General features: G+C 44.6%; 1 protein-coding gene across 1 annotated transcript; it reads left to right on the forward strand.

Moving 5' to 3' along the window:
- The first annotated feature begins 13,746 nt into the window (after positions 1-13,746).
- Positions 13,747-86,513, forward strand: SPINT1 (serine peptidase inhibitor, Kunitz type 1). The gene is made up of 10 exons (XM_040332889.1): positions 13,747-15,551; positions 52,325-52,479; positions 60,724-60,868; positions 62,907-63,077; positions 66,526-66,558; positions 68,549-68,674; positions 72,193-72,243; positions 77,347-77,517; positions 82,038-82,097; positions 85,940-86,513. The coding sequence occupies exons 1-10, from the start codon at positions 15,155-15,157 to the stop codon at positions 86,131-86,133; spliced, it is 1,503 nt and encodes a 500-aa protein (XP_040188823.1). The 5' UTR covers positions 13,747-15,154; the 3' UTR covers positions 86,134-86,513.
- The last annotated feature ends 21,705 nt before the right edge of the window (positions 86,514-108,218 follow it).

Below are 108,218 nucleotides of genomic sequence, written 5' to 3' on the forward strand. Positions count from 1 at the left end.
TTACAATAGCGCCCCTATCGTTGGGAGCAAGGCGCTACATACACCCCCCGCTACCAAAAGACACTGTCCCCAGTGGCTGGGAAAAAAAAATCTCAAGCCTGAGAGTTGGGTACCTGAACCAAAAATTTGGATGGGGAGAAGGAAAGAAAAGAAAAAAGGAACAAAGTATAACAATAGCATACATTTTCAAAAGACATCATCATATTAAATATTACACATGACATTTTACCACCCTTCTCTAACTTTCTAATCCCACCCCATTCTCCGATGGTCTTGATAGCAGATCCGGTACCTATAAGAAAACACAAACATGCATAGAAAAATATACCTTTCAATCAGTCATCAAAAAATATTTACATGGAAGCAAAACTGCACCCCCGGAGAAATGAAACTTTCCTTCTATAAGATCACTAATCAACTCTACAGAATCTCTTTATTAGACATGTGCAATTCGTTTCGTTTCTAATTAGTTTTTTAACGAAAATTCGGAAATTCGTTAATTTCGAATTTTCGTTTTAACAAACTTTTTATTTCCGAATTTTCGGACTTCCAAAAATTTTGAATTTCCGATTTTTCGGATTTCCGAAAAATTGAATTTCCGAATTTCCGAACTTCCGAAATTTCGAGTTTCCGAATTTAATTCCCGAATTTCGGAATTTTTTATTTCAAAATTTTCGAATTTTTAAATTTTCGAATTTTTACATTTCCGAATTTTCGGAAATTCGGATTTTCGGAAATACGAAAAATTTTCGTTTTTTTTATTTAAAAAATCCCGAATTTTAGAAATTTCGAATTTTTCATTTTTTTATTTTTTCAATTTTAGAAATTTCGAATTTTTCATTTTTTTTTTAATTTTCGAATTTTTCATTTTCGATTTTCAAAATTTCGAATTTTCGAATTTTTCATTTTCAAATTTTTCAATTTTCGTTTTTTTTCGAATTTAAAATTTTCGAATTTCGAAATTTAAAATTTTCGAATTTCGAAATTTAAAATTTTCGAATTTCGAAATTTTAAATTTTCGAATTTCGAAATTTAAAATGTTTCAAATTTACGAATTTTTAATTTTCGAAATTTCGAATTTATGAATTTTTGAAATTTCTAATTTTCGAAACTCCGAATTTTCTAATTTTCGAAATTCCGAATTTTCTAATTTTCGAAATTCCGAATTTTCTAATTTTCGAAATTCCGAATTTTCTAATTTTCGAAATTCCGAATTTTCTAATTTTCGAAATTCCGAATTTTCTAATTTTCGAAATTCCGCATTTTCTAATTTTCGAAATTTAAAATTTTTCATTTTCGAATTTCGATTTTTGAAAAATGTTAAAATTCGAAAAATGAAAAATCTTAAAATTCGCAAATTAAAAAAATCTGAATTTTCGAAATTGTGGAGTTTCCGAAATTGTGGAATTTTCTTTTTTTTTAGAAATTTCAAATAAAATTTTTTTCGTACTTCCGAATTTTTTCATTTCCAAAATTTTCCGAATTTTTCGAATTTCCGAAAATTATTTTTTTAATTTTCGTTTCATTAGGTTTTTTTTCGGAAATTTCGTTTTTTCGTTTTATTCGTTTTTTGCTTTTTCGGAAATCCGAATTTTCGAATTTCCCGAATTTACGAATTTACGAAAAAAGCAAAAAAACAAATAAAACGGAAAAACATTTTTTTTCGATTTTCCTGAATTTCCGAAAAAAAAAACCGAATGAAACAAAAACGATTTTTTTTTTTATTTTCCCGAATTTCCGAAAAAAAAAAAAAAATGAAAATAACAAAATGAAAAAAACTATTTTTTTTATTTTTTTTGTCTACTCTTTATGTTATTCTGACGACCACTGCCACCTAGCGTCAGAGGCACAAAAAGTCCTTTAAGCAGGGGCTGGAATAAGAAGAAATAAAACACATTTTGAACTCGTCGTTCTCAACACCCTACTCTGTCTATCTAATATCCCATAGTCCAGCAGTACAGAACAGGAGGGAAGAAAAAAAAACTCCTCCGTATGCAGTGTATCCTTTCTCCTTTTTGTGAGAAATTAGCAGAAGTAAGAAAACAAAAGAGTTGTTCTGCTTACTCAAAGTTACAAGTAGAACCTGGGATCTAGCAAGGTCAGAGTGTTTCCCTGTTTGTCCAAGGTGGTAATAATATAAACCACATCATCCTTTCCCGGCCTACACAGAACCACCCAGTCAGCGTGAATATGCCGGCCATAGCTCCTGTGTAGCCAGCACCCTTTAAACCGTTCGGCCATGGTAACGAATAGTCTAAGTTCCTGAACGGCTTAGGTACCTTTAAGTAGTCCCATATGGCTTCCCGGTACCACTGTTCTTGGCTGGCCTCGATCTCTGACATTATTTCTTTGGGTACATATGGGAATTCTAGGCCGTACTCAGTAGCCACTTTCTTTATTAGGACTCGCTGCAAGCGGGCGAGTCTAGGCAATGTCCGAGAACTTCCCATCCTGGAAAATACAATAGCATCGGGTGATTTTCGGATAAGAGCTTGCACCGGTTGGGACAGGGTTCTCTCATCCGGCAAAGTCTCTCTTTCTGCGTCCGGAGTTTCCACCCGAGGTGTGGTGTTCCCGGAGCTCATGGGCGACTCCTCCGAAAAACTACATCTCGGAGTAATACATTTTCTATTGCTCCATCTTAGTCCCTGAGACAGAGTTTCAAACAAATCGTCACCCCCGGTGTCGGACACAGAATCTAACTCCGAATCCTCCCACTCTTCCGCAGGTAGGTAGGTGCGGACAGTCTCAGTACCTTACCGGTTCCTGGCGTGGAATTCCTGGGTACATCACCGCTCACGAGGTCCGGTTCCAGCAGGTGCTGGGGTAGGCCTCTACCGTGGCCGCGGGAGGTCTAAACGTATCCCACCTTCTGCTTCACGGGTGGGACAAGGACACACGTTGTAGTAATAGCAGCCTCTGCGATGTCCGCTTGAGGCTCCGTAGTGGCAGCGACTTTGGCTCCGGACTCACTTGTTGCAGCAGATGCGGTGCGCGCAGGCTGAACCGCAGGGGCGAAGGCGGCCTCCTCAAGAGTTACATTGCCTGTAATCCAGTCTATCCGATATGTGTGGGGTGGCACAGTGGGTTGTTCGACCTCGAACTGGTACTCTCCACAGGACAGGCATCGTCCAAATAGGCGCCGCTATACGATCAGTCCCTCATCGCATCCAGGGCACAGCATGCCCAAGGCCCCCACATCCCGGCTTGTATAGAGGGTGAAGCGACCCCAGGCTTTAGTCGGATCCCCGTATCTGTAAACGGGGGTCCGGATAATGTAGCACCCACAGCATTTGGCATGGAGGGCATGGAGGACATCCTGGGTCCCAAGAAAAAGAAGACATGTCGCTCGATCTCATCGCTTGATCTGGCAACTTCTGGTCTTGGTGCCAAACACACACACACGTGTCTCATGCAGTTCGCGGGAACTCCTCCCCTTTCTGCTCTTTTGGCACGTAGCTCGCAGACGTTTCTCTTTTGTGGCTCCGCCCACGGCCCACGCGGATGGCAAAGCAATCTGTACCCTTAACCCCTTTCTCTCTCTTTTAAAGCACAGTCCAACACTTCCTTGATTGCAGACTTTCAATAAAATGAAACACACAAATCTGGTTGTCAGAGGCAACGGCAAATAATCCCGGACGAGCCCTCACGTGTAGCACTACCCTCGAAGGAGCTGCTGGTTTAGATCGGGCTTTGCACGTTACCTCTAAGTTCGTTGTCTAGGGGAGAAAGTCTGTAGAAAATTGCAATGTCCATACAAGATTTAAAATCTTCAACTGACAGGCTTAATTTTTGATACATAAACTTGTGAAGAAAGCAGAGAGTCTAGAGAGAAGGGGAAGGTTCAGGTACACGGTACACAATGCACAAAAAGTATTCAAAGTTCCAATAATCGCCACTCACTCCTAAATGGGTATTGCTCAACCAGATAGACCCCTCTCACATGGCCTAGCAGCCGGAATGATGCACGGACAGTTCACAAAACAGTCTCTGCCACAGACCGTCTGTGAGCGAAAAATGGATAGCCAGGAATCCTCTGGCACAGGATTTCAGTCCCGAACTTCCTGTCTTACAGCAAAAGAGCCTTTAAGCCAATCCGGTGGACCGTAAGACAAATTGTGTATTGGATCCCTTTAGTTAACAAGGTTACCGGGCCTTTCCCAAGACATCAGCTTGCCTTGCTTGGTCTCCTCCCGGACAGGTCCTCCCCCGGTTTCCTTTGTTAAAAGCTTCCCCCACTTGGATGGACAGATTGGGATTCCTTCTAAAGGCCATAGGCCCCAGCCAGCATAGCTGGTCCTACATGATAGGAGCACAGCCTCGGACCATCGTGGTCCCGGGGCTGGAATCATACACACGCACCTCATGACAGGAGGGCTACGAGGCGAAGGACCCTGAAAAAAAGCATCTGCCCCTTAAGTATCCTCTCCCAGCATGCACAGCGGGCACCCATAACGGGCTGCTGCCGAGAAGGGTCACTCAACACACCATGGTTTGCCCTAATTCCAACATGGGCCTGAGGTGGTAATGCCACCTACAAGCAACAGGGGAAAATTTCTACCGAGCACAACCACAGCCAGAACAGAATCTGAGCCCAACTATTGGCTCAGACAGCCCTAAATTTACAATAGCGCCCTTTTCATTGGGAGCAGGGCGCTACCCTTACCTGCCCATTGTAGGCACTTTTGGCTATGTGCATGGGTCAGAATTGGCACCCTGACTGGTCTGTGGCTACATAGCTCCATACACAACAAACTGCAATGCCCATTGTTTCTGCCTTTAATACATCAACTTCAGGGATAACATGTTTACTTGCTGCCTAATATATCCCATTGAACTCCAGATACCGTTGTAACAAGATAATCAATGCTATTTACTTAACCTGTCAATGGTCATAAGTAGGGATGTCCCAATACCGAGCATTTCCCTGAGTACTTGTACTCTGGGAAATGCTCCGATGCTTCACCCGATACCTGGGCAGTCAGGGGTGATCGCTACGGCGGGGGAGTTACAAGAACTGATCTGCCCCCTTTTCAGCTGCTTTAGTTAAAGTTATATAGTGGTGATCAGTGCTTGTAACTTCCCCCAAAGCCGCATTGATCAGCGCCGACTGTCCCTGTATCCTCCTCCGTGCTGTGTGTCCCCCTCCGTGCTGCTCTCACCCTCTGTGTCCTTGTCCCCCTCTGTGCTGCTGTCCGTGCTCCGTGTCCCCCTCCGTGCTGTGTGTCCCCCTCCGTGCTGCTGTCTGTGCTTCGTGTTCCCCTCCGTGCTGTGTGTCCCCCTCCGTGCTGCTCTCCCCCTCTGTGTCCTTGTCCCCCTCTGTGCTGCTGTCCGTGCTCCGTGTCCCCCTCCGTGCTGTGTATCCCCCTCTGTGCTGCTGTCTGTGCTCCGTGTTCCCCTCCGTGCTGTGTGTCCCCCTCCGTGCTGCTCTCACCCTCTGTGTCCTTGTCCCCCTCTGTGCTGCTGTCCGTGCTCCGTGTCCCCCTCCGTGCTGTGTATCCCCCTCTGTGCTGCTGTCCGTGCTCCGTGTTCCCCTCCGTGCTGTGTGTCCCCCTCCGTGCTGTGTATCCCCCTCTGTGCTGCTGTCTGTGCTCCGTGTTCCCCTCCGTGCTGTGTGTCCCCCTCCGTGCTGCTCTCACCCTCTGTGTCCTTGTCCCCCTCTGTGCTGCTGTCCGTGCTCCGTGTCCCCCTCCGTGCTGTGTATCCCCCTCTGTGCTGCTGTCCGTGCTCCGTGTTCCCCTCCGTGCTGTGTGTCCCCCTCCGTGCTGCTGTCCGTGCTCCGTGTACCCCTCCGTGCTGTGTGTCCCCCTCCGTGCTGCTGTCTGTGCTTCGTGTTCCCCTCCGTGCTGTGTGTCCCCCTCCGGGTCCTTGTCCCCCTCCTTGCTGCAGTCTGTGTCCCCCTCCGTGCTGTGTGTCCCCCTCCGCGCTGCTCTCCCCCTCCGGGTCCTTGTCCCCCTCTGTGCTGCTGTCCGTGCTCCCCTCCTGCTGCTCTCCCCCTCCGTGCTCTGTGTCCTCCTCCGCACCCCCTCGATCTGTCAGGATGGAGAGCGGAGGTATCAGTGATCACTGACTCTGTTCATTCACATAACTGAGCATAGTAACCTGTGTTTACGATGATTCAGTTTATGAATGAAGAGGAGCTTCTCTCCATTCATTTTAGCTGAGGCTGCAGAGAAAGGGACTGGGGGATCTGTGTCCTTATGCCACGTACACACGATCATTTTTCAGCATGAAAAAAAACTTTATTTTTCAGCATGTTGAAAAAACATTGTTTTTCCAACTTCATCATTAAAACAACGTTGCCCCACACCATCGTTTTTAAAAAATGCTCTAGCAAAGCGCGGTGACGTACAACACGTACAACGGCACTATAAAGGGGAAGTTCCATTCGCCTTTGTGGGCTGCTTTAGCTGATTCTGTGTTAGTAAAGACGATTCGCGCTTTTTTGTCTGTTACAGCGTGATGAACGAGCGCTCCCATCTCATAACTTGCTTTTGAGCATGCGCGGGTTTTTAACAACCTTTTAGCCCACACACAATCATTTTTTACAACCCGAAAAACGACATTGTTTAAAACTACGTTAAAAAATGCAGCATGTTCGAATTTTTTTTTTGTCGTTTTTCAGAACCTGAAAAATGATGTGAAGCCCACACACCATCATTTTAAATGAAAAATGATCGTGTGTACGCGGCATTAGTCCCTTTCTCTGTCTCAAAGGGGAGATGCCAGGGGTCTGTTAAGACCCCTGATATCTCACCAAAGACCCCCAACAGGGCTGATAAGAAAATAAAAAAAATTTAAATAAATAAAAAAATTAATTAAAAAATAATAATAAAAGTGTAAGTAAAAAAAAAAAAAACACACTGACACAATCCACCCCCCCCCCCTAAACAAAAAGAAAGCACTGTAAAAAGCACATAACAAAAAATAATACAAAAAATAATTGTAAAAAAAAAATACTGACACATGTGACACTGTCACATGACATATAAAAAAAGAATCTGTAGTCGGCAGGCCCGGATTGGCCATAGGGCATACCGGGCATATGCCCGGTGGGCCGTAGCGGCCCGCGAATGCCCTTGGCGGCCCGCGAACGGCCCTCGGCGGCCCGCATGTCACTTCTACCCAGAGGTGTACCAAGGCCCTTGGGGCGGACTGGGCTGGGTTGCAAGAATGCATTTGCCCCCTGGGCTGCTCTAATGTCCTGCAAAAAGGCCACTGAGCTGGCCGAGTGCGCCACCTGCTACAAGTTGTGGATTTTCCACTGGCCACGTCACCTGCCATGTCACCTGGCCACGTCACCTGCCACAAGTTGTGGATTGTCCACTTGCCATGTCACCTGGCCACGTCACCTGCCACGTCACCTGGCCACATCACCTGCCACGTCACCTGGCCACATCACCTGCCACAAGTTGTGGATTGTCCACTGGCCACGTCACCTGCCACGTCAACTGGCCACGTCACCTGCCACAAGTTGTGGATTGTCCACTTGCCACGTCACCTGACCACGACACCTGCCACAAGTTGTGGATTGTCCACTTGCCACGTCACCTGCCACAAGTGGATTATGCACTTGCCAAATCACCTGGCCACGTCACCTGCCACAAGTTGTGGATTGTCCACTGGCCACGTCACCTGGCCACGTCACCTGCCATGTCACCTGGCCACGTTACCTGCCACAAGTTGTGGATTGTCCACTTGCCATGTCACCTGGCCACGTCACCTGCCACGTCACCTGGCCACATCACCTGCCACGTCACCTGGCCACGTCACCTGCCACAAGTTGTGGATTGTCCACTGGCCACGTGACCTGGCCACGTCACCTGCCACATCACCTACCACAAGTTGTGGATTTTCCACTTGCCACGTCACCTGCTTCAAGTTGTGTATTGTCCACTTGCCATGTCATCTGCCATGTCACCTGGCCACGCCACCTGCCACAAGTTGTGGGTTGTCCACTGGCCACGTCACCTGGCCACGTCACCTGCCACAAGTTGTGGATTGTCCACTTGCCATGTCACCTGCCACGTCACCTGGCCACGTCACCTGCCACATCACCTGGCCACGTCACCTGCCACAAGTTGTGGAATGTCCACTGGCCACATCACCTGCCACGTCAACTGGCCACGTCACCTGCCACAAGTTGTGGATTGTCCACTTGAAACGTCACCTGCCTCAAGTTGTGTATTGTCCACTTGCCACGTCATCTGCCATGTCACCTGACCACGCCACCTGCCACAAGTTGTGGATTGTCCACTGGCCACGTCACCTGGCCACGTCACCTGCCACAAGTTGTGGATTGTCCACTTGCCATGTCACCTGGCCACGTCACCTGCCACATTACCTGGCCACGTCACCTGCCACAAGTTGTGGATTGTCCACTGGCCACGTCACCTGCCATGTCACCTGGCCACGTTACCTGCCACAAGTTGTGGATTGTCCACTTGCCATGTCACCTGGCCACGTCACCTGCCACGTCACCTGGCCACATCACCTGCCACGTCACCTGGCCACAAGTTGTGGATTGTCCACTGGCCACATCACCTGCCACGTCAACTGGCCACGTCAATTGCCACAAGTTGTGGATTGTCCACTGGCCACGTGACCTGGCCACGTCACCTGCCACATCACCTGGCCACGTCACCTACCACAAGTTGTGGGTTTTCCACTTGCCACGTCACCTGCCACGTCAACTGGCCACGTCACCTGCCACAAGTTGTGGATTGTCCACTTGCCACGTCACCTGCCTCAAGTTGTGTATTGTCCACTTGCCATGTCATCTGCCACGTCAACTGGCCATGTCACCTGCCACAAGTTGTGGATTGTACACTTGCCACGTCACCTGACCACGACACCTGCCACAAGTTGTGGATTGTCCACTTGTCACGTCACCTGCCACAAGTGGATTATCCACTTGCCAAATCACCTGGCCACGTCACCTGCCACAAGTTGTAGATTGTCCACTGGCCACGTCCCCCTCTCTGCATATTAAGTGTTATATTACAGCAGCCTGTGACAGTTTCTTGTCCTCCTAGATGTTATGATGTGGGTTCACACTGGCAAGCTGCAGTTTAGCTGCAGTTCTGGCATGTTACCCTCCAGTCCCATAGACTTCTATTAGGTTGTACATTTTTGCTGCATGTCGTCCTGAAAGTGCACAAAAAGTCCTGCATGCCGCATCTGTGGTGCAATTCCAAAAAATGCAGCAAAAACGCACAATTTCTAATTAGAAGTCTGAGGGACTGGGGCTATGGAAAACCACCACAGTGGCGACCTGTCCATTAAGGGCACACAGGCACTGCCCCCTCCATTATGCCACCCCCATATGTAAAATGGATAGATTCATGCCTGACCGGCCACTAAGATGGGGTAAGTGTCGGTCAGACAGCGAGTGGGTGGAGGGTGTGTCACAGTGGCTGCATTTGATGGGACAAAGTGGCTGCATTTGATGGGACAAAGTGGCTGCATTTGATGGGGCACAGTGGCTGAATTTGATGGGGCACAGTGGCTGCATTTGATGGGACAAAGTGGCTGCATTTGATGGGGCACAGTGGCTGCATTTGATGGGACACAGTGGCTGCATTTGATGGGGCACAGTGGCTGCATTTGATGGGGCACAGTGGCTGCATTTGATGGGGCACAGTGGCTGCATTTGATGGCACACAGTGGCTGCATTTGATGGGGCACAGTGGCTGCATTTGATGGGACAAAGTGACTGCATTTGATGGGGCACAGTGGCTGCATTTGATGGGACAAAGTGGCTGCATTTGATGGGACAAAGTGGCTACATTTGATGGGGCACAGTGGCTGCATTTGATGGGGCACAGTGGCTGCATTTGATGGGGCACAGTGGCTGCATTTGATGGGGCACAGTGGCTGCATTTGATGGGGCACAGTGGCTGCATTTGATGGGAAAAAGTGGCTGCATTTGATGGGGCACAGTGGCTGCATTTGATGGGGCACAGTGGCTGCATTTGATGTGACACAATGGCTGCATTTGATGTAGCACAGTGGCTGCATTTGATGGGGCACTGTGGCTGCATTTGATGGGGCACAACAGCTGCATTTGATGGGACAAAATGGCTGCATTTGATGGGCACAGTGGCTGCATTTAATGGGGCACAGTGGCTGCATTTGATGGGGCACAGTGGCTGCATTTGATGGGGCACGGTGGCTGCATATAATGGGGCACAGTGGCTGCATTTGATGTTTTTGTTCAGTTTGATTCCCCCCCAAAAAATGTTGAGCACCAGTGTGAGCCAAAAGGCTTGCACTCACAGATACTCCACTGAAAAGTTATCAATTCTCATGTCACTTTTCAGAGGCATTTGACAGACAGTAAGGAGGTGATGCCTAATTTCCTCCCTGCCTGTTTTAACCTCAGCCAGTCCCTCCAGATATTTCACTTTGTACTCCACCTTATTTTCATTACTCTTTATAGGTATTAGATGTTCTCTCACCTTATTCTTTGCACATCTAATACATAATGAGAGTTCTGGAAATAAGGTGGAGTTCAAAGTGAATTTCTAAACCTAAGTTGAGAACCCCTTTCAGAAGATTTGAGGATATTATTAAACTCAGAGACTGGTGGACTTAGGCCATCATAAATAGATTGAAAATCTGCCAGTTCAGCAGAAATTTCAATCTATCAATGTGCAGACTGGTTATACAGACTCCGATCTATCAACTGACTTCAGTACAACAATGGGAAATGTCCAACGATTTCTCTCTGTTCCAGCAATGTGGAGTGATTTCTCTCTCTGTGCCACAAATGTGGAGCAGTCTCTCTCTCTGTGCGGGCATCCCATCATTAACCCCCGCCGGGGGCCCCCCCCCCCCCCCCAGGCTGCTCAGTCTAAAATGCCCGGGCCTATTTTTTGTCCCAGTCCGGGCCTGGTAGTCGGTATTGGTACATATAAACCTACATATGAACTGTTTTTTTATAATTTATTTATTTTTCTTTTTTCATAAATTGTTTTATGGAATGTATAATTATTTGTTTATAAAAATATGCAGCGCTGCACTATTTTTTCACAAAATCGGTATCGGTGAGTACTTGAAAAAAAGTATTGGTACTACTTGTACTCGGTCTTAAAAAAGTGGTATCGGGACAACCCTAGTTATAAGGTTATGGCCGATTGGTGTGTGTGTATATGTGTAGATTATATATATATATATATATACACACACACACAGGCCGTCCCCGGGTTACAAACAAGATAGGGACTGTAGGTTTGTTCTTAAGTAGAATCTGTTTGTAAGTAGGAACAGGTAAAAAAATCTCCAGCCCAAAAATACATTTTTAAGCTTTTTGGATATCATAGGGAAAGGTTATCACCCCTGTAACATTTGTTTTGCTGTCTGTAGCCCTGTTCAGAAGATTTTACCTCACCTTCTGTCCCAATGACAATTGGATTTTGAAAATTTGGAGTTATTAGGGAAACAAGGATTGGTGATAATGCATCAGTGGAGACACCTTTTCCCATATTACCTCTAATGCCGCATACACACGGTCAGAATTTCCGACAACAAATGTTCGATGTGAGCTTGATGTCTGAAAATCAGACCGTGTGTAGGCTCCATCGGACATTTGCTGTAGGAATTTCCAACAACAAATGTTTGAGAGCTGGTTCTCAATTTTTCCGACAACAAAAGTTCTTGTCGGAAATTACGATCGTCTGTAGCTAATTCCGACGCATAAAAATCCTACGCGTGTTTGGAATCAATTCCATGCATGCTCGGAATCATCGAACGTCATTTTTCTCGGCTTGTCGTACTGTTGTACGTGACCGCATTCTTGACGTTCGGAATTTCCAACAACATTTGTGTGACCGTGTGTATGCAAGACAAGTTTGAGCAAACAATCTGTCGGAAAAAAATCCACGGTTTTTATGTCGGAATGTCCGATCGTGTGTATGCGGCATTACAGGAGAGAATTTCCCTTCCTAGGGGTAGATTTCCTCTCACTTCCTGTTGTCTCCCTCCGTTTGTAAGTCAGACGTTTGCAAGTAGGGGACCACCTGTATATGTATATATACACACATACACACACACACACACACACACAATATTACCAAAACATGAACTTTAATGGCATCCCAGTCTTGGTTTGTAGGATTCAATATTGAGTTGGCGCACCCTTTGCAGCTATAACACCTCCAACTCTTCTGGTAAGGCCGTACACAAGGTTTAGGAGTGTATCTTTGGGAATGTTTGACCATTCTTCCAGAAGGGCATTTGTAAGGTCAGGCACTGATGCTGGATTTGAAGCTCTGGCTCGCAGTGTGAGTGAGGAGGGAGCAGTGTATACAGGACGAGGAATGTGAGGAGGGAGCAGTGTATACATGACGAGGAATGTGAGGAGGGAGCAGTGTGAGTGAGGAGGGAGCAGTGTATACAGGACGAGGGGTGTGAGTGAGGAGGGAGCAGTGTATACAGGACGAGGAATGTGAGTGAGGAGGGAGCAGTGTATACAGGACGAGGGGTGTGAGTGAGGAAGGTGCAGTGTATACAGGAAGAGGAGTGTGAGGAGGGAGCAGTGTATACAGGACGAGGGGTGTGAGTGAGGGGGGGAGCAGTGTATACAGGACGAGGGGTGTGAGTGAGGAGGGAGCAGTGTATACAGGACGAGGGGTGTGAGTGAGGAAGGTGCAGTGTATACAGGAAGAGGAGTGTGAGGAGGGAGCAGTGTATACAGGACGAGGGGTGTGAGTGAGGGGGGGAGCAGTGTATACAGGACGAGGGGTGTGAGTGAGGAGGGAGCAGTGTATACAGGACGAGGAAGAGGAGTGTGAGGAGGGAGCAGTGTGAGTGAGGAGGGAGCAGTGTATACAGGACGAGGAAGAGGAGTGTGAGGAGGGAGCAGTGTATACAGGACGAGGAAGAGGAGTGTGAGGAGGGAGCAGTGTGAGTGAGGAGGGAGCAGTGTGAGTGAGGAGGGAGCAGTGTATACAGGACGAGGAAGAGGAGTGTGAGGAGGGAGCAGTGTATACAGTACGAGGAAGAGGAGTGTGAGGAGGGAGCAGTGTGAGTGAGGAGGGAGCAGTGTATACAGGACGAGGAATGTGAGGAGGGAGCAGTGTATACAGGACGAGGAATGTGAGTGAGGAGGGAGCAGTGTGAGTGAGGAGGGTGCAGTGTATACAGGACAAGGAAGAGAAGTGTGAGGAGGGAGCAGTGTGAGTGAGGAGGGAGCAGTGTATACAGGACGAGGAATGTGAGGAGGGAGCAGTGTATACAGGACGAGGAATGTGAGTGAGGAGGGAGCAGTGTGAGTGAGGAGGGTGCAGTGTATACAGGACAAGGAAGAGAAGTGTGAGGAGGGAGCAGTGTGAGTGAGCAGTGTATACAGGATGAGGAATGTGAGGAGGGAGCAGTGTGAGTGAGGAGGGAGTAGTGTATACAAGACGAGGAATGTGAGGAGGGAGCAGTGTATACAGAACAAGGAATGTGAGGAGGGAGCAGTGTGAGTGAGGAGGGAGCAGTGTATATAGGATGAGGAATGTGAGGAGGGAGCAGTGTATACAGGACGAGGAAGAGGAGGGAGCAGTGTATACAGGAGGACGAGGAAGAGGAGTGTGAGGAGGGAGCAGTGTGAGTGAGGAGGGAGCAGTGTGAGTGAGGAGGGAGCAGTGTATACAGGACGAGGAAGAGGAGTGTGAGGAGGAAGCAGTGTGAGTGAGGAGGGAGCAGTGTATACAGGACGTGTGAGGAGGGGAGGGGTGTCTGCAGTCCTCACTGTCAGCCTGGGCTCCTCATTACTACACAATAATGTCTGTGACGGAGGCAGAGCCGGATGGTTCCAGCCAGTTCCTTCTCAGGACTACGTCATCCATCTCTCAGGTGACAGTTCTGTGTACAAGTGAAAGAGTCTTAGTCAAGTGACCATTCTCCTCCACACCTTCCTCTCCTCTGTGACTCAAGTCTGGGGGAGGGGAGGGGGGGTCAGGTGTTCCATTTCACTTCCTCCCGCTCCGGGCTCCTCCTTGGCCAGCAGCTTCAGGTAGTTGCCGCACCTGGCTGGTGCTTGAAGGGTTAAAGGTGGATCGGGAACACCCATTTTAGTTTCATCTGAAACCGTCGGAGGACTGAGAGGGACTGCTGACTCCGGGATCTGTCCGGGGACAAGACGAGAGGATCTAGAAAGGACCACCAGTGATCGAGTCCTTCACAGAGGAGAACCAATGGACGCATCTACCTGCTCCATAGAAATCTGGAATTACTGCTGAGTACTAGAGATAGTTCTACAAGTAGGAGGGCAGAACCTCTCATCTCTGTGGTCTCTGAAGCTGTTGTTGAAGGTCTTTTTGGTGTATGTCCTTCTTCTGAAGATGGGATCGAGGCTCAGGGACCCTCAGTAGAGGAATTGGGGTACAGGGATCGGAAAGCAGTGCTCCTTTGTAGGAACCCTCCTACACAGGGACCCTCTGTAAGGGGATCAGGGCTTGGTGCTCCTCTGTAGGGATCAGGACACAGGGACCCTCTGTAAAGTGATCAGGGCTTGGTGCTCCTCCTCTGTAGGGAGGAGAGAGCAGGACACAAGGACCCTCTGTATAGTGATCAGGACACAGGGCTCCTCCTCTGTAGGGATCAGGACACAGGGCTCCTCCTGTAGGGATCAGGACACAGGGACCCTCTGTATAGTGATCAGGGCTTGGTGCTCCTCTGTAGGGACCAGGACCCTCTGTATAGTGATCAGGGCTCCTCCTCTGTAGGGATCAGGACACAAGGACCCTCTGTATAGTGACCAGGACACAGTGCTCCTCCTCTGTAGGGATCAGGACACCAGGACCCTCTGTATAGTGATCAGGACACAGGGCTCCTCCTCTGTAGGGATCAGGACACCAGGACCCTCTGTATAGTGATCAGGACACAGGCTCTGTAGGGGGATCAGGGCTTAGTGTTCCTCTGTGGGGGGATCAGGACACAAGGCTCCTCCTATAGGGATCAGAGTCTAGGGCATCTCTATAGGGATCAGTCCACTGTAGGGATTGGGACACAGGGATCCTCTATAGGGACCAGGGCTTAGAGCTTCTCTGTAGGGTGATAGGGACACAGTGATCAGAACAGAGGAATCCTCTGTAGGGATCACTGGTGTCAGAAGGAATTCAGAGACAGCTATCACCAGTGTTCAGAGACCTCTTCTATCAGGAGAATGTACAGCCTGTGCCTCCTCGCTGCTCTCCTAGGAGCTCTACAAGTGGGACTATCTGAGTTACATGGCCAGGCCTGCCTGGATACCTTCACCAAGGGCAAGTCTAACTTTGTGCTGGAACTCAATGATTCTGTGAGCAGTGGGGCCACATTCCTTTCCTCCCCCAACCTGGACAGGGCCAGGGACTGTATAGAAGCTTGCTGTAGGGCCCCTGGATGTAACCTGGCTTTGGTGGAGATGACACCAGACCATGATGACCTCATTCACTCTTGTTTCCTGCTGAACTGCATCTACAAGCAGGAGTTTGTCTGTAAGCTGGCCAGGAAGGAGGGATTTCTCAGTTACGTACTATTAGACGTCAGCAGCAAGTATTTACAACGATGGGAAGTGATTGAAGGTGAGTGGTTACTTTATTGTATCCAATGTGGAAGCATTGTTCTTATTCTGGGTCCTCCTATGGTTCTATTCTTTCACAATGAGGAACCTACACCCAATTAATTTCCCTATGTGCCGGTTCACACTACCGCGACCCAACTTGTGGCTCCCCAAGTCGCGCGACATGAGAAATTCCATTAAAGTGAATGAGCCGTCTTAATGCACACTACTGCAGTCGCTCCGACTTCAGAAAAGGTTCCTGTACTACTTCAAGGCAACTTGTACCCATTGATTTCAATGGAAGTCGCCTCCAAAGTCGGATCACGGTCTTAACTGGAGCAACTTTACAGGAAGAGAAAATGGTTTTCTCAGGCAAACCCCTCCCTCCCACAGAGCTGATTATTGTTTGATTGGCCACTGGCAAAGTCGTCTGTCCCGGAGGGGACTCGAAGTTTCCTCACAAAGTCGTGCCGACTTTCATGTTGCTGTAGTGTGAACCGGCACCAAGTCGCTGGCCTCCAAGCTTCTCCGTACAAAGGTGGCATTTCATATTTTACTTGTACTACCAGGCTGGAAAAAAAAACAGTTTACCGTGTTTCCCTGAAAATAAGACCTACCCTGAAAGTAAGCCCTACTGTCATTTTTTGAGCAGGCTGCAATATAAGCCCTACCCCAAAAATAAGCCCTAGTTTGGGGTTGTGTGGTCTAGACTGTGTATGTTTCTTTGGTAAACACCTTTGTTGTGGTGCTGCTAAGCTGATCCCCCCCCCCGATGCTCTCCTCCTCTTCTGTCAGCGCGGGATCTCGGCCCCCCTCCCTCTGTAGTGCTCAGAGCAGAAAAAGACCATTCAGGCGGTACATGGAAGTGCCATTTGTCGCTCAGCTGATTCTCCGCTGCTCTCCTTCTGCCTACTGTCAGCAGGGGATCTCGGGTCCCCCCTCCCTCTGCAGTGCTCGGAGTGGGAAAATACCGTTCAGGCGGTACATGAATGTGCCAAGCGGCGCTCAGCTGATTCCCCGCTGTCAGCAAAAGGAATCTCGAGCCCCCCTCCCTCTGCAGTGCTCAGAGCATGGAAGATCGATCAGGCGGGTCACGAAAGGACCGAGGAAGGCGCTGTAGGAAGGTACGGTGCACACTTTACATTGTATAGGGGCTGTAATACAGTGCATTTTTTTATTTTATAGGCACTTTTAACTCCGTTCCAGGAGATGCGGAGAGAAGACGGCACATGACAAGCCCTACCCCGAAAATAAGCCCTACTGGGTCTTTTGTCGAGAAAATTAATACAAGACCCGGGCTTATTTTCGGGGAAACACGGTAGAAACAAATCAAATGTAAATGAATAAATATGATTTACCTGTGCTTGTTCTAATAAAAAAAGAAAGAAAAAATATTTAGTTAACAAAGCATATTCCAAATAAACTTGAGCACATCAGGGCATGTTCACAACAGAAAGCCGCATTCCCACACCATATTCAAAATGCACAGGGTGTGCGATCTGCTGCGGGTGTCGGTGTAATCCTAAAGACACCCCAAATGCAGATTGGAAACGCAGTGCATTTGCTTGCATCTCATGGTACTGCAGTACTATGTAATCCCATATCTCCCAACTGTCCCTGATTTGGAGCCTTGTCCCTCATTCCCCTCTCCAGTTTGGTCTGATCTCTATATAGATGTATAGAAATTCACTTTTTATCTATCAAAAGTTTCCCAGTGCTAAACCTTTCATCTGATTTATACATTGCTGCATTTGTAAATTCCCAAAATTAATATAAAGGAATAGTAGTGTTAAAAAAGCACTTGTGGGTTTAACCAATCTTGTTTGTTTGTACAATTCTCTTTTTTTGGGGGGGTGGCAAGGGGTGTGTCCTATACCTGCATACTTTTGCTGATAGGTGGCCCACTTTCCCGTCTCAAAAAGTTGGGAGGTATTGGTTACATAGTGCAGTGTGTTTTTTGTCTTTTGGTGTTATTTCAGCTCATTCAAATGAATGGGCTTAAAATCGCACTGCACTGAATGGCTAAGGGATTGCATAGAAATGTGAACCGGCCCTCAGAGCTCCCATATTGGATCCCCCTTACATCGCAGTGTCCCCATCAAAATGCCCCTTTATCGCAATCCCTATCGAAGCCCCCCCCCCCTTACATCCGAGGGACTGATGAAATCGTGGTGGGCCAGATTAGGTTTGGAGACCTCTGCTCTAAATAAATCTTGTTTGGAGCAGAAATATCCACTTTAAAAGTCTGAATGCACAAAGGCGTGATAAAATAATTACATTTATTCTGGATCTTTCTGCCTGGAGATGGCAGACAAATCCAGCACAAAAATGCTCGGCCTGGTGAGAACACGCAATCATTTGCGTAATTTCATTCTAGTGGCTAAAATATTAAAGGGGTGGTTCACCCTAAAAACTACTTTTTTTTTTTTTATTACAATGGCCCCCCACATTACAATACGATTAAGGCTATTATTATTTTTTTGAAGCTGTACATACCTTTGTACAGCATATTCACCCGTTGCGAGTCCCGCGGGAGTGGGCGTTCCTCACATGTCTGTGATTGACATTTTGACCAAAAACGAGCTCCCCCCCGTTGCGTAAGCCGCGTCACGGTTGGCGAAAGGAGCCGAACGGCGAGTCGGCGCTATACTGCGCATGCGCATCGCCGTTCGGCTCCTTTCGCCAATCGTGACGCGGCTTACGCGACGGTGGGGAGCTCTTTTTTGGTCAAAATGTCAATCAGACATGTGAGGAACGCCCACTCCCGCGGGACTCGCAACGGGTGAATATGCTGTACAAAGGTATGTACAGCTTCAAAAAAATAATAGCCTTAATCGTATTGTAATGTGGGGGGCCATTGTAATAATAAAAAGTAGTTTTTAGGGTGAACCACCCCTTTAATTTGTTCTAGGCAGAAAGTTATGTCAGTGTGCTTCTAAGGCTTCATATACACGGGATGTTTTTACAACTGCTCCTGAACAATTTAACTCGATAGATGGTAACCCATGTTTAAATTGTCCGCTTTACCACGTTTACATGCTGCGTTTTTTTTTTCTGGCCAAAAAACGCCTATAAACTTCGATTTTTTTTTTTTTTTTTTTTTTTTCTTCTTCGTCTCTAAATCGGCAGCCAATACCCCCCCCCCCCTTGGGTTACCAATAGTAGTTTACATCCATATCTGCATGGAATCCAGTAGGGGTTAATGTTTGCACTTGGTTTATTTTCTGGAATTTTCTTTTACAAGGTTAGACCCTTTCCAGTGTTTGTGTGTCCTTTCAGTGTTCCAGACCTGAATTCACTCGGATCAAGGGTTTCTACTGAGTGGTATGGTTGAAGCCAGAACATACAGTTGGGTCCATATATATTTGGACACAGGCACCGTTTTCATACTTTTGGCTCTGTATGCCACCAGAATAAAATGAAATGAAACATCCAAATAAATATGAAGTGCAGACTTTTTAGCTTTAATTCAAGGAGCTGAACATAAATCTCAAGTACAAATTTTAGGATCTGCCACCATTTATATAGACCCCCACCCGTTTTCATAGGCTCAAATGTAATTGGACAAAAAATCTAATCATAAATAAAATGTTAATTTTTTAATATTTTGTTGAGAATCCTTTACTGGCATTGACTGCCTGTAGTCTGGAACCCATGGACATTACCAAATGCGGGTTTCCTCTTTTCTGATGCTGTGCCCGGCTCTGACTGCAGCTGTCTTCAGTAGTTCTTTGTTTGTAGGTCTTTCTGCCTTTTAGCTTTTCCCTTCAGCAAGTGAAATGCATGCTCAATTGGGTTGAGATCATGTGATTAACTCAGCCATTGCAGAATATTCCACTTCTTTTCCTTCAAAAGCTCCTGGGTTGCTTTTGCAGTGTGTTTTTTTTTTTTTTTTATTACAATACATTACATACCTGATATCTGCTCACGATCTTGTGGCCATTTCCATGTTAGCTGTGGGCATGTGAAGCCCGGTTCCTGTGTCTTCCTGGATTTCCCTAGAGAGGTGCATGCTGGGATTTATGCACAGTAATGTCCAGAGACTCCAGTGAATGAGTGTCATCATTTCCCAGGAGGCAATGGGGTCTTGGGACAGGAAGTTGAACCACGCGGACTATGAACTAGGCAGATTTCGTAATTCGTAAGTTAATTAAAATATTTTTTTTTTTTACATGCTGTTAAGTTCATTTTTAGGGTGGAACTCTGCTTTAATCTGGGCTGACAGTATATCTAATCACTGCAGAATTTATCCAGCTGCTTCACATCAATAAACACCAATGATCCAGTGCCAGTACCTTCTTCAGGGAAGCCTACCCCACCTCCACCAAAGAACTGTACCCCAAGTCACTTCCATCAGATCATTTTCAGTAGGCTATTACCTTTTTGTACCACCCCCCCCCCCCTCCATTTAGATTGAAAGCTCCATGAGCATGGCCCACTTATCGCTCCTGTATTGAACTTTATTGTAATCGTACTGCAGTTGAACCTCTGATTACGAGAATAATCTGTTCCAGGAGTATGCTCGTAATCCAAAGTACTCGCATATCAAAGCAAGTTTTCCCATTGAAGTCAATGGAAACTAAAATAATTTGTTCCGCATTGACTTCAATAAGATGCAATACCGAAGGCGACCAGAGGTGGGGGGCGCCAGAGAGTGCCAAAAAAAGCCGAGGACACTTCGGCTCATCTCCTGCGCCCCTGTACTAAGGCCAAATGCGGTACTGCAGGCCAATGTTCGGCTTTTCTCGGCTCCTGTGCCCCCGTACCTCAGGCCAAATGAGGTACTGCAGGCCTATTTAGCTTGAATTCTGCTCGTCTTGCGAGTCAACACTCGCAAACCGAGTCAGAATAAAAAAAAAAGTTGCTCTCAAACCAAGTTGCTCTTAATCCGAGGTTCCACTGTATCCCCCTTTACGGTGTAAAGCGCAGCGTAAACTGCTGGCACTATATAAATCCTGTATAATAATACATTGTATGTAGTACATGTTGAAATGCCTTTTGAGGCACACAGTATGTTGGGTACACTAGGCGATCTCAGGAGAATCCAATAGCTGTGTAGATTTTTAAATGTTCAAAAGGGTATAAAAGTAAAAATAGATCGCCGAACATTGTAAGATGCACACTTGGGCCCCTTTCACACAGAGGGACCATTCAGGTCTGCCTGTCAGTTTTGACGGCGGATCTGAACGGCCGCTCCATACATCTCTATGGAGCGTCGGATGTCAGCGGAGACATGTCCGCTGACATCAGACCCGATTTGTTAAAAAGAGACATATGGAGATATACGTCCCCGGATCAGGTAAGATCTGATGAAAACGGACATGCTGTCTGTTTTCATCAGATCGCTCCATGAGAGACATCGGCGCCCGACAAGCCCCTCCCCGCTCAGTGAGCAGAGAGGAGCTTGTCATTCGTCGGCTCAGCGGAGATCTGCGGACAGATCTCCCGCTGAGCTGGCGGGAGCAGGCGGACTCTGTAGCGACGGAGTCCGCCTAGTGTGAAAGGAGCCTAAAGATCTAAGGTTTTGACTTTGCTAATAAAGGGTTATAGAGATATGCAGAGAGGAAGAGTCATTTATTAGACCCTGATACAATTGGGCCAGGAATGAAATATAATACAGTTTAACATTTTAATTTATGAAGGTTTTTACCGATTTTTTTTTTTTTTTTTTTTTTTTTTTTTTAATTAATAATATTGGAATTTTTAGAACTATAAATCTAGAAAGACACTATAACTGTATAATTTAGGATTGAGTTTTTTATTTTTTTTCACATGACTAGTTATAGAAAGTGTGAAATAAATAAATAAGACCCCCCCCCCCTTTTATCTGGTTGCACATCATTTATTCTTCCCCCCCCCCCCCCTCATGTAGAAGTAGTCAATTGCCTCATTCTGCTGCACACATCCCATGATCTGTAAGTGTGATCTGTACACCATCATACACTATATTGCTAAAAGTATTGGGACGCCTGACTTTACACACAGATTAACTTTAATGGCGTCTTAGTCTGTAGGGTTCAATATTGAGTTGGCCCACCCTTTGCAGCACAAGGTTTAGGAGTGTGTGTGTGTGTGTGTGTGTGTGTGTGTGTGTGTGTGTGTGTGTGTGTGTGATCATTCTTCCCAAAGCACATTTGTGAGGTCAGGCACTGATGTGGATGAGAAGACCTGGCTGGCAGTCTCCACTCTAATTCATCCCAAAGGTGTTCTATCGGGTTGAGGTTACTGGAACTAAGGGGGCAAGTATGAACAGCGATGAGTCCACCCCCCCTTCAGTTAGAACACACCCAGGGAACATACTTGACCCCTTCCTGCCCCCTAGTGTTAACCCCTTCCCTGCCAGTGGCATTTTTATAGTAATCAATGCATTTTTATAGCACTGATCGCTATAAAAATGCCAATGGTCCCAAAAATGTGTCAGAAGTGTCCGCCATAATGTCGCAGTACCGAAAAAAAAACGCTGATCGCCGCCATTACTAGTAAAAAAAAATATATATATTAATAAAAATGCCATAAAACTACCCCCTTTTTTGTAAACGCTATAACTTTTGCGCAAACCAATCAATAAACGCTTAATGCGATATTTTTCGTAAAAAAAATAAAAAAATGTAGAAGAATACGTATCTGCCTAAACTGAGGAAAAACATTGTTGTTTTTATATATTTTTGGGGGATATTTATTATGGTAAAAAATATTATTTTTTTTCAAAATTGTCGCTGTATTTTTGTTTATAGCGCAAAAACTAAAAACCGCAGAGGTGATCAAATACCACCAAAAGAAAGCTCTATTTGTGGGAAAAAAAGGACGCCAATTTTGTTTGGGAGCCACGTCGCACGACTGCGCAATTGGTCTTTGATCAGATGTTTTTTCACCTTAATGCATAGATTGCATTAAGGTGACATTTTTTTTTTCCCTTTACAACTCATTTAAGTCTCCTCTGCATTCCACACTCCCTTCCTCGCCCCTCCCCCCATGTCACTGCTGTGTCCTGCCAGAGAAATCGGACAATGAAGAGATGAGCAGGTGTAGACATGAAAGGATCTCTTTAATGAAGTCACAGGCAAAATTTTACTTTACTTCTCTGCACCCTATTAAAAAAACAAAAAACAAAAAAAACAGAGTTCAAAGTGAGAGTTGGGTCCTAATTTAAAAATATCTTTACACTTGCTTCTTCTTATTTTTTTTTTATTTTTTTTTATTTTAATGCTTTTAAATCAGATTTTGTGAACACCGTATCGCTGTGCTTTTTATGAGGCATGTCCAAAATACATTTTTGGCTGTTGGCACAGTAAAAATAAGTTGGCTTTAATGAAGTGTGCCACATCTCTAGTTTTCTGCAAATGTTTGTTACCTCTCATTTAATATTGGTGAACTGCGCTGTGAACTTTTGAGACTATCAGCGCAGCTTAATGCGGGGTTTCCATTACGTTTTTCAATTTTTAAAAAGAACACCTTTCATCTTGCGTTTTTACATCGCTCTATAGTGTCACTTACTATGTGCAAAAGGCCCGCAGTTCCACCGAGTTATTTCAAACGAATACTTTATGTTCCTCTCTGCTGTGCGTTCCCATTTTGCTTGTGGGCATTGTGAAGCCCACAAGCAATTGCTTCCGGGAATACTGTGGATGACCGGTTCTGACAAACCACCCGTCCGCCCCAATCTCGCGCATGCGCAAGACTGCTGCAGCGCCGCGCCGTAAACCAATAGATGTCTATGACAGTTTTGTCAAGGAGTCCCAAGTGCTGTAGATGCAAGGCACGATGGTGTAGAATTAAACTGCAGTCTGTTCGCTCGTTCTCCGGTGCAGGCTGCTTGAAATCACAGTGTGATCTGAGTAGGAAAACAAAGGGCTATGCCAGTTTTGAAAATGGCGCAGAGCTATTCAGGGAATCGCGTCACTTCCGGTCTACTAGTAACGCGATCCTCAAACAGGGGAGGCGCACTGCGCACGGCATCATGAGTCATCAGTTCCCAGGAGCATTAGCGCTGTTAGGAGCCGAGGGAGCTGACGTCAGGATCCTCGGTGAATAGGAAGGCAGATTTTGTGGGACTGCATAGCAACAGGCATTTCAGGGTGAGTAAAACTTATTATTTTTTTTTATTTTTTTTTAGGTCTAAACTACAGTTTAAAGCCAAATAATTTTTTTGATGGAACCTCCACTTTAAGTCAAGAGTAAAATATTACTTCATTGCAATAAAGCAATGACTAGCAGCACTAGCTCTGATTGTAAAATCATTTGTGAACAATCCATTTATGAGTAAAATAATTTTGTAAATTATTAATTTTTTTTATATACCAGTACTCTCTCTAAAAGTGAATTACCGTATATACTCGAGTATAAGCCGAGGCCCTAATTTTATCACAAAAAAACTGGAAAACTTATTGACTCGAGTATAAGCCTAGGATGAGAATGCAGCAGCTACACACACAGATCCACGTCCCTGGCTCTGTTACCGGTAATCGCGGGTGCCCGGCGGACATTGTGGGCACCGGCTCCCTAGTGACGCGGCGGGCGTGCGCGTTCCCCCTAGAGGGCTGGGAAACCCAGGACATCATAGGACACCCGCCCAGGATAGGAGATTCCTCCTGCGGACGTCGTAAAACTATACGTGGGTAGGGAAGTAGTTAAAAATTATGATTTAAATCGAGTTGATTCAAATCGAGCCTTTTTACTAGTGATTTCAATCGTGACATCCCCTCTGTCAGATAAAAAGCTGTATCGTAGTGCTTGTGCTTTATGAAAAAGAAAAAAGGCCCCTTTCACGCTTTATAGGACTTCAAAGTCGTGCGATTTGGGATCAGTACAACTTCAACTTTGCCATTAACCAGTGAAAACGTACATGGTGTGAGGCCATTCCTTTTCCTGCCACCGCAGTTGTCATTGCTGCTGTAGCAGTAGCAGTGCATGAGGAAGAAGAAGAAGAGGAGGAGGAGAAGCGGAAGCGGACGCGGAGGCGGAGAAGACGTCGATATTGGGTACATCCTATCATTGCCAATCGTGAAGATAGGGGTCAATTTCGGGTCCTCTATAATGAAGAATGAGAAGAATGCTCCTTACATTTGGTGGTCAGTGGGAAGAATGCTCCTTACATTGGTGGTCAGTGGGAAGAATGCTCCTTACATTGGTGATCAGTGGGAAGAATGCTCCTTACATTGGTGGTCAGTGGGAAGGATGTCCCTTACATTGGTGGTCAGTGGGAAGAATGTCCCCTTCGTTGGTGGTCAGTGGGATATTGTCTTTGTAGTTTTTGTTTTTGTAGTTTGGGTTACACAAGTCATAAATAGCTGGGCACTCATGGATAAATCGAATGATATGCTCATTATCGAGGACGTGTTGTTTTTTTTTAAATTTTAAATTTTTATTTTTTTTTACCTGTTTGGAGCACATTGTTCCTGAGGATATAACCAGGAAGTGAATATGTGGTGGAAAATGTGCTTGAGAGAGGCTACTATGCTGAAAGGATTGGGTGCGACAAGGGTTAAAAAGCTGCTTGTGCTTACAAAGTTGTACTAAAATTGTGTCTATTATTTAGGTACGATTTGCATGCTACTTGAGGGTTTAACATTGGTCCAACTTGTCTATAGACCTCAAAGTAGTGCAGGGACTACTTTGAATTCGGCACTACTTAAAGTCGTGCCAGTATGAATGGTGTTCATTGAAAATCATGGAGAATGACTTTTCATACGATTTTGCAGTACAAAATCTTGAGACAAGTCGTGTGAAAGGGAACCAAAACAGATTTCGACCTGTTTTCACAGCATCTCCCAGCAATCGCATGACTCCAGGCTCTCTGCTTTCCCTGTCTGATAGCTCCAGTGGGCGGGGCCAAGATTCCCCTGCTGACATCAGGCGGAGAGAGCCTGGAGTCACCTGATCACTGGGAGATGCTGTGAAAAGAGGGAGAGGGAGAGAGACAAGCAGCGAGAGGTTTGAAGGAGGACAGGGGGAGATGCAAAAGAGCAGCGGATGACCGAGGTGGGTAACCTGACCACGGTTTCAGGACTCAGCAGCCCTCATTTATCGGAGTTGGTGTACAGAGGGGAGGGTAGAAACAGGTATTTCAGGTGATACAGGATGCCTAATGACACAGCACAAGCACTGTGCTGTATAAAATGCTTTAAAGGAGTAGGATCCTTTTGTTGACAAAAAAATGCTTTAAATCGACTTGATTTAAATCAAATCCACCCTGGTATATAGCTAGCAATTTTCGCATATAGGCAGAAATCCCTCTATGGATCCTCGGGAGACTTGTCACCCACTCTCTCTATATCCCTAGAGGAACCCGTACCTTTTTTGGGAAGGAAGAAAAAGGAAAGCCTTCATAGTGCAAAACTGTTTATTTTATAAAAGCTTATACACCAATTTACTCATATATAAAACGCGTCTCATCCGACACCGGCAAAAATAGCGCATTCACAATCTTACACACTGGCTGCAAGTATGGACCTGGAACACATTGGTGACGTACGTCCAAAACCAAGCCCTATGCACGTTTTTGTCTTGATGTCTTCCAGGGGTTGATTTTGTAGGAATTTATTGATTTGAGGTTTCACACACAAATTAATTCACTATTAAAGGGAGTGTTGGTATTACATTTTTATATAATTTTTTTTTTTTTTAATGAAGGCATTTTGCACATAAGTTGATCAGATTATTTTACCAGTCAGAGTGAGCCCTGCTATAAATTTCTTTAGGCTGGGTTCACACTAATGCTAATTGGATGTGGGGCAATTTGCATGACGAGACAGTGTGACCGGTTTTCTGGCGAATAAGTTACGCCCGGCGGATAAGGACCCCCTTGTACTGCGCAGTCGCCTAGTTTCCGATTTGCACATTTAAGTGAGATGGGTGGGTTTTTATGCCCATCAAAACGCTCCGCTAAGACGTGTACTTTATTGTTAAAATCACCCTTGCAGAGTAGCGGTAGCATCGGGAGCGTGCGGCATATGTGTGATAGTCATTGCGCATGCGCCATGTAGAGCTGACTCTCAGCTCTACATGTTTGGCTAACTTTGGAGGCTCGGTAGGCTTGGTTGAGGTTTGCACTGCGCAAACGCCGCGTCTGCGCAGTACAGGGAGGTCCAAATCCGCCGGGGGAACATATTCGGCAGGACACTGGCTCTCAATGGAACTGGTTCACACCTCTCCGGGGTGACCACAGAGAGCACAGCAGAAGGGTCCTATGCGTCTGACACAGTTTTAGGTCCGAATTAAGGCAAAAATTCAGACCTAAATGGTGAACAGGGACCGATTGGACTCCTTGTGCCCCACAGCCACACAAAGTGTAAAGTGGTATTAAACCCCCCAATAAAAATAATTATTTTGCAGCCTGCCCATTCTTAAATGTGAGGGGCTATAATGTATCAGTTACAGAGACGAGACCAACCATTTTACACCTATCTGCACAATTAATCGTTAAAAAAATCATAATCTCGATTCAACCCCCCTGACGATCTCCAATGCAGAGTTTGCCAATTCTTTCATATAACAAGTGGAGACTTATCGGATGTCAAGAAAATATCGGGGCAGTCTGCCACATTTTTAACAGGAAACATTGTAACTAATGCTTCCCTAGATCAAAGGAATATACTTCTGTGTGTGTAAAGAAAAAATCCTGGCAGTCTGCCAAGTTTTTTTACAACGTGAAACCTTGCAACTAACTTCCTTCTTGGATCAAACTTCTGTGTGTAAATGCAGGAAATGTAACCACTTATTCTAAATCTTTTTCTGACACTTTGTTTCTTGAGTTAAAATCAATATTTTTTGCTAGAAAATTACTTGGAACCCCAAACATATATAATTTTAGCAGAGACCCTAGGGTTAAAATGGCAATTGCTGCAATATTTTATGTCTCACTGTATTTGCCCGGCAGTCTTTCAAATCCAATTTTTTTTTGGGGAAAAATATTCACTTCAATAAAAAAAAATACAGTAAAGTTAGCCCATTTTTTTTTTTTTTTTTTTTTAATGTGAAAGATGATGTTGCGGGATCGATCTTCTAAGCAAAAAAATTGTGATCCTCATTTTAGCCAGAATCGTGCAGCTCTAATATTCTATAATTTGGCTAATACTTTCAGTTTATTGGTGCATTTAAATCTGCTGGTAGATATAACACTTACTCCCTACCCCCCAGACTGACAATGCTGCTGTCCAAATGTGTCCCCTGTGCTTTTTCATCCAGTGGGGGCACTGTACTACAAGAAGTATAGGGTATTTTCTTTCTTAAAGCGGAGGTCCGCCAAATTAAAAAAAAAAAAAAATCAGCAGCTGCAGTATTTGTAGCTGCTGATTTTTTTTTTTTTTTTTTAAATAAGGACACTTGCCTGTCCTGGGTGCCCGCAATGTCGGCACCCGAAGCCAATCGATCCCTCGGCTCTCGGATGCTCCCGCCGCCATCCTTGATAAGGGAATCGGGACGTGAAACCTTGCGGCTTCACTTCCTGGTTCCCTACTGTGCATGCGCGACGCCACTGAGACCTGTGTGTCTCCCAGAAGACCGTGGGGGGGGGGGGGAGTGGCGTAGATACCCGTGGGTGGCTCGGTTTTTACTGTGCAAAAGCAGTCTTCAGCTTAAGGCTAATTGACCTTTTAGAGCCCCTACATTTGGTATGTAATATGCTCCAGAAGTATCCCCAGCACCCCCCCACCTTAGACAACAGATGGGGGGGTTTTCCTCCCTACACCCACTGTTACTTGGGGCACAGCGATCTGTGAATGAACTACAAGTCCTGTCTGCCACTGCAGCAGATGGCTTGTAATTCTCAAACACTGAGGACGCTGGTGAGCACGCTCAAAGTTCATTCACAAGCCCTGAAACCTTAAGGCCGGGTTCACGCCTATGCGAATTGAGTGCGGCTTAAACCGCATCCAATTCGCACAACATTTCTAAATACATGGATTTCAATGAGGCTGGTCCACATATGTGCGATGCATTCCCACTGCGCATTTCCATAAAAACGTGTGCGTTTTCTAGGCATTGCGGTGCGGCTCAGGTGCGAATTCAGGCCCATTATCTTCTATGGATACGCATCTGATTCGCAGATGTGTTAATTTCTCTAAAGGATTTGTCATTCATCTCAACACACTCCCCCCCCCCCCCCCCCCCCCCTCCCAGGTCTCCAAATTCGCAGCTAAAACGGAGCTGATCTGCTGAACACTTCTCTTATCTCTCTGCAGAGATAAGAGAGCTGAAATTCTCACGCACAAGTGTGAATCCGGCCTAAAACTCAGGCCCCGTACACACGACAGAGGAACTCGACGTGCTTGGCACGTCGAGTTCCTCGTCGAGTTTTGGGATGAAGCCGCCGAGGAGCTCGGCGGGCCGCCTTCTCCCATAGAACAACGAGAAAATAGAGAACATGTTCTCTATTTTCTCGTCGAGCTCCTCGGCGGCTCCATCGAGCCAAAACTGTACAGACAGAGTTTCTCGGCAGAATCCGGGTTTTGACCGAGTTTCTCGGTGAATTCTGCCGAGAAACTCTGTCGTGTGTACGGGGCCTCAGACTGCACAAAGGTACAAGCTGTAGGGCTTGTCTGCAGGACCTTGACATTGCACCTGTGATACACTGATCAAGGGTGCAATGCTTTGCATGATCCTGAGGACAAACATAAATGCAATTTATTTTTTGCTGGGGAAAAAAAATGCTTTTTTAATTTTTTTTTTTTTTTTTTTTTTAAACCTATTTTTCCCAAAAGGTCAACTTATTCGTTTTATTCAACAGGCCTGATGAGAAGGGCTTGTGTGTTGCCTGTGACACAGCACATGTGACCTACAATATCTGAGGGATCACCAATTCTGTCAATAGAAGGCACTTGGCACTTTGTATTTCCCAGGTTAAATATTGACAAGTGGTCCAGCCTTCCACATCAAATACCAATTTAGAGTGAGGAGCTCTTTGTGTAGATATGGAATTTGTGTGAACTGGTCAGCACAAATGACTAGGGAGAGATGTTTTTATTGTAAAACCACTTTGTCTGAATAACAACAAAACTAGCTTAGTATCTCAAATTTTAAGGTGGTTGTAAACCTCAGAAATTAAAGCGGGAGTTCACCCGAAAAACTATTTTTAACATTAGATTGAGGCTCATTTTGTCAAGGGGAATCGGGTGTTTTTTTTTAAAAATCGAAGCAGTACTTACCGTTTTAGAGAGCGATCTTCTCCGCCGCTTCCGGGTATGGTCTTCGGGACTGGGCGTTCCTATTTGATTGACAGGCTTCCAACAGGTCTCCGACGGTCACATACATCGCGTCACGAGTAGCCGAAAGAAGCCGAACGTCGGTGCAGGTCTATACAGCGCCTGCGCACCGACGTTCGGCTACTTTCGGAAAATCGTGACGCGATGTATGCGACCGTCGGAAGCCTGTCCATCAAATAGGAACGCCCATACCCGGAAGCGGCGGAGAAGATCTCTCTCTAAAACGGTAAGTACTGCTTCGATTTAAAAAAAAAACACCTGATTCCCCTTGACAAAATGAGCCTCAATCTAATGTTAAAAATTAAGTTTTTGGGTGAACCTCTACTTTAAATGGGAACCAATCATATCCCTGTATAATATATACTCTCTCAGTATATATTATACAGCATTAACTGTCATTTCCATCTGCTGCTTTGTTCCTTTGATATCAACATGAATCACTTCTGACAAATTTTCCCGACCCCCCAAGAGAAAAAGGATGATGGAGAGGTATCTCCAGCACACAGCCTGTGATTAACTGCCTCAGCTTTGTTCCAGTGTACATGTAAAGGGGATGTGTCCCTTCCCTCCAATCGGCTATCAGAGCTCTCTTTACCAAGCTCTGCAGAGTGAAATTTCAGCTCTCTGCCCCTTTTTTTCTGACAGCTCAGACAGGCTTTAGAAATTCTGAACTTTTGAACACATGAAGAAAAGATCATGGATAAACAGGCACAACTTCTGTAGAAGGATTTGTTTAATTTCTGTATTACCGGAGGCTAGTCCCTTCTCTGGGTATATGTAAGGGTTTTCAACCACTTTAAATCTAAGTAGGAGACTGTGCTGGAAGCCATGAGCAATGTAAGTGCAGGAAGAAGAGTCTGTTCTCCTCTCGCTCCTACTACACAATGCCTATTGGGATCTATAGAGTAAGGAGTCAATTGGCCGCATTATTTGGCAGCTACCGGGATTCTCAGTGCTCTCCATAGAAGCCTATAGGCTTGCAAGACCTATAAAGTTAAAATAACTCATGCAGAATTTATCTCAAAAGTAGTCAATTTACTAAAGCAGGGGTGCCCAACCAGTGGCCTGCGGAGCCCTCTGATGTGGCCCACGACCTCCTGCTCTGGGATGGCTGGTTGGCAAGCCCAGATTGCAAGTTGCTGACCTGCCATCTCAGAGCATCAGTGTTGCGAATGAAGCCAGCAGTAGAGCAAGTGGCTTTTCAGAAAGTGCACCACACCTGCAGGATATAATGGATGTCTATGGCAAAATGCAGCTAACTGGTGGGAAAACCACAGGAACACTGTGCCTCACCCATGGTGTGAGTAGACCAGACATTCAGTGTAAAAGCAGCCTTAGGCCCCTTTCACACATACGGTCCAACCCAATCGGAACCTCCATTCACTTCTATGGAACGGAAGATGTAAGACTTTTTGTCCATTTAAACCCTGCCTACCTCCAATCCGATCTGCTAAAAAAACAGAAGTGGATCCGTCCCCTTCCATCTGATTGGATCAGAGGGCCCATAGAGCTGTGCCTGCTTTGCATATGCAGAGTGGACACAGACCTGTCATCTGCCCACTCCGCTCAATATGGCCCGCAACTTGTTACGAAGTCGCTTAAGTGGCCCTCGGCCTTCAAAAGGTTGGGTACCCCTGCACTGAAGTGTATTTACCGACTGCGTTAAATATTTGTTTTCAGATATTTAGTATTTTAATTTTGCATTCTTTCTGGCTTTTTTTTTTTGTTTGTTTGTTTGTAGGCTAAAACGCTGCACCAGAAAGCACAGGGCAATATTGTGAAAACATTCAAGGGTGCTTTCATTCACATAACGATCTCCCTCTTATGAAATGTTACAATTTATTTTCATTCCTGAGCTCAGATGGGGAACATTTTTACACTGATACATTGTATACTTTTAACTTGCTGGCCAATGCAGAGTTCCTCGAATTGTTTTGTATATTTCTAAAATACTGTTCACCTGAACTGTCAGTCCTGATTTCAGGGCGATTTCAGAGACATTTGTGTGGGTTTCTGCACAGATGTCAATGGAAATCACACCCCGACATCGGCAAAAGTGGTACAGAAACGAATTTTGGTAATCGTTGAGGCTTAGGACAGTGCAATTGTCGTTGATTTTGGCATGTGATTTGACATGTCAAATCGCATGCCAAATCACACCAATGTGAACCAGTGCTAAAGCGTTGTAACGCCTAGGGGAAAAATAAATTTAAGTCGGCAGCTACAAATACTGTATAATATATGGACACTTGTCTGTCCAGGGAGCCCGCAATGTTGGCCCCACAGTTGATTTTCAGATCGCCAGTCGTACGGTGTTCTGTCGCAATGCCCATGTGCCACAGAACAGCTGAGTTTACGATCAGCTGCTGTCTCGTATGGCCGAGGTACGATTTAGAAGGGGTTGGCTTTTTAAATGATGGGCAGTGCTGGGGGTGGAATTTTTATCGCTGGTCAAAGAAATCTGCAAAACAAATCTTTATCTGCTATTAATTTTGAACGCTTGCAGGCGTGTTTAGTCCATTGAAGGGTGACTTTTTCTATATTGGATGATAAAGATTTATTTAGCAGATTTGTTTGGCCATCTATAAAAATTCTGCCCCCAACATGTAAATAATCCGTCATGTAAATAAATATCCGCCCCTCTCCTACATCAACGTGCCTCGGCAATGCGAGTCAACAGCTGATCGTAAACTCGGCTGTTCTGAGGGTCTGTTCTGTGCATGTGCGGAACATGCGCAGCTCAGGCCGGGCATTTTTCGATGTGGGGGGGGGGGGATTTCTTGATGGGACACCGACAGTGAAGCCGGTTCCCCACTACGCATCCTAATTGGTGCGGTGGAGGAAGGAAGAGGGGGGCCGCGTTTGGGTGAAACTCTGCTTTTAATGATATATATAATTTAATTTTTTCCGTATTTACCTTACATTTGATATTTTACTGATGAATTTACTCTTTTTTATTCTTTCATGTGTTTTTTTCGAAAAATGGGTCACGCGACCTTCATATTGCATGGGGTAACCTTTTAGTGAATTGACCCCAATGTCTACTTTATATTGCTGCAGCCCAGCACCTGGCTACATGTACATTCAGAAACCAATACGTCATAATTTATTCTGGCAAAGACGGAACAAGGCATTTTATTGAGTAGGAGATTGGTTCATTGACTTGATACTAAATGGGGGATAGTGAGTAATATATTGTCATAGAATTTGCAAGGAATGACTTCATTTGTTTGTAGATGCCATCAAAACCGACCTCCTTTTTATTCTACACATCCAGTAAGCAGGCAAAACCCAGTTCCTCATACGTTTTTACCTTGAACAGGTTATTCATTAAGTTATTAATCTACAGCCATTCTGTTATGAGATAGGCGCAGCGTACGAGGCTTCCTGTTACTCATCACTGATCGTAGCAGCCATAGTTCATACAGTGGTATTAAAGTGTTCATGACGAAGTACTGTAAGTGAAATGGTTTATGGTAGTTGACATACAGCTTGTGTAAATAGGCAAGTAACAACTAATAGAAAAATTGGAGTACAAGCCACATATTTGTCATGTGATGTAAGCAATATTTGTTCCTTAGAAATGTTGGTAGTTTAGGGGATTTTGAAGATTCCCGCTGGAATAAAACAGGAAACTCTTTTTACTTTTAAAAAATATAGGTACAGCGGGAGTTTCACCCTAAAAATTTACTTTCTATGAACAGCTTGCCTTTAATGTAAAAAAAAATACTCGCTTCTATCTGACTGTTACTAGGCAGATTTCGTAATCTGCCTAGTTCCTGGTCCTAGGTGGTTCAACTTCCTGTCCTAAGACCCCATTGCCTCCTGGGAAATGATGATACGCTGGGCATTACTGTGCCCAAAAATCGCCCAGCATGCACCTCTCCCTGAAAACCAGGAAGAAAAATGAACTGGGCTTCACATGCCCACACATGATGGATACGGCCACACCATGAGCTGGAGGATATAAGGCAAGTGTTTGCAATGATTTCTGGAACGATTGGGGAGCTATTAATATGTTTAGGGACTATTTAATGTGATTAATTTTAGCTTGCAAAAAAAAAAAAAAATATGCCCGGAACCCAGCTTTGAAAAGAACTCACTGGTGGTAAATTGGTAGTTAACCATTAAGAAATAAAACCTGTTTGACTCGGGTTGAGTTAATAAATACAAAAATTCAGTTTGCTTTGCAAGACCATTTGCCTCATAGCTTAAAGGGGTTGGAAGGCTTCCTGTTCTATGCATTGGGGTGAAACAACATCCGATGCCTACCAGCCCCCCGTTTACTTACCTGAGCCCTCGAAAGTCCCGTGTCGAACACGCTGGCTTCTCGGCTGGGCTTCTCAGCTCTTCTCGGCTCTTCATTGGATAGATTACAGCGCAGCCATCGGCTCACGCTGCTGTCAATCAACTCCAGTGACGTGAGGGACGGTTAACCCCCCTGGGAGAGGGCTTTCCAAGGGGGGTTACCAGAAGCGGGGAGGAGCCGAGACAGCCGCCGAGGGACCCCAGAAGGTGTGGATCAGGGCCACTCTGTGCAAAACGAGCTGCACAGTGGGGGTAAGTATGACATGTTTGTCATTTAAAAAAAAAGTGAAGCTTTAGTATCACTTAAGGACCGCCTCCTGCACATTTACGGCAGCAGAATGGCACAGCTGGGCACAGGCACGTACCTGTACGTTGCCTTTAAGAGCCCAGCTGTGGGTCGTGCGCGTGACCCGGTCCGAAGCTCCGTGACCACGGACCCGCTCACCGCCAGTGTCCCACGATCGGTCACAGGAGCTGAATAACGGGGAGAGGTGTGTGTGTGTGTGTGTGTGTGTGTGTAAACACACCTTCCCCGTTCTTCACTGTGGCAGTGACACTGATCGTCTGTTCCCTGATGGGGAACGACGATCAGTGATGTCACGCCTACAGCCACACCCCCCTACAGTAAGAAACGCTTCCTTAGGGCACTCTTAAAGCGGTAGTTCACCCACAATCCCATGATTTTACCATCGAGACAGGCATTGTAGCGCGAGCTACAGTATGCCTGTCCCGATTATTTTAACCCCGTACTCACCTTGTAGTCGTCCATCGTAGATTTTGGCTCCCGCGGGGAATGGGCGTGCCTATGGAGAGGGAGGATGATTGACGGCCGGCCCTGGCACGTCACTCTCCCCGAAGACAGCCGGAGTAGGTCTCGGCTCTTCACGGCGCCTGCGCACAGGCTATGCGCACGCGTCGTGAAGACCAAGCCTATTTCGGCTATTTCCGGAGAAGCGTGACGCGCCAGAGCCGGCCGTCAATCATCCTCCGTCTCCAGAGGCACGCCCATTCCCCGGTATCTTCGATGGACGACTACAAGGTGAGTACGGGGGTAAAAAATTCGGGACAGGCATACTGTAGCTCGCGCTACAATGCCTGATTTTAAGGTAAAATAAAAAAAAAAAATTGTTTTCCCGTCGATAGGGTGAACCCCCGCTTTAACCCCTTAGCGCCACCTAGTGGTTAACACCTTCACTGCTATTGTCATTTTCACAGTAATCGGTGCATTTTTATAGCACTTTTCGCTGTGAAAATGACAATGGTCCCAAAAATGTGTCAAATGTGTCCGATGCGTTAATGGTGGAGTGGCACTAGTTTTACTGACGCTTTACCATATTCTTAGCGGCGCTTTTCGGCTGCTTTTAACCCCCGCTAGCAACCAAAGAAAGGGTTCATAGCGCCTGTGTAGCATTTATGTGAGGCATGACCATTTGGTGAGTGAGTCGCATAGTGTGAGCACTTGAGGAGTGGGATAATCGCATTCTCCTTCCTGCACGATCGGAGCACAGCTATTTTCACTTTTATTCTCTGGACTTTTGCACTGACGTTTTATTGCATTTTAACACGTCACGCTTCGAATTTCTAGCGCAGGGGTCTTCAAACTATGGCCTAGTCATGTCTGTGAATGTCAGAGTTTTACAATGCCTCATGGGATGTGTAGTTCTGCAACAGCTGGAGGGCCGTAGTTTAAAGATCCCTGTGTGCCTTCTGGAATCTATTAACATTGATCTGATTTCATAGGAGAGATATATTTCTCATAAACAAGGCAGCGGGATTGGTTTTACTGTTATAGATAAATTGTTGAAACCATTTATCACTATTTATTTTTGTCTATCAAATTGGCAAAATCTTTTTTTTTTTTTTTTTTTTCTGAAGGCACCTGTAAAGCAAGACCGCTGATGCCATGCAGACCTGTTGGTGTACAGGCTTGCTCGTACCTCGTACCTCGAACGAGGAAGTCAAAACACGCTGACAGCGCTGTGGTAGTTCATTAAAAACTACAAGCCGACAATTGCAAAGGCTGCTGGACCTTGTCGTTTTCTGTTCAGAGCGCTGTGAATGTGTGATGTGGCCGGATAGGCGGAGCCCTGCACGGGCCTATAAATTTTTTTTTTTTTTTTTTTAACAATGTTGACAGCTAGCGGGTGAAGATAATCCCATGCTAGCTGGTGCAGGGGATGGTGCATTGATGACATGTTACACCCTGAATATGGGTGTAACATGTTATGAAAGGTGAACTTATCCTTTTAAGCCTTGGCTCACACTATGAACCACATATGTGAATTGCACAGTAACCGCATTGTATTCCTGCGCAATTCGCATGCGGTGCGATTTGAGCCCATTTGCACCGCATCACACCAAAGCAGTGCAGGTATTTTTTGGGAGCCGCACCGCAACCGTATCGCATGATCATACCATGAAATCCAGTCTGGGCAAACCACACTATGATTGCAATATGTTTTGAGCGTCCTCAATTTTGTGTTGACACTCGCAGGCGCAGTGCGATTGCAATGCAAGTAATGGGCAGGGATTGCTGCATTTACCATACGGCATATGTGTGTAAACTGGGGCTTGGTAATAAGATCATAAACATAATCTTTTATTAATCATTAAAGCTTTAACAGTTGAACTAGAGGCAGATATAAAGTAAAGCTTACATACACCATTTGCTTTATGCCATTCATATTCACCGAAGGGTGTTCCTTTTACTATATTAAGACTTTAATACCAAATTTCCCCAGCGCTGGATATGCTCCTGTGTCAGCCACCCAACCACCAACACTACTAACCTCCTGTAGTCCGTTCACCAACCAATTAAAAACAATACTGCCTTTTGGACAGCTAGAGTGGCTGTCATCCCTATGGACCAGTGTTCCCAACCTACCAGATTGAAATTTACTGACACAGCACTCAATTTACTGGCACAGCCAAGTTTTTACTGGCATTTCCAAAAGTTAAAAAATTATAGTTTTTAAGCGCAAATTCGAGTATTTAGGCTACAAACAAATACAATATGCAATTAATATGATTTTAAGGTAGATAATAAGGCAAAAAAAATAGTTCTTATTTTATTTTCGATATAGTAAGTAGCTCAGGGACAAGAAAATGGAGGGAAAGAAATTGGAATGGGCGGCACACACACATAAAATAGTTTCTTCTAGTGACACTGACAGTGTGCAGCAGCACAGATGATGAGACCTCACTGACGCATTATGTCCCAGGGACAGTCTCTCCAAGCCAAGTGGTCCCTCCAGTCTAAACAGCACTGATGGTCCCGGTCCCAGCCTGCCTTGCTTCCATACTGCAGACCTGCACACAATGCCCTGGCCGCTACAGCTTGGCTCCATTGCACAATGACATCGCATGACACGCTCAGGCACCGCCTCCGCCAGAGCCGCCTGATCGCACTGTAGCAGGCACTCGGATGGTCTCGGCCAGCTCCAGCTCCAGACCAAGCCGAGCATCACAGCCATATGTTCGAGGGTTTCTAACCTCAAGTCAGATCTCGTGATATATTAAATATCCCTTGGTCAGACCGTGATGCATTCAGGCCAACTACATGGCATCTACACCAGACTAAAAGATGGCCGATGGACATGCAGCAACTATACTGAGGGACCCCAACATAGTTGAAAATTAAATGACCGCATTTAATAACAGAATGCTTATCTCTGAAATCTATCCCCATAATGCACCCTTAAAGTGGAGGTTTACCCAAAAAAAATTTTTTTAACATTCCATTCAGCCGAGTTGTCCTAATGACAATCTGCTGTGTTTTTTTTTTTTTTATTATTTTTTTGTTTTTTTTTCGTACATACATACTGTATTTTCACCACCGCTTCCGTGTATGTCTTCTACGGGACTGGGCGTTCCTATCTGATTGACAGGCTTCTGACCGTCGCATCACGAGTTGCCGAACGTCGGTGTGCAGGCGCCGTATAGAGCTGCACCGACGTTCGGCAACTCGTGATGCGCTGTATGCGACGGTCGGAAGCCTGTGAATCAGATAGGAACGCCCAGTCCTGCAGAAGACATACCGGGAAGCGGCGGTGAAATACGGTATGTACGGGGGAAAAAAAAACAGCCGATTGTCATTAGGACAACTCGGCTGAATGTAATGTTAAAAATGTATTTTTGGGTGAACCCCCGCTTTAAACATAATGACTCGCCCAAATCTGTAACGCTTTTTGAGCATATTTGCCACAACCCGTCGGGTAAAGCCATAATTTTGCTGGTATACACCGCCTTCCTAACGCCGGCTCCCTCCACCCTCCCTGAATATGCCATAAATTGGAAAGATGATGTAAGCTCTGCACTCGAACTAGAGCAAATATGGGACACATCAGCCCAGGGTTTAATAAACTCCTCTTCTTTTGTAGAAGAAATTAAATGACTGTTTAAAGTGGTATATGGTTCCCCACCACTTGGCAAAGTATGGCCTGAAATATCGAGCCTAGGTTTTTAGCTTGTCTACAGGGTACACTGGAAAATTTTGTTTTGTTTACACTGGCATTAAGAGCAGGCGTTTGAGAGGTGTTAACTCCCCTCAAACGCCTGTGCACAAGATATAATAGACGGCACATTGTGCTGTTCATGCTAAGCATTAGCGTTGCGTCACTTTAAAATTGAAGCCTCATGTCGAGTCGGGGGGCGTTTGAGGCCTTTCAAGTCTATGGTAACGCTCTGCAAACGCTTTTACAGGCGTTTTCGGCGCAGGTTTTGTGTGGTTGCAGAGTGACAGAAAAACTAATTTTAACACTTTTTCATTTGTGGAGCAGTTTTAACGCTCATCAAACGATCCAAAACCGCGCATCGGTTGTTTAGGGAGCTTTTTTAACACTTGTAGAACGCCCCATTCTAAAGCTCATTGACGCACCATACAAATGCTAGAGGAGCATATGTTGAGCGTCAGAAATTTTTGTCAAGTGTGAACAAACCCTTAAAGAAAAGACCGTTTTTTTACAAGTTTATATAAAAAAGTTCACTGATGCAGATCCAATAACGATTACGATTAAATGCTGACCTGCACAGGGAAAAAGAAAAGTGGGGAATACTCTGAAGGGTCAGGGGTGGGAGGTGGGGTCTCCCAGGGTTCTGTGCTGGGACCAATCCTGTTTAATTTGTTCATAAGCGACCTGGAGGATGGGGTAAACGGCTCAATCTCTGTATTTGTGGACGATACTAAGCTAAGCAAAGCAATAACTTCTCCACAGGATGAGGAAACATTGCATGAAGATCTGAACAAATTAATGGGGTGGACAACTACATGGCAAATTAGGTTAAATGTAAAATAATGCATTTGGCTGCAGTAGTGGTGCGTCCATAAAAGACGCGGGATTGCCGCCCGCCCCCCTTCTGCTAACTCACATGGACAGATTCATGCAATGCATGAATCTATCCATCTATGGTCGCTGCTGCCGCCCCCTATTCATGTGCCCAACACCCTTGTCAGGCACGGGGAATATGAATTACAGCGGCGGTGGTGTTTTGGAAGGGCATGATTGGAGCCATAGACTTCCTGATTAGACCCATGGGCTCTAAAAGGCTTCCAAGAGGGTAAACGGCAGGCACACTGCTGTGCATTCGCTGTTTAACTTGGGTAAGTGATTTTATTCACTTCCCTTACACTGACCCACCTCTCAGCCAATCGAGTACACTGGGTCTGGTTACCCTGTCACCTGATTGGCTGAAACAGGTGCTGCTATTGGACCTCTGACAGGATGAGAGTCAGAGCTGAGGACGGTGTGGAGAAGTGCCTGGCCCCACAGGAGACATTAAGGACCCCGCTCGTCGGCATCACCCGCTGCCACAACAAGATGGGGTAAGTGGCAGGCAGATGGTGAGCGGGTGGGGGACACAGTGGCAGCATTTGATGGGCACGCTGGCAGAATTTGGCACAGTGGTAGCGTTTAATGGGCACAGTGGCTGCAATTGATGTTGTTTTTTTTGTTTTTTTTTTAAATGTTTGTTTGCGTCGTCCCCCCCAAAACCCCCCCACAAATTTTTTTTTGAAGCAACAGCTGCCACTGTTTGCATTCATATTTTTTGTCACTCAATCTACTCACTAGGGTGTGAATCTGTGGGAGAATCTAGGATGGAAAAGGACCTGGGGGTCCTAGTAGATGACAGGCTCATCTATAGCATGCAATGCCAAGCTGCTACTAACAAAGCAAACAGAATATTGGCTCTTATTAAAAAGGCGATTAACGCCCAGGGATAAAGCGATAATTCTTCCACTGTACAAGACTCTGGTCCGGCTGCACCTAGAGTATGCCGTCCAGTTCTGGGCACCAGTCCTCAGGAAGGATGTACTGGAAATAGAGCGAGTACAGAGAAGGGCAACAAAGCTAATATCCTCCAGATCCTTTATTAGTTAGGAGGAAAGGTTGCGAGCACTGAACTTATTCTCTCTGGAGAAGAGACACTTGAGAGGGGATATGATTTCAATTTACAAATACCATACTGTGACCCCACAATAGGGATAAAACTTGTTTGCGGAAGGGAGTTTAATAAGACACGTGGCCACACCTTAAAATGCTTAGAGGGATTTTTACTGTAAGAGCGACAAGGATATGGAATTCCCTTCCACACGCAGTGGTCTCAGCGGGGAGCATTGATAGTTTCAAAAAACTATTGGATGAGCACCTGAACGAACGCAACATACAGGGATATACAATGTAACACTGACATATAATCGCACACATAGGTTGGACTTGTGTCTTTTTTTTATTTTAATTCTCACCTACTATGTAACCATGTCCAAATCTCTGAAAGTGAAATTTTGCCAGCTTCTTAACAACCCGAATCGCACATGTCTACTGGGTAGATGTATCCAAAAAATCCATATGAGGCCCTTCTTAAAGCGGGGGTTCACCCTATCGACAGGAAAAAAAAAAAAAATTTTTTCTTTTACCTTTAAATCAGGCACTGTAGCGCGAGCTACAGTATGCCTGTCCCGAATTTTTTCCCCCCATACTCACCTTGTAGTCGTCCATCGAAGATACCGGGGAATGGGCGTGCCTCTGGAGACGGAGGATGATTGACGGCCGGCTCTGGCGCGTCACGCTTCTCCGGAAATAGCCGAAATAGGCTTGGTCTTCACGACGCGTGCGCATAGCCTGTGCGCACGCGCCGTGAAGAGCCGAGACCTACTCCGGCTGTCTTCGGGGAGAGTGACGTGCCAGGGCCGGCCGTCAATCATCCTCCCTCTCCATAGGCACGCCCATTCCCCGCGGGAGCCGGAATCTACGATGGACGACTACGAGGTGAGTACGGGGTTAAAAAAATCGGGACAGGCATACTGTAGCTCGCGCTACAATGCCTGTCTCGATGGTAACATCATGTGGGTCAGGGTGAACTACCGCTTTAACCAATGACTACTGACTGCACAGAAAAATATAGTTTCACTACTGCTTTAATTTTTTCAGCTGCAAAACAAACTTTGGCAAGGGTGTGGTTGTGGGGTTCACAAGACCTATAGTGGCCTAGGTCAAGCAAAAAATGACATGGTACTTAATAAATTCTCAATGACACTGATGAAGGGGGAAAAGTCTGGTTACTTCTGGTCTACTAAAATTTATTTATTAACCGTACAATTATAATTCTGCTCAATCCTTACCCTTTTGCACACATGCCAAACATCTGGGTCACCATATCCCAGGGATTTCCTTTCCTCCTTCCTATCTCAATCCTCTACCGGACGCCTCATTTCTCTTTTTATTATTTATATTTCTCAGAGCTTTTTTTCTAAAAAAATAGGTGCAGGAACTCAACCACGACCCCATTTAAATTTCATAAACAGTAGAAGGGTCTTAAAGGGGCATTAAATACCAGGATTGCATTACATACAGAGTGCAGAGTTCAGGGGGGTTACACACACAGTGCAGAGCTGTCACTTGTAAACACAGAAATCAGACTTCTGTGTTTACAAGTGATTGAGGTGAGCAGGCACCAAAGGGTCTGAGCCAAAGGTGGTGGAACTGAGTTCCCCCGAGTTCCCCCTGAAAAAAAGCCCTGATATTTCTTATTTTTATTCCCCCCCCCCCTTTTTTTTTATTTGCACTTCTAATCATTGAAATAAAAATTTACAGAAAAAATAATTAAATGAGATATGTCTATTATTATCTCTATTGCTCCAGTAGGAATGTGGATAAGTGAGAGCTTTGCCTCCAAAATTTATTTGAAATTCAACAGTCAGATTTTGGCGGTTCCTGTAGGTATGTGAAGCCATCTCTCATAGGGTGTTTTTTTGTCTAACCTGTCATCTAGGACAATCCAGGATCCATAAACCACATAGAGGGGCAGATCCACAAAAGAATTACGCCGGCGTATCTATTGATACGCCGAGTAATTTTAAAGTTCCCGCGTCGTATCTTTGTTTTGTATCTACAAAACAAGATACGACGGCATCTGGGATCGATTCGACAGGTGTACGTCTTAGTACGCCGTCAGATCTTAGACGCATTTTTTCCGCCGGCCGCTAGGTGGCGTTTCTGTCGAATTCCGCGTCGAGTATGCAAATTAGCTAGTTACGGCGATCCACGAACAAACGTACGTCCGGCCGGCGCATTTTTTTACGTCGTTTGCGTTCGGCTTTTTCCGGCGTATAGTTAAAGCTGATATTATGAGGTGTACTCAATGTTAAGTATGGCCGCCGTTCACGCATCAAGTGTTCGTTACCCCAACATTTCATATTCCTGATATGTGCCTGCTGTACTATGTACTCGTGTGTAAAAGTATCCTGTTCTTTGTATTGCTTCCTTTTGTGTGGAATACCTGATGTTCCTGTCGGCCCCTCTGCTTTCCTATTTAAAATCTGACTACACTAAGCAGAAGAACACATTGTGGTCAGTTTCTCGCTATGCTGGGAACTCGGCCTGCTCCCCTCCAATGATCAGACTTGTCCTGACACACCGTCCCTGCACAACCTTTCCCTAGAAGCTCGGTGAGCTGCTGATTCTCCTCCACCAGATCGTATGCATCTGAGAGCAGAGGGTATTAAATCACTTCTAAAAAGTGATTTCCCCCTTCTTTTTCTTTTCTTTTATCTATACACAAATATTTTGCCTTTCATTTCTATTTTAAACTGATTTGTTTTTTTTTACAATGTGATCCTTGACCACTAGTTTCCCATTAGAGCGATTGTAAACACATCCAAAATGGTAGGAACATTTCAAAATCTACTTCAGTGATTCCCTTGGAAAATTGGCCTTACTGACAAAAATACACGAAGACCCATGTAGAATGTTTTGATACAATCTATGCTAAACACCTCTCACAACATGTATCTGTTCATTTATTTCCCATAGGTCCGTGCCCAAATATTACCTGACAATTTTTATTTATTTCCCCCCCCCCCCCTGTAAACAGAGCAATACCACTCATTTCTTATGTAGCACATTCCAAAAGAGCTGTTGGTGAGCGCTTTTTTTTATCCCCCTAGTTAAAGCGGGGGTTCACCCTAAAATATCTATAGACGGGTCTATCCAGCATACTGCTGACATCAACAGTATGCTGGATTTTTTATTTTTTTTTGGTCTGTACTTAAATTTTTCTGTCGTTTTTTCACCCGGCTTTCGGGTTCTCGCTCCCCCGGGGAGTAGGCGTTCCTAAGATGACGCATAGTGATTGACGTGCGCGTCATCGGCTTCCGAAAATATCCGAGGGAGACTCGGCACTTTTCGGCGCCTGCGCAGTCAGCTCTACACGGCATGCGCAGGCACCGTAAAGAGCCGAGTCCGCGTCGGATATTTTCGGAAGGCGATAACGCACACGTCAATCATCTATGCAGAGCTCCCCGTCGGGGAAAAGGAGCGACACGCCCACTCCCCGCAAGGAAGAAGACCCGGAAGTGCGGCTGAAGACAGGCAAGTGTACACATTAAAAAAAAAAAGACAACGCTACAAGCCTTTATTAAGGCTAGAGATAGGTTAGCCAAAAAGTTAATTTTGAGGGGGAACCTCCGCTTTAAACACACACAGCTAGACACACAGAATTGTATTCGCTCTTCCACTGGCTTGAAAAAGCAGTCTAGTCTTCTGAGAGCCGGTTCACCCTACCGCGACCTGGGGGGGGAGGCAAACCCCTCCCTCCCTCCCTCCCTCCCACAGAGCTGATTATTGTTTGGCCACTGGCAAAGTCGCCTGTCCTTGAGGCGACTTGAAGTCATGTTTGTAAGTCGCGCTGATGTCGCCTCGCAAAGTTGTGCCCACAGTCGTGTTGCCCCTGTGTGAACTGCCACTAAGTGTTGAAACGGTGACATTGGTTGGGGTGAAGGGAGGATACCCCAAAACTGTTGAACCGAACACTTTGAGGACTCTACTCTCGCTTGCTTGAGATGTGCACCAAAAAAGTCCCACAGAATCTATAACGCTGTTGTATCACTATTATATCACTATTTTTCAGCACTTGGGTTATCTACTAACACAGCCACAGGATCATTGGTTGCCTACTTCCGATATCCACCAGGCACTCCCCAGTGAGAGAGTTTCAGAATCTCTCCCTCATAGAACAGCAGGACAGTACATTTTAGTGTGAATTTGCCCTGGCATACAATTGCTGTTAAGCTGCCCATGTTGCATTTTGCGTGGATATTTCAGCGGTATTTATATTCTGTGAGATCATCAATGAAATTATTTTCTTTCTTCCTGTTTGACTACATTAAACCCAAGCACGTGAGAACGATTTAAGCAAGCATGTTGAACCAGGTTTCACAACCAGTTAGTTTGCATTCTTGTCCTTCGCAGATGGTTGTGCTCATGTTGGCACTTGAGTTGATTTCAAGTGCTGATTTTTTGCAATGCAGATGGTTTTCTTTGAGAATTCCAGAAAAAAATTTGTTCTAGGATGAAGCTTGGGAATATATAATGGTGACAGGATTGAGCAATACATATGGTGTAGGCAGTGGTGTATTTAGGTTTCGTGCTGCCCTAGGCCTGACTAAACTCGTGCACCCCTTAATTTAAATATAACCCACCCCTTTCTGTCAAGGCCACAACCCTTGATTTAAGACCCGTCCTGAAATTTTCAAGTGGGGACACTAGTTCTGGGGGGGCGGGGGGGGGGGGCGAATGAATTCCCTTAATTTGCATAGATTTCCTGTTTGGCTATGGAGCAGGAAGTGAAGGGAAATCTCTGCAAGGGGACAGGGATGGTACAAAATAAACTGACGGGCTATAACCCTCCCTCACTCTATCCAAAATGAAGAAAAAAAAAAAAAAAGTGTTGCCTATAGTTCTACTTTAAGTACAGATTTCTGATAATTTTATGGAGAGGACTAAGAAGATATAACCATGCCAATGGTGCAGGAGAAACATATAGCACAGTGAGGAAGGTTTGTGTTCCAGGATGATAGGACAGTCAAAATTGGAAGCAGCGCTCCCCACAGTTGCGGAATGCCGGCCGCCTGCATACTGGAAGCAGTGCGGCTGCTTTATGGGGGCGCTAGACTAATTTGCCTCTCAGCCCAGTCCGCCCAGTAAGACTGGCGCTACATAATCAGTGTAGCACAAGCCAGCAGGGACTCTTTCTGTGCTGCCCCCCTGGAAAGTGCTGCCCTAGGCCAGGATACAGCATTGGGTATAGGTACAGGCATTGGAGACAGAAGGTGTTCTATGAACTCATGTAAGCTTAAAATGTATATGGAATCCACAGTTGCGGAAGGTTTTAATCTTTCTCCTGAAGGCCAAGTGGTCCGACTCCAGTCGGATGGTGGTTGGTAGCGCATTCCACAGGCGAGGTCCCTGGACTGCAAATCTTCGATCTCCTTTGGACTTGTATCTGGCCTTGGGTATCTGGAGGAGGTTTTGATTGGTGGATCGCAGAATGCGATTGGGGTTATGGGCTTTTATTTTTTCGCATAGATATTGGGGGGCGTTGCCTTGAATACACTTATGCATTGGGCAGAGTGCCTTGAAAGTGATTCTGTCTTTTACCGGCAACCAATGAAGGGCTCTCAGTGAAGGTGAGATTGATTCCCATGGTTTTTTCCCAGTCACAAGTCGAGCGGCCATATTTTGAACGACTTGCAGACGAGTGATTTGGTATTTCGGGAGTCCTAGATAGAGGGCATTTGCGTAGTCGAGTCTGGAATTGATGATTGTTCCCACCACGACTGCAATGTCCTCTTTCGGGATAAAGGGCGTGAGTCTGCGTAGTAGGCGCAGCAGATGGTGGGATCCGCTGACTACTGACCCTATTTGTGCATCCATTGTCATGTAGGTATCGAAAATGACTCGGAGACTTTTGACTTTGGTGCTGGGGGTGATAGTTTTACCCAGAATGGGTGGGGGAGTCCATGTTGACGCAGGGTGATTTTTCCGGTTGGCGTGAAACGGGAGAAGTTCTGTTTTCGAACCATTGAGTTTAAGATAACTGTTTGTCATCCAGTTATCTATTAGAGTGAGGCATTTCTCTAGTCCAAGAGAATGATCCTTTTTGTTGCAGATGCGAAAATAGTTGTGTGTCGTCTGCATAGGAGTGGTAAAGTAACTTCTGGTTACTGATGATTTCAAAGAGAGGGCGAAGATAAATATTAAACAATACGGGCGATAAGGGAGATCCCTGAGGGACTCCGCATGATACCGTATGTTTTTCAGAAGTGAAAGACCCCAGTTTCACTACTTGTGATCGGTTTTCCAAGAAGGAGGAGAACCAGGGTAAAACACATTCAGCGACTCCGGCTACTTCAGCTAGCCTAGCCAGTAGTAGTCCGTGGTCTACAGTTAAACAATTCTTTCTACATAAGAGGTAACTGTTTATCTGCAGCCCTGTCTCATCTACAGTCTCATAAAAAGCACAGATCAAAGGTGTTTTTCGCTGCTTCAGAAGGGGGCAGGAATCTGATGCACACTGCAATTTAAAGAGCAGGGAGCAGGGAAAAAAGGGGGAATGAACACTCTTTCCTCTATGCAGCCTATAGGGAAACATGCACAGCTGAGGCTGTCGGTCACTTTGTGTGTGCTGGAGGATTGAGGGGGAGGGGGGGGGGTTTGGCTTCTCCCTGGATTTCTCGGTGTCGGTTTAGACCAGGGGTCCTCAAACTTTTTAAACAGGGGGCCAGTTCACGGTCCCTCAGACTGTTGGGGGCCGGTCTATAGTTTGAAAAAAATATAAACAAATACCTTTGCACTATATATATATATATATATATATATAAATATAAATTTTTTGTTTTGCAGTGCACAAAAGTTTTAATCAATTCACAGAATCTCCCCATCACAGATCCCTCCCCCATTACAAAGCCCCCCCCAATCATAAAGCTCCATCAGAGTTCCCCCCCCATATCAGAGTTCATCGTCGTCCCCAGATCCTCCAGCGATTTTTCTGTCCCTTCCATAAGATCGCAGCCCTCCCCTCCCCTACCTTATTCACACAAGACGCAAAGCCTGACAGGATTGGACAAAGCGCGGGACTTTTCAAGTGAAAGGCAGATGATTGATTGCTGGGACCGCCCCACTGCCTTGTAACCAATTACCCGCTTCTTAACTCAAAGTCCCGCCCTTGTCTGCACCTGTCGCGCTTCCTGTCTTGTGTGACCAATGTAGCAGAGGGGAGGAGGAAGTGCTCCGGAAGGGAAGTGCTGCAATCTTATGAAAGGGACAGTCCGTGCCGTGGGCCGGGTAAATCGCCTTGGCGGGCCGTAGTTTGAGGACCCCTGGTTTAGACTGTCAGTGACTAATTTCTGGTAACGAGGGGGAAGATCAGATGGGGATCTTACTGGGTGTTGTGGATTGAGCCTAGCAACCACTATAGAGGGATATGCTTTGTTCATTTTTTATTTTATAACCGCTTTAGCGTGCAGTGGGGCATTTCTGCATAGCATTGGGATTTCACTGATTTTACATGTTAAAGTTGGCTTTTTAAAGGAAAGTAAACCTATGTAGTGCAGTAACAGTGTCTTTTTTTTTTTATTATTATAGGGGATAACTGCCCCAACCCCAAAACAATTCTTACCAAATATACCTGTGACCGTAAATACTAATTTGCATCCATCAATTATATATAATAATAATAATTAAAGGGGTTGTAAAGGTAAAACACCTTTTCCCTAAATAGCTTTCTTTACCTTAGTGCAGTCCTCCTTCACTTACCTCATCCTTCCATTTTGCTTTTAAATGTCCTTATTTCTTCTGAGAAATCCTCACTTCCTGTTCTTGTGTCTGTATCTACACACAGTAATGCAAGGTTTTCTTCCTGGTGTGAAGAAACCCTCCTGAAGGGGGAGGGGGCAAGCAGGCAAGTCAGGACACTCTCTACTTTGCAGATAGAGAAAGGAGCTGTGTGTTAGTGGGCGTCCTGACACTCCTGCTCGCCCCCTCCCCCCTCGAGGCTTTCTCCACACCAGGGAGAAAGTCTTGCATTACTGTGTGTAGTTACAGACAGAAGAATAGGAAGTGAGCATTTCTCAGAAGAAATAAGGACATTTAAAAGCAAAATCTAAGGATGAGGTAAGTGAAGGAGGACTGCACTAAGGTAAAGGAAGCTATTTAGGGATTTTTTTTTTTTTACCTTTACAACCCCTTTTAAACTATGGAAAATACTGTAAGCTTTATATCCAATGAAATAACATTGTAACCAATTAAAAATAAGAGATGGATATCTATATCTATGGCTATATATATCTCGGTCCCAGTGCTCCTCTTCAAAAATGGTTAATTAAACCCACGTTCACAAATCTAGATCCGTATTGAAAAAGACTTCCACCAATTCGTGATGCACCACTACCTTCGAAAATGAACACTCGCCAGAAACCAATAATAAAAAAGCCTTGATATTTTTATTTTTTATTTTTTTTTATGCCTGGATCAGCCACTTCTCTCATTAGAATGTATGTGGGATTTCCCAACTGGTATCTCGATATTCATTCCATATTTCGCCACATGAAGAGGTATGGTGCCTTAAGACCAGCACTGAGTCTTTTCTGCGTTCCTTTTTGGAGCCTGTGCTCACCGTTCTATCTCCAGGAACTGGCGTGCGGCGCAAGCCTCACTTTTGTGAGGGGTTAGGGACAGGACGTGATGTCAGCGTTACCCAGAGGCCACTGCACGTTTCGCATCCAATCATGCGTCTTTAGGAAGAATCGGGAGGGAGAGTCCCTTACAAATGAGGCGCTCGTGGATATCGCTGGTTGCTGCACACAGAAGGTTCTTTATCTTGATGCATTAGGATAAACCTTATGACCTTGCAACCCTTTTTTTTGCCAGCATTATAATTCCCCATTCCACGTTATTTCTTCTGTGGGGAATCCTGAGTAATGCACAGAATCTTCTTAGCCAGGTACATGAAAGCTCAACACAAACCAAACCTATAGCTCAGGTATCGCACTGAGCTGCTGGAATGAAGCCGTGCGAGTTCAGATGAACTCGCACCATTTCACTCCCGCATGTTAGCAGTGGCATCTTAAGAGCATTATAGGCCCCCGGGCAATACAGTGCACTGGGGCCCTGTCTACACAATCACACACGAGGATTTTTTACTGACAAAAATTATGATCTTTACTGGCAACCAGAGACTGCCTTCCGTAGAGGAAATACACTAAGGTAAGGTGGGGTCACTAATATAGGAGGGGGGAACCTTTATATCAGTGCCCCCTTACATTTTTGTATTAACTCCCCCCTTACATCAGCAACCCCCTGCCCCTTAGACTGGCCTGGCGGCGCTGTCACTGACCTCCTCTCAGGTGCACCGTGCAATGCTCAGTCAGATGGCTCCAGCTTGGCTGCTCTGGTTTTATCCTATAGTCTGCTGTCTGACTTCTCCTGTGACCCCCATCCCAGTAGCGCTCCCATTCTTGACTCCTCTCCAGACTCCCCCTCAGGGACTGTAGACATGATACAGGAGATGGTCAGAGACTGCAGACATGGTACAGGAGATGGTCAGAGGCTGGTGGACATGGTACAGGAAATGATCAGGGGCTGACCACTGCCCCCCACCCCCGATCTCTTTTGCAAGCTGCACAGTCAGCCAACTCACCTTACGACACCGACTGTACTGGCTGGGGGCTGGGCAGGTTGCAGGCTCACGAAAACCGGCACTGGCGACAGGGGTCCGACTCTGCCGCACTCTGCTTCAAGCCTGCTGTGCTGTCTGCTCTGTCTACTCCACGAGTCACCACGCTGCTCCGTCCATCCACCCTCAGCTGCTTTTTTTTTTATAAGTTTGGCGGGCGGCGCCGGCGGTGTGGCTGAGGTCATCATCGGCAGACAGGCAGCACTCCTGGAGGATCAAATCTGCTCAGCAATTTCTGCAAACTGCGCATGTGCAGTTCTGACCCGCCGCTCTCCACAATTTTTTACTGGGGTCGCTGGGCAGGTGGGGCCCCCCAGGCAAGTGTGGCCCCCGGGCAACTGCCCAGCATGCCCAATGGAAAAGATGGCCCTGCATGTTAGTCCCGATTTCGGCTGCAATTTCGGACATCTGTGTGGGTTTCTGCATAGATGTGAATGGAAATCGCAAAAAGTAGTGCAAGAACGACTTTTTGAAACCAGTGCAGCGTTGCACCGATTTAAGGACGGTGCAATTGCCGCCAAATTGCATGTCAAATCGCACCAATGTGAACCAGGACATAGTTATTCCATTTCGGGGATTCTGACACAAATGTCTGGCAAGTGCTGAGCAGGTGACAGAGCTTGGATCTTGGCAGATTGGGGACAGTTGAGTATCAGGCCGGCCATACACAGTGCAAATTTCTTCCTGCAGGCTGGTTGTACCCGAGTTGATTGATTAACTTGGTACATTCAGCCTGCTCATTACCGGTTTTAAGCTTGGCCGGTTCCTGCTGAACCAGCTAAGATTTCAATTCCTATGTGGCCGGCCTAAGACTGGGTGGATGGTTGTTGTGAAAATAAGCCCAACTACACAGTTAAAGCGGGGTTCCAACCACAATTAGCAATTTTTAAATGCATGTCCTTTCATCATCCGTTTTTATAATATAAATCCGGTCACTTACTATTTTACAATCCGCCGCCGCTCCGCATAGTTATTTAAAAAAAATAGTTTTATAGACTATGTCCACACCGTTGTCATTTTGCTTGTGGGCATTGTGAAGCCCACAAGCACTTCCTGGAAGTTTTGGATGGGGAGTTATAATGGGGAAGCGCACTGCATCCTGGGAAATGATGACACCCATTTCCCAGGAGCATTAGCGTGCTGAGGAGCTGAGGGAGATGTCAGAATCCTAGGTGATTCCGAAGGCAGATTTCGTGGGACTGCATAGCAACAGGCATTTCCAGGTGAGTAAAATTGTATTTTCTTTTTTTTCTTTTTATAAGGTCTAATGAGCACAATAATGAGAAACTATTTGGGATGGAAACTCCACTTTAAGGATCAGTACACTTTAAAAGTACCCTGAGGCTGGGTTCACACTATACTACACAACTGTAGTACGACTTTCATCCTACTTTGCTCTATGACATCTGTCCTACATCCATCCGACTTTCATGAACGGGATACTACTTTGATCTGACTTTGTGGTAGTCTGACTTGTCCTTTGACCAATCAAAACAATCCCAGAGTGAGATAAATTCCTTTTACTGCTGTTGTAATCACCATGTCGGATGTCAAAAGTCAGATGGTTGGGACAAGGATCCTACTTTGGTCCGACTTCAATGATATTCAATAGGCTGAAGTAGGATCAAAGTTGGACCAAAGTAGTACAGGGAGCATTTTCAAAGTTGGACCGACTTCTGTCGGACCAGTTAAGACGTCTCCCATAGGGAAACATTGATTTTCACACGTCATGCTACATGAGCTCCCAATGTCGGAGCGTTTGTGGGACAAGTGTGAACCCAGCCTCAAAGTAAGACTGTTTACCTATACAGCATGCATTCCAACTGTGCTTTAACGATTTGCCCGAGGTTCAGCTTTAAGACTGCAGCCACACCTTTGCACGTATAGAAACCTTTAAAATGTGTGTCTTTTTTTTTTGTCTATTTAATGGAAAAAACAAAGCGATTTCTACGTTATTTTAAAAAAAGATCACTCCTTCGTAATCAGCATTACAGTCATAACTATACAGTGCAGTGTTTTATCCCTGAAAAAGATCCAGGGAAGATTTTATGAAGCATGACATTTTTTATTTTATTTTTTTAAGTGGGTACAGCATTAGACCAGTTAAAATTTTGTAAAGAGCTGTAAATTGAAATGAAAGGGCTACATGAGGCCCACAGATCAGCAATTTGGCATGTCTGCTCTATTATATTCTACTTTGTTCCACTCTGATATATATCAACCATTCAAAAAAATAAAATAAAAATTGTATACAAATGTTAAATCTGTTTTTTCCTTCTAGGGGAAGATGACCCACCTACAGCCAAAGTAAGCAAAGATGTAAAAACGCAACCATCGCAGAATGTGGTGCTGAGTGGCATTGACAGCTGGGACAGAGAAGGAATTGCCAGCTACCAATGGAACTTGTTAGAAGGGGACTCTGCTGTTGTTATGGAGGTAAATTCATGGGGTTCTCCCAAAATAAGGATCTACTGATGCAACCATTGTATGTGTATGTTATCACCTTGGATGCATCTGTACTTGTGCTATGGGCATGTATAATGTGTTTATATATTCTTAGAATGTTTTTCAAGTCTAGCGTATTATTATTATTATTATTATTATTATTATATATTTTTTTTTTTTTTTTTACCTTTTTAAAGTGGATGTTAACCCCCCTTCATACACCCAGTGACGTGAACAACTTCAGATGATACACAGGGAAGAACCAAATCTCCCTACATAGGTTTTACATGTATATCTGCTGTCTTCACATTTATACACGTAGAAAGTTCAGATCGTGTTAGATTTTGTCTGGGCATACAGCCAAGATAGCTAACATTGCTGATTGGAGGAAAGGCGCACACACCCCCTCATCATAGGCCGAGACTTTTTTTTTTTTAACATGGACACTTACCTGTCCATCGTACCTGCGATGTCGGTAGCTGAAGGCCGAGCAATCGCTCGTTCCTCGGCTGCACCTGCCACTATCCTCGGTAAAGGGAATCGGGAAGTGAAACGTTGTGGCTTCACTGCCCAGTTCCCTACTGCGCATGCGCGAGTAGCGTGGTGCGCCGTCGCTGGTCCCCGTCCTCTCCTGGAAACAGTGTGTTTCCCAGAAGACAGCGGGGCGTGCGGGTAGGGAGGTGACTGCCGCAGAGTGTTTTACCGGAAGTGGGTGCAAATACCTGTCTTAGACACCGGGGGGGGGGGGGATCCAAAAAGTGAAAGTTCAATTTTTGGGTGGAACTCCGCTTTAAAGTAAAAACTCTTTCCACTAAACCACCCCACCCTACCCTAAACGCCTACTTGAGTCCTGTCAGCGATTCAGAGTTGTCCTAGTTGTAGCTGTTTTCCCTTCCCTTCAAATCCTGTGAGGAGGGTGGGGGCATCTATGGACTCTCTCTGAGCCTGGCTCGGGAGCATGCTCACACAGGTGCCCCCATAGCACATGACTTTCTGTGTTGTGGGCACCTGCATGAAGAAGTGGCAAGGGACTTCAGAAAAGGAGGTAAGCAACCACTCTGTACAATACTAAGTATAAACTTAGGCTTTTGTATCACTTTAACCAGCAGTAATAGGATCCATTCATATCAATGCCGAGAGCTACACACTGTAAAAAAAACATACCTTTTGTTCTCACAACCGTTAGGCCTCATGCACGGAGGACGTTTTGCAAACTCTCCTCAAAGTCCTTTCTCCTAGCGGCAGCGTTTTGGCAGAAAAAAGCCTAGCGCTTGTAAAAGAGGGGGGGGGGGGGAGGGAGAGACGGTACTGTATGCAAGTCGTAGGCACAGACATGCACTAGTTTTTAATGGAATATGGCTCTCTGCACCCGCATGAATGAGCCTGTCACATCTGCTAGTTGTGTATATTAGAAAGCTAGCAGGCTGCCAAGATTCTGTAGCAATACGAGTACAGGTGCATCTCAAAAAATCTTATCAAAAAGTTCATATATTTCAGTAATTCAATTCAGAAAGTGAAACGCATGTGTTCTATAGATTCATTACACACAGAGTGGTTTATTTCAAGCATTTCTTTTAATTTTGATGATGGCTTACAGCTAGTGAAAACCCAAAATTCATTATCTAAGAAAATTTTAATATTGTGAAAGTTCAAGATTGTAGACTCATGGTGTCCCTCTAATTAGCTAATTAACTCAAAACGCCTGTAAAGGTTTCCTGCGCCTTTTTAAATGGTCTCTTGGTCTGGTTCAGTAGGTTATACAATCATGAAGTTCAATGCTTCCAAGCATGCGTCGATTTTATTCTGAGCATGCGCAGGTTTTGAACCGATGCTTTTGCATACTAACCATCTGTTTTGACCTATCGGTCCATCGGTTCAATTTTAAAGCAAGTTCTCTTTTTTTTTTTTTTTGGACCGAAGGACAACTGACCCATGGGGCCCACACACAGTCCGTTTTCATCGGGTTTTGTCCGATCGTGTGTACAGGGCCTTAGACATCCAGCAGTCCTTATGGAGTATCGCTCTAAACCTGAAATAAACCCTCCAGGGACATTTTATAAAGCAAGGCTATTCGGCTACATCAGGCAGAACAGTAAATTTCTTTGGATTGAGGGAAAAGGTGAGTATTTTCTGCAAAGTAACACAAGTATAGTAGTTTACATAACTTATTTTACATAGGTATTTTTACCAGGTGTTAATTATTTAGATGTGGCAGTGCAAATCATTGCCAACCTCCCACAACTACCCTTTAGTTGTCATATCTGACTTGTGTTATGTCATTGAGACCTCTGGGATTTTCTAAGAAGTAAATGTTGTTCGCTAAAGCCCACATTCATCATGCAAGGTTATTATCATGAATCCAAAGTGAAAGAAGTTGGCAAAAATAGACTTTTAAAGTGCGTTGACAAGTAAACCATTATTTTTACATGATTTTACTTGTTATATATTTTATAAATTTACATGGTGATTATTAGTAATTTTTATTAGTTTGCACTAAGTATTTGTTCAGGTGGGCAACCCGATGCCTTAAAAGAAAACTTCATATCTCCTGACTTTCTAAAGTGAGGAAGGGGGACACCTTTTTACTAATGTAGGCAAAGGACACATCCATGCCACACCTGCCATTTGGGCAAACCATGAAGAAATAATATGCAAAAATGTTCTACATTAAAAAAAAAAACACTTTTTTTTTTTTCTTTTTTTTTTATACAGGCTTTTTAAAATAAACAATTTTAGAGGTTGGATAAATCGTTTTAGTGAAGTATAGCAATTTTGGTAGTTAAAGTTCCACCCAAAAGTGAAACTTCTGCTCATTTGTCTCCTTTTGATCCCCTGCAGATTTTGTAAGTTTGCCCACTTGAACATTTAATTGTGACTGTTCAATTTATTTGGTGACATACATATATTTATTCATTTGTTTATCATCACTGTTGGACGCCATATGTAATATATAGGTGTTTATTTATCATATATGAGCTGCACTTTTTTTTATGTTGGTTTTTCAATGGACCCAGAGAAACTTTCAGTAGTCCTACAGTGGCCCCAACCCATAAGGGTTGCGTCCTCTGCAACGTTTTCTTGGCTTTGCCAATTATTATTGTGAGTTTTTTCGTAAATTTTCGTCTCTGGTCAAGCCCCTGAATGATATGACCAGAAAGGACAGTAACTCAGAGTTGGTCTCCGAAGTCCATTAATGCCTTTTGAGAGCCTTTTTTTTTTTCTGCTCCTGTGTTGGCACCTCTTGAACCTACGTTCCCCCTTTTATCCTTGGGGCTGATGCTTCTGAGACTGGAGTTGGAGTCCTTCTGTCTCAATGTCCTCCCTCTCAGAGCAATGTCCTCCCTCTGGGAACTGAGCGCGGTTGGAAATAATTTTAGCCCTCGAAGGTACCACTGTGCCGCTTCTCATTCTTGCTGACCATAAGAATCTCACATTCTTGTCTGAGGCTAAATGCCTCTTTCCCAATAGGGGGCGATGGGCTGTTTTTCTTGTAAAGTTTCAATTACATTGTCTCATTTTTACACGGTACTAAGAATGTAAGGGCTGGCGCTTTTTGTCTCGACAATTTTCCTCCACTTCCAAGATGGAATCGGTTCCGGTTCCTGTGATGCCTCCTGATCGTATTCTGGATATAGTTTACACCAGTCCTGCTTCTCCTTTTTGGGTAAGAAAATTCTTGCCGCTCAGGTCCATGCTCCTCCTGAGAAACCATGTGACCGCTGCTTTGTCCTTGAGAGTCTCCATACTGCTGTGCTTGCCATTCTCCCAGGGCTGCTGGTCACCCTGGGAAGAATCAACTTTTGGGCCATTTCTCAACCATTCTGGTGGCCTAGACTATGTGCCAATGTAGCCGCCTTTCGTAGCTGCTTCTTCCGTGTAAGACTCCAGGACACCTTCCAGTGGGTCTCCTACAACCCATACCCAATGGAGAGAGGCCTTGGCCCCACCTGTCTGGATTTCATTGTGGAGTTGGCCGAATCCCAGGGCAACACAGTTGTGCTTATGGTAGTTGACCGGTTCTCGAAAATGTCTCATTGTCTGGCTTCCATTTTTGCTCTGGAGATCTTTCGCTTGCATGGGCTACCCAAGGTAATCGTCTTGGACAGGGGTAGTCAGTTTGTCCCGGCTTTGGCGAGCCTTTTGTGCACAGTTGTGAACTTAGCTTGCCTTTTCTGCATATCACCCGCAGTCTAATGGGGCTGCAGCCCTTGGATCAGTTCGTACGTTGCTATATTTCTGACCATCATAACAACTGGTTAGACCTCTTACCTTTTGGGTGGAGTTTGCTCACAATAGTGCCTTGAATTCTGCTTCCTGATTTGTCCCCGTTTTTATGGCGAACTATGGTTTCCAACCTTCCATGTTTGACTCATTTGTTCCACAGAGAATTCCTACATTGGAGGAACATCTCCATGGTCTTCATTCCACCTGGGCACAAGACCAGGAGGCTTCGCGACATACCAATGATGGGTACAGACTCCATGCTGACGGCAGACGCCTGCCCTGCGCCTTCCTACCAGGTTGGGGACTGGATCTGGCTGTCATCTCCCAACCTCCGACTCAATATTCCCTCTCTCTGAAGTTGACGCCTCGGTTTATTGAGCCTTTCCGTATTCTCAGCATGATTAACCCAGTGGCTTACGCTTTTAGACCTTTCTTCTAATATGCGTATTCCATGCCTCCTCTTCCTCTTCAAACCTTTGGTCTGCAACTGCTTTACCACCTCTGTGCCATGTCTCACCCTGTCCAGGTTGAGAACCATGATGAGTATGAAGTACAGTCCATTGACTCCCGTAGGTTCTGTGGGTACAAACTACCTGGTGCATTGGAAAGGGTACGCTCTTGGGTCTCCTCCACGGACGTACATGTCCCTGTCCTCCTTCGTGATTTCCATAGACTTTTTCCCCTCAAGCCTGGTGGTCCTCCGAGGGGCAGGGGTCATTGAGTAGGGGGTACAGTCGGGGCTGGGCTCAGCCTTTTCTCTGAGCTGGCTGCTCAGCTGTCGGTTAATTGCCAGATCCTATGGCTCCACAGTGACTTACCTGCTGATATTCTGCTCGTCAGCCCTGCTTACTTAAGCTGTGCAGCCCAGATCTTCTCTGCCTTCACATGGTCAACATCAGATTCTCTCCTGCGTGCCTTTACAAAGACTTGCTTGGCTGACATCCCTTCTGGTTCCAGATCCTGCTTTCTGTTCCACTATGCTGACCGTTCCGGTTACCAAACTTTGTTTTGACTACGTTTTGTATTATTAATAATTGTGTGATTTAACTGTACTTCTGTGTCGGTCTGATTCATGGTTTCTGACAGATGTAGAGAAGACCTGTAAAGAGTGGACCAAAATCCCTCCTGAGATGTGTGCAAACCAACTGCAAGAAACGTTTTGCTTGCTAACAAGGGTTTCTCCACCAAGTACTAAATCATGATTGGGGATCAAATACTTTATTCTACTCACTGAACTGCAACTCAAGTTTACAGGTGTTGTACACAAGTATCATTTTACATGCTGAATAATTAACTGCAGTATATCGATGACTCATTCCTTTTTAATTCAGATGAGTCACTCTAAAACTATGCTCTGTTTTTGTTGAGTCATAATTACCTTAGGCGTTATGTAAATTTTGGCTGTTGGTGAAACCTTCATATGACACTAACCACATGATCATCTACATCCAATTCAGATTCTAACATTGTGTAATAGGAAAAATATTTAGGAAAACAAATAAATACAAAAATATATTGCTTGCATGCTTTGTGGAATAATTTGTGTATTGTATATTGCTGGCTAAGTATTGGAGTACTTGGTGTTATCAATTGGCATATGTGGATAGAAGTTGGACTGGTTCAGCAGGCAAACTGACGAGATTTGATTCATGTATGGGTAGGCTGATCTGTATGATCTGAAGTCAATGCATCCATCCACACCCCCCCCCCCACTGCCCCCCACCGACAGAACACAACCGTGCTGCAGGAGGCATTCCCACAACACTATGTGATGGGAGAATCCAGCTTATGTATTTATTGTTATTTTTTTCACCCATGGAAAAGGAAAGAAAATCAAATCTATGGGCTGCCTGAGAGGAGAGCTAATATCATCCTGTTTGGTGCCTAATCAGAGTGGTATTTAGGAAATGTTTCAACTCTAGAGCAGCGGTCTCCAAATCATGGACCTCAAGTTGTTCAGAAACTACAATTCCCATCATGTCTAGTCAGGTCTGTCAATGTCAGAGTTTTACAATGCCTTGTGGGACGTGTAGTTCTGCAACAGTTGGAGGGCCGTAGTTTGGAGATCCCTGCTGTAGAGTTTGCTCTGTGAAGTTTGCTTTTTTGGAGTGTATCAGAACATAAGTGCAATGGACAAAAGTGCAGGAGTTTGAAAACGGCAGGCGTTTGAAAACCAGCAACTATCTTTTGGTAGTACCTGTTTTTGATTCAGAGTAAATATTTTTTAAACGTCAGGTTTAGTTCAGTGCAATATTTGGCGTTTTGTTTTTCATGGTACTATTTGAAAGCTAGATTCTTGTCCTATCTGTATGCAGATTTCTAGTCTGTGTGGTGACATTGCTTGGTTTCTGCCCTTCTGGGATCAGGTGGCTGTCTAAGCCAATTTTATTCTGTTGGGCTGTCTTGCAAAAAGCCAACTCTTCCTCAGGCTGTGCAGGAAAAGGGCAGTGTGGACAACTGTTGGGTCTGGAAGCTTGAGATCCGTATGAGAATGGAGAATATTCATTCACTATTGTCCCACAACTGGGTGGGCTTGGGGCGCAGGGCTCTGCACCCGGAGCCCACCCTATTTTGAAGCCTATTAGAGCCTCTTGCCCTAATCGCGTGGTTCAAACCCCCCCCCCATTGGAATCCATGCATCTGGCGCCCCGAATGTAGAATAGGGGGCTGGATGCATGGATGGCGGGGCGCCCCTAGTGGATGGGCCACCACCGATTGTGCCCATCTACAAAAAGAGTAGCTAGGTAGCCGCTTGCAATTACAGGCCAATGAGATTACTATCTGTTGTAGTCAAGTTAACGGAATCCACTCCTAAACTAGATCGATGTTTTGGACCAGGGTGGTGCTGTGGACATTGCCTATCGTGATTTCAGGAAAGCATTTGATAACCGTTCCACATAAATATCTAATAAATAAGCTACGACTTAACCCTTGGGTGGTTCCATGGATATGCAGTTGGCTAAAGGATAGAAACTAAAGTGTTGTGTACCTGAAGCCTAATAGACTACACTATTGGGGGTACCGTGTTGGGCAGCACTAGCGAGGAAAAAGATCTGGGGGTACTTATTTCAGATGATTGCAAAATGAGAAAACAGTGTGGCAAGGCAGTGGGAAAAGCAAATCAAATTCTAGGATGCATCACTAGAGGGTTCACCAGCAGCAGGTCTAACTAATGTAAATTTTTAGTTGGACCTTATGTGGCATATTGCATCCAGTTCTGGAGACCTCGCTTACAAAAAAGATATGTCACCACAAAAGCTCACTTATCAGTGGAAACAAATTGTTCTTCACATTTCAGCCAATGTTTAAATGTGATACATGCAATAGAAGTGTGTGATGAAAAAGATCTCTGAACCTAATTCTTAGGCCCCATACACACGGGAGGATTTATCTGCGGATACGGTCCAGCGGACCGTTTCCGCGGATAAATCCTCTCGAGGATTTCGGCGGATTTTCATGCGATGGAGTGTACACACCATCGCATTGAAATCCGCGCCGAAATCCTCTAGCGATGACGTGTCGCCGCGATTATGACGTGCGCGACGCTGTCATATAAGGAATTCCACGCATGCGTCGAATCATTACGACGCATGCGGGGGATCCCTTTGGACGGATGGATCCGGTGAGTCTGTACAGACCAGCGGATCCATCCGTTGGGATGGACTCCAGCAGATGGATATGTTCTGCATGTCAGCAAATATTCGATCTGCTGGAATCCATCCCAGGGGAGATATATCCGCGGAAAAAGATCCGCTGGCGTGTACACACCATAGGATCTATCCGCTGAAACCCATTTGCTGGGATTTATCTGCGGATGGATTCTATGGTGTGTACGGGGCCTTAGTGCATCATTTATTCTTCAGAAGTAATTGCAAAATGTTGGTATTGTACTTGAAGTGTGTTTGTTTTTTGTTTTTTTTTATTATTTATTATTATTATTTATTTTGTGTGATTTTGGCTTTGTTTTACATTAAAATATCTTCTTTTCTCTTTTTTTTTTTTTTTTATTAGCAAACTCCGGATCAGCCAGCATTTCTTGAAGTTTCCAATCTCCACATTGGAACGTATATGTTTGAGTTGGTGGTCACTGACACTGCAGATCAAAAGAGTTCAGCCACGGTCACAGTCACTGTGTTAACAACGGAACAGACTGAAGGTCAGTGTAGGGAAGACCCCATTTTTCTTCCTGTGTGTGTCTGGTGGGGTTTTTTTTGTTTGTTTTGTGTTCTGCCTTTTTTAAAAGCCTGGTTTCAGGGTCTTGCTCACATCATCATATTACAAATTGTCTGCTGCTGGTAGTTATTGAAATTTTAGAATCTTATCTCCTCCCCCTCTCGTTGTCGTTCTGCAACAGAAAATCCTATTGCGGTAGGCTCTACATTGCAATACATTAATAACCAATTTTGGTAACGACTATATACAGTAAGGCATTTTAAAGCTACAAAATGATTTTAGGTTCTACTTCAACTGTTTGAGCAAATTAGGGAAAAAGAGACCACATGTAACATTGAGACATCTTATTGCTATCATATGTGAGGAAGAGTTGGGATCATTCAGAGCCAGAGCAACCGGATACCAATCATGCAATTCCTGGCCTTTTGAACTGGAGTCAGGTGGTATGAGGGCCAATAATTGGGGCTTTCTAATGTGCCAGGCCCTCCCTATAAAAGTCAGGGTTCTCCTAAGCCTGTTGTCGGTGCCTATTTGGAGTTGGAGTACATAGATGGCTGACAGAATGATTTCAGAGAGATAGTTACTGCTATATATTGCTATGTAGTATATACAGGGGTGTATTATGCTACATTACAGTGAATTACAGTGTAATGGGTTACAAAGTGTGATTTATGTTTAGAGGAAAAAAGATTTCATCTCCAAATACGGAAAGGTTTCTTCACAGTAAGAGCTGTGAAAATGTGGACCAGACTCCCTCCAGAGGTGGTTCTGGCCAGCTCAGTAGATTGCCTTATTAAAAAGGGCCTGGATTCTTTCCTTAACATTTAAATGTAAAGTTGATCCAGGAAATATCTGATCACCTCTTGGGGGACCAGGAAGGAATTTTTCCCCTGTTGTAGCAAATTGGATCATGCTCCTGGATCAATTTGGGATGAAGGATTGTGTATATGGGATTGTATGATTTTATATAATATATATATATATATATATATATTTTATATTTATTTATTTATTTTAACTAGATGGACTTGTGTTTTTTTACAACAATATGACTATTACCAACAAAGCATGTTGTATGAAATATTAAATACAATTCAGTTGGCATGTTCAATACTTTTTTCCTTGTGAGAGGGAGGGGTTTGCCTAAGAACGATTTTCTCTTTCTGTAAAGTTGCTTCAGTTAAGACAGAGATCTGACTTTGGAGGCGGTGGGTACAAGTCGCCTTGAAGTAGTACAGGAACCTTTTCTGAAGTCGAAGAGACTTCAGTAGTGTGCATTAAGACATCTCTCATTCAATTTAATCTCTCGTGTCGCGCGACACAAGTTGGATCCCAAGTCAACGGTAGTGTGAACCGGCACTTACTGAACTTATTTGTTTTGGTTTCTTTGTATGTATGGATTGTTACCGATGTGTGGTGAAAATTTTACATCCCCATCTGGAGAAGTCATTGAGTATTGCTAGCAGCTGCTAGCGATAATCACAAGTAAATCCCTCAGAGCCTGTTCACACAGGCGCGACTCATTAGGTAACTTAGCCGCCTGACAAGTCTCGATCCGCTGTACAATGGAACCGTTCTAATAGGAGCGACTCAAGAAAAAGGTTCCTGTACTACTTTGGGACGACTTCAGGGCGACTTGCATTGACTTCAATACAGAAGTCATTTTGCAAGTCGTCTATGAAGTCATGGGCAGATTGCCTTGCCGAGTCGCTTGGCAGGTCGTGCTGCCCCAGTGTGAACTGACTCTTAGGGTAGTTGTTCAATCAACTTGGTACATTCAGTCTGCCCATACACGGTTCAAATCAAGGGACTAGCCAAGATTCCAACAGTCTATGGCCGGCCTTACAATGGATACATATTTCTGCTTTGTGCCGTGTTTTTCTTTTAATGTTCTAGTATTGATCCTAGTACTATATTGCTATTAGATTGTGGGCTTGTTGAGGAATAAAAAATGATGCAAATGGTTCACTGTTACTGTAAAGAAATCAATACCATAAATACATTTTCTATGTTGATTGTAGAGTACTGTCTAGCTCCTATGAAAGTGGGTCGATGTCGTGGGGCCTTCCGGAGATGGTACTTCAACCCAGATGTAAATGACTGTGAAGAGTTTGTGTTTGGAGGGTGCAAACCAAACAAGAACAACTATGTCCAAAAAGAGGATTGTAGGCAGGCATGTGTCAATTTGTCTGGTGAGTCATGGGGCACTTGGGGTCTCAAGCTGAATTTCAACAATTTTGTCAGATTAATAGAATAGAAATTAATAGAAATTTTTGAAAAGTATTCTGATACATTGGTACATCCAAATAGTTTCAGCATAGGATTTTTACAAATAACTTCATCCACTGTAAATGTTATCTAAGGTTCTACAAGTCTAACTGGGTGGTTTCCAGGTGTTTAGAGCTCTTAAGGGAAATCTATAATGAAGCATGGAAGCTGCCACGCCAGGCTGGATTTACACTGATGCAAATTGAATGCGGTTTTTCCCTGCATCCAATTCGCGGGACAGGTGAGTGTGACCGGCTCTCAATGGAGCCAGTTCACACATCTCCGGGGTGGCATAGGATGCCATAAGGTGAAAAAACACGGAGGTTTACAACCCCTTTAATCTCACCCCTTTTTGATCAAACATCGTAGCGATACATTCTTCTGTTTGTGGTGCACAGCCCTTTTCTTTACTTTACGTGCGGTTTCCTTCCACTAATCACACAGGTATGTGCTGTGCAATACAGGTGCAGTGCTTTTAGCATAATTTAAAAAAAAAAATATTTAAATGGAATGAAATCACGCTGGATTGCACCAAAAGTAGTGCATGTGCTCCTTTATAAAACGCACCGCAATCGGATCGCATTGTACTAGAGCCTGTGTAGACAAATACTGTTTGTGGCCTGTGTTTGGGTGTGTGTCCAAGTTAACATTCACACCCCCTGCAGATCGCAACTGTGCATTTTGAGCGTGGTACAGGAAACTCGCACAGAATGCAGGTTTTCCGCACTGCGTTCTGGCGTGAGCTGGCCCTGGCGGTATGATTATGTCAGATTTTTGGGTCTCAAAGCGGTACAATTGTTTTGCATAGAAATTTGGCGTTTTATATTTTAGGCCCGTAATTCTTAGTAATAACACACTTACCCGTATTTTCCGGCGTATAAGACGACTTTCTGGATGCAAAAAAATGCATCCAAAGTCGGGGGTCGTCTTATACGCCGGGTACGGTCTCCGTGCTGCGAGAGCGTCAATGATTTAAAAGACGCTCCTTCTCAGTGTGTTCTGTGATAGGAGGAACACAAATCTTCCCAGCAGCGCCTCTGTTCTGTGTTCCCCCTATCACAGATGCCTTCTCATCCTCGGAGGAGATGAGAAGACGTCCGTTCTAGGCGGAACACAGAAAAGAGGCGCTGCTGGGAAGATTTGTGTTCCTCCTATCACAGAACACACTGAGAAGGAGCGTCTTTTAAATCATTGACGATCGCAGCGCGGAGACTGTCATCGCATCGCACCGCACCGCCTGCTATTCAGAAAAAAAGTGAGTAAATGCACCGTTTGCAGTGATGGCACAGAGAGGGGGGCAAGTGATGGCACAGAGAGGGGGCAAGTGATGGCACAGAGAGGGGGGCAAGTGATGGCACAGAGAGGGGGGCAAGTGATGGCACAGAGAGGGGGGCAAGTGATGGCACAGAGAGGGGGGCAAGTGATGGCACAGAGAGGGGGGCAAGTGATGGCACAGAGAGGGGGGCAAGTGATGGCACAGAGAGGGGGGCAAGTGATGGCACAGAGAGGGGGGCAAGTGATGGCACAGAGAGGGGGCAAGTGATGGCACAGAGAGGGGGCAAGTGATGGCACAGAGAGGGGGCAAGTGATGGCACAGAGAGGGGGCAAGTGATGGCACAGAGAGGGGGCAAGTGATGTAATGGCACAGTGAGGCATGTAATGTAATGTAATGGCACAGTGAGATTTGAAAAAGCCTGTTTCTGTCAGCGGTTCTGGCTACCCCTCAGCTTCCAGAAAGACTTGTAAGAAGGGGGTAGTCTTATACGGCGAGTATATCCCAAAACCAACATTTTTCCTGGAAAATTAGAGGGTTGTCTTATACGCCCAGTCGTCTTATACGCCGGAAAATACGGTAAATCTGTCCAAACCAGAGTCTAGTAGACATCCCGGGTATGATAAAGTTTGAAACACAAATCCTAAATTAAAATATATTGACTATAATTATAAAAAAATAAGAATGATAATAAAATGAATTTCCCCACAATTCACTACCACTCAATTCTGCAAGTGTTCTTATTTACTATCACTGTTTTCTAGCTGGTCTTAAACCATTTTTGACGTAAACGGACACTTTTTTTGGTTGCTATGGACAATCTCCAGTTTCCAGGCAGAAAGAACAGTGGGCCAAATCCACAGCCCCGCAGCGCAACGTAACTTAAGTGATTTAAGTTACACTGCCGCAAATTTCCTAAGTTAGGTATCGATCCACAACACACTTACCTGGAAATTTGCGGCGGTGTAACTCAAATCCGTCCGGCGCAAGGCGTGCCAAATCTAATGGGGCGAGTCCCATTTAAATTAGGCGCGCTCCCGCGCCGGACGTACTGCGCATGCTCTGTCGGGTAACTTACCCGACGTGCATTGCGCTAACTGACGTCGCTCCGACGTCATTTTGCTTAGACGTTAACGTAAATGGCGTCCAGCGCCATTCACGAACGTCTTACGCAAACGACGTAGAGTTTAAAATTTTGACGCGGGAACGACGGCCATACTTAATAGGGCTTAGTCAAATAGTACTCAGCCCTATTTTTACGCGGCGTAACTCGACGTAAACGACGTAGATTTAGCACGACGGGCCTGTCGGAACGTTCGTGGATCGCCGTAAGTGTTCATTTGCATATTCTAGGCCGGCCGCAATGGCCTCGCCACCTAGCGACCGGCCTAGAATTGCATCCTTAAGATCCGACAGTGTAATTCAATTACACATGTCGGATCTTCTGCCTATCTATTGTAAACTGATTCTGTGGATCAGTTCCATAGATGGAAACGGGGATACGACGGGGTATCCCTTTTGTGGATTACCCCCAGTATATATAAAATAAAACTGCATGCAGGACACTGGAGAAAACACTAGGGACAAATAGGATATGAAATAATTTCATACAGTAATCTGTAAGATTAGTGTACTGTATGTATTGTGAATTTTGTCATTTTTGAATTTGGCTCCTCCCCCGTGCGTTGCGACGCTTGCAGGGAGCCTGGCACACAGGCATCGGGCAAAGGAAAAAGCCCGCGGACATAGCAAGGGTGTTTTGTGTTCACATTACACACTGAACTAGGCGGCTGTTCAATGCTTCTGGATATACTTTCCAACGTCATAGCGCAAAACATTCCGAATCCCCCAATTCAACCTCCCCATCCCCTATTTATTACATTGTCCATGGAGAATTCATACACAGACAAATCCACCATTAAAGTTTTGGTAGTTGAATATTGCATTTTTTATAAAGGTTTATACATCGGACTAAAAAAGAGGGACACAGACATGGTGGTGGACACGGCTTAAATATGAAATGCCTTCCAATTAACCAATTTATGGCGGATATATTTATGTAAAGCTGCTTTTATCTGTTATATTTTTTTTTTTTTCAGACCTTTCTGGCAAAGGAAGAAGGATGGAGCCGGGTAATTTATTTATTTTTTTCTCCTGTGTAGACTGGAAATATCTGATTTATTTGATTTTTGTGCATATTCACAATAACTTGCTGAAGGCCCTCATAGAGAGGCTTTTAGATGCAGATTATTCATGAGATGCTCTGGTAGACAGATTGTCAGGTGGGTTGCAGTAGCAAAGAGGTTGTGATACAGCATATAACAGCATTGCTGGTATTGGACAGGAAAGAATGTCTAAAAGATGCATCAACTGGTGTCCTATTGCGCTACTTATTAATTTTAGTTCTGTGATGACAGGCTGCTGTGGGAAAATCCATTTGTACGCTCCATTGGACAATTGTCCGATTTTCTGCAGACAAATGTTGGATAGCACGCTTTAAAATTTTCCACAAACAAATGTGTGTTGTCGGATTATCCGATCGTGTGTACACAAGTCCTTCGGACAAAACTCCAAAGTACAAACACGCATGCTCAGAAGCAATGCTAACCATAACACAACATTAGCAGAAGTTGCCCAAAGGGTGGTGCTAAAGAGCTGAAAAAACATAGTTTTGTATTTGGCCAACAATTCTTTGCCGTTTTGTATGCAATACATGTTCACGGCCAATGCCCTTCGGACTAAAGTCCTACGCTTTGTCCGTGGAAAATCCGATTGTTTGTCTGAGGCTTAAAGCGGTTGTAAACCGCATAAACTTTTTTTTTTTTTTTTTCAAACCTGCAAGGCAAAAGGCATAATCGGCTAGTATGCACCGCATACTAGCTGATTATGAAATACTTACCTCGGAACGAGGTGAACACCACTTACCTGGTCCACGCCGAGCAGGATGTCATCTTGCTCCGGCATGTCTTCCGGGTATCGCCGGTCCAGCGCTGTGATTGGCTGGAGCGGCGATGACGTCACTCCCGCACGTGCGCGCGGGAGATTTAAAATCGTCAGGGTCCGGCGAATGCCGGTCCTTTCGCCGTGGATTCCCCCCTGCGCATGCGCCGCCCGCATTGCGAGGGGAATATCTCCTAAACCGTACAGGTTTAGGAGATATTCTTTATACCTACAGGTAAGCCTTGTTATAGGCTTACCTGTAGGTAAAGGTGAAAAAAGTGGGTTTACAACCACTTTAAGTGTTTAAATTAGTGACCATCTGACCAATTCCATATTTTCTCTATCCTAAAACTTTAATTATTTACAGTCACACCCTTCTGTGATTGACGCTGCACTCCACTATTCGTTCCAAGTAAAATAAGGATTTAAAGTGTTTCTAAAGGTTTATTTCTTTATTTATTTTATTCAAAGGATAACTGATTTATATTTACTTGCTCTATGCAATTGTTTTGCACAGAGCAGCCCGCGTGCCTCCAATAGCAAGCCTCTTGCTATGAAGGGAATTGGCGAAGGAAAGGTCCTGTGAGTGGACATCCATTCACACAGAGTGTGATTCGGCCCCGCCCCTCGCTCTCTCCTCATTGGCTCACTGGCTGTGCTTGACAGCAGCAGGAGCCAATGAGGGGGGAGAGACCCAGAAATGCTACTGCTTTAATACACATCGCTGGATTGAAATGGGGCTCAGGTAAGTATTAGGGGGGCTGGACCCAGTTTTTGTTACCTTAATGTAAAAACCTTCTTCCCTTAGATGCCTCTGTGTGTGTGTGTGTTGTTTTGTTTTTGTTTTTTTTGATCAGCCAGAGCCGACTGGAAAAAAAAGAACAGATTCCTCCATCCGCATAAGTGAAGTGGATGTAGGAATCCTCCCTGCTGTCAGATACACTGACCAGCAGCTTCAGCTGATTGTCTGTCTGTCTGAGTGCCGCTGATCGGCAAAAGATTTCCAACAGTCCTGTTTGGTCATAGATAGTTTGACATTCCCTGCTGAACTGGACACATTTCGATCCATCTATGGGCAGCTTAAGCCAGCCTTCATATATAATGCATGCATTTATTGCACCTTCTGTGAACTTCACTCATTCATAACACCTTTAATTTCACCTGGTGTTTCTGTATTTGTAGTGTGCAATGGGCTCTGCTACCCTACCCAGTTCCGCTGTGCTGATGGCTGCTGTATTAACGGAGGTCTTGAATGTGATGATACACCAGACTGTGCCGATCATTCTGACGAGGCATCATGTGATAAATGTAAGTATGTCTCATGTGAAATTTAAAATATGTCGCTATTGGCTCTGAAGACACTCCTTTTACTTGCTTAGAAAAGGAACATTCAGTAAAGTAAGTTGTCATCCTGATCTTTGGGGTGCGTGTGTGTGTGTTTTTTATTTTTTGGCTGTTTAACATGTAGCAATTTTGTTACTACTTCACCTACTGATGTCCAACTATTCAGACACATGGGAGTCCTGCAGATGCTGTGCATCTAAATGGGGTAGACATGGGTGAATTCATGTCATAACAAAAATGTAGGCATTGGCCATAATGGATTTCTGTGTCTAATCTAAGTGATAAATTGATGAAATCTCACAATGTACAAATTTTAGCGAACATGTTTATTGCTGTGAAGCCAAAGATAATTGGAGGTTGGAACCACAGTGAAGTAACTTTTTCATGCAAAGTACTATTTACAATACAGCACTTAAAGGAACACTAAAGGATTTTTTTTTTTAGCTAAATAGCTTCCTTTACCTTACTGCAGTACTGGTTTCATGTCCTCATTGTTCGTTTTTGCTTTGAAGTAGCTGTAATTCTGCTGTGATCTCCACACTTCCTGCTTGTCTGGCTCCTTATGAAAAAAACTCATGGGAGCTTCTCACTGTGGTCCAAGCTGTGTGTCTAAAACTCCTCAGAACCAATCCGATTCATTTTAAAAACAAAACACTGCCCTGGATTTGTTTGTTTTTGTTCTGTGGGTCTCTTTACTTCACATAAACATGAAACCAGTTTAAAACCGAAAGTGAAACTAGAGGCACATTATATGATAGAATTTAATCTATTTTTAATCATTTTTAAAAGGAATCGGTTAACTTTTATGTCTCTATACCCTGTAAACAGTCATTTCAGCAAAAAAAAAAATTTCCTTTAGTGACCCTTTAAGCTGGCCATAAATAGTTTGAATTGTTGCTGGTTTCTTAGGGCTGAAATTTATCTAGTGGGTGGTCCTATCAACCTCCTTCCATTGGGGTAGGTAGAAGCACTACAAGCAGTTGTGCTGCAGTGCCAGTAGCATACTGATAGGAGGGGAGAACAGAGTTACAAATAAGTGATCTTCTCAGTTTTCCCCTTCTACTTTCACCACCTAGTCGCAGGATGGAGGTGTGGATGGGACCCGTTTGTTACCAGACTTCAGCAGAGAAAAAAAGTTCTCCCGGCCTGCCAGAGAGGGCTGAACTATGTGGCAGAGCTGTGTAAATTTCCGGGCGAGATACATTTCTGTACATATCCTTTGCCTGTAAAACTGCTTTTTTTTTTTTTTTTTACATGCACTTCCTTTGTGTATTTAGCGGTTTGCCTGGAATTTGGCTTTAATGTGTAGTTTACAGTATGCTTACTCAAGTGATCAGTCTTGTGTTTCCTTCATATACTGTAGCTCTTATCCCCAATTAGAACTTCAATATACAGAGGCTCCTGAATATACTAATATTTGAATAGTCTCCTTGGGATAAAACATAATTTACCAATACAGATGCAGATTACTTCAAATAATATTGTTCCATTTATCAGGGTTCTGCAACAGTATACCTAAAACTGTTTTTTTCTTAACCACTTGCCTCATATGACGTCCTCGACTTTGTGCGGTGATATCTGAATGATGCCTGCAGCTACAGGCATCATTCAGATATCAGTTTTCTGCTGATTCTGTGCACGATAAGAATGATCATAGTGGCAGTTCCGCCGCTTGATCGTTCTTATAGGCAGCCATCCGGTGCTTCTCCGGGCTCTCCCGTACCATCGGGGGCCCAGAGAACTAATCGGCCGGCGCTGGCTGCGAAGCATAGAGATGACTGGTGACCAGATCATCACCAGTCATCTCTATGATCATTGGAGGCCCGGGCGCGATGTTGTGACGTCACGCCCGGGTTCCCGGAAGTAAACAAAGCAGCAATCGCGCCTGTCGGCATGAGATCAGTGATTTTTTTTTTTTTTTTTTCACAATCTCATGCTTTCAAGCCTGGAGGAGAGATGTGGGCTCTTATTGACCCTGCCTCTCTCCATAAAGAGGACCTGTCATACACTATTCCTATTACAAGGGATGTTTACATTCCTTCTAAAAGGAATAAAAGTGATCAAAAAATAATAATAAAAGAAAAAGTGTAAAAAATAAAATAAAAAAAGAGTAAAATTCTTTTTTTTTTTTTTTTAAACGCCCCTGTCCCCAGTAGGTCGCGCTCGGAAGCATACACGCATGCAAGTCCTGCCCACATATGTAAATGCAGTTCAAACCCCACATGTGAGATATCGCCGCATGCGTTGGAGCGTGAGCAACAATTCTAGACCTCCTCTGTAACTCAAATGGTAACCTGTAAAAAAAATTAAAGCGTCTCCTATGGAGATTTTTAAGTACCAAAGTTTGGCGCCATTCCATGAGTGTGTGCAATTTTTAAAGCGTGACATGTTGGGTATCTATTTACTCGGCGTAACATCTTTCACATTTTATACAAAAAAAATTGTGCTAACTTTACTGTTTTGTTATTTTTTAATTCATGAAACTGTTCCCCCCCAAAAATAAATATATATATATATATATATATATATATATATATATATATATATATATTACACATACATGTGTGTGTATGTTTGGGGGTTCTGATTAATTTTCTAGCAAAAACATATTTTGATTTTTACATGAAGGAGAGAAGTGCCAGAATAGACCCGGTGGACAAGTGGTTAAAGGGGTTGTAAAGACAAAAATATTTTCCTCTTAAATTAAAGTCTGACAGTAGCTGATAAAGTAAAAAGTAATGTTTTGCATTATAACTAGTTTGATACCTGTTGAAATCGAGCTGTTTTATTCACCTCCGTCACTCCTGAATCGTTATTCTCACTGACTTCCTGGTTTGCGGTGCGCATTCATTCTTGCTACATCACGGCCTAATGGGAACTACAGTTCCCATTAGGCTTTAGGCTTAGCCCCCATGCCTGTGGGGGATAAGAGAGCATCTTCACGCAGGGCTGTAGTCATAGGGAGGGGGTGAGCACATTCTGCTTTCCACCATGCAAAACGGCTCAGATGGAAAGCAAGAAGAGGAGAGACAGGAAATGGCATTTTCAAACCTGGATTACTGTATTTTGGAGGTCAAAATGAAAAACGAGGTAAGTGATATTTAAATGCTCTAGCTTACAGCAATCAATTGATCTAATAAAAAACGAACCTTTAGTGTTCCCTTAATAGGTAACATAAGTGACACCTTTTTTTTTTTTTTTATAATACTTTCTAGATTAAATTCATAGGGTTACATTTGTAAATGTATCTCTCAATGCCTTCATTTTTACTTGGTGAATGCCTTTTACTCCTATTATAAATAACAAATTCTACAAGGAAAGCTGAGGTGGATGCCATTCTATTGTGCAGGGACATGTCTATTGCTGTCCTGGGTGGGGACGTGAACAGACATTTTTTTTACTTGTGATTTTAGTAATTCACTAAATATTCATATATTTTAAAGGTGTTTTTGTTTTATCTTGTGTTTTTTTTGTTTTTCTAGATGACAGAGATTTTAAGAAACTTCAGGAATTGGAGGTTCCCAATAGCAGAGGTATGTGTTTTTGATATGTAGCTGTTGAAAAACTTTTAGCAAACATCATTTCATTAAGGTGTCCTTCCTTTTTTTTTTATAATATAGTCAACTTGATGTACATGTGTTAGAAATGTGCTAAGGCAAAGCTATCTATAAGCACTAGATGAACAGACCGCTATCCAACCACAAAACAATATTTCTTTCTCTGGATCAGAACATAGACCTAAATTTATCACATATGTCTTCTGTGCTCAGTTCTATCACAATAACCTCTAAAATCTTTTCTAAAAATCTTTCTAAAATCTGCTGTAACGAAAAGACAATGGGCTCCATTCATGGAGTGAACACGTGACCTAACCATTACGATTTTCAGCCACACATGAGCATCATTATCGCTTACTGAATTGAGGCCATTGTCTTCATGGCACTAGTTCTGATTATCTTAAAGCCAACTTTCACAATGCATACATCTGATCTAGTTTTTAATCTAGCCAATGTAAGTTGGGACATGGTAACTTTTTAGGTAAAATATCTTTGATCTTGAAAGTGCTGCTAGACTCAGCTCATTTTTCAGGAATGTGATGTAGCTGATATCTGAACAACCTATCACCAGATCTGAGCCAACTACTTCATCAAGGCGGTTGTTTGCATTGCCCCTGGCTCAGGTTTCCCAAAAGGTTTACACCAACACAAATGTTTTGGATAGTTGCAATTTGCATTGGAACCTCGCTGTTTACAGTGGTACCTGGAGAGCATGACAGTTTAAAGTAGACGTCTACCAAAATGTTTTATTTAGAATGCAGTGGGGAAGGTCAAATCGCTGGTGAAGAAAACAATGTAGTCTATTCTGGCAAACAGCCAAGGGGGCTGTTTTTTTTTTTTTTTACTTTTTTGCTCCTCTAGTTAGAACCTCTTGTCAGGTAAGGTATAGAAGTCATTCCCTCTGGGTAGATTTCTACCTTTACCTAAAAGTGCCATTTGGCACAGGGTTGATCTAGTATTATAGGGTTTATCTGTACATATTTTTCATGTTGCTATCTGAAAAGTCATCAACCTATTACTTGCTAAATGATTTAATAAATATTAATATGCAGGGAGATTTAAAATATGGTTAAAGTATTACTAAACCCAATATAATATAAAAACAATTCATTCATCAGTGCTCTGGCATTCACAAAGCACAGCCAGTGATGGCACTACAGCCTAGGACAGTGTTTCTCAACCAGGGTGTCATGTGTATTCCCCCATGGTGTTGCAAACACAGGACCCAGTTTGCCCTGGGTCAGTGTTGTATTGTCATGGCACTGGTGGAGAAGATGCCAATGCTATAAATATCAATGACATACCAGGGCCAGGATGCACAGGCTCGTCCATTGCTATATTGATGGCAGCTGGCTTGCCTGCACCATGGCAATGCATGAGGCCCCTTTCACACGGACGGATAGAATGGTGCTTTTAGCTGCGGATTTTACCGCAGCTAGAAGCACACAATGCTTTCCTATGACACACTTCACACACACTACGGTTACCTGCGATGTCCCGCAGGTAACCGCAGTGCACTGTGTCGGCTGCGTTTGGTTTGGATCATGAGGGGGAACTCCACGCCAAATTTAAAACTTGGATCGGGTTCCCCCTCCAAGAGCATACCAGGCCCTTGGGTCTGCTATGGATTTTAAGGGGAACCACTGTACGCCGAAAAAACATGTTCCCCCCAAAATCCATACCAGAGCCGTATTCGAGCAGCAGCCCGGCCGGTCAGGAAATGGGGTGGGGACGAGCTAGTGCCCCCCCCCCCTTAACCGTACCAGGCCGAATGCCCTCAACATGGGGAGGTAGGTGCTTTGGGTAGGTGCTTTTATTAATTACAATAAAACCCTGAACAATCTCCTTGCTGCACTTTAACTTTGAAGCCTTTTAACAGTTTCTAAAGTATTATGAGAATTCAAAGTAAAGAACATCTGTAAACGCATTCCTTTTTCTACGCAAATGGGCTACACATTGATCTCCGCAGATTCATCTAATGACACTTTGTATAGCTATTGATACTGTTGTGCTTTTTTAAGGTCAGTTTTACCTGCACAGTATTTATTTTAAATTCTTTTTAATGAAGATATTTTTGAATACAAGTCAATCTATATGAAACGTATTCACGGAGACGTATGATCATAAAAAATGGCTACATTTATTGGTTGACAAAAATATGAATATTTACATGAAATTAAAATACCAATTTCGTTACATGAACGACTTGAAAATCAATAAAAATACCCCCAAAATGGGCATGCAGTACACTTGACATTTGTGCCATGACATATTCTCAATGTGGTTCAAATACCTTGTGTAAATGACAATGAAACGGAACGTCTATTTCACAAGTCCAACCGTTGCTATACTGCAGGTAAGTAGGTGCTTAACAATGTGAAACAAATTGGACTTTGTTTTGTCACTAAAATTGGAACTAAGCAAAAAGGAAAAATGTAATGAAAAATTTACTCTAGAGAAAAATCGACCGGTTATTGATTAATGAGAATAAATCATAATTGTAAAATATGCAATACTTCAATATTTTAGAGAACAACAATAGATTCAAGATAAAATCAAAAATGACATAATTACCCATTCCAAAATGGCTATTTCCTATTTGCAAGTAACCAGAGTTAAAATTGCTGCCGTGGCTTTCTATATGGATCATCGCGGGTGTGAAAATATGTCTTCATGCATTATGCAAGTGTATCAGTTTGTCTGAGAGTGTAGATCTCCCACTGTGCCCCTTTCTGTGGGAGTCACCCTCCTCTTTTAGTCATTCCTCCATGGGTCATTTTTTTTAGAGTCCCTTTCTTGACTCCTTTTCATCTACTTTTCCTTCACTTAAGTACCCCTCCAGACAATAAGACTATAAAGTTTATACTAAGTTCTGCCCAACCAATATGTGTCCTTAACTCATAGGTTGGTTGCACATATGGTAGGTACTGTCAAAGTGTCTGGTTTCTATAGGCTGACAACTTAATAATTAACAGTTCTCTGGACTTTGAGATCCTCAAGTAATATCACTTTCAACCACCAGGTGTCTCACCTTTATTGTGAGATTATCTCTTTACGTTAATATTTATATTATTGGGGAGACAAAATATATATATATATATATATATATATATATATATATATATATATATATATATATATATATATATATATATATATATATATATAATATACCGTATTTATCGGCGTATACCGCGCACTATTTTGCCCTGAAAATCAGGGCAAAATCGTGGGTGCGCGATATACGCCGATACCCGCTTTCCCGCCATGAGTTTGAATACTGCGCCCGCATATAGCGAGCGCAGTACACTCGTGAATCTTCGGCCAGTCTCGGCGCCTCTCGTACTGACGTCCTGAGCATACAGGACGTCAGTGCGAGAGGCGCCCGAGCCTGCCCGAAGATTCACGAGTGTACTGCGCTCGCTATATGCGGGCGCAGTATTCAAAGTCGTGGCGGGAAACGAGCGGGAGGACGCCGCCGAAGATGGACACCGGACCCGCCGAAGATGGACGCCGGACCCGCCGAAGATGGACGCCGGACCCGCCGAAGATGGACGCCGGACCCGCCGAAGATGGACGCCGGACCCGCCGAAGATGGACGCCGGACCCGCCGAAGATGGAGGCCGGACCCGCCGAAGATGGAGGCCGGACCCGCCGAAGATGGACGCCCGACCCGCCGAAGACGGACGCCGGACCCGCCGAAGAGGACACCCGAAGCCGCAGAAGGACGCCGGACCCGACGAGGCCGCAGATGGACGCCGCGCAAGACATCAAAACTGTAAGTACAAAAAAACAAAAAATCTTTTTTTCCCACAGGATTGGGGGCCACTTTGGGGGTGCGCGGTATACGCCAGAGCGCGTTATACCGCGATAAATACGGTATATATATATATACGCACATATACACACACACACACACACACACACTGGTAACTTTATATTATATAAAATACAATTAGTATATTTTTGATTCCTGCGTAACATGCTTCTATATTCCTGTATAAATGTATATCTTTGAAAACAGTTTGTTCTAAACATACACAGATTATATCTATCACTATATATATATATATATATATATATTATGTCTTTCTTCTAACAAAGTCTCTAGATCAACAGATGCTATAATCATACTTTTCCATATGACCTAAGATGTCATTGATAATCTAAACATTATTTTTCATTTATCCCATGTCAACATATATTCTTTTAATATCATGTGTATTTATAATGCATCCTGCATACAGAGGTTTTCTTGAAATGTCTGAGAAGTGGCATATGCATCACTTATATATCTGTATATATAGATATATTATCATAAGACACATTTATACATGACTTGGTTTATTTATGGTTTGTTAAAATCGGACCTTAGACTGTCTTCTAATGAAGACCGGATACTATCCCAGCTGTATAAACAAATTCTCCTTATGGACTTTTCTTGGTCAACATCATCCATTGTTTTTAAGACCACTAGAGTCAACATTAGTATTTACTAAAATCTATTCATAATGGGTTTCTCTGCCATAGCTTTCTTGAACAAAAAGTCCCAATAGCCCGAGAGCTCAAGACACCAGTTTGTCCATTCTCAACTACTTTGATACCATTGTTCAAATCATTGTGTACACATCAGGCCTTGTCTTTCGTTTCCACAAAGGGCTCATAAAAAATTTGAAGATGGTTAATTCCCTGACCATTGGAGAACATGTGTTTTTGCTGTGAACGGTCCAATAATGGTGAATTCTGGTTCATTAGCTTTTTAGGCCTAAGTGAACTTTTAACATCTCTTGTTTGGTTTACGAAAAGCATCATTGTTTCTGATTCAACACAAGGCTTGTAAAAGTAAAAAAAAATGGCTAATGTATTGAAGGCTTTGCAAAGGCTGTGAAATCATCTGTTTTGCTCTGAAAGGTTTTCATTTGCAATAGTTCACTTCAATTTTGAGGCCTACTGGACTTTCATATTTCTGCTAGTAAATATAAAATTATTGTTTATTTTTCTCCTTCATAACCCACGACAATACACAATAATTTCAATATAAAATGTAATGACGACACTTCTTTTGCCATCCCTCTGCAGCCCGTTGTGTAGAGATGCCAGAGACTGGTTCATGCCGAGCTTCGTTCTCCCGCTGGTACTATGATCCTGTCTCCCAGAAGTGTACAGGCTTTACTTATGGAGGATGTAATGGAAATGGAAATAACTTTATGCATGAAGCAGAATGTGAAGAGTTTTGCAAAGGCGTCTCTGGTGAGTTTTATATGAGAAAAACCAGATATCTGTGGCCAGTAGAGGCTCACATTGGATAAAGTAGAATTAAGGCCTTCAGAGGTTGATTTGAGGATTATGAAATATCCTTGCAGGCACCACAGTGTTTGCACGCTGGCAGCATTGCTAGTTTTATCACTGCTTAAATTCCTCCCATATCCTGAGTTGTTTTTATGGCTTCTGTGTATTTGGCCCACTTATTATCCCAAATGAAGCTCTATAAACTCCCTTTCACTGTAGTACCGGTCCCAGGTAGTAACCACTAATGGCCTTCTCCACCACTAGTATTGAAGTGCACAGGTATATCTTCTTCTTTTTTTTTTTTTTTTTTTTTTTAATTTTTTTTTTGTTTAGTTTTATTTCTTGTAATAGGATGACAGCACCCCTTTATGGAGAGATCTGGGGTCAAGACCCCAAATCTCACCTTTAACCTTTTTAAAGCAAAAGATCAAAAACATTCTTTACTTCCGCCCTAGACTGGAAGTGATGTCATGACTGGTCTCTGTCTGCCTCTGTGACCAGCTGGCCACAACATCGGAGTGTGTTTCTCAGGTTTGCTGGTGAAAATGGTAGGCCAGAGAAACGTGCCATGAGGTGAGGGATGGGAGTGATGTCTGCTTGGACTGCTTTAATGGGAAAGCTGGTTAAACGGTAAACCACATGCAAACTGCAATGTATATGTACAGTATGTATTGTGGTCTGCATGCAACAAAAGCATTACATTGTAAAGTTTAAACCAGTATCTCCTATACTGATACAGTACTTTGCCTGTCTGGCTTGCTGGGTGGTGTTTACAGCTGGTGACACATAAAAAGTTTTGACCCAGGTGTTTGACAAGACAGGTATGTTGACATGGAAAGGAAAAGGGATAACATGGGGGGGGGACCTGATAGCCACCCCATGGGACAGAAGTTGTGTATGGAGAACGAACAACAGTATTGATCTTGGATAGTATGACTTAATTATCAAAAAAAATACCAAAAACTCCTCCAAACACAGACAAAATTAAAAAGATTAGACCATGTTGTCCCTCACATTCAGCACAGCAAGGTGCCACTCACACATGCAAACATACCACAATTTCCTCAATACTTCCTGGTATCTATACCTAAGAGGTCTGGGTAGGGGGGGTCACAGGATGCTGAGCAATACTTCCCCCATACAGGGCTAATTGTAAGCTACTGGCACCTCTGACCCTCCTACTACATAAGACAATCCCAGTGAAAACACGGCTCTCAGACTAATGATACACTTCAGGAAGAAAACTGTATATAGCAATGTACTAATGAGGTAAATCAAGTTGTAGGCTGCAGCTAATACACTGAGGTAGCTTCTCCACACAATCCAGAGTATACCCCCTTAGCCATTTGTGTTGGATTTACCACTTACAGTAGGTGTTTGTGATATTGTGCTTTTAGCACGACAGCGTCGCGCTGATACTCGGCGACAGGGTGCCGAGATCTCGCCGACATCTCACACTCACTGGAATAGTGACAGCACATCCCAGCAAGCGCGTCATAGAAGCGACCGGAGATCCGACTTGGATTCCCGCCAATTCTACACGTGTGCGGCGTTTGTTATGAATCCTGAGGGGGAAGTCCCCGCCGGATTTTAAATAAAAATCCGGCATGGGTCCCCCCCTCAGGAGCATACCGGGCCCTTAGGTCTGTTATGGGTTGTAGGGGGTCCCCCTACAATCCATACCAGACCCGTATCCAAAGCACGCTACCCGGCCAGCCAGGAAGGGAGTGGGGACGAGCGAGCGCCCCCCCCCCTCCTGAGCCGTACCAGGCTGCATGCCCTCAACATGGGGGGGGTTGGGTGCTCTGGGGCAGGGGGGGCGCACTGCGGCCCCCCCCCCACCTCAGAGCACCCTGTCCCCATGTTGATGAGGACAGGGCCCCTTCCCGACAACCCTGGCCGTTGGTTGTCGGGGTATGCGGGCGGGAGGCTTATCGGAATCTGGGAGCCCCCTTTAATAAGGGGGCCCCCAGATACCGGCCCCCCACCCTAAGTGAATGAGTATGGGGTACATCGTACCCCTACCCATTCACCTGCAAGAAAAGTGGTAAAAACACAAATAAACCACACAGTGTATTAAAATATTTTATTTTTCTGCTCCGGAGGCCGCCCCCTGTCTTCTTTATTAGCTCTTTTACCAGGGGGGGCTTCTTCTTTGACGTCTTCGGGTGGGTGGGGGCCGCCGTCTGGTTCTCTTCCACCGCCGGGGGGGGTGGCTTTTAAAAAAGCCCCCACCCCCCCGGCGGGTTTCCTCCGGCGTCTTCGGCGGGGCTCTTCTTCTTCCGCTATCCCGACGGGTCTTCTCAACTCTCCGGGGTTCTCCTTCTGTCTTCGCCGCTCTCCGTTGTTGACTCGGCGCACCCCGGTTCTTCGTCTCGCTGTCCGGTGTCTTCTTCCGTGCTGTACGTCTTCTCCTTCCGTGCTGTGATGAGTTCTTCTTCCGTGCTGTGACGTCATGTTCTTCACTTCTCTCCTTCTCCCGATGTTGACTCGCCGGTCCTCCTCGCTGAAATGACGGATGCGCGCCTTGCATCGGACCTATATAGGCCTCACAGTCCCATCATGCTCTGTACCTACCCATGTGATACCTACCACGTGGGTAGGTATCACATGGGTAGGTACAGAGCATGATGGGACTGTGAGGCCTATATAGGTCCGATGCAAGGCGCGCATCCGTCATTTCAGCGAGGAGGACCGGCGAGTCAACATCGGGAGAAGGAGAGAAGTGAAGAACATGACGTCACAGCACGGAAGAAGAACTCATCACAGCACGGAAGGAGAAGACGTACAGCACGGAAGAAGACACCGGACAGCGAGACGAAGAACCGGGGTGCGCCGAGTCAACAACGGAGAGCGGCGAAGACAGAAGGAGAACCCCGGAGAGTTGAGAAGACCCGTCGGGATAGCGGAAGAAGAAGAGCCCCGCCGAAGACGCCGGAGGAAACCCGCCGGGGGGGTGGGGGCTTTTTAAAAGCCACCCCCCCCGGCGGTGGAAGAGAACCAGACGGCGGCCCCCACCCACCCGAAGACGTCAAAGAAGAAGCCCCCCCTGGTAAAAGAGCTAATAAAGAAGACAGGGGGCGGCCTCCGGAGCAGAAAAATAAAATATTTTAATACACTGTGTGGTTTATTTGTGTTTTTACCACTTTTCTTGCAGGTGAATGGGTAGGGGTACGATGTACCCCATACTCATTCACTTAGGGTGGGGGGCCGGTATCTGGGGGCCCCCTTATTAAAGGGGGCTCCCAGATTCCGATAAGCCTCCCGCCCGCATACCCCGACAACCAACGGCCAGGGTTGTCGGGAAGGGGCCCTGTCCTCATCAACATGGGGACAGGGTGCTCTGAGGTGGGGGGGGGGCCGCAGTGCGCCCCCCCTGCCCCAGAGCACCCAACCCCCCCATGTTGAGGGCATGCAGCCTGGTACGGCTCAGGAGGGGGGGGGGGGCGCTCGCTCGTCCCCACTCCCTTCCTGGCTGGCCGGGTAGCGTGCTTTGGATACGGGTCTGGTATGGATTGTAGGGGGACCCCCTACGCCGTTTTTTTCGGCGTAGGGGGGGCTCTCCTTACAACCCATAACAGACCTAAGGGCCCGGTATGCTCCTGAGGGGGGGACCCATGCCGGATTTTTATTTAAAATCCGGCGGGGACTTCTCCCTCAGGATTCATAACAAACGCCGCACACGTGTAGAATTGGCGGGAATCCAAGTCGGATCTCCCGTCGCTTCTATGACGGCTCTGTCTCCATCGCGGCAAGCCAGCTCGGCGCTGGCTCCCGCGATGGGGCTCGTAGGTGCTCAATCTCGCTGAGAAAGAGAGCAAAATTGACACAAAATCGGGTTCACCTACTGTATGTGGAGTATATGCAAATGGATGTTTTCAGCCCAATAAAGGGAATACCTAAGAGTCCTGCCCCAGGTTACACATGAATTTACCTCGGTCCCACGTAATCCCTCATCAGGGTTCCTATGAGGTCTCCTATAATAAGGATACAGTGAGTGAGTGAGTAACTTTTGTATAGCGCAACAAATGCGAACTTAATCGCCTCAAGGCTAAGGATACAGTCAAAAGTGTAAGTGACAGTCCATAGCCAGTCCTTTTGATGGGCTAACAGTGACGGCACTTCAGATCACTCCACTCCATGCCAGGTATTTAGTTGAAATTTGGACTGACACAACCAACTTCAGATTTAGACCACTCTCACATATAGAATGGTGAAACACTATCGCCATATTGACAGCAAGATTTACGCTGTGTCTGTGTGAGTGGGAGGTTGACATAAGTAACCACAACTGTCTGGAGGCTCTCACCACTCTGCAGTGCTGGTATCCTTTATCTGACTTCTCCTCCTGTCATTCTCCGATGTGCAGTGAATTGCTGTGACGGCTAGGGTTTACGAGGGAGAGCCGCCCACATTTCGTGGCTTTGTGTATACATATACTAATTCAACACCATTTTTTATTTTATTTTTTCTTCTTCTAGAGCAAGATATTTTTGATACACGAATGGGAGACAAGAGTGCTCAAGAAGAAGGTGGTTCAGGTGAGGTTTACAAGTATATAGTTCTACTCTAAAAAACATGCATCTATCTTTGCTATGGCTATGCAAATTAAAGTCGATTCAAATATTGACTGAGCCAGTTGGAAAATCCTCAGCCGAACAGTGAATATTTCAAGCAGATCAGAAGTGCTGTCGCTCCTCGGGCTGTGAATAGAAGCCTGTCTAAGATTTTCTGCAGATTTGTCTTCAGATTTACCAAATCCATGTAGTGCAAGGGCCTGCCTGATTGCATACAAATTGAAACACTTAAGGTTTGATCTTATATTACAGGGCTCAAAATTTCAAGTCCTGAGCCACTAGCCAGGCCTCAAGAGTTACTCGCCACCAGTTGCCCCACCTAATTTATACACTGCCCTGCGCCTAATTGCACCCGTAAACACGCCCTCATAGATTATCTCATGGAATGACAATGTTTTATGCAGAATCAAGTTACAAAATTAAATATTACCAACAACAACTTTAACAAAATGGGACAGGGCACTGGGGGCAGACCAGAGGGACAGGGCACTGGGGGCAGACCAGAGGGACAGGGCACTAGAACTGGGTCTTTTCCCCATTCTCTTGCTGTCTCCTCTGCAACTCCCATCCATCCTCTCTCTCTCCCATTCATCTCATCATCAGGAGCCTGTGTGTGCGGCTCCACGCTTGCATGTCCCCACTTCCCCCTTTTATTCAGGCTAGCAGAGAGGAGAGGAGCTGCAGCACAGCGGGAGGGAGTACAATCCAGCGCTGAGATCCACACAACTGCACAGCCATTGACACCATAGCACAGCGCACACTGACAGCGCACAGCACACATTGAGACCAGTCTGTTCACAGTGCTCAGCACAAGGAGAAGAAAACTGCACAAACTAGAAGGCTGCCGCTCTCATTTCAGGGCAACTTTCAGTTAGCGCTGCACCAGAGTGGTAATTTTTGCAATCCTCCACCTCACTCATTACTTTCTGCTCTCCAGCTACAGGCTCAGAGAGGTCATACTGTTAGGTCCCATGGCTTAATGAGAATTGTAAGGAGAGCACCTGTGTACTGCTCTGCCTGTGTGCGGCTCAACAGACTACTTTTCCCGAGCATGCACCTTTCCTCTTCGGCCGCCAATCTCATTGGGACTCAAAGTGTAGGCACAGATTGGAGGGAGATTGGTCATGCAGCCCTGTCATCACTCGCCCCCAGCTTAAATCCACTCGCCAAATGCTAGTAGGCGAGTGGAAATTTTGAGGGCTGTTGTATTATATTGTTTTGGTCAATCTGAAGACAAAAATCTGCAGAAAATCTAATAGTGTGTATGGGGTCTATGACTGCAGAGGAAAGTGGCCTGGGTTGTCGCTTTGTCTGTATGCCTAAACCCAGCGGCTGTCCAGAGCAATGAAGGCAAGTTTCCAGCTATCCAGGATGACACCACACTGCAGAGTATGGGGGTGTGACAATGCGTTTCAAGGTGATACTGCCCCTTTCTCAAGAGCGGTGCGGTCCCCCCCTTCCTCACAAGCAGATCTCTACTTTGTTACATGCTTTGGAGAGCAGGAGAGACATTAGAGGCTATAAGACCCCCAATGTCTTCACAAAGAGTCCCTGTCACCCTCCCAATGCGATTACACGAGTTGAACCCCTTGTCGTGGCAAAAAGGTAAATACAATTAAGGCATAAAATGTAACACCCATTGCATTGCCCTGTGCACACCCACAGCTGCAAACATGAGCCCAGGTTCCTCGTGTATATAAACGTGATCACACTTCATGTGGGGGGTATTGCTGTCAATGTTGAAGTGAGCGCAACAATTCTATTTTAGGGCTCACAGTTGACTCTAAACCGATGAGCTGCAAAGACTTTTTTTGAAAGCGTTGCCAATAGAGATTCTTGGGTATCCTCCTTCCCTTTTTTTTTTTTTTATTTTGTTTTATATCATGGGCGCACACAATTTTAAGATTTGGCATGTTGGTATCTATTTACTTGATGCAACCTCAACTTTTATATTTTACCCCAAAAAAATTAGAATTTTATAGTTTTTCCTGTAAATATGCAATTTATAAACGTGCGCAAATATATATACTGTAGCATAAAAAATTACATTACAAGGCCTCTGCTTTAGAAAAGGGGGACGTTTGAGGGGGGAAAAGGGGGGTTTGTGGGACTTTATATGAAACACACCACTGGAATATGATCAGTCGATTAATACATTTTAAATTACATTTATTGGATACAATTGAGCATACTAGGCAATGCAAAATACATCACAGTAAATAACATACAAATTATAATGAACATGATTGGTAAATCACATGATAATGAAGTAATGGTAATAACTATAATAATTACATAATATGCGTCCAATGTGCCCAAAGTTTTATATAATAAAATCGATCCAATTATTTACAAACATGATTATATAAAGCCCTTATTGATATAATTGATTTATGATTCTCTGAGGTAAAAATCACATGGTACTGCATAGTTGCTGTGATATAGCATCAATAAAAATCTTGACGTGTTTCGTGGATAAACTTCCACTCATCAGCAGCAGAAAATATATAATGATCTGGGGGCTTTAGGTAATTTTATCGCCAAAAATGGTGATTTTTACATGTGTGCAAAAAATTTTATAAAATGCTCTAGTGCCAAAGTCCACAATTCATCCAAAAAACAGATTTACATAGGAAGGCCAGTCCACATCAATCCCAGCACTATTGTCTAGTTTCAAGGCTGCCACTTCAAAACTTGGTAATCCAAGTAAACAGACCACACCCAAAATGTTTAGGCTTATGCTCGATTCTTACTGGTGTGACATGAAAGGCGTGGGACTGTCGATCCAAGTTTGCCCTACAACTTTGGTCCGATATGAATCCGACTTTCATGCAACTTTAATGAACTGGATCTGATTTTGATCTGACGTGGGGTCCCCCCTTCAAATCTATACCAGATCCATCATGTCCAGTGACATCACAAGGGGGCGGGTCTCAAGTTGATGTCACTTGATGGCCACGCCCCATAAGAACTGTCAGACGCCAGAGCTGACAGAATGGCGGGAGCCAGCATTTGAGTAAGGAGTGTTTGCTTTATTTTCAGTGGGATGTCGGCAGTGAAGAAATGTGATTGCCGTTGAAGCTACCACAGGGGACATTATTCATAATAATACCCCATACTCATTCACATAGGGGGGCCAGGATCTGTGGGCTCCTTTCTTAAACAGGCTTTCAGATAAGCCCCCTGCCATCACACCCCCACAACCCAGGATTGTGGGGGAGTGGCCCGTGTCCCCATCAACTTAGGGACCAGGTGTTGAGGGCATGTGGCCTGGTATAGTTCAGGGGGGAGGGGGTGCTTGCTTGGACCCCATGCCACTTTAAAAAAAAAAATTGCATGGAGTTCCCCCTCAATTTTAAAACAGACCTGACTGGCTTGGTATGGATGGGGGGGACACTTACGGCTTTTTTTTTTTTTCATTACTAACATTGCCTCTGAGTGCATGTCACAAGTCGGATCAGTTAAGATGCTGATCTGTCTTGGATGCAACTTCAATTAAATTCAGTGGCCGGAAGTCGGACCAAATTAGTGCAGGAACCTTTTCAAAATTTGGACCAGTTAAGACAGCTCTCATAGGGAAACATTGATTTTTTTTTTTTTTTGCGTGTTTTTCATCTTGTGCTCTTAAAGTTGAGTGATTGTCGTACCAGTGTGAACTGGGCTTTAGAGACAATTTTTATTAAATCAATCTAGAAGATGGTATGGCAGTCTATTTTAAAGAAATGCATTTAAAGTGTCTAAATGTACAGAATTCTGTGCAAATTGGACAGTGGACTAATATTTTGCTGTGTGTTTCTTATTCTCAGGCTCTGCTGAGGTGGCCATCGCAGTGTTTCTGGGAATCTGTATTCTGGTTGTCTTGGCTGTCATTGGATACTGTTATCTGAAGAAGAAAAAAAGTAGTAGTAACAGGCGACCGCCTACTGTGAACAGCACTGTCATTCCTACTACTGAAGACACAGAGCACCTTGTATATAACCGCACCACCAAACCTGTGTGAGTGACCTGTGTTCCTCCCAATGAGCTCTAACTTGGTTTATAGACTTCAACACTCCATGTTGTGCTCTAACACAAACAAGACTTGGATGCACACAGCCAGTAGCCAATGTGGGTTTGGCAGCATTTACAAAAAGACTAACTTGTACATAAAGTGGATTTTCTGGTTGATGGGAGTCCTCCCATTTTTTTTATTTTTTATTTTTTCCTTTTTATTTAGTTTTTCAATATACTGTAGATATTTATAGTTTTTGATGAAAATGTATTGTTTAAATGTTTTTTAATACACATGAAGATTTTGGTGTCTTATACTGAAAAGTTTCCTTGTCTTGTAACCTGAGCGAATTGGTTAAATCTGGTTGGCAAGTTCAATGTAAGTTTTGGTAATCAAATGTCCATGTTTGAGAACCAGCATTTGTAATCTGTGGAAACATTTAAATCTACTCTTGTTTTAGGCCCCTTTCACATGTGTCCGCATTTTCGTCCATCCGTTGCCGATGAAAACAGGACATACATTGGTCCCTATGTGATTGCGGGTGTCAGCGGATGACCATCCGCTGACACCCGTAATCACCCGCCTCCGCAAAGGTCCATTTTTTCGAATGGAAAAAAATCCTATTTTTCTTCCGTCTGGCGGATCGGATGAACACTGACATACGGTCCGTGTTCATCCGATCCCCCCCATAGGGGAGAGCGGAGGAAAGACAGGGCGGTCCCTGCACAGTGTGCGGGGACTGCCCTGTCAGCTGACGGCTCAGCGGGGATTTTACGGAGGATCCCTGCTGAGCTTTACGGACACACGGAGGCAGATCATTACTGATCCGCCCCATGTGAAAGGGCCCTTACTGTTTGTTTCAAAATGCAGGCCCTTTATTGGTTGATTTACTAAAACTGGCGAGTGCAAAATCTGGTGCAGCTCTTAGAATCCGCTTCCAGTTTTTTTTTTTTTTTAAAGCTTAATTGAACAAGTTTAAGCTAAAAGCTGATTGGCTACCATGCATAGCTGCACCAGAATTTGCACACTCCAGTTTTAGTAATGTATCCCTTAGTGTTTACCTGCTTTACCTTGCACATACTGTGTACCGGTATTTATAGTTTAGCCCATTTAATTCTAGACTAAAGTCAGATGTTCCTAGCTCAAAGGTAACATGCTTTGATTCTTTCAGAGCCACCTTAATAGGTTTCATTAAAAGTTAATGATACGTTTAATGTCCTTTTTTATCCTTTTTTTCAGATCCCTCTCCCAGCACACTTATAATGGACAATACTTGCCTACAACCCTACTACTCTGACACTGAAGCCTCGTACACACGCTTTGTTTACTCGGCAAGAACCAGCAAGAAAACTGCTGGCAGAGCTTTCTTGTCGAGTATACCGAGTGGGTTTGCGAGGCTTTCAGGTTTCTCGACAAGAAAACTGCCCAGAATCTAGACGAGAAAAATGACGAATATGTTCTCCATTTTCTCGTCGTGAGATTCTCTGCAGTTTTCCTGACGAGAAACCCGATAGTGTGTGTAAACTTACCTGGTCGCCGTGGAAACCCGTGCATGCTCTAAATGACTTTGACGCATGTGCGGTAGCTTTCTAGGCATAGGTAGGGTGCAGCAAGATGGCTGTGCCGGTATCGGTATCAAATTTAGCCACCACATCTGAGGTCTGGTTAGCTAAAATATATTACATTTCTGTTCTTTGGTTTCATTTGGCTTTAAAGCTCTACTTTAATTTTACCTTTTGGAATAAATATGGACTGTATGGCAAAATCAGACTCTACCCTTTCTTAGAAAACGTGATGGTAACTACTATAACAATTCTTGGATGTGGTCACTAAAGACCTAGATATATAGAAACTTAGGTTTAAAACATTGATTTTTGAATGCAGTGATTCTGGCAGTGAATGGGTTAATGTGCTAGAAATGAACATGGCTGCATTATCGCCCTAGTGTTGAAGTCTGTCAAATGTATAATAATATACATGAACTATTTAAATGCTGCTGAAATGTTTAAAAAAAAATGTATATTTCTTTTTGTTTTCTTCTTGAGATGCTTTCATTATTGCGATATGAATTTCTACATACCCCTTGCTTTAACACCAAAGTATTGTTCCATATTATTTAAAGCTGTGGAATAAATAGAAACTGTTTTAATTGTACTAGCAAGTATTTTTCTTACTTCTTTTTATAGAGTTAAAGCAATTTTGGAAACGCTTGCCTTGTAAAAAAGGAAAAGAGTATTCATAAGTGATCACACTCCTTCTGTTCTCCGCTGCATAAGATCTAGGGGAGGAGAAGCTGCAGCACACTAAGCTTCCTAGTGTAAGGCTGGGGGGGGGGGGTGTTGATCATTGGAGGAGAGTACACAGAGTTCCCAGAATAGCTAGAGAACACAGTGTGTTCTGCTTCATGTAGTCCTATTTTTTAATAGGAAAGCCGAGGGACTGTCAGGGACACCAGATACTTCACACAAAGGAAGCAATACAAAGAGGACAAGATACTTTCATACAAGTACATGGTATAGCAGGCACATATCAGGAATATGAAATGTTGGGGTTGCATATTCTTTAATATTTGGCTCACTCCTGGTTGATGTTGGCCTGATTTAAGTGGTGTAGCCTGTGGGTAATTAAAAGGTTTATTTGTATGCATATACAGTATGGGCTAGATTCAGGTAGCTCGGCACATCTATCTCCTATGTGCTACGCCAACGTAAAACGGGGAGCCCAGAACAGTGTTCTCAAAGATCTTGCGCCGTACGTTGCGCCGGCATTGCGCCGGCATAGTGTAAAGCCCGCCTAATTCAAACTAGGCAGGTAGTGGGCGTGCCTCATTTAAATTAGCCGTGACCCCATGAAGGGCCGATCGACTGGCGCATGCGTGCGCATGCTCAGAATCACGTCGCATATACTCCCTAAGATACGACGGCTCAATGCGAACGACGTGAACGCAACCTACGCACAGCCCCATTCACTTACGACTTGCGTAAACGACGTAGAATTTGACGGCTCTTTCAACATCTTTAACATTGGCTGCGCCTCATATAGCAGAGGTAACTGTACGCCGGACGTAAGCCTTGCGTAAACGGCATAGCGGGCGCAAGTACGTCTGTAAATCGGCATATCTAGCTCATTTACATATTCTACGCGTAAATCTACGGAAGCACCCCTAGCGGCCAGCGTAAATATGCACCCTAGATACGACGGCGTACGGCAACCTACGTCGGTCGGCTGAAGCTAGATTTCAGGCGTATCTAGGTGTGTATGTATGTATGTATGTATGTATTGATACACTGTTTTGAGTTTAGCTACTGTAGATCCACTCTTCCTAATATACTGACAGGCAGGTGATTGTGCTAGCTGCAGTATTTTCACTTGGTGTACTGTCTTCTGCACAGTGTGCACCTAAAGCCACGTGAATACAATTGCTGTTGTTCTCATATTAATACCACAGGCAGTGACTGATCAGCAAGTATTGTCAGTATTTGTGCAGCTACATCTCCCTGCAGGCCATTAGTATGTCTGGAAGGACAACAATGAGAGGCAGAAAGTCATGAGCCGATAAGAGGGCAAGCAGGCTCTGCGTCTAGAGGCAACAGTGCTGCTGGTTGTGGACACGGTGCATCCTCATCAGCACGTGGCGGTGGGACACGCTCGTCCTTTTTTCCGGCAGCTGGCCGCGTTGAGCCGCAACATGCCGAACACTTGGTAGAGTGCAGTGGCGGCTGGTGCTCAAAAATTTTGGGGGGGCGCAAAGAAAAAAAAAATTGCAGTCTCACTGTGCCCAATTGCAGCCACTGTTACATGCCATCAAATGCAGCCACTGTGCCATCAATACCATGCCATTAAACGCAGTCACTGTGCCATCAATTCGCACCACTGTGCCATCAATTCGCACCACTGTGCCATGCCATTAAACGCAGCCCCTGTGCCATACATTGTCACCACTGTGCCATGCCATTAAACGCAGCCCCTGTGCCATACATTGTCACCACTGTGCCATGCCATTAAACGCAGCCACTGTGCCATCCATTGTCACCACTGTGCCATGCCATTAAACGCAGCCACTGTGCCATACATTGTCACCACTGTGCCATGCCATTAAACGCAGCCACTGTGCCATCCATTGTCACCACTGTGCCATGCCATTAAACGCAGCCCCTGTGCCATACATTGTCACCACTGTGCCATGCCATTAAACGCAGCCACTGTGCCATACATTGTCACCACTGTGCCATGCCATTAAACGCAGTCACTGTGCCATCCATTGTCACCACTGTGCCATGCCATTAAACGCAGCCAATGTGCCATACATTGTCACCACTGTGCCATGCCATTAAACGCAGCCCCTGTGCCATACATTGTCACCACTGTGCCATGCCATTAAACGCAGCCCCTGTGCCATACATTGTCACCACTGTGCCATGCCATTAAACGCAGCCCCTGTGCCATACATTGTCACCACTGTGCCATGCCATTAAACGCAGCCACTGTGCCATACATTGTCACCACTGTGCCATGCCATTAAACGCAGCCACTATGCCAATTGTCCCCACTTTGCCCTGTAAATTGCGTCCCCCCCCGGCACTTACCTTTACTGGAGTCAGGCATCCACGTCCCACGATGTCTTCTCCCGCCCTCGATGACTGACAGGCGTCTCAGCCAATCAGGTTACAGGTAGCCAGAACCGGCCAACGTGATTGGCTGAGACGCCTGTCATCTTATTCAAGGGGCGTACAGTCTGTGCGCTCCGAGAATAAGCTTCCGGGCTGTATTGGGAAAGCCTATCAGAGCCGTTGGCTTTGATAGACATTTCCCTACAGCCAACCAGCTGGCGTTATTCAGATGGCCGGACATTGAGCGCCGACCATCTGAATAACATCGGCAGCGGCGAAAATAACATAGATTCGTGCAATGCATGAATCTATGTTATTTCACTCAGTGGCGGTGAGAGCCAGAGGGGGCAGCGCTCCAGCGCCCCCTATGGACGAACCGCCACTAGTAGAGTGGATGACCAAGCCGTCCTCATCCTCTCTCACCCACGCTCAGGGTACTTTGTCTGGCAAAGCAGCTGCCAATGCGGCCTCTGCTCAATGGCATCAGTCACTCCTTCCCTAGCCCCACCATGTCCTCCTGAGGAGTCCCCCGAACTGTTAGACCACAATGTTGGGTACATGCTGCAGGAGGATGCGCAGCGTTTTGAAGGCTCCGATAATGGTACACAGCTAGAGGAAGGCAGTAACGTGAGCCCAAAGAGGGGGTGCCCAAGAAGGACAGCAATCTGGCATTCATGTTCCCCCAGCTGCAGCATACTGCCAGGTTTTCTACAGTGATGAGGAGGGTGGGGATTATGAGGTCACTGACTCCACGTGGGTGCCTGATAGGAGAGAGAAGGAGGCACATCTCCAACGAGGTAGCACACCGACTGCATCACAACGCAGAGCTCAGCATGTGCTGTCTCTCCGCGTTATTCCAAAAGTTCTTTGGTGTGGGCCTTTTTTGAGACAAATGCATCAGATCGCACCGCTGCTATTTGCAACATATGTCGCAAGCGTGTCTCGCGTGGCCAAAACATCACCCGCTTGGGCACCACATGCTTGACCAGACACTGCCATGCAGTTCGTTGGCAAGTGTACCTCAAAGACCCACACCAAAGAACAAAGCGGACCTCTCCTTGCTCCTCATCTGCTGGGATCTCCAACCCCACTATACCTTCAGTCCTCTCTGAAGCCTGCACTGATAGGACTGAAGGTGTAGAATTTGGTGTGTCACAGCCAAATACTTGCTGGCAATCTACTATCGGTACACCAATGTCGGATTGTACCAGGCAAATTTCCCTGCTGCAGCGCCAAAATAAGTTTTCTCCCAGCCATCCACATGCCCAGCGGTTGAATGCTAGCTTAGCTAAATTGATAGCACTTCAACTGCTGCCTTTTCAGTAGGTAGATTCTACCCCCTTCCGTGAGTTTGTAGAATGTGTGGTACCTCAGTGGCAGGTTCCCAAATGCCACTTTTTCTTACGGAAGGCGATTCCGGCTCTCTACAGGCATGTGGAAGGCAATGTCTTGGCCTCGCTGGACAGGGCGGTCAGTGGTAAGGTGCATATTACGCTAACTCATGGTCCAGCAGGCATGGACAGGTATGTTGCCTATCTTTCACGGCGCATTGGGTGACTGCTGGGAAGTATGCAGGACAAGGTACAGTAGTGTTGGAGGTTTTTCCGCCACCACGCCTCCAAAATGACACACCTCTCTCCTCTTCTTCTTCCTCTGTAGCCTCTTCCTGTGCTGATGTGTCCTTGGAACCAGCGGTGCTCCGTAGGCGTTCAAGGGGCTACGCAGGCAAAGATGCCATGCGGTGCTTGAGCTGGTGTGCTTGGGGGACAGAAGCCACACTGGCAGAGGTTCTGTCAGCTCTGCAGGGGCAGGCTCAGAGGTGGTTGACGCCACGCCAGCTTAAGCCAGGAATGGTGGTTTGCGACAATGGCACCAACCTCCTCTCCGCCCTGCGACAGGGACAACTGACCCATGTGCCCTGTTTTGCTCATGTCCTTAACTTGGTGGTGCAGCGGTTCTTGGGCAGGTACCCGGGCTTACAAGATGTCCTGAAGCAGGCCAGGAAACTGTGTGCATTTCCATATAATGCCAGTGCTCGGCTGGCAGACCTCCAAAAGGAATACAACCTGCCCAAGAACCGCCTAATCTGTGACATGCCCATCAGGTTGAACTCTACGTTGGCCATTCTGCAGCGGCTGCATACGCAGCAGAAGGCCATCAATGAGTATCTGTGCCAGGATAGGGTCAGGGAAGCTTGTTTTTTTTTTTTTTTCATGCAAGTGGGCCATGATCAGGGATGCATGCACTGTTCTGTCACCATTTAAGGAGGCCACGAGGATGGTGAGCAGTGACAAGTGCATGCATCAGTGACACTGCCCCTCTTATCCACCTTTTGGAGCACACGCTGAGTGGAATAATAGACAGGGCCCTTGCAGAAAGGTCTGTGCAACGTGTTCCCAGAGAATGGGAGGTTACAAAATCCTGGTCCTGGACAATGTGTTGCTGAGGCTTCGGTTAGTCAGAGAAGGCGCGGTGGAGAAGGTGGCCATCTGACCGATGCGTTCAGACAATTTTTTAGTCCGCAGCCCCAAGGTATGACCGGTTCCAGCAACCATCGCCAGCGTCTGTTTTACATGGTGCGGGAATAACTAGGGGCAAGATCAGACTTGGACACCTTTCCCACCGAAAATCCTCTGGCTTACTGGGTCTTGAGGATGGATCACTGGCCAGAGCTTGCACAGTACGCAATTGAGCTACTGGCTTGTCCTGCATCCAGCGTTCTTTCAGAACGCACATTCAGTGCTGCTGGAGGCTTTGTTACCGATCACAGGGTGCGCCTCTCCACCTACTCGGTCGATCGACTGACCTTCATAAAAATGAATCAGGCTTGGATCACCACCAGCTACCAAGCACCTGATGCTAATATAACTAAATCATTTTTTTTTTTAAATGTCAGATCCCTTCAAGACTGCCTATGCTGATGCTGAGTGACTATCCTTTTCCTCCTCAATGATCATGCTGATAGCTTGTAAGAACATTTTGATTCTGGGCACCGCCACCAGTGGCTAAGGCCCAATTCTTCTGCCCCCAGGGGCGTGTAATTACAATTTTTGATGCAATACTTTGCAGCAGGGCTTATTCCTGCACTCCAACTAGAGTATCTGTGAGGGGTTGCAGTGTTGTGGCACCAGCACAAGTGCCTAAGGCCCAATTTTTGATGCCATACTTTGCAGCAGGGCTCATTAGTGTGCTCCAACTAGAGTATCTGTGAGGGGTTGCTGTGTTGTGGAACCAGTGCCTAGGGCCCAATTTTTCTGCCCCTGTTCAACAGGGGCATGTAATTACAATTCTTGATCTAATATTTCACAGCAGGGCCCATTCCTGCTCCCACCAAGAGTAACTGTGAGGGCTTACAGTGTTGTGGCACCACCACCACCAACAAAGGCCCAATTTTTATACCACTGTTTAACAATGGCATGTAATTACAATTCTTATATAATAGTTTACAGCAGGGTGTTCCAGCGCCCACCAAGACTAACTGTGAGGGCTTACAGTATTGTGGCAACACCAACACCTAGGGCCCAAATTTCTGCAGGGTATATACGGCAGGGCCCTACTTTTAAACATCCAACTTACAAACGACTCCTACTTGCAAACGGAAGGAGACAACAGGAAGTGAGGAAATCTACCCCTAGGAAGGGAAATTCTCTTCTGTAAGTGGTGTCTCTTGTCCACTGATAATATAGATAAAGAGAAAACTGCGCCAAAAAAATTATACTGGCAACCAAAGGCTATATATAAATAAAAAGTGAATGTGGATATCAAACACATAAATAAATAAATAGTGTCCAAAATTGTGTTGATTAAGTTGCGTTGGTGTCCGCAATCAAGACAAACAACACCACAGTGAGCTTCAAAAACATCCGTGAGGGACCGTCACCACATGGAAAGCCGCTTACCGAAATGGCAGGTTTAAACGGCAATGAAAAGTGCAGTCTCCGTCCACAAGTAGAACCACTGGATGACAGGAGCCCTGACAGTGTAACCTCAGATCCTATAGTTGCTATAATCTCTCCAAGCATGTGATCCATAGCTCATAAATAACAAGAAAGTGGACCATAGCGTGATACCGTTTAGGCCAATTTATATAAAAAAAGGAATATTGTACTTACAGATTGTAAAAAGCATAAAAACATAAATTGGGACAGCGTACAGTGACGTCACCGTGCTCGATGTGAAGGAGGAAGGGCTCCTATAGTGCCGGCCGGCATTTATTTTTATGCTTTTTACAATATTCCTTTTTTTTTTATAAATTGGCCTAAACGGTATCACGCTATGGTCCACTTTCTTATTTATGAGCTACGTATCACATGCTTGGAGAGATTATAGCAACTATACGATCTGAGGTTACACTCTCGGGGCTCCTGTCATCCAGTGGTTCTACTTGTGGACGGAGACTGCACTTTTCATTGCTGTTTAAACCTGCCATTTCGGTAAGCGGCTTTCCATGTGGTGACGGTCCCTCACGGATGTTTTTGAAGCTCACTGTGGTGGTTGTCTTGATTGTGGACACCAACGCAACTAAATCAGCACAATTTTGGACACTATTTATTTATTTATATGTTTGATATCCACATTCATTTTTTATTTATATATAGCCTTTGGTTGCTAGTATAATTATTTTGGCGCAGTTTTTCTTTATCTATATTATTTGTGTTTATACCACCTAATTGCAGCTTTCTGGTTTATCATTGCCTGTGTTTATTTGTTAAGGTTAGCACGTTTTTTTTTTTTGTATTATAATTCCTGTCCACTGATGCTTTATCACCAATCCTTGTTTCAATACAAACCCCAAATAAAAAAAATAAAAAAAAACATTTGTCATTGGGACAAAGTGAGGTGCAATCTTCTAAACAGATGCACACAGACAGCAAAACAAATGTTACAGGGGTGATAACCCTTCTCTATGTTTTCCAAAAAGCTTAAAAATAGTCTTTTTGGCTGGAGATACACTTTAAAAAAGTGCCAGTTCAAAATTACAAACAGATTCTACTTAACAACAAACCTACACTCCCTGTCTTGTTCGCGCCGCCTGTATACTGCTGTTCAAAGTATATAGGACCAAAGGGGCTGGTAATGACCTGGGGGGAGGGGGGAAACCCATGCTATTTTTCTCAATGATTTTCATCCATATTGCAGGGACCAGACATTACATTAAAGCCGCAAGCAGTTTTAAATGACTTTTTTCTTATAGTAATGTCATTTTGTGCAGGGACAGTTCTAAACACGTGCCACTTCACAGGCATTCTATAGACACCCAGCAGGTACGATATTTAAAGGAATTTTTCAAATTTTTTTTTTTTTTTTTTTACTTTAAGCACCATTAAAATCACTGCTCCCGAAAAAATGACAGTTTTTAAAACTTTTTTTTGCATTGATACATGTTCCCTGGGGCAAGACCCGGGTTCTCAAACCCGTTTTATGACAATAACTTGCATATTGGCCTTTAAAATGGGCACTTTTGATTTCGAACATTCAAGTCCCATAGACTTCAATGGGGTTCTAAAGTTTTCACAAACGTTCGGTCCGTTCGAAGGTTCTGGTGCGAACTGAACGGGGGGGGGGGTTCGTCTCATCCCTATTCTCAGGTCACATGGTAACCGCAACAATATCACAGTGGACTATGTTGACGGGAAACGTTAATAGATGATGTCTGGAGCACAAATATGTTACGTTGAAGTAAGCTGGTTCATGAAAAATGTATATTTACTCTGCTAGAGCTGTAAAAATCCAGTCAACTGGCAGATCAGTATAAAATTTAAATATGTTAGGACTGAAGGTCTCAACATTAACAGCGCTAAAATCAGAAATCTATATAAAATTTCAGTGCTACACAATTATATGCAGAATATTGTGATGTGAATGATGTTATGGACTAATTTGATCTTTGTGGTTTTATGCTGGTTTTATAATATTCACATCACAATATTCTGCATATCATTGTGTAGCACTGAAATTTTATATACTTCTGATTTTAGCGCTGTTAACGTTGAGACCTTCAGTCTTGTCATATTTTAATTTTTCATTGTACATTTATAATAGCAGCTTTGGTGCGATAAACATTTTTTTCCACTTGAGCGCTGGAATTAGCGACACTCGGTGCCTCTGATACATTATTTTTGGCAGATTAGTATGCATGCTGTATAGTTTTGGCCCCAGCCTATATACAGCAGGGGTGCCCAACCAGCGGCCAAGGGCCACATGTGGCCCGCGACCTCCTGTTTTGGGTTAGCGGGTTAGCAAGCCCAGATCGCAGGTTGCCGACCCATGTGAAAGCAGACTTAAGGCCCATTTCACTTGATTGGTTCAACCCACACAGACCCCCCATTCATCTCTATGGTCCAATTGCACCCACCTACCTCCCATCCACTAAATAAAAACAGAAGGGCATCTGTCCCCTTTTATCTGGTTAGATTGGATGGGAGGGCCCACAGAGTAGAGTGGGCTGTGTCCGTTCTGCATATGCAGAGTGGACACGGATTCTGTCTTCCGTCCACTCCACTTATTGTGGCCCGCGACCAGTTACCGAGTCGCTTATGTGGCCCTCGCTCTTCAAACGGTTGGGCACCCCTGCTATACAGCAACTTCTGATGGAGCTTTATGGACGTTATTTATTTATACTTTTTTTTTTCTGTTGGTTGAACTAGATGAACTTGTCTCTTTCCATCTGAGTAAGTAAATGGGTGAGTACATTAGCAAATGGTTAAAGAATGACAACCCAAATGCTGTACCGTGTACCTGTATGAAACATGTATCCTGTTCTCTTTGTATTTTCTTCCTTTGTGTGAAATCCATGGTGTTTCTGCTAGTCCCTCTGCTTTCCTATTAAAAACTGACCACACTAGGCATTACAGCACAACATGGTCGGTTTTCTAGCTGTACTGGGAGCTTGCTCTCCTCCAATAACCAGACTTGTGCTGCCACACAGTCATTCACTGGGAAAACCAGTGTACTGCTGTTTTTCCTCCTCTAGCTCCTTATGCAGCTGAGAACAGAGGGTATGTAATCACTTGTATAAAATGTCTTTCTTTATATGTACAGTATATACAAATGTTTTGCCTTTGATTTCTATTTTAAATGGAGTGGGTTGTTTTACAAAGCGAGGGTTCACATATACTTTGATTAACTCTCCCACTGTACCTCCAGCTGTGCCAGCCAAGAGTGAAAATGGCGATTTATCAAATGGGCACACTTTTTACTAGTATCTCATAAAACCAGATTGCAACTTATAATTTGCCTGTGGATTCAGCTTTCAGTAAAGGATTTAGATGCACCACCTCCAAGATTAAATCCCTCGCGCACACCCTTCAACACTCCAGACACTACTGTACACTTCCACATGGATTGCACAATGTTGCGTTACCCTCTCATTGCTTCTATATATCAGAATGACCTTCTGTTTTCCCAACACCATCATTATTATGGAACTTTCTTCAGACCAGTGTGTTCACTCTAAAGCCTTGTACACACGGTTGGACTTTTTGCCAACAAACTTCAAAATGAGCAAGTTTTCCAAAAAATCCGTCCGTGTGTACGTTTTTTGGCTTTCATCGGACAAAAATTCACTCTGCAAACAGACAAACTTTTCGGCAACAAAAGTCTGGTGGTGCAAAGTCCGACCGTGTGTACAGAAATCCATCGGACTTTTGTCCAAAGTACAAATACGCATGCCCAGAACCAATGTTAAAGTCAACCAACAATAGCAGAACTTGACCAAAGGGTGGCAGTAAAGAGCAGAAAATCCATGTGATGTTGGGAAAGTTTTAGGAAAGTTTGCAGAAAAGTCAGAGCGTGTCTATGCTATGGGTGTGCCCGGCCAACTCCCTTCGGACAAAAATCCACGGAAAAGTTTGTTTGAAGTTCGACCGTGTGTACGAGGCTTTAGATTGGATTCACATCTATGCAGTTTTAGTGCATTTTGCAGATTTGCACTACAGCCGCAGACGAAGGAGAATCTTGTCTTCTAGTACTGCTGGACCTAAGTGCAGCTTTTGATACGGTAGACCACTAATTATTGCTGACACGGCTAGTTGAAGTAGACGGAGTTGCGGAATGTGATTTATCGTGGTTCTCCTCCTTCTTGGAAAACCGATCACAAATAGTGAAATTATGCCCTTTCACATCTGAAAAAATGCACAGTGTCATGCGGAGTCCCCCAGGGATCCCCTCTGTCGCCTGTTCTTTTCAATATCTATCTCCGCACGCTTTTTGAAATCATCAGCAACCAGAAGTTACTTTACCACTCCTATGCAGATGACACACAACTGTATTTTCGCATCTGCAACAAAAAGGATCATTATCTCGGACTAGAGAAATGCCTTTCTTTGATAGAAAAGTGGATGACAAAGAGTTACCTTAAACTCAATGGCTCAAAAACAGAACTTCTTCTGTTTCAGGCCAATCTGAAGATTCATCCCGCAACAACATGGACGCCCCCGCCCATTCTGGGTCAATCCATCACCCCTAGCACCAAAGTCAAAAGTCTGGGAGTCATCTTCGACACCTACATGACAATGGACGCACAAATAGGGTTAGTAGTCAGCGGATCGCACCATCTGCTGCGCCTTCTACGCAGACTCACTCCCTTTATCCCAAAAAAAGACATAGCAGTCGTGGTGGGGACACTTATCAACTCCAGACTTGACTATGCAAATGCCCTCTATCTTGGACTCCCAAAATACCAAATCACTCGTCTGCAAGTCATTCAAAATACGGCCGCTCGACTTGTGACTGGGAAAAAAACATGGGAATCAATCTCACCTTCGTTGAGATCCCTTAATTGGTTGCCTGTAAAAGACAGAATCACTTTCAAAGCTCTCTGTCTAATGCATAAGTGTATTCTGGGAATTGCCCCCCAATATCTATGCGAGAAAATAAAAGCTCACAACACCAATCGCATTCTGCGATCCACCAACCAAAATCTACTCCAGATACCCAAAGCCAGATACAAGTCCAAAGGAGAACGAAGATTTGCGGTCTGGGGACCCAGACTATGGAACGCTCTACCAACCAGCATCCGATTGGAGGTAAACCACCTGGCCTTCAGGAGAAAGATCAAGACCCATCTCTTCTGAGGGCCCAGGGAATGGATACCAAGCGCCCAGAGGCGATTCAGTTTGCATGTGTTGCGCTATATAAGTTTCTCACTCACTCACATTTAACATGGTTTCCTATGGAACACGTTCTGTAGTGCAAATCTGCAAAATGCAAAAAGCACTAAAACTGCATAGATGTGAATCCAGCCTTAGTCACTGCCCACCCCGATCATCGCAAGATGCTTAAGTGCCCTACTTTCTTTGAGGAGTGGGAAAACTTAACATGTCTACCATCTGTACAGGTCACCAATTGTGTTACCACCTTTCCTTGGAAAAAGTATATAGCCACAGTAAGTGTGGCTTGTTTCTTTGGGGCTTGAACTAAAAGGAGATACGTTTTACACATATGCATTTATAGAGTGCACATCATCAGGGATTGGGTAAAGGCAGATCTGTGCAGCCATGGTTCACCAAGCTACAGTGTGTAGTGGTGATATCACTAGAATTACCAACTCTAGCTTTCTAAAAAAAAAAATGCCCAAGAGAAGGTTAAATGCTGCTCTTATCCTATCCTAGCTACTGTAGATGGTGCACATATTTTAGGTTGCACAACACCTGGTAATCTTCAAACTATTTCCTATGATTTTAGGGCATCAAACACCTGATTGTTTACCACCTACCCTGGGCACAAATGACACTACTGCCGAGCAACATCATTAGGTAGCATCACTCTCTGAAGCATTCAGGACTTGCCTGTGGCATCCCCAAACTGGACGGAATGACAGCTAGAGCATTTCTATCACTGCTATTTGCCTTTTTATAAGATCTTCTAAGGGCATACGTTATTGTTTCAGAAAATGTTCCTTTTTCTACATTCTGTTTGTAAAGCTTATATTGTGGGTTGTTGTACCGGCGCAAAAACAAAAAATATTTTGTGCTGCTATAATTAAAGTGTTTGGTCTGCTGCAGTTGTGGTATACTCCACCAGGTGGTGCAGTTGTGTACATTTTATATAGGTGTTCGAATTTGAACATTCGAAACGCGTCGAGGCCTAGGGGTACCACACGTTTGTAACACGGCACACGACTTTGACCTCCGCAACGGTATCGCACAGGCACTTCCGCCTGCTGGAACGCACTACGGCCGAGGCTTGGAGCGCACACCGGGGGAGGTAGCAGTGACGCTGGACAGGCTAGTGCCAGCTTAGGCACAAGAGCATGCAAGTGCATATTCTGCTTTTTAAATGTTTTATGAATAAATCGTTAAAAACGTACTACACCATCTGGGAGCAAAAAAAGAACCCATAGAGAGTTGGAGCGCGGAGGTTCGGGACCAGCAGTGGAAACCGCACACCATATGTTTACATGCTGTTTATCTTTTTGGATCTGGTGAGAGCATAGCGTAATAGGAGGTGGTGGTGACACTTACATTTAAGGTGGAAAAGTCACAATTTTGCAGCAAGGCACAAATTTATGCACACATTGGAAACACACTTTGAGGACTTTTCATTTTAATGCACGATTACACTGGACTATTTCTTATATAGATCGGTTATAGTTTTTTGTACTTATATAGTTTTTTGTACTTATTTATTTATACACATTATTGATTGTTAGCGCATTGGCGCCTCTGAGTTTGCGGGAAAAGGGGTTTATATAATAATATTTTTTTATACATGTGATCGCATCACAATATATGTTTTAGGGACCACGTTGGTACACTATATGAGTTTATGATTGCTACGTGTAGTTTAGTCATATATATTTATTTATATATTCATTTATAGAAATAGGTTTATCAAAAAATTGTGAACTGGTGTTCAAAAAGATAAAAAACAGCGCTTATGAGTGGGTAAGTGACCACTCAGTAGTAAATAATCCCAAAGATCGGTGATGGTGTGATAGGTGATAGACTATGGTACAGGTGCACCGAACTACCAAGAAAATCACCTGAATGTGGAATACTCCCCCAATTGGGGTGCAGACTTACCACAGTAGAATAAATTCTATACTCAAACCATCAGATCAACAGGTACTGTATGGAGTTAACTTCTCAGACGGAGACACATGAAAGGCAAAAAAACACATACAAATTGCATAGTGTGATATTGCACAAACAAAGTCCTGCTGATATAGGTAAACTAGTGGTTAATGCCCGTACAGTGTATCAAACGAAAATGAACATATAAACAAATGGTATCACCGCTGTCGCTGACGTCTTCCAACCCCCAGGGGCCGCGCGTGTGCTGCGGGAATAGTAAGGTGTTTTTCCTTGCTGTGGTTGGCGTCTGGTGGAACGCGGTGGAACGCACTGTTGTCTTCCTGTGTAGCGCTGTCTGTAGCCACGCCCTGACGCGTTTCGTCACTTCCGACTTCAACTGACGCCCTCAGTTGAAGTCGGAAGTGACGAAACGCGTCAGGGCGTGGCTACAGACAGCGCTACACAGGAAGACAACAGTGCGTTCCACCGCGTTCCACCAGACGCCAACCACAGCAAGGAAAAACACCTTACTATTCCTGCAGCACACGCGCGGCCCCTGGGGGTTGGAAGACGTCAGCGACAGCGGTGATACCATTTGTTTATATGTTCATTTTCGTTTGATACACTGTACGGGCATTAACCACTAGTTTACCTATATCAGCAGGACTTTGTTTGTGCAATATCACACTATGCAATTTGTATGTGTTTTTTTGCCTTTCATGTGTCTCCGTCTGAGAAGTTAACCCCATACAGTACCTGTTGATCTGATGGTTTGAGTATAGAATTTATTCTACTGTGGTAAGTCTGCACCCCAATTGGGGGAGTATTCCACATTCAGGTGATTTTCTTGGTAGTTCGGTGCACCTGTACCATAGTCTATCACCTATCACACCATCACCGATCTTTGGGATTATTTACTACTGAGTGGTCACTTACCCACTCATAAGCGCTGTTTTTTATCTTTTTGAACACCAGTTCACAATTTATTGATAAACCTATTTCTATATCTTTAGATGGGTCACCATTTAACTTAAATAGCTGCTACATTGAGCAATTCCACCTTTATTGTGGGGATTGTCCCATCACTTTATAATACTATATATCACATCTCCACCACTTCGGTTGAGGTAATTGATTACCACTGGGCGCCGGAAGTGCAACATTAGGCCTTCACTCATTGCACCCTCGTACATATATTCATTTATATTTATTTATATATTTATTCATTTTTTGGTGTTTGTAAAGATTCACTTCATTAGTGCACAAAATATTCATCTATTCGCAACGACAGAATATTTCAGCAGGATAAAAATGGACTTTTGAATACTGGGTACCAAACTGAATGATCTGAGTTGAATTAAGATTCTGTGTGGCTGTTCACAAATAGGGTTATATAAATTGTCAGTTGTCTCCCCCACCCCAGCAGCATTTGATTAACTTTACCTGGCTCCCATGCCACTTCATTTATCTGTTAAGAGGCTGGAGCAAAGTAAAAATACATACATTTCTGGGTATAGGTGACCATGTGACCCACTTCTTTCTCGCAAACAACAGTGCTGCTGACTCGTGAACGAGTGACAAAAAATGCATTTAAATTATTGTGGTGTTTTTGGTTGTTATGAAGGGAGCAATGGGCATTTAAATGGCTTTAAAATTAGGTGGCATTGATGCAGATATTCTTTGCCATAATTTCAATAAAATTAATTGGAGTTATTGGGAAAGGTAAAACTCTGGTGATCTGTAAGGTGCAATTGGCCTTAAATGGCTACTGGGGGTTATAGACGTTCCTTTAAACCAGGTGTAGGCAACCTCAAAGCGGTGGAGATCTACCTGAACAAGAAATCAGAGGACAGGGGTGGTAAAAACATATCTTAACTATGGAGTTTTACACCCCCCCCCCCCACCCCAAAAAAAGGCACTTGCTCCCTACTACAGCTCCAACTTTACAAATAGTCCCTCTGCATTGCACTCTGATGCTCTGGGATGGCGGCTCAGCAAGCCCAGACTGCGATCTACCAGTCACCTGGTCATGATTTACGGATTGCTGACCCCCATTTGAAACTATCTGGGATCTTGTTAGTGGGGAATATGTTATAGGTTAATAAATATTGAGGAACAGAAGTGAAACTTGCATACACTTCAAATTATGTCTGTGTATCATTTGAATCTACTGTAGCCTTGCCCGAAATTCACTGGATTTTACACTGATAATTAAGCCTCGGCCAATTCAGGGGTCTCTGGTTAGATCAAATACACTACTGGCCCACCCAGCTAGGCCTCCCCTCAAATCACCTGATTAGGCTATGCTCACTTACAACAGGAGATTTTTAGGAAGTACTGACTAAATAGTGACAGCAAGGCCTTGACATAAATGGAAGCTCCAAAAATAGGCCAAAAAAAATACATAAACAGTATATGAGAACCATGCTTCCCCATATCCTAAATGCAGCGAAGTGTTTGATCCCTAGACAGTGGAAGGATCCTGAGAGTCCAACGGTGAGGAACTGGCTCTGTAAAATAAATTATATCTATTACACTGAACAGCTTAGATTTATGGAGGAGGAAGGAGAAAGGGGATTTAAGCTGAAATGGCAGGATTGGGTTGAATATAAGCTGTCACAGAGATATCTAGACAGGATGGTATAGAATAAGAAGGGCAATAAGCAAATGGAGACACGACATGAGATGGATGTTCGGAGAGAGGTGTGTGGGAAGGGGGGAGCAGTTTGGGGGGTGGGTTAGGGCGGGGGAACTCTTAAAAAAAAATTTAAGCACCTTTTCTATTTTTGTATTCCTATTCTGGGGCCGGAATAGGCTCTTTATATTTATACACATGCATGTAACAAACAAAACTATGAAACAATTTCCTACTATGATGTGAACTAGGATGGAGACAGCAAATGAACGTAAAATTGATTAAGTCTCCTGATAGAGGTGAAAAAAAAAAACATTTGTTGGTATCCCCAGCTATCAATAACAAATTAATACTAAATCAATAGATGGTGTTGCGCTCCAAAAATAAATGATAAAATGCTGATGCGTGACATATATATATATATCAGATATGAATAACTATAATGAATAATAAAGTGCATAAGCAATCTGAGAATTACAATGGGATCATAGGTGGAGCTCTACAGAGTATAAGAATATAAATTACAGTTCGTTCAATAATAGTCAGTGGCGGCTGGTGCTCAAATTTTTTTGGGGGGCGAAAACAAACAAAAAAAAAAAATTTGCAGCCTCACTGTGCCCATCAAACATAGCAACTGTGACCATCAATTGCAACCACTGTGCCCATCAAAGGCAGCCACTATGCCCATCAAATGCAGCCACTGTGCCCATCAAATGCAGCCACTGTGCCATCAATTGTCGCCACTGTGCCATTAATAGTCGCCACTGTGCCATGTCATCAAATGCAGCCACTGTGCCATGCCATCAAACGCAGCCACTGTGCCATAAATTGTTACCACTGTGCCATCAATTGTCACCACTGTGCCCAGCAATTGTCACCACTATGCCATGCCATCAAAAGCAGCCACTGTGCCATCAATTGTCGCCACTGTGCCCATAAATTGTCGCCACTGTGCCCATAAATTGTCGCCACTGTGCCCAGCAATTGTCGCCACCGTGCCCAGCAATTGTCACCACTGTGCCCTGTAAAATGCCCCTCCCCACCTGGCACTTACCTTTCTGGGGTCAGCCATCCTGCTTCTACCGTCCCTCGATGTCTTCTCCCACCCTTGATGAGGCTTCAGCCAATCAGAACCAGAACCGGTGAACCTGATTGGCTGAGACACCTGTCAGTCTTATCCAAGGAACGCACCCCCCCGTGCATCCCTTGGACAAGCATCTGGAAGCCGGAGGGCTGTAATCGGACTTCCAAAGCCAACCAGCTGCCGTTATTCATATGGCGGGCGCTCGCCAGGGGGCCGGCCATCTGAATAGTCAGCGGCAGCGGCAATACATAGATTCATGCAATGCACGAATCTATGTATTGTATTCAGTGGCGGTGCGAGAGCGAGAGGGGGCGGCGCTCCGGCGCCCTCTATGGACACACCGCCACTGATAATAGTCCATATATTGATAAAGTGCAAAAATGTGCAAGTAAAAAAAGATCTGCGAAAAAACTGTGAACTTCAGGTACACAAAGTGCCAGTGCAGAAAAAGTGCTAAGTAGCGGCAAAAAAAATGTGACACTGACTTTGGTGATGATAATCTTCAATGTGTTTCACACCCGTGCGTGTGCTAACTTCTTACCTTACTGCTGTAAGGTAAGCAGCATAACAGAGTGTAGATAGATGATCAAAGGGGTCTCCTCAGTGCTCTCTCCTGTTGGTTCCAATTACTAAGTGACATGATAGAATGCTTCCTATATCATTCCTTCTCCCAAAGGGGTTAAGTCAGCAACAATCACTCAGGTTGGTATGCCAGGCATAATGGAGGAAAATACAGAGAGACAAGGATCCTCTATAGTGTAGTATGTTAAAATGGCTAGCTATTTGTATTAATAGCAGAAACAAACAGGAACTCATATTTTAAAAATTGTAACTATGCACAATAGAAAACGAGCAGTGAGCTTGCGGCCAGGACGTCACTTCCGGTGTCTGTAAATGATGTCCTGGCCGCAAGCTCGCTGCTCGTTTTTTGTTGTGCATATTTACAATTTTTTTTAATGTGAGTACCTGTTTGTTTCTGCTATTAATACAAATAATACCCACCCACGGGTGTGAGACACACTAAAGATTATCATCACCGAAGTCACATTGTCACATTTTTTTGCGCTACTTAGCACTTTTTCTGCACCGGCACTTTGTGTAGTTTACAGTTTTTCTCAGATTTATTTTTACTTGCACATTTTTGCACTTTATCAATATATGGACTATTATTGAACTGTAATTTATATTCTTATACTCTGTAGATCTCCACCTATGATCCCATTGTAATTTTCAGATTGCTTATGCACTTTATTATTCATTATAGTTATTCATTTTATCAATATATTTTATGTCACGCATCAGCATTTTATCATTTATTTTTGGAGCGCAACACCATCTATTGATTTTTTATATTTACTTCCTTTGGGTAGTGTTTTGACCCATACGGTGTCTGCTGCACCAAACATCTACATTTTGAATATTTAGTAGCGCGGGAATACCTACCATTACAACAATTAATACAACTATATATTTTCCACCAATCTTGCTTAACCCGGTAGATTTCTAACTCAAATTGTAAAATAGGTGTACCCACCCAGGAGAAGACTTCATCTATGCCATATGGTCCTGTCCAGTGATCATTAGGTATTGGAAATAAATAGTGGACCTACTATTGGTTGTATTGTCTATACCTCTGTTTACTGGTCTTCTTAGACAAAGACCAGAGGCCTAGGTATATTAGAATATTACTATGTGAGACATTAAGACAGGGGTCTCCAAACTTTGTAAGCAAAGGGCCAGTTTACTGTCCTTCAGGCTTTAGGGGGGCCGGACTGTGCCCAGTGAGTAGAAAATGCCCCGGCATCAGTGCCCCATCATTGGTTTTAATGAGAGAAATGGTGACCCATTCTTGCTATTAATGAGGAGATTGGTACTTCATTGATGGTGTCAGTAGATGGAATGGTGCCCCATTATTGGTGTCAGTCAATTGAATATTGCCCCAAGGGCCAGATAAAGCAAGCAAAGGGCCATATTCGGCCCTCGGGCCGCAGTTTGGAGACCACTGCATTAAGGCCACGTCACTAAAAACTATCAATAAATGCTGTATTACATGCAGTTCATACGCTTCAAAAAAACCTGGTTGTTCCTGCTGTTCTCCATCTCCCCCTTCTGTCCATGTCCTCACTGTAGTTAAGGATTTTGCAGAGCAGTGTTGGCAGCTGTTGCACATGCTCAGTTTTCAGTGTATTCCTTACCTTGAGTGTTTTTTCCCTATCACATGTGAGCAGCCCATCCGAGTCACGCATGTGGGTGTATACACAGTGGTAAATGACAGCCCACTCCCTCCCTCCTCCTCCATGTCCACTAACCAGCTAAACACAACAGGGGGTGAGATATTACATGTTGATTGATAGTGGCTTCATCTCTTGTTATTTTAAGACACTGGTTGGAGGGGCATGACACAGCCTGTGATTGGCAGAAATTCGCCCACACTATGTTATTGCCAAAAAACAATAAAGGTTTCAATTAACACATTAATTTGTATGACGATTTAAAGCTCAACTGCATCTTTTGCCATACTTTACATAGTTCATTTGGGCCAGCTTGGCCCAGACAAACTATTACCCTCACTAGCATGCAAGGCTGCTGGATGTGCGGTCTAAACTGTACGTAGCTGTGGCTACAAACAGAATATTGCACTGTGTTCCGAGTTCGAGTCGAGACTTCCAGTCTCATACCCTGAAAACAGAGTCTATCACAGCAGCGGTCAGCCATTCAGAGAAATCAATGTATTCTATCAATGAATGCAA

Source organism: Rana temporaria, chromosome 13, assembly GCF_905171775.1.
Source record: "Rana temporaria chromosome 13, aRanTem1.1, whole genome shotgun sequence".
In the NCBI taxonomy this organism is placed as follows: domain Eukaryota; kingdom Metazoa; phylum Chordata; class Amphibia; order Anura; family Ranidae; genus Rana; species Rana temporaria.

Bases quoted from the DNA above. Each gene is read 5' to 3' on its own strand.
- SPINT1 (XM_040332889.1), top strand. From the start codon at position 15,155: ATGTACAGCCTGTGCCTCCTCGCTGCTCTCCTAGGAGCTCTACAAGTG. The intron at 15,552-52,324 runs GTGAGTGGTTAC...TTTTCCTTCTAG, and splicing joins ACGATGGGAAGTGATTGAAG to GGGAAGATGACCCACCTACA. The intron at 82,098-85,939 runs GTGAGGTTTACA...TCTTATTCTCAG, and splicing joins TCAAGAAGAAGGTGGTTCAG to GCTCTGCTGAGGTGGCCATC.